Source organism: Micropterus salmoides, unplaced genomic scaffold (genome assembly GCF_014851395.1).
Source record: "Micropterus salmoides isolate LMB-PRFRI ecotype aquatic unplaced genomic scaffold, ASM1485139v1 Ms_hic_scaffold_14, whole genome shotgun sequence".
NCBI lineage: Eukaryota > Metazoa > Chordata > Actinopteri > Centrarchiformes > Centrarchidae > Micropterus > Micropterus salmoides.
Genome location: NW_024040485.1, coordinates 27049544 through 27193722, shown reverse-complemented (window position 1 = coordinate 27193722; position 144179 = coordinate 27049544). Strand labels below are relative to the sequence as shown.

Genomic DNA, 144179 nt, shown 5'->3' with positions numbered 1-144179 from the left:
GGCACGGATGTTCCACTGGATCACAAGTAGTGCATCCCTGTGGACATTGATTTATAAAGATATTGTAATGTAGCAGAGCAACTAATTCTGTACAATGAGTAGATTTTCTGTTTTTAGACTTTTTTAGACTTGTATTGGTGCAGTTGTGCAAATTGATGTATATTCATTATGTGCATGTATGTTTATGAACACAGTTGTGAATGACTTTGAAGCACTCGCTTAATTTAGTTTGTTAAAGAAGATGTCTTTTCCTTGCTTGTCAGAATATATTAATATATCAACTTGTGCCTATGGAATCAACTGAATATTCAGTATATTAATATAGTGCATGTACCTGCGTTCTACTATCTTCTGGAATTCAATTCTTGCGAGAAGGCCACGTGACCTTGCCTGGATCCTAGTGATGATTAGAGCTAAACGGTCATCTCGCATCTCCTCCAGCTGACCAAGCAGCCCAGCTTTGAAGAACACCTGAGTTTTGCAAACAAATTAAATCAGCAGTGTCATGCACAATATGCCCATGGTGAAGATGTTTGCTCATGCACATGCCTTTACAGCAACATTTCAGTTTTGTCACAAAGATTGTAATATTGTGAATGAAAGGAGTACAGTAGCTGAACAAAGTGATATCCAGCATTTGTCTGTAGTTACAGAATTGCTGTAAAATAAAGTGTCACCGTGCAATGTTCCTTATTACGCCATGGCAGAAATGTATATGTTTTATACTATATGTCAGAATGTAATTCACCAATGCTTACCTTGGTGTGCCCCAGTTTGTACTGGTTATGGTCTATATCCAAGGAGCCCAAAAGCTTCTCTGAAGCTTTTTTGTTATCAATGAACTGTCCCTCAGGGATAGCACTTGGGTTCAAAATGCGATATCTTTGTAATGAAGATAAAAGATCATTTCAGTTTTATTTCATGTTGTATAAAATATCACTTCCACAATATGCCCAACGAAATAACTATTACCAAACATATAGTAGAATGAATAACTAAAACAAATTTATGTGCAAAAATGAAAACCGCATCATCAAAACACTAAATGATGGTATATCTCATGGTAGAATGGTGTCCACCCCTCCAACAGGGTGCCTGAAACTTTTCCTTTAATTTGGCACCCATCTGTATATCTGACAGACACCTCTGTTTGAAATCTCCATAGAGGATCCTGTTGGGGAAGCCCTTTCTGCAGATCCTGATTCCTTCCAGCACACCGTTACAGCGCAGCTGGTGCATCACCAGAGGATTCTCCATGGCCCCAGGAGTCTTAGTCTCATTGGGGATGATGCAGCGTACAAAGTGAGGGTGAGTAGACCTCAAGTTGGTCATCAGCTTGTTCAGGTTCTCCTGTGAGTGCACCACAGATGACATACGATTAAGGAGTCTTAGGACTTAAATCTGAGATGAACCTCTCAATTAGCTAATGTATCACAAACTGTAAATTAAATTGATCTTACCCTATGTAAGGCTGATACCGTTTGGAAGGATGAACCTTTCTTCTTGCTGCCACCTTTGCCCTTCCCACCAGACTCTTGAACTAAATGAAATATTCCTCATTAGATTTAAGAAATAATGTACTAGAGATATTTGTAGCTTTTTTAAAACAGTATGGGTGACAGAAGAACAAGTGCATGTATGCACGTTTGCATTTATAATCAAAGTTTCTTCATTCTACCTTTGTACAATTCTTCCACATTAAACATTAAAAATCCTTTTTAAACCGAGATACTACTGAATTTTTAAATACAAACCTGAATCAGCTCCAGCGTAATTTGCAAAGAGGATAGCGAGCAGTTTAAGATTAGATTTCTGATACAGTGCAACAACAGTCTCATTCAGAGGATCTTTGTTCTTCACCAGCCAGTTGTTGATATTATAATCAACAGTTCCAGCATAGTGCATCAGGGCAAAATGGGCCTCTGGTCTCCCTTTGACAATTCTGGGCTTCTGGAAGTTGGCAGATTTCCCCAGATGGTTGTCATAGAGCTTAGCTTTAAAGGTGGTGTCACTGGCTTTGGGGAACATGCACTCCTCTTCAAGGATGGACATGATACCCATGGGCTGACGGGACAAAAATATAAGTTATTTGGAAAAAAATCACAATATTTTTAATCATTCATATGATGTATTATCCTGTATGGCTGAACATGTATTAGTCCAGTCTCTCACCTTTTCAATCAGGTCTATACAGGCCTGCAAGTCCATCCCAAAATCTATGAAAGTCCATTCAATGCCCTCTTTCTTGTACTCTTCCTGCTCCAGCACAAACATGTGGTGGTTGAAAAACTGTTGCAGTTTTTCATTGGTGAAGTTGATGCACAGCTGCTCAAAGGTGTTGAACTGTAATGAAATGGTACATTGTACGATCAGGCGTAATGATTTCTCCTTAAACCAAAGACTGTTTCATATAAATAATATATTCTTTCCAAACTCACATCAAAGATCTCAAATCCAGCGATGTCCAGAACACCAATGAAGTATTGGCGAGGCTGCTTGGTGTCCAGGGATTGGTTGATCCTCACCACCATCCACAGAAACATCCTCTCATACACTGCCTTAGACAGTGCGCCAACAGCATAGTTAACCTAACAAAGAAAATGCATAAAAACACCTTAGCAAAACTTTTCTGACTTTATTTTGGAATTAAACAAAACTAATTCATATTGTCTCACCTGAGCAACATTTTGTCCCTTGGTGACCCACTCATTTCCTACTTTGACTCTTGGGTGACAGAGACCTTTGATGAGGTCAGCAGAGTTCAGGCCCATCAGATAAGCTACTTTGTCAGCATCTGTTGAGAAATTGTTCTTAAATTATCAATTAAGGTCACCATTTTCTTTTATCCCTGATTCCTGTTGGCTTAGCTTATTTCAAAAACCATCTCCTACCTTCAGTGCCATCAGCTTCTGCCTGCTCCTCTCTCTGCTTGGTCTTAAATTTCATGTTACCATGATGCATAATTGCGCCAGTCAGCTTGTAAATGCCGTTCTTCTCTTCTTGAGTGAAGCCCAGGACATCAAATGCTTCCTGAAAAAGATATTATATGACCAAAAAAGCATTTCTGGCATTGTAAAAATTGATATACAAATTCATTTTTGACAGGGATTTAAAGAATCAGCTGACATCAGTGGCCATCAGCTCCTCTGAATCATTGATGGAGGCTACTGTTGTCTCTCCTTGTGAGATGAAGGCGTAGTCATAGGGGTTGTTGGTGATAAGCAACATCTCTGAAAAGATATTCACACAAAAAAATATTTGTTTTATGATACACAGCATGACGCCTACAGTACAGTAATAATTATTAATTATATGTATTTTGTACGCTTACCTAGAAGTTCAGGCTTTGCCTGAGACAAGATCTGGTAGAAAATGTGGTAGTCCCTTTCAGCTTTGAGCTGATAGGTCACACGAGACTTTTCCAATAGGTCTGTTAGAGAAATAATTGTTTTTATTGTAGTACACTGATAAGTTGAGTTCAAATGTGTTAGATAAACCATGTTACTTACAAGTTTCAATATCAGCAGAGGCTAGCTTTCCTCGGTTATCAAAATGAATGCGGATAAATTTACCCTAAGAGGAAGAGAGACACTTATTTCGGTCCAGTTTTTTCACTTAAATTGAGAAATTACCATTTGAAACCACACAGACACTCACAAATCTGGAGGAGTTGTCATTCCTGATGGTCTTGGCATTACCAAAGGCCTCCAGAGCAGGGTTAGCCTGAATGATTTGATCCTCCAGGGTACCCTGAGTTTGTCAAACAAGACACATCTTCAGGTTCAGTGCCAAGTGTGTAACTTTACAAAATGTTTTTCAGCTTTTAGAAATAATATTTTAATTCAAGTGTAATTGTAAAAATTCAGAAATATATTTTGTAATATAAACCTTCTTCTCAGCAGCTTGATCTTTCTTCCCACTCGGGGCAGCAGCGATGCTGGCAAAGTACTGAATGACACGTTTGGTATTGACAGTCTTTCCAGCACCGGATTCTCCTCTGAGCAGAAGAGATATAGAAAGATTTAGGCAAAGATATATAACTCTTAACTACCAAAGAGGTTTCTGTTGGCTGCGTGACTTACGTGATAAGGATTGACTGATTTTCTCGGTCTGTCAGCAAGAGAAATTATCAAATTATCAGTAAAAAAGACAATGATATCAGAGTTTAATATTTTACCAAGATGAAGGCTAAACACATTATGTACCTGACAGCATGTACTGGTAGGCATTGTCAGAGATGGAGAAGATGTGAGGAGGAGCTTCACTCCTCTTCTTTCCTCTATAGGCAACAACCACTTCTTGGTTGTAGACTGGCAGCCACTTGTAGGGGTTGACAGTCACACAGAAGAGCCCGGAGTAGGTCTGTCACAGCATTAGAAGGGTTACAGATGTTAGGAAGATAGCATAATGTGTTATTTAGTCATAAGTACAGTATGTTGCTTATTAACTGATTTGCTTTATCAATGAAGATACGGTTTTATTGTCTTACATAGATCATCCATGCTGCATAACGCTCTTTGAGGTTAAACAACACAGCAGGCTCATGGAGGAAGGTGAACATCGCCATGTCTTCAATTTTATCAAACTTTGGCGGGTTCTGAGGGTGTATATCACACTCCTTCACTGTGACAGTCTGCAGAAAGAAAACATATTTTATGGTCACACTGACCAAAAACACCTCTCAAGAAATATGTACATTAAAACTCTTCTGCAGAACCTAAAATGTATCTACCTTTCCAAATTCAGTTTCAGCGGTGACTTTGTCACCATCACGACTGATGATGGAAGCTTTGACGTACTCAACCTCAGGGTCAGGAACAAAACACTCCTTCTTCATGTCAAATATTCGAGTCTGGGCCTCCAGACGCTCCTTGTCTGACTTCCTCAGAAAAGGAGCAGCAGCCCCAAACTCTTTCATTGCAGCATCACCCATTTTTCAACCTGTTATGGATTTACAAATGCTGAACCATTACTAATGATAGAATTATCATTATTAACAAAAAGCAGCATCGTGCATTCAGAATTATTATAGAATGTGTACAATAGGACTTGTGTCACAAATTGTCATGCATTACATTAGCAATCAGTATACTACATGTGCAGAAATGACAAGGTATATAGTAGTCTACTACTGTACCACAGTACTATCTGTGCAAACTGTCTCTTTAGTATGCAAATTACCATGAACTCTTAATCTTATATCAGTTCAATTTCAACAACTGTAGATAAAAAAGCTAAATAAGTAAGTGCTGACTAAAGTTGAGGGTATTGTAGTCATGATTATAGACTCTTCTGAGAGAATCAAAAGTGATTGTTACCTAGGGTCCAGTGGAGATGAGGGAAAGTGTCTTGCTATTCAAACCAGAAAACAAAGCAAAATATTATTCCATTTCGACTACCACCTGCCAGGAACATGGTACACATGTGAAGTATTTTATAGCTACCGTAGATAAATGTCACATTTCGATTTCCACACCACAGATAGAAATGTTTTGCTTACCTTTGGCTCTCAACCTTTAATCAAGTGATGAGACCCGTAGCTGACAGCAGCCCTCCCTCCATTAATAAAGGCTGTATATCCACCATATATGGAATGCATTTTTAGAGAAAGGTTACACATTAAAAAAGCTCCTTATTGGGGAGGATGTACTCCTGCTATTTGGTGCTTTCACCTTGTGACAAACAAGGCGGGGACAATACATGGTACAAAGAAAGGGGAGGGCAAGAGGTGGGGATCAGGGACAGGCTTGATATCAAGTGGATCTAATTTTATTCGTATGAATCATAACAGATCAGGTTTTGTGTAAATTCTTAAAAGCTACTGACTTGATTTAATTAGATCTATTGAGTGTGATTTCATAGTTTCAACATAGAGTTGTCTGTAGAATTGACTTGACTATTGATTTGTTTATATGTGAAAACAAATGGTTGATTAAAGCAAAGTGGAGTTAGAAACAAAAGGATCCACTTTCTTTTCCGTAATTTTTCCTTACCTCCGAACAACAGCAATTCAGTGTCCCTATTCTATCCCAAACAGAAGGGTAATAGACAAGCAAAGTTAAAGGCTTAATAAGACTAATTTGTTCTCCAAACTTTGTGCTTTGAGAACAGCTCTGGACTTGTCATGTAGAGATTCTTAATCAAAAAGATAAAGTTCAGTGAAGGTCAGTCATCTGGAAGGTGGTGAAATGCATTTCTACAATATCTTCTGTGACAATAAAGTGTTGCAGCTGTTGTCAAGTGAGAGTTAAGGTCAGGGACTTTAAATTATCACTCACCACTGTTCTGCCCAGATAGGTCTACACCCTTTGTCTCATGTCGTCATGGCATTGTTACCTTTCCTTTGGCCTTGAGGACAAAGATAACCCTGTGAAATTCTTCTGGCTGGATTTTTTTTCTCTCTGATTGAGAAGGGCAGCGATATAGCTGAAGTGCATTCTCTGATGTCATGATGGACGGGGGGCAACAGGTGCATGACACTGAAAATATACCTTGAAACCCCCTTTCAAGTATCTTCAACCAAGTCCTGTTGCCCTTGATTTTAACCTTCCTTGGATAAATATGACCTGGATGAGTGAGAATCTTCACAGACATACTTTGAAATCTAACTTTATTTTAGAGCACATGTTTCATAAACGTTTCAAGTTTATTCCTTTGTGGAATGTAATAATTTGATGTTGGTAGTTTGAATCCATGCAGTATATACAAATTTATGTCCTTATTTACTTATTTATTTACTACCATAGCCTATATCAGCCTATTTATATGGAACATCAATTGAAAACACTCAAGGATAGCTAGCTATCCACTGTTATGCCTTAGCTATTGAAGCCATGACTGCGATTTCACAGAGATGTAACCAGACTCCTAAGGCCAATTGTTGGGGGCAAAAATCTTTGATGGAAAGAACAAATGGTGTCACCTTGATACGTTAATTATGGTGGTGTCTGCTAATTAATCCTAAAGTATTTGTAAACATCACAGTGCCGCATGTTGGTTAATGATGTAAAAAGGTTTTTAAGTCTGACAGGGTCAGCAGGATGATGAACAAAGCCATGGCTTACATAGTTTTGTTAGTGTTTGAAAGTGGATGACAAAGAATAACACCATGCAATTATTATTTTATCATCTTTGCAGATATCGAAACCCTTGATGGACGGGGCCATGTGAGACCAAGGTCAGCATGCAAATGTCATTCTGACATTCAAGCTTCCGTTGGCTCCCTGTGACAGTGCAACAACTTGAGCATCAGTCCCTCCTTTGTGCTGCTGTGGAAGAATGAAGTACGGTAAGCCTGTCTGCTAGATTCAGCTAGAAGGTAGAATTACTTTAAACAATACTGATAAAATTCAGTTACTGTAATTAGAAACCACATTTTTAAATTCAGCTTTTATTCGCTTATAGTGTATTTTTTTTATCATTGCATAAATACCTGCATGCTCCTGCTGAACACCCAATGCTGTAATTGTTATTTTGATTGTCATTATGATTACTATTATTATTTTTATTAATATTAATATTATTCCCATAACCATTACTATTATTTTACAATTTTATGTTGAACTTCTGTTGAACTATTTTTTATTTGTTGATATCTGTAGCACTACCTTTGCTGTTGTTTTACTGATTTTTGCTCAAGGTTTCTGCCTGTTCAGTTTTCGCCAATGCTTGCTCATGGTGGGAATTGTTGGGTGTTACAAAGAGTACGGTCTTGACCTGCTCTACATGAAAAGTGCCTTGAGATAACTTCTTTTATGATTTGGCGCTATATAAATAAAATTTAATATAAAACAGTTAAATGATTGCATGTTAACCTAAGCAATAGTCAACACTCTGTGGAGAAGTCGCAGAGAATGGATTGTGGCCGCTGACAGCACCGTGAATTGCACATCAGATATTGAATTACAGTGCAAAGACGCCCATAAAGTAGTGCAGTTTCCCATTGTTTTGCTTCTGTAAAATATTCACCTGCAATTTTCTGTTGTGGTCCCAGTAATACAATATTTAAGAATAAAAGTGTTTTCTCCACACTGCTGTCTGCTGGACTGGTGCAGTGTGTAACCATCATCTCCACTTCTCACAGCAGCAGGTTTTTTGTTGTTTCCCAGTTTCATTCCCCTCATGGTGAATCAGGTATGTCTGTCTATTATGTTCTATAATTCTGCTGGGCAATATGGTGAAATTATTAAAACATAAAAAATATATTTTTACAATATTGATCTATGGAAAATTGAACTGAACTGAACTCATTAAAACTGATCAATGTACTGTGTTCCACTGTTATGCATTACATAAAGACACTCTGCATACTTGTATGTGTGATCCAAAATTTTGTGTAATATCAAAACCTCTCCTCCAATTTATCATTAAGTTATTAAATTCAAAATTTAAAATTTTTCATATATAGCACGTCTAGACCGTACTATATTTACTAATATTATTTACAGTGACCTAGTAATTCACACCAGGAGCAAGCACTTGGCGACATTGGCAAGGGAAAACATTTTAAAAAGGAAAAAACCTTGAGCAGAACCTAAACTCAGGGTGGCCAACTGCCTTGACCGGTTGGGTTGAGAGAGGGGGGGAGAGGGGGAGAGCAGGTAAAAAGAGAGCACACAGTAGCACAATGAAACTTCCATGTAGAGATGTAAAATAACAGTAACGGTAATCATACAAATATCAATAAAAGTATATAGTTATAATAGTAATAATGATGATAATAAAGAACTAGTAATTATTTCAGCAGCGGGTATCAAGCAGGAACATGCGGGCAGCAGGTGGCTTGCAACCACAGACCCAGATGAGAAAGCACAAAACTACGGGAGAGGGAAGAAGTTGAGTTAGTGACACACATTAATGGGATAAGAATACAGATGGAGAGAGAGAGGAGGAGAGAGGAGCTCAGTGCATCATGGGAAGTCCCCCTGCAGTCGAGACCTATAACAGCATAACTAAGGGATGGTTCAGGACTCACCTGAGCCAGCCCTAACTATAAGCTTTATCAAAGACGAAAGTCTTAAGCCTACTCTTAAATGGGAAGATGGTGTCTGCCTCCCGAACCCAAACTGGGACCTGATTCCACAGGAGAGAAGCTTGATAGCTGAACGCTCTGGCTCCCGTTCTACTTTTGGAGACTCCACAAGTAACCCTGCGTTCTGGGAGCGCAGTGCTCTAGCGGCTTAATAAGGTAGCGTGTACTGTACTATGTTACCAAACACACAATTAGAGATATATAATCTGTTAACTGATGTGTGCTTAAACTGACTGTTGGAAGTGACTTTTACTGACCCTTTACATAACCCTAAAGCACACGCTGTATTGTGAAATTCCTAGCGCGCACATTAGATGCCACTACCTAGACACTAGAACTGTCTAGTTTTAAGTAGTTATAAGTTATTGGGGCAGCTCTGGAAAAATACTTTCAAAATACTACAATTTGACTTACAAGTAAAGAAACTATTAGAATTCACGGGTGTCTTGACGCTGAAGGTTGTCAGCACTAAGTGGCAGGACTGACCTACCTAACATTAGTAACCCTGAAGTGAACACATCGGTTTTACGTAAGATATGGCTGCACACACTGTTAATATGGTAAGTTTTTGTCCTAATGTGGGGTGATGATGACGCAATTGATAAGATGCCTGCCTTTGGTATGAGAGACCTGGGTCCAATCCCCCACTGTGACCCATCCACCATTGTGTTCCTGAGCAAGACACTTAACCCCTAGTTGCTCCAGAGGCGTGCGACCTCTGACATATATAGCAATTGTAAGTCGCTTTGGATAAAAGCGTCAGCTAAATGAATAAATGTAAATGTAAATGTAATGCAAATGTTTGTGTCTATGTGTGTAAATATGTGTGTTTTTCAGTTTCTTTTGTGCGTTCTAATGCTAACATTTCTGATGCCTTCATCTACTGAAATTCAATTACCAACTGGGTGATATATTTTATTGTTGATACAGTGAAAGCTGCTGAATTAAACACATTGATGTCTGAATTAAATGACAGGTCTCCCCTCCGCCTCTGCCTCTCCGGGTTAATGTGGAGAATTCTAGCTGATGGAAAAAATGAGGACTCTGCGCGTTAATTTGAATGCAGTTTGCTTTATTCTACAAAGTTACTTTGAAGACAAAGGAGACTGCAGCACAGGAGATCCCAACGGTCTTAGGTAGTCATCTGTGAGTTTCACTCCTCATCTAGCCCTTTCTGCGATGAAGAATCAAAAGAGAGAGAGATGGATTAGCAACAGAGGGCCAACAACACTCAAAACGTGTTACACAAGGTAGTACACCAGAATTAGATTTTGTTTCCGAATTGAGCTGCAGCTTATTCATATTTAACAAATCACTAACTAAATCACTAACACAAGTATTTGTGACAGTAATTTTAAATGAATATGGTTTATTTTACTGTGAGTATTCCTTTACTGTACTGTGTTGGCATGAACACAAATTATTTGAAATGTTTGGAAATTCATGTTGATTTTGTTGGACTGGATGAATCCAAACAATGTAGCACTGAATGTATTTGGCAGAAAGCTAAAGAGCCAAGCTGATCATCAGTTTAGTCTCAAGCCATTTGTTGGTTTTTGTTTAGTTTTATTCTTCGACAGTGAAACTGGAATTCCAAGTGAAATGATTTAGTCTGCTTTTTAAGACACTTAACAGAAGGTTAGTGGTTGACTAAAATGTGGGTAAGTAGTAAGTATACCGACACAGCCACAACTCACTGCATAAGTGCTAATAATACAGTTATATACATAATATACATAATAATACAGGAATTGTCCACAAGCGGAAACATACAGTATATTAAGACAAACTCTAACAAGATCATCTGAGATCAACCAGGCATTGTTTGGCGTCTTTCTTTGGAGGTTTATATCATTTAATTTACATTAATTTGACTGGTTAACAATGTTTATGATGATGCCTCTTTGTTCCCAAAAAATCTTTCTGATGTGGTTATTATTTAAAATATACATATAAATTTAGGGTTGCCTTGGTGACCGAGAGGTTAAGGCGCAAACCATGAGCCATCACTGGTTTGAGTCAGGCTGGGGAGATAATGTCAGTCCCCATTGCTCTCTCCCCTCATTTCATATCTTTATATATATATATAATTTCTACTAACCTATTAATTTACGCTAATACAACTTACCAAATCGATAAAAAGAAAATTGAAATAAAACTGATCTGTACAAAGACTGGTCTGGTTTATTTATTCACATTCAAAATGAGGAACAGTTCTGTGATTGCTGATTTTTCATTACAAATAAAAAACAAGCTTGAAAAGAATTACATTGAAACGGTAATAAGAAGATAATAATTTGCAAATTTAGTAGGACAGTATCTGAAGTGCTGTTTTGAAAACTAGAGAAGCTTACCTTTGAGCCCACATCACGGCTCTTGGCACGAAGCTTGTTGACCTGAGACTCAGCGATGTCAGCCCGCTCTTCAGCCTCATCCAGCTCATGCTGCAGCTTACGGAACTTGCCCAGATGAGTATTGGCCTGTTCTTCCTACAGGATTCATAAAAAAAACACAGGCCACAATATTATATTACTACAAGAGACAACGGGCTTCATTCACTAATATGTGTGTAGAAATATTCTTACTTTATACATAAAATAAGTGTGCATACAAAAAGTACTGGTGGATTCATTACATGTGCACACTGGACAAGGATTTTCTACCACACCGTATATGTTAGTGAAATACAATCATACTAAATTGCAATTGCATACTGCCATGTCCCCATGTCTCTATATAAGGACACTTGTTGCCTAGAGGCGTATAGAGAAAGCGGAAAGAAGCGTAGCCCCTAAAACAAAAAAGCAAAATAATTTCACGACTGGAGAAGCTGAAACAACAGTGTACAAGGTGGAAGCCAGAAAAGGCACATTACATTACACATTATAGGCTAAGTGAATAAAATACAATGAATAACTATTTTACTGTAGATATTCTCCATTGTAAGCTACTACTGGACACTCAGTTTTTACAGTTTAATATTTTAATTATGACAATAATTGATGGGTGGTCGGTTTCATGGTTATTTAATGTCTAATAAAGCCTTCTTGATGTGTTTTTAACATGCTTTGCATTTTAGTTAAAAGGTGTGTACATTTTTGTTTACATTTCATAAGACAGCTGGGCCTTCATCATTTGTGTGTATGAATGGTTTTAGGCAGTTCTAAATTTGTCCAGAAAGTATGCATAAATTCAGGTAAGAAAATATTTATTGATTTGTGAATAAATGATGTTTGTGAGTAAGGCCCAATCAAACTTGGGAGAATTGACTCAAGGCCACATGGTCTTCGATTGAAAGGGTAAACCAAGATATAACCACAGTCTGTGTGTATATCTTGGTATTCGTCTGTAGTTTACAATCTAGGTCTAAAACAAGTCACAGTGGACGCTGAGATCTTTCCTGGCTAAAATTCAAAACAGCTAGTATTTTAGAATCTGCTAAATGTACTAAACTATGAACCATAACTATGAACATGGGACAGCTTAGAAATTACTTTAAAGTTGAAAATTGACATTTTGCAAAGGGACGTTTGAATGAACCCTGAGTACACAACACATATGAGAGATAACTTTTCCAGCCGATACTTACAGCCTCCTCGGCAGCTCTCTTGTAGGCTTTGACTTTCAGTTGCAGCTTGTCAACGAGATCCTGCAGACGCACAGTATTCTTGCGGTCTTCCTCAGTCTGTATTGATCAAGGAAATAAGAAAGAAGAATTTTAAGCAGGAATTTTCTCTCCACTTATACCATTTATAAATATATAAGGAAAATTATGTGTGGGATAGTGGAATATTCAAATTATTTTGTTGAGCCATGCATTACCTGGCATTTTTGAGCAGGGTAAGAAGAGGCCTATGTTGTATGTATAGGTTATGGAAATGAGTAAAAGAAAAAAAGAATCACCTGGTATGTGAGCTCCTTGATGCGTCTCTCATATTTCCGGATTCCCTTCACCGCTTCACTGCTCTTCTTCTGCTCCAACTCGACCTCATTCTCCAGCTCCCTCACCTGAAAACATCGGAAAATCAATTGCTGGAAATTCAGTGGTCCACATGAGAATTTTCTGCCAACTCTGCAGCTCTGCAGAGCTTTTTTTAAAGCCAATTTTAGCTCGCTCTTTTGGTTTTATGGTTTTAAAGCTATGATAAACCCCCTGTAAACTACTTGCTCATAATCAAACAGCAGAAAGACAAAATAAGGGACTACCCGATCAAGAAATTTGATCATCCTGCAAACTAAAGACACATCATTTTTCCAAAGCGTCTGCTGGATGTGCAAGTAGGCTGATGTTACACAAACCAAATGTATAAGGCAGTAATGTATCAGGGCTGCATGCCTTTTTGTTTCAGAATTCAAATGTGATAATGTAACTTCATAAATTCAAAATAATGGTCCGACAGATTAGAGCCCGACCGACAAATCGACGTGCCAACATTACAGAGTTAAATGCAGATAAATCAGTGTCTGTGTTTATAACAGCTGATAAATGCCACTTAAAAAAAGAACAGAGAGATGGCAGATGGATCTTTCAATCATGTTATGAGTGTTGTCATTGCATAGTTTGACCACCAGAGGGAACTTTGCATCTCCCCTGTTGGCAACACAGGAACACCACAAATGCACAACAAACACAGCGATCAGCTGACATAATCAGCTGTCATTTTGTTCAAAAAACTATTTATAAGTTTATTTTGAAACTGCATTATGTTATCTTAACTTCACATTACAAATGATAGAGATAATCTTTGTTTAAGTTATGTGCTTCAGAAAAAAACATATCGAAATATCTTATTTTTAAATCCTCAAATATCAAAATCTGTATCGTTCTTAAAAATCCCATATTGGTTGGGTTCTATCATAGGTACTTGTGGAAATGTGTGATATTTAAATATTTGCAAATTTCTCTTACCCTGGCCTCGAGCTTCTGCACCTGCTTCTTGCCTCCCTTCAAGGCGATCTGTTCAGCTTCATCCAGACGGTGCTGCAGGTCTTTGATAGTTTGCTCCATGTTCTTCTTCATACGCTCCAGGTGAGCGCTGGTGTCCTGCTCTTTCTTCAGCTCCTCTGCCATCATGGCAGCATCAGTAATGGCCTTCTTGGCTTTTTCCTCAGCATTTCTGCACTCCTGCACCGCTTCCTCCACTTCAGTCTGAAGCTGTGAAGCGTCAACCTCCAGTTTCTTCTTCTGGTTTATCAGCCCGGTGTTCTAAGAATGGGAGAAAATGTGTGTTGCTGCACTATGGAAATAGTAATGTCCAAGAAAAACAGTCATCTGTGGTGGTTGCAGTAAATGATAAAGTCTTACCTGTGAGTGCAGTAGCTGCACCCTCTCACTAACATCCAGCAGCTCTTGCTCAGCAAGTTTGCGACCTCTCTCAGTTTGCTCCAGAGCAGACCTGAGCTCCTCAACTTCAGCCTGAAGCAGATTGTTGCGCCTCTCAACGATGGCGATGTTCTCTTTAAGATCATCATTGGCCCGTACAGACTCATCCAGCTGAATTTGGCAATCCTTAATGGGATGACATAAACCACAGCCATGTTTATAATCAGTGTGCTTTTGAAACATCTTAAGAAAGTGAGTCTTTCTTTTCTGGTTTACCTTCAGATGAGCATGAACAGATTTAAGTTGTTTCTGGGCCTCCGCCGCCTGCCTGTTGGCCTGGCTAAGCTGGATCTCCATCTCATTGAGGTCTCCCTCCATCTTCTTCTTCAGACGCAGGGCTTCATTTCTGCTGCGACACTCAGCTTCAAGAGAGCTCTGCAGGGTGTCAATCGTCCTCTGCAGGTTCCTCTTGCACTGCTCCATCTCCTCATCTTTCTCAGCTAGTTTGCGTTCAATTTCAGCTTTAATTTGATTGAACTCTAGCTGGGCTCTTAGAATTTTACCCTCTTCATGCTCCAGGGAGGCCTGGTGGAAAAGAGAGTACAGAGTTATACATAACAGCAGACTGTTTTACTCTAAAATGTTTACTTTAACAAAGACAGTCTGTACCTCAGCTTCCTCAAGAGCAGACTGGATCTCACTCTTCTCCTGCTCCAGTTGTTTCCGTAATTTCTCCAGCTCATGGATGTTCTTTCCACTCTCACCAAGTTGCTCAGTGAGGTCAGAAATCTCCTCTGTGGGATGGCAAACAGTGTGACTGAGATGGCTTTACAATTTCATTAATAGAGTATGTCTGCAGAAACTTGGACACAAAGCCTGACCGTAGATCTTACCCTGTAAATTCTTGTTCTCTCTCTTCATGGTCTCCAGATGATCCAGAGACTCCTCATAGGAGTTCTTCAGTTTGAAGAGCTCAGTACTCAGAGACCTGGCCTCCTTCTGGGAGCTCTCCAGGTCACACTGAGACTCTTCATACTTTTGCTTCCACTCAGACAGGACCTACGGTAGATAGAAAGGCCAGCAGTAAGTGTACCAGATAAATGCGCCAGATAAATGGAGAATGGACTAGAGGCTTGGGGAGTTTGCTTTATGTTAAACAAGTTCTCCCATTATTGAAAACAGCACTCCAAGGTGGAGAACAATTAAAGTTCACACTAACCCTAGAAACATTTTTGTTAAATAGACATTATTGGACTAATGGAAAGCCATTTGCCCCTCTTAAAGCCACTGTGCATGTTTTACAGAATTTGAAATTTTTGAATCTTGGTGACAATTGGTGCAATGCCACAGGGGCTTTTTCTATTACCACTGGTAGGCACCAAAGTTACACTTTTTCAAATTCTACACATAAGCTTTAACAACCCCTGTTAAGGTTCTTTAGTTTTTTTTATAAAGCACTAAATGGTTTCGGGCTAAAATACATTTCTGAACTTCTGCTTCGTTATGAACCATCCAGACCTCTCAGGTTGTCTGCGACAGGTCTGCTTTCTGTCCCCAGAGGCAAAACTAAACATGGAGAAGCAGCATTCAGTTAATATGCTCCATATATCTGGAACAAACAGGTCTACTGAAACTGTCAGTTCTTTTAACTTAAGACTGAAGACTTTTACCACTGCTGCCGTAGATTGGTACCTTTCACTGCACTGTAACCGGTTTTGTTTTCCTTTGTTTTTAGATTTTCAGTGCCCTGATTGTACACTCCACGGTAACTTTTACTGTCCTGTCTATGAAGATTCTCAGTCATCCAGGTTATAGTTATCCAACGAAGGTTAAAATCAAGGGCAACTGGACTTGGTTGAAGATACTGGAAAGATTTTGTAGATATGTGGAAGATACTTTTTCCAGTATCTTCAACCAAGTCCAGTTGCCCTTGATTTTTACTGTCCTGTTTTACCCTGTTTTTTATCCAGTTTTTATAATGTGTTTATAATTTCCCCTGTGTTGCTTTTTATGTCTGATGTATAGCACTTTGAATTGCCTTGTTGCTGAAATGTGCTATACAAATAAACTTGCCTTGCCTTCCTTCGAACAATGAACTTAACCACTAGTTGCTTCTGCCCTATAGTCTCCTGTAGTTGTACTGAGCAGCTCCAAGATGTGAATGTGTGGAAATGTAAAGGTGGGCACTACTGGAGACGGCAGGTTAAAAGGTCAAACAAAAAATGTGTTTCTGATATTTTTGTTGGTCCAAAGATTCAGAGGCTACAATGTCAACTGATGTTTTTGGTGCTCACAGATACTTAATAACAATTCACCTTGTCAAAGTTTCTTTGCTTCTTGTCCAGAGCAGCAGCAGCAGCATTAGACCTCTCCACATCCACCATGAGATCTTCAATCTCATTCTGCAGCCTGTGTTTGGTCTTCTCCAGAGACGAACATTTAGCATTCACTGCTTCAACAGCCTCCTCAGCATCCTGCAGACGCTGAGCCAGCTTTTTCCTATCGAAATCAGTTATTTAAATTATTTAATGTCCCTGCAGTGGCACTTGTTGGATAAATTATAATAAATTCAACTAATATGACAGGCTGCTCAGTCATCTAACAGACAAACTTTTTGTTCGTCTTACATTTTAGTAGGAACATAACACAAACAAAAAGCTGATCTGCTAGATGAAGTAAAATGTTTTAGGAATTACGTGAGATATTATGAATTTTGATCTCAAATTGTCTTACTTTGCCTCCTCCAGTTCCTCAGTCCTCTGGATGGCATCAGTTTCATACTTAGTTCTCCACTGAGCTACCTCAGAGTTGGCCTTGGACATGCCGCGCTGCAGTTCAGCCTTGGCCTCCTGCTCCTCCTCGTACTGCTCCCTGAGCAGGTCACAGTCATGACGAGCAGACTGCACTGCATGGGCTAATGCATTCTTTGCCTGTCAATTCAAAATGATATGAATAAGTAACAAAGTAATATACAGTTAGAAATGACTGTGCAGTGCTGTCACTGTGCACAGAAACTTCATTTTACCTTGCTCTCTTCTTCTAGTTGTCGCTTTAGGTCTTCAATCTGTTGAGTGTAGGACATTTTTCCTCTCGTCAGTTGAGACACTAGAGAATCCTTGTCCTCCAGCTGCCTTGAGAGCTCACCTGGTATTTTGGCAAATGCAGAATTGTATTGTCAGTGTTTCAACATTAAATTTTTAAGTTTTGTCTGATTCATGATTTGAAAGCTTGAAACATTTTTTATACAAATGGTCAATTTCAAATGCTTATGTAGATATCAACAATAAATATACCATTTTCCGTTTGAAGTTTTGCTTTTTGCATATTGAAGTCATTGATGCAGCGTTGAGCCTCTTCAAATTTCGTCTTGTATTCATTCATCTGATCTTCCACAGTCCGGCATGTCTTCTCTAGATTTGTCTAGTTTAAAAATAGAAAAAGACTTTAAAATATACCTATTACACCCAAATACCAACATATCTGTGTAATGTCATCATTGGAAAACAAATTGTTTGTCAGTTTAGCAAACCTTTGTCTTCACAATATGTTCCATATTGGAGACCACATCATCCAGCTCCAGCCTGAGCTCACTCTTCTCCTTCTCCAGTTTCTGCTTGACTCTCTGCAGGTTGTCAATCTGCTCTCCCAGGTCAGCAACACTGTCAGCTTGTTTCTTCCTGAGCGTGGCAGCAGTGGCTTCATGCTGCAGAGTGGCCTCTTCGAGGTCTCTGCGGAGTTTCTGGAACTCAGCCTCCCTCTTCTTGTTCATCTCAATCTGGGCAGATGTTGCTCCACCAGCCTCCTCCAGCCTCTCGCTGATCTCCTCCAGCTCTCTGGCCAAGTCTGCTCTCTGCTTCTCCACCTTGGCTCGGGCAGCTCGCTCTGCCTCAAGCTCTTCCTCCAGCTCCTCAATGCGGGCCTGTAAAGGCAAAATTACTTAGTCGCTGATTACAATTGAGTGTTTTACTAGTTTTGAACCATTACACATTAATCGTCCATTACCTGGAGCTCCTTCAGTTTCTTTTGAAGTTGAATGGTTATGGCCTGCTCATCTTCTATTCTACTGTTGAGCTGACTCAGTTCAAAATCTTTCCTGCGGTGAAATACAGTTGTTGGATTTAAAACAATTGGTCATCTGCTCTGCCTGCATCTGTTCAGCTTTTGTGTACTGTATTAGATAAAGACATACTGTGCAAACTGTAGAATAATGTGTTTACTTTTTCAGATGCTCTTCAAGCTGTTGCTTGTCATTCTCCACGTCCATTAGAGTCTCCTGGTTTAATTTCAAGTCTCCTTCCAGCTTCCTCTTAGCTCTCTCAAGATCCATCCGAACCTTCTTCTCTTGTTCCAGTGAACCTTCAAGCTGGACATTACCATCAAAGAAAGTCAAACCAATTTCCCCAATATTACAAAGAACAAATGGTCTTACTAAATACATTAAACGAAGGTGCAGGCAACACATAGTATAATCCCTACATCATCCACTTGCTGCTCCAGTTTAGCCTTGGCCTTGGTCAGAGAATTGACTTTGTCTTCTTCACTCTGCAGATCATCCAGTGTTTGCTGATGAGCTTCCTGTAAGGCTTTCTTTTCCTTGGTCAACTTTGCGATGATTTCATCAAGAGCAGCCATCTCCTCGACCAGGTTCTTCACCTGTAAAAATTGGTTGAGAAGTATGAAGTAAACAGGTTAGAAACATGCTACTCACTTGCACTTAATGTTGAGAGAAATGGCTGGGTCATTGTCCTACCTTGTTCTCAGTGGCATGCTTCTCTTTCTCCACTTTAGCCAGAGTTAACTCTAAGTCATCGATGTCCTTCTTTAACTCAGAGCACTCATCCTCCAGCTTCCTTTTCTTAGCTGTAAGCTCAGCGTTCATCTCCTCCTCATCCTCCAGTCTCTCAGATAGCTCTTTGGCTTTTGCTTCCATCTGAATTTTGTGTTTGATCAGCCCCTCACATCTTTCCTCAGCATCTGCAAGATTATCTTGTTCCTAAATTGAAATAGCCATTAGTGAACATCATTACATTAAGCTATGTTGCAATACATGCGATTAACATGTACTGCATATTGTTTATTCATATTCATATAGTATACTGTATGTCAGAGGAGGCTGGTCCAAAGAGGCCGAGAAAGTTGCTTCTCTAATTTTGTGAGGTAAGAGGAAGATCAAAATATAAAAAAGGTATTTGGTTGAAATAACCATTAACAAACTTTAGTATCACTTTTTGCTGCATAACATGTGCACTGCATGTGTTTAGTCCACTTGTGGAACTGTAGAAAATTAATTATTTATTGAATACTGACATTGAAATTTTATGCACCCAAGAACTAAGGTTAAAAACAAATGAAGATGTTGTTCAAGTTTCTAGTGTTGTAGTACTCGAGACCGGTCTTGGTCTTACGTTGATTTCAGCTCTTAGTGTTTGTATGTGGGGGTTTTAATGGGAACGTGAACCTTTCAGATCAATTTGAGAAGTACCTATAATCTCGTTCCACATTTTATTCTGTCTCATGTAATGTGGGGAACTGGTCTTGGTCTTGACTCTGTCTCGATAAACTCTGGTCTTGGTCTTGACTTGGTCTCGGTTTGGGTGGTCTTGACTACAACACTACAAGTTTCTGATATGTGGCAAAAACGGCTGCTCTGCCTCAGCTCGGGGTGAGGTTTTTTTTCTCCATAAAATATGATCCAGTTTCACCAGAATTATTGAATGAAGTCGTTTTTGTACAGTAATCAGTGGCTCATAGGGGTATCCTCTACCCGACATTGCTGTTTTCACAGAAGTTGTTGAAGTTGAGTTTTATACTATAAAAACTCAACTTCTCAAAATGCAGTTTTCTCCCTCAAGAACAGCCTGAAGAAGACCAACTTCCACTGCTGGGGTCACGTGATAAAATTATGAACTACTTTTAAACACATTTCCAACAAATTACATTTTATGTATTTTATGATTGAGTCCAAATTTCCTTTTTTCAGATTTCAGAATAAATAAGAGAAATGGTTCTCTTATTTATTTAGCAGTAGCTTGCTACTTATGTGGCCAATGGAACAGTTAGCTTGTTGTAGCAGCCCTAAAGTATTGTTAAGCTAACTGTGAGCATGGATTTGGATTGAAGAGGGCACAGCAGCAGAATGATGCTGCCAGAGAGCAGGATTAAAAAGAATGTTTTGTTTTTAAGAAATCTTGTAAGCCATTGTTTACTCCTTAATATTTTGTTGAACATGATAAAGTAGAGATTCATAGCTAGTGTAACACATTGGGTTTCCTCCTGTCCTCCCCAATTTTCACCAGCCGCCACTGCCATTTTGACATTAAAATATTAAGAAGTCATTAGACTTACAGCCTGGACTTGGAGCTGCAGGTCATTCTTCTCTTGGAGAAGAGAAACCATTTTCTCCTCTAGTTCCTTTCTACGAGCTTCAGATTTTGCATAAGCCTCTTTCAGCTTCAGGAATTCTTCCTTCATGTTTGCCATCTCCTTTTCTGCCTCTGCAGATCTCAACAGAGGTTTGATCTTGAAGAACAGCTTCATCCAGGGCCAGTTCTTGACCCCCATGAAGGCACGGATGTTCCACTGAATCACCAATAGTGCATCTCTGTCAAAGATAAACCAAAGTTATCACTACCACTGAACACAAAACCTCTTTGTGAATAACCATTATCATTCTTGGTTTCAGTTCTATATTTTCAATTTCTGATTCCTCTGACCTCCTTTCAACAATCTTCTGGAATTCCACTCTTGCTAGCAGACCTCTTGATCTAGCCTGGATTCCAGTGATGATGAGTGACAAGCGGTCATCCCTCATCTCTTCCAGCTGTCCAAGAAGACCAGCCTTGAAGAAAACCTTTAGGAGCATGAAACAGCATGTAAATATCCACCAGGTGTTACAAATATCCGCTTTAACGTAAACTTTTCAAATAAGAAATAATAAATAGTTCCTCTTGCTCAACGATATTGCTGCTACAGGTCAATTAAAACATTTAGCTTATGGTAGAAAATATTCCCTAATGTAATGAAGATGAATATCGCTCTATAACTGCCATTATTCAGTTGGTTCACTGACTTAATGACTCTTGTCTACTTGTGCTACTGTTCTACTACATTTTGCATTCACCATCATTCCATAAAGTTAGTTGTCAGTTGTTGTACAATGGCTGCTGTTCAGCTTCTTGCTTTAAGTTTCCACTGTTGATGTTTCCTTGCAATACTGAGCCCATCCTCATCTCAGGGCGTCAAAGACCAATTCTTAAAGCCTGACAAAGTGTTAGTATTTGGTGAAAAGGTACCCTTCAGCATTCATATGACACGGCCTGGTCTTTCACGGAGGAGACCAGCCGCACTTCTAGGACCATAGTGTCAGTCATAGTGTCCAGCCCTCTCCCCTATCCCTAACCTTCATTGTGGTGTGTGCCTAAACTTAAGTCACTGATTGTATGCCCATTGACCGGATAACCCTATAGTTGCGCACATCGGCCTCATACATTACCTTAGTGTGCCCAAACTTGTACTGATTGTGATCAATATCCAGAGACCCAAGAAGTTTCTCAGCTCCCTTCCTGCTGTCAATGAACTGACCATCAGGGATAGCAGCAGGATTCAGGATTCGATATCTGAAGAACAAAAACAAAAGACCTAGAGAATAGTATTCAACTTCTGTTAGGAATTATACAGTTTCTGACTTAAATTAAACAATACCTCTGTTTGAAATCTCCATAGAGGATCCTGTTGGGGAAGCCCTTTCTGCAGATCCTGATTCCTTCCAGCACACCGTTACAGCGCAGCTGGTGCATCACCAGAGGATTCTCCATGGCCCCAGGAGTCTTGGTCTCATTGGGGATGATGCAGCGTACAAAGTGAGGGTGAGTAGACCTCAAGTTGGTCATCAGCTTGTTCAGGTTCTCCTGTGGGGGGAATAAAATTCCGTATTTTACACCCAGTTGATTACTGTGACACGAATCTTTCAGTTATCAATGTAAAATTAAGTCTCAGTCATTGCTTTCCATCTGAAGTAGCCTTTCACCCACATTTGTGTGTTTTACTAACCCTGTGCAAGGCAGACACAGTTTGAAAGGATGAACCCTTCTTCTTGCTTCCTCCTCCTTTGCCGCCTTTTCCACTTTCAGCTAATAATCCAGCATAGAACTCATTAGATTGCATTACCAGACATGGTCATAAATAATTAAATTTTTGCAGTTCTCCCTATACAAATTTTATAAAATATTGATATTGTTAATGCTGTACATTCATTCTACAATTCTATATTCTTACAACTCTTCCACATGATACATTGATAACCTTTGTAAACTAAGATACTAATCCTTTCTTTAAATACAAACCTGAATCAGCTGCAGCATAATTTGCAAAGAGGAAAGACAACAGCTTGAGAGTAGATTTCTGGTAGAGTCCTACAACAGTCTCGTTTAGAGGATCTTTGTTCTTCACCAGCCAGTTGTTGATATTATAATCAACAGTTCCAGCATAGTGCATCAGGGCAAAATGGGCCTCTGGTCTCCCTTTGATAACTCTGGGTTTCTGGAAGTTGGCAGATTTCCCCAGATGGTTGTCATAGAGCTTAGCTTTAAAGGTGGCATCAGAAGCTTTGGGGAACATACACTCCTCTTCAAGGATGGACATGATACCCATGGGCTGATGGGACAAAAATATGAGTTGTTTTGAAAGAAATCACAATCTTTTTTAATCACTCATATGATATATCATCCTGTATGGCTGAACATGTATTAGTCCAGTCTCTCACCTTTTCAATCAGGTCTATACAGGCCTGCAAGTCCATCCCAAAATCTATGAAAGTCCATTCAATGCCCTCTTTTTTGTACTCTTCCTGCTCCAGCACAAACATGTGGTGGTTGAAAAACTGTTGCAGTTTTTCATTGGTGAAGTTGATGCACAGCTGCTCAAAGGTGTTGTACTGCAATGTAAAGTGACAAAAGTGTAGTCATTGTCATACTCAAATCTTGGTTACATGCATTTCATTGAAAAATAGGAAGTAAGGTAAATTTATGTAGAATGTTGATTATATTAACACAAATTGAAGGAGCTCACATCAAAGATCTCAAATCCAGCAATGTCCAGTACACCAATGAAATATTGACGAGGCTGCTTAGTGTCCAGGGATTGGTTGATCCTCACCACCATCCATAGAAACATCTTCTCATACACTGATTTTGACAGTGCACCAACAGCATAGTACACCTAAAAAAATCGTTAAAAGTTACAGTAAATAGCCCTTGGCATGCCCTCAGGGTTGCTTCCTTCATCTATTGTTTAAGAGACACCTTATAATAAATTCAGCTAGTTCTTACCTGCTGGACATTTTGTCCCTTGGTGACCCACTCATTTCCTACTTTCACTCTTGGGTGACAGAGACCCTTGATGAGGTCAGCAGAGTTTAGGCCCATCAGATAAGATACTTTGTCAGCATCTAGAAAAAACAGGTAAATGTCAATTCTCTCAGTTAACTCATTCAATCCTGACATGGGTTGTACATGGATTATCATGTTTCAGGGCTCCAGAGAGCTTCCCTCACCTTCAGTGCCATCAGCCTCTGCCTGCTCCTCTCGCTGCTTGTTCTTGAACTTCATGTTGCCATGATGCATGATGGCACCAGTCAGCTTGTAAATGCCGTTCTTTTCTTCTTGAGTGAAGCCCAGGACATCAAAGGCATCCTGAATAGAAAGAGGGGTATTATATTTGATATGTCTTTGGCTTTTTGCATTGTATAAGGGTTTATAGAGTGTATGTAGAGTGAATGAAGAGATCTGGGGGATAACATAGTATGTGCTCTCTGAGCCACCAGGATTCCACATTAAACCACAGTTTACATCAGACATCTAATCCAGACATTCATCTCACATACTGGGTTAAAAGTGGAAATGACATCAAGTTTCATAACCACATACCAACAGCTTGATACAAAATAACTTGTACAAAGCCAGAGTAATAGCAATAGATTTGCTTTTTCAACAACCCTCATTAATCAACAATTATAAGTAAACCCTACCCATGCTTTTTCACGCGAGTAGCTGTTCCATGAAAAAACATGGCGCATCCCTACTCACATCAGTGGCCATCAGCTCTTCAGCATCATTGATAGAGGCTACAGTTGTCTCTCCTTGGGAGATGAATGCGTAGTCATAGGGATTGTTGGTGATGAGCAACATCTCTGAAAAGCAAAACGGGAATGTTAGATTTTGTATTCTAATTTAGCATCATTACAACTACTAGTTGTTACTGGTCCAAAATGGGTTGTTTTCATTTACCAAGCAGTTCAGGTTTCCTCTGAGACAGAATCTGATAGAAGATGTGGTAGTCTCTTTCTGCCTTAAGCTGAAAGGTAACACGGGACTTTTCCAGCAGATCTGGAAAGACATTTGCATTATGTAGGTGGGACAGTGCATTGTCCTACAAGATGACATATGCACTACAAGATGAAAGTATGAAGAAGACAGTGCTCACATGTCTCAATATCAGCTGAGGCCAGCTTTCCACTGGCTGCAAAGTGAATTCTGATGAATTTGCCCTATATTTTACGACAAAAAAAGTTAAAATAGAATAGGCACAAAAGAGCTTTTCTCACTATAAACAGAAACTTACAAATCTGGAGGAGTTGTCATTCCTGATGGTCTTGGCATTACCAAAGGCCTCTAGAGCTGGGTTAGCCTGGATGATTTGATCCTCCAGAGTACCCTAAAAGAATGCATGTCATACAGTCATTCAAATATCAACACTAAGAAAATTATTCATGTGCTCTTAAAGGTTTTATATTTCTGCAAATTCAGCATTAAAACCTTTTTCTCTGAGCCTGTGTCCTTCTTCACGCCTCCAGCTGCAATGCTGGCAAAGTACTGGATGACTCTCTTGGTGTTGACAGTTTTCCCAGCACCAGATTCTCCACTGAAGACACAAATAGATTTTTTTATGATAAATCGACATACAGTAGACAACATGCAAATGCAGATGGTTACAGCTGAAATCAGTAAATACAAATACACATTTTTATTTCAATGCTTGGAATTTTTCATGTATTTTCAACAGATACCACTCTGACTGTTATTATCCTTAATTAATGTACAACCTATCCTTTTTAACAATGATTCTTTTGTATTAGCCTTTTGCAGCCAATAAAACAGTAGCAAATTATTGCATACTGAGTGTTGTTTAGTTATTTAGTTTCTTGCCCCTTAAAATAATAACATTTTAAGTCGTTTGTTACTGGAATTAGCTGGAGCATATCTGCAACAGCTTATCTCAACAGAAAATATTTCATTAAAAGGATGCTGGACAGCACAGAATTAAATGATTGTGAATATCCAATTTAACAAAGTCATGAAAACATAACTTACGTGATGAGAATGGACTGATTTTCTCTGTCTGGAAAAGAGAAGACAGGATCACTTAAGGATTCTTGGATTTCTACACCTTTCTGTGAACATATGATAACTGAAGGTAAATTACCAGTTAGCATGTACTGGTAGGCATTGTCAGAGATGGAGAAGATGTGAGGAGGAGCTTCACTCCTCTTCTTTCCTCTATAGGCAACAACCACTTCTTGGTTGTAGACTGGCAGCCACTTGTAGGGGTTGACAGTCACACAGAAGAGCCCGGAGTAGGTCTGTGAGAATGAGAAATAGGAAGACAACCGTTTAAGATGAAATTATATTAGCCATTCATATATGAAAGTAGTATATTGTTGTACTGTAGGTGAGAGGTTCAGTCTTTGCCCTGATAATGATTTTTAAAGCTTTCAACTCACATAGATCATCCATGCTGCATAACGCTCTTTGAGGTTAAACAGCACAGCGGGCTCATGGAGGAAGGTGAACATCGCCATGTCTTCAATTTTATCAAACTTTGGCGGGTTCTGAGGGTGTACATCACACTCCTTCACTGTGACAGTCTGAAAATGGAGATGGTGGATGTTAATACACTGTTAATCCTGCAGAATTTCAGCTACTTTCAAAGTGCTTTTTGTGTGAATACACTGTGGGGGGGAGCACAGGATCACCGTGCCTCTGTGCATCAGAGTCTTAGTAAGGAAACCAGCTGCATCCAGGGCAGCTGTGCCTGCCAACTCACTGACCTTCCCTCTCTCAGTCTGTGCAGTGACTTTGTCCCCCTCACGGCTGACAATGGAAGCCTTCACAAACTCCTCGTCATGGTCTGGAACGAAGCACTCCTTCTTCATATCGAAGATACGGGTCTGGGCCTCCAGACGCTCCCTGTCTGACTTCCTCAGGTACGAGGCTGCTAGCCCAAACTCTTTCATGGCAGCGTCACCCATTTTTCACCTTGTCTACAAAAAAAAATTATGGATTTATCTAAAGGCAGCAAGAGTCAACTTTTTATCCGTTAATTTATCATATATTGGTGTTATAATTAATTTATTTCCCCACATTATAAAATTCACTTTTCAAATCAAACACATTTAAATTTCTTGATGGCAGATGCTCTTACCTTACCAGTCCCTACTGAGGAGAATGAGGTGTAATGGTCCTGAGGAAAGAAGTAATGGAAACTGATCAGACTAATCTACCGTCCAGTCCAACACAGGTAATGCTTTACCATCGAAGTGCTGTGGTTGATTTGTAAGCCATTGTTCCCGCACCTTACCTTGAGATAGAATGGTGACCTGTTGGGAGGTTTCACCATGGCTTCTCTTTTTAAACAAAGCCTTTCTGCCAAATATGGAGGAGCGTTTCAGGGTCCAGGAATGTTATTGTGTCTGAGTTGGGTTGGGGGTACATGAAGGGAGGGGGTTAATGAGTGGCAGAGAGCAATATAGAAATCAGCGGGTCAGAGTCTTATCAGTGATGGGGACTCCTGACGAGGCCATATTAGGAGCTCCATGCTGTGTGGTGATTAATCATAGGTATCCTCAAGCAGCCAGGGGACCACGATGCAGTCTTTAAATAGACACAGGGAGGAATTCCTTTCTCATCATCCCTTAAGTGTGCTTGTGTTACAGGAACAAGACATGTTGTTCTGAACAGAAGCATCCTCACTCACAGCATCACTGATGCTGATTAAAACTGTTAAAATGTGTTTGAATGGTTTGTTAGTTAAATTTAATTAATCTGGTGACATGCTCAACTTCAGGGTGTGAAAGCCTTCCCAATATTATTTTAATTTAAGTATTTATTGGCCTGTTTCTCTTTTTTTTTATCAGGCAAGTCAATCAAACATGATTTTACATTGATGTAATAGAAAATAATGATGTGGACAAACAACTGTTAGCTATCACAGGCCAAATGCCAATATTACTAATATTAATAATAAGGAAAACATCTTCAAAATATGTTTATATATAATTCCATACTTTTTCCTTATTGGGCCTATCTGCATGTTACTGTTTACCATGATGGCCGGACATACTCTAAAAAACCGAAGTTAAAAAAATTATGAGAAGTAGAAGCAGAACAGCCAACTCATCATCAACAACTGAAAACATCTGAAAATGCATTTGGCTAAAATCCAGAGTGAAGTAGTGTAATTTATGTATTATAACATTTTTAGTTAATAAATACTTTTGAGATCAAGAACAAAATAAGTACACATTATCAATGCAGCTAAAAAAATAAAATAAATCAACAGGATAATTTACATTCTATGCATGATTTACAATAAGACAAATCATTCCAGAAATGTAAACTACTGGTATTGTTGTCTAAACACAAAGGAAGGGGCAGAAAATATCTGTGGAGATATCTTAGAGAAGAATGTCATGTATGGGTCTCAATAACCCACAGGGCTTAAGTGGAGTCAAAGTGAGGCATTGGTAACATATTGTGTTTAGTTATCATAGAATGATGTCTTTGTGGTAATAAATAGTCATCAGATACTTGGTGGGTCAATCTAAATAAAGAACATTAGTCTGTGAGATTAACCAGGCGACGAGTGCGAAGCAACATGGACAGATGTCTGCCACAGGTGACATGCTTGAGATTCAAAGGCAGTAATGATGACAAACAATAGAGGGCTGTGCCAGCATGACATGCTCCAATGTGATGCCAAGGTCACTGTGCAAGCCTTCTCCCATTATCACACAGCAGCTAGTGAAAGCTGGCCCCTCAGTTATGGTCCTGTTGACATGGCATTGTGTCTTTGTGGACAAAGATAACTGTGTGAAATTCCTGCTGAGGACCCTGCACTGATTAAGGAGTGCAGCCACAGAGGCTTTCAGCATCCTGCCTTTGCCTGCATCGAGGATCAGTTGTAGCAGATGATGGCCTCACACAGGGCTCCGTCTCACATAAATATACTAAGAATGACAGGTATATCCCGCAGCGCATTCAATTTTAATGTTCTGTTTAAAATGCCACTCCTATGTGGAGTCTAAGTTGAGCTGCATCAGTTTTATAGCAGGTTTTACCTCCAGTCATAATTCTGATATCGTTGAAATCTACTTCACCAGTCGACGGCGTGTTTCTCCAAAAGTAAATACCTATCAACTGCTCACCAAGAGCTGTTAAACAAACTGATTTATACTCCCAAACACATTTTGTTTATTTAAATGTTATTGACCTAACTCACTATTTAATAACACTTTAATACTTTCATATTTGAATTTAATCTATAATATTTACTAAAACTTAATAACTTGTACAATGAACATGTAATTTTATGTAGCATCTATAATGTAGAGCCAGTCACTAGAGCCAGTTATCAAAGCCCCTTCAAAGGTTAAGAGATAAAAGGAGGGTCAACAGCTGCTGACAAGTGCTGAGATTATTTCCATTCTGATTATTTCCCCGTCCCGTTTACTGACAGCTGGCGTCAGAGTGCCAAATGGAAGTGAGAGATTCCATGCCCCTGCTAAACACCAAGTGAAGATAACACTGACCTTGCAGGCAAACTTCTTTTCAATTAAGGCAACATGATTTAAAATCCTTAGTTTATGATCAAATATAAACTGGGGAAGCAGTTAGCGACATGTCTCTTTCGCTTTGCATTTCACCTGCATAATAGACACATACTCAGCAAATCAGCAGCTTAGAGGTTAGTCTAGATTTCTTCTAATTTTACCAGTTACTTTATAGCTATTTTATTGTTTGGTTCTATCTTTTGTTTAACTCTGCTTTTTACTGTAAAGCCCTTATAAAAATGCTATATAAAATAAAGTTAATTGTAGTGTCAAGTGATTGAATCACTAAGTTGTTAATACAGTTTGTTCATTTTATATTGTTTACAACAAATGACAACTCAAAGATCCAAGACTTTCTGCACATTGTCAAGTGGCCTTTTATTGTGGCCAGCCTAAGGCACACCTGTGCAATATCATGCTGTCTGATCAGCATCTTGATATGCCACACCTGTGAGGTGGATGGATTATCTCAGCAAAGGAGAAGTGCTCACTAAAACAGATTTTGACAGATTTGAGAACAATGTTTGAGAGAAATAGACCTTTTGTGTACATAGAGAAAGTCTTCGATCATTGAGTTCAGCTCATGATGAATGAGGCCAAAAACAAAAGTGTTGCATTTATCATTTTGTTCAGTGTAAATAGGGATTTTGTTTTATCCCAGTTAAATTGTAAATGGTAAATTGTTCTTCTAATTCACCTTTTCTACACGTGGTGCTAAGTGGTCAGCTTTTACATAAAGTATGACCTTGAGGGGTTACATCATCTGCCCTTGATTTTCTGTTAATGAGGTTTGAGTTTCTGGATGTAGTGCCCTTTTCTTTTTCTGTTTCACCAATGTAATTACTGCTGCTCGTGTACACTTTCTGGGTAGTAAAGGAATTTCCCCTGCAGAGCCCTACATGTCAAAACTGCACGTGTAAAATCTTTCATAAATTGCTTATAAACTATATCACCAATGTTTTAGACGAGCCAGTGATGGTAGCAAACTGTTTTTTTTTAATATAAACTATTTGACAAGGTCAAAGATGATTACTTTTAACTCCCCAAATAAGACCATGCACTTCATGTACTATGATTGTAGTGAATTGTTCCACCTGTGGTCAGTCTTCTTATTCATTCAAGCATGAGCTCGCTCAGATGTACTGTTAATAATGCTGATAATCCTCAACACATGCTGTGCTGTTGGTGGTGCACCTCTTTAAGCAGAGGTGTGAATGTGCTTTCATTAGCTAATAGATACCTGCTTGTCCACTCAGGGGGTAAATGGCATAACATGTAATAAGAGAAGAGACAGGACTCCCTGAATTTTACACAAAGAGAGTCTGGGGTCCCTCTCCTACCTCCCCCTGCCCCAAGTAATTGTTTAGCCTCAAGCAACAATGACTGAGACCTGACACCAGCACCAAGGCAAAGCTCTATACCAGGGGTTTGCAATTTTTTTCAGGTTGAGACCCAAAAGGAGAAACTTTGGAATATTTGGGAACTTACAGAAATAAATAATTGATTGCCATAACACCTACATTTATAAACGACTGATAAAGAACACAACAAATCTTAAATTTTAAAACTATATGAAATTATTCTTATTATTAGTAATATTTATTTCATTATAAAAGTACATCTCAGCAACAATCAAATTTGCTGAGTTTAATGTTAAATTTCTCACCACCTCATAACAAACTTGCAGTCCACTTGAAATGTGGAGCAGATCAAAACAAGGCTTTGCACTAAAATATTGTAGTGATGGCCCACATTTCTCATCATGCAGTGCTGGACTGAGTTGTTCGTTAAGTTAGCTGTTCCAAAATGCAAGTGTAATTATTTGTTCGTATTTGTAAGGTGTCTGATTGGAACATGGTGGTTTATGTTGCTAGCCTAATTGTCATTTTTGTGCTGGTGCTTTAGATAAAATAAAACACTGTTCTAGACAGACAGGAAAGGATAGTCCTCTTAGTTCAGATCATGAAAGAAGAATGATAGATCACCTAATCGTGTCTCTATAGAACTACAAACTACTTTAAGATACTACTCAATACCCCAATTTGAGAAAAAATGCTCTACTTTGATTTGCAATGCTGATAATCCCTCACCAATGTGGTGTGTTGTTTTTATGTTGATTTATTTCAGTATATGAACTAGATATTTGATTATGGAGTATCTGAAATCCTCCTTAGCCCTTTGGTAAAACAGGCAGACTTGAAACAGGGATTTACTGAGCAGCTGCAAGTGATTACGCGTGGTATGATGGTAGGCCTGAGTATGAGCATTTGTTTATTGTTGACCTTGAGGCCGACGCTCTTGGGCTTTTTAAACTCTATTTTAAGAACAAGAGATTTGTTTTATGTCTCTCGATTTTAGCAGTCGCCTCACCCACCTTTACAGTGTTTTTTTTATCATACTTGTTAATACTTGTTCAAATGATAGTAGAATTCTGGTTTGTTTTTTCACAGTGGAATTACTTTCATTTAGCCACGTTACCGCCACGCAGCAACACCTTCCTCCTGTGATTTTATTGTAGATAGTTTTAACAGTAACGCGGCCACACTGTTAACTCCAGAAACCAGCTAGTTGTACTGAATGCTGACCAGAACAAGACATATCCGTACAGAAGTCTGAAGAGAATGAAGAGGAGGAACGAAACGACATGGGAAGGTAGCTGGGTCCAGAAAACACCTGGTCACATTATGATCAAGGAAGCATTTGTTGCCAGGACATTAGGATTTTTTGCCGTGGGAAGTATTATTTGACCAGGGAAATTTCACATGCCATTGTGGTGTCTGTTTGCACCCTACAGCTTGACTCCAGACCAAATGTCAACTTGAAGCAGATGCTAAAGTGCATTAAGCCTGCATTCTTTCTAACACCCAGCAGGGGGCGACTCCACTGTTTGCTACTCTGATTGTATTTGAGTCAATAACAAAATGACTCTACATTTCATTTGATTTATAACCTGAGCAAACACTTTCCAAATAAGTTTATGATCTTAATCGCTAGTTTAGTGTTCTTCAATACAGCATGATGTTGTTTTTGTAAATTATGGCAGTAGAGGAAACCTTACTAACCAAACTAGCTATAGCTCCACCCTCTTGTCTGTATGTTCACTTCTACAATCACCAGGAAAAAAAACTGAAAAAGAAATAATATTTCTCCTGTTTTAGCTTCTCTGCACTGGCTCTCTGTAAAATCCAGAACAGAATTTAAAATTCTTCTTCTCACCTACAAAGCTCTTAATGGTCAGGCACCATCTTATCTTAAAGAGCTCATTGTACCTTACTATCCCACCAGAGCACTGCGCTCCCTGAATGCAGGGTTACTTGTGTTTCCTAGAGTCTCCAAAAGTAGAAAGGGAGCCAGAGCCTTCAACTATCAAGCTCCTCTCCTGTGGAACCAGGTTCCAGTTTGGGTTCAGAAGGCAGACACCATCTCTACATTTAAGAATAGGCTTAAGACTTTCCTCTTTGATAAAGCTTATAGTTAGGAGCCCTGAACCATCCCATAGTTTTGTTGCTATAGGCCTAGACTGCCAGGAGTCTTCACATGATGGACCTAGCTCCTCTATCCTCCTCTTCCTCTCCACCTGTATGCATTCTTATCCCATTAATACATGTTGCAAACTTGACTTCTTCCCTGTCCCATAGTTTTGTGCTTTCTTGTCTCAGCAGGTGTTTCTGCCCCCAGAACTGCAAAGTGTGGATCTATGATGGCTTGACACCTACTGCCGCCTTGCTCCTGCTCGACACCTGCTGCTACAATTATCATTATTGGTCCTATTATTGTTATTATTATCATAGTTACTGCTATTATTATTATAACTTACATTATATACTTTATACTTATATTATTACCACTACCATTACAATTATTTTACATCTCTATGTGGAACTTTCATTGTTCCACTGTGTGTTCTCTTTTCTCCTGCCTCCTTGTATTGTATTGACAGTGAAGAAGAGGGAGGCTAAAGATAAGTGCAGGAGGAAGCTGGAGCGGAAACTCCAGAAGAACAACATGAGAGGGGTCTAGAGTGGCATGAAGAACATCACTGGTTTTGGGCTGACTGGCAGCCCACCGTTCTGCTAAGAGGGTCCTTACCACCCCCTCCTCTGGTTCCCAGGCCAAATGCCCTCTCCAACCTGTCAACTCCACCCCTTCCCCTCCCCTACCTTTAACCTCTACACAGACAACTGTGTTAGAAAACAGCTGATGAAACTCCACTCAAGCAAGGCTGCAGGCCTTGACTGTGTCAGCCACAGCGTAAAGGATGTTTTATGATCAAGATATTCAAGATCGAACTGTGAGGAAATGCTATCTTACTTCTGAAGTGACAACTAATTTTATTAATTTGTTATGTGATATTCCTTCCGATATATTACCTTCCTCCTGTGATTTTTTTGTAGATAGTTTTAACAGTAAACTTAGGTCAACCCTTGACTTAGTGGCACCACTAAAACTTAAAAAGAGAAAGACTACTAAAGGCAACTAAACAATTAAAAAGAAAATGCAGTAGCAGAAAGACAACGAAGAAAGAATTAAATAAAAGTAAATTACCAAATATTTCATATATAAAGCATATAATAAGGCAGTTAGAGACGCAAGACACGCACACTTCTCCAAAGTCATGGCAGACAACCAGAACAAGCCGAAAGTCCTCTTCTCAACAACTGATCGCTTAATTAACCCTGTTTTAACAAAGTCCAGCAGATGTCAACAAACGAACAGTGCACTCCACTAATTAGACACTATTAGATCAAATATATCATGACATCAGCAGGTACATTTTAATAAAGTGGAGCCTATATTTACATCTGGGGAAACACTACATAGTTTTGACCTGGTTCATGCTTTGTAAAATTGTTACTCTACTGAAATGAACAACTTGCTTGTTAAATCCCATTCCCACTTCTCTTTTTAAAACACATTATGGCTTTTTAGTAAATATCTACTGAGCATTGTGAATTATTCTCTTCATATGGGTGTTTTCTCTACTGCCTTTAAAACTGCCGTGGTGAAACCCCTTTTGAAGAAGAGTAATTTAGATGCTACAGTACTCAATAACTACAGACCTGTATCCAATCTGCCATTCAAGTAAAATTTTAGAGAAAGTTGTTTTTAATCAGCTGAACAATTTTATTAACTCCCACATAATAAATACCAGTCTGGCTTTCCAACCAATATCTTACCGATAGAGAATCTTTTGTGAGTATTGATTAATCTCTATCCAGAAGACATAAAATGAATTGTGGTGTTCCACAGGGCTCAGTTTTAGGCCCTAGCCTGTTTAATCTATACATGCTGCCACTTGGAGACGTCATCAGGAGTCACAGTTATGCTGATGACACCCTGCTCTACATTGCTGTGTCCCCTGATGACCCAGCACCAGTAGATGTCCTTTGTAACTGTTTTATAAACATAAAGTCATGGATGGCAGGATATTTTCTGCAGCTTAATCAGGACAAAACAGAAGTATTGGTCATTGGTTCTGAATCTCAGAGTGAGAAACTCTAAACGAAACTGCGAATGCTGGCAACAGACCCCTGTGATAAATTGAAAAACCTGGGAGTCATCTTTGACTCAGACATCAGTTTTGAGTCAAATATTAGAAATATTACTAAGACTGCTTTTCATCATCTCAATCACATTGCTTGAGTACGACCCTTTCTCTCTCAAGCAAATACAGAGACACTTATCCATTGTTTTATTAACTCTAGGATTGATTATTGTAACACTCTGCTTTCTGGTCTTCTGAAAAAAAATTAAAACTCTAAACTGCAGCTGCTTCAAAACGCTGCTGCATGTCTTTTGACTAAGACCAGAAAGAAAACACACATCACACCTATCATAAAGTCTCTCCAGTTAATTGCAGAATTGATTTTAAGGTCCTTTTACTAGCTTATAAGTCACTAAATGGTATTGGTCAAGAATACTTATAGATTTGCTGTTACCTTATGAAAATACTAGAATCCTCTTGTAGTGTACCCTCAACTAAAACTCATGGTGAGGCATCCTTTCAATATTATGGCCTGCGTTTGTGGAACACTCTTCCCGATGAGCTGAGGGCAGCAGGAAATCTGGACATGTTTAAAGGCAAACTAAAGACATATCTATTTAACCAAGCTTTTAACTGAGCTGTATTTATTTGATTTATTTATTCAACTTTTTTTATTTATTATCCTTTTATTATTGGTGGGCTGCTTCTCTAGTGCTTCTTTTTCTGGGGTCCTGGGGTTTTAGTGTTTCGGGGGTTGCAGGGATGTTTGGGATGATCCTCTGTTTTTCCCAGGTGCTTACGTATTTGTGGTTGGAGGGTTGGGCTGATGGGCGTTATATGGGGTGGTACTATTACATTATTGTTGTTTTTAAACTATTGTTTTTATATGGCTCTGTAGTGTGAAGCACTTTGCGTTACATGTATTCGAATGAAAAGTGCTATATACATATTGATTGATTGATGAGTCTGTCAGTTTGCTGTTGTGTGCTGGGGCAGCAGCTTTAGGATAACGGACGCCAACAGACTGAACAAACTGATCAGCAAGGACCAGTGACATTGTTGGGGTGGAGCTAGACTCTCTGGCGGCGTCAGAGAGGAGGATGCCATCCAAGTTACTTGGCATCATTTTGTGCAATACTCTAGTATACTCTGGCATTAATACTGCACCTATACTGCATAATTCAACTAATATTGATTATTTATTCATACTATTCTTGTATTTTAACACCTTTATAGGTATATTTTCTAGTATTATTATTTACACTGTTGTTTTTGTTTCGTTATGTATTTTTTTCTATTTATACTGTTGTTTAGTATATTTGCACATATTTTAACATACTTCCGTTTTTCTGTTTTCTTATAATTTCTAAATGCTTTTATATATTTCTCTTCCAGAATGAAAGCAACTGTAAAGTGACTGGGGATCAATCTGATTTAGGGGATCAATTTGATGCCTACCTATGTTCCTCCTGCTTTTAAACCCCCACACTGATGCCTGTCCTGCATGATAATTGACCTCAAAACATTTTAATCAATCACTCCACTTATGCTAATAGAAAGGAAAGTAAATTACATTGACTGTCCCTATATAATTTATAAAATTTAGATATTGAAAAGATTATATAATATACTAAAGTTAAATAAAATACAAGCTTTCCTGTACAATGTTACATGAACACAAAAGGAAGAGTGCAATGTTGTGAAACAGTTTGATTTGCGATTTTATTAAGCACTACAGGTTAGAATAGTGATAGTTGAGGGGATCTACAGTACACAGCAGGCAAAATGATTTCTGTAGGCTCCAAAGCTTCACTCCTCATCAAAGCCTTTCTGTTGCAGCCGGGGAAGTTGGAAAGAAAGAAGAAGAGAGACAGCTGTTATGTCTTCAGATTAGTAATGCTTTAGTGCCACAGAACAATGTATTCATTAACAGGCTAATATAAACTGAAGCACTGCTATTGACCTATCACATATTTGCACTAAGACTTGAAGAGCAGAGCAGCATATAAGTGAAATGCAGCCGACAGAGGGCAGCATGTGTCAGGGTCAGATGCTGTGCACCTGCTACAGAGTGCATGCTTCAAACCTTGGTGCCCACATCACGGCTCTTGGCGCGCAGCTTGTTGACCTGAGTCTCAGCGATGTCAGCTCTCTCATCAGCCTCATCCAGCTCATGCTGCAGCTTGCGTAACTTGGCAAGATGAACATTAGCCTGTTCCTCCTGTTTAGGTTAAATTAAAAAAGAAATACAGTCACACAGTGACAACGGAAGAGGCCAAATGAAGACCTCACTTCACACAGTTCCACACTCACAGCCTCCTCAGCAGATCTCTTGTAGGCTTTAACTTTCAGTTGCAGCTTATCTACCAGATCTTGGAGTCGGGCAATATTCTTGCGGTCCTCCTCAGTCTGTAGAAACAAGAGAAAACTTACTTTCCTGAAAAAGAACTTTAACCACACACGCAGATGTGAATCTGGTAGTGATGGGAACCACTTTTGCTGGTCACTGCCTGAGTTACATTCTTATTGGTTGCAAAAAATAAAAAGATAGTAAGATCTGTCATCTTCAAAAAATTGAAATATTTTGTCATATTGGTTAAAAAGTGGCATGTCAATAACAAAAATATCACCATACTTATGAAAGTATGTTTGTAACTAAACAGACACATACATTATATTTAAATTATATTAGTATATTTTTGCTATGTTGTGTAAGTGTAATTTGTTCATTATCTTGCATTTCTTTTTACGTGACTGACACGTCACTAGGAACTATTTCTACAAACCTGATAGGTAAGTTCCTTGATACGGCGCTCAAATTTACGGACGCCCTTCACAGCTTCACTGCTTTTCTTTTGCTCCATTTCCACCTCATTTTCCAGCTCCCTCACCTGGGCAAGGAAAATATTTTCATATAACTTTCGTTATAACTCATTTATCCTCACTGCTGACGAAAAATAATACAAATCACAAATGTAAACGAAATACTCACCCTGGCCTCGAGCTTCTGCACCTGCTTCTTGCCTCCCTTCATGGCGATCTGTTCAGCTTCATCCAGACGGTGCTGCAGGTCTTTGATAGTTTGCTCCATGTTCTTCTTCATACGCTCCAGGTGAGCGCTGGTGTCCTGCTCTTTCTTCAGCTCCTCTGCCATCATGGCAGCATCAGTAATGGCCTTCTTGGCTTTTTCCTCAGCATTTCTGCACTCCTGCACCGCTTCCTCCACTTCAGTCTGAAGCTGGGTTGTATCAGCCTCCAGCTTCTTCTTGTGATTTATCAGGCTGGTGTTCTTTCATTATACAATTAAGATAATTACGTTATATAGTGTACTATAGAGCAACATAAAAAAAAAAATTCTAACAGTGGTATCTGTCATACCTGTGAGTGCAGTAGCTGCACCCTCTCAGTAACATCCAGCAGCTCTTGCTCAGCAAGTTTGCGACCTCTCTCAGTTTGTTCCAGAGCAGACCTGAGCTCCTCAACTTCAGCCTGAAGCAGGCTGTTGCGCCTCTCAACGATGGCAATGTTCTCTTTAAGATCATCATTGGTTCGAAGAGAGTCATCAAGCTGGAGTTGAGTATCCTGGAAAATGTTCAACACCTCCAGTTAGAAAGATACCACGTAAATGATGCTAGCAAAAATGAAAGGTACGTCTCCTTTTTTTACCTTCAGATGAGCATGAACAGATTTAAGTTGTTTCTGGGCCTCAGCAGCCTGCCTGTTGGCCTGGCTAAGCTGGATCTCCATCTCATTGAGGTCTCCTTCCATTTTCTTCTTCAAACGGAGCGCCTCATTCCTGCTGCGGATCTCTGCCTCAAGAGAACTCTGTAGGGTGTCAATCGTCCTCTGCAGGTTCCTCTTGCACTGGTCCATCTCCTCATCTTTCTCAGCTATTTTACACTCCATTTCTGCCTTAATCTGGGTGAACTCAAGCTGGGCTCTCAGAATCTTGCCCTCCTCATGCTCGAGAGACCCCTAAGATAGACATCAGAGTTTGTCAAATCATATATATGCTAACTAATTCTCCAAATTACAGCTTTATTTTGAAACGATACATATACATATGTGAGAAACTGAGGATTTGAGGTTTTAGTTTACCTCTGCTTCCTCAAGGGCAGACTGAATCTCACTTTTTTCCTGCTCCAGTTGCTTACGGACCTTTTCCAGCTCATGAATGCTTTTTCCTACCTCACCAAGTTGCTCAGTGAGGTCAGAAATCTCCTCTGTGTATGAAAGGTATTTAATAGGCTTTTTGTGACACATGCAATGTGTTTGTATTGCCTTTTAAGACACATTTACTGATACATTACCCTGAAGATTCTTGTTCTCTCTCTTCATGGTCTCCAGTTGGTCTAGAGATTCTTCGTAGGAGTTTTTCAGTTTGAAGAGCTCAGTGCTCAGAGCCCTGGCCTCCTTCTGAGAGCTCTCCAGCTCACACTGACACTCCTCATATTTCTGTTTCCACTCAGACAGGACCTAAAGATTGAGTTTAAATCACCACATGGAGCTCTGTACAGTTGTGGATGTGCATTATCTGAGGAGACTCTTTTTGCACTGTTACACTTTCAAAACAACAGGTTGTACATAGAAATACAGTTTGAATTTACAGTTTAGTCACGTAATACTAAGTGGGTAGTTATGAATGTCATTGACAGCATTAATGTGTTTAGGGTTTTGATGATCAGAAAAGATAAGATATACTTTGTCAAAGTTTCTTTGCTTCTTGTCCAGAGCAGCAGCAGCAGCATTAGACCTCTCCACATCCACCATGAGATCTTCAATCTCATTCTGCAGCCTGTGTTTGGTCTTCTCCAGAGACGAACATTTAGCATTCACTGCTTCAACAGCCTCCTCAGCATCCTGCAGACGCTGAGCCAGCTTCTTTCTGAAAAATAAAGACAAGTCTTTTCCAGTGGTGCTTGAGTGTTATTTAAATTTTTGTGGCGTATTGGAGTGCAGGGAATTAAGGACATAGAGATGGGGAACAACATGCAACAAAGGTCTCAAGCTAGATTAACAAATGGGGAGAGATTTTAAGGTCCTAGGGCAAGTGAACCAGAGGGGAATGCTGCCGGGCCCTGAAACTCAAACCATTTTCTGATGCCCTAAAATGTATATTTAGATAATCAAATTAACATCATCAGTGTCACCTGGGAAAATCTTTAGTCGGGGTAGCCATAGTTGTTATTTTGCTCAGTCTGTCCTTCTGTCCCTGCTTCCAGAAACTTCCCACTTCCGCCAGACCCATGCATTCCTGAAGAACTTTCCAAACCTGCCATTCTCCACGTTTCCACCAGATGCCCTCAGACATTTCCACCAATCCTGATCAGCTGTTTACATTGCTAAATCACCCCACCTGCTGACACACCTGTCTCTCATTAATCACAACAGTCCTTTGGTGTATATAACAACCTGTAGCTTGTAATTCGTCCAATTGGCAATGTTATGTATTTGCGTTCTGTACCTGTTCTCCCTCCATCCAGATGAATGCCAATAAATATTTGCAAAGACTCAAAAGGGCTCATCCTGTGATTAAATATAATATAATATTTCCAGGCTTCAACCAGTGCTGCTGTGGCAGAGAGGGCCAGGAAGGGATAGCTGTTGCTAATGAAGAGAGAGATGTAGGAGAGGAGGAGGGCAGTAGCCAACATGCTGCGGTGGGAAAGCCAGCGAAGACAGATGCAACAGGTGAGACGGAAGCAGGGCAAGTCAGAAACCCCGCTCTCTCAGGAAAAAGGGTCAGAAACAGGCTTTTTAAGGGGGAAAAAAGATTCATGTTCTTGTATGCACTGGACTCACTTGGCCTCCTCCAGTTCTTCAGTTCTCTGGATGGCATCAGTTTCGTACTTAGTTCTCCACTGAGCTACCTCAGAGTTGGCCTTGGACATGCCGCGCTGCAGTTCAGCCTTGGCCTCCTGCTCCTCCTCATACTGCTCCCTGAGCAGGTCACAGTCATGACGAGCAGACTGCACTGCATGGGCTAATGCATTCTTGGCCTAGATTAATATTGAATATGTGAGTATGTCTTTTGGACGTACAACTTTTTTTGAGATGTAAAGATAAATTAATACATTTAGCTATTTTAATACCTTTATTTCCTCCTCTAGCTGTCTTTTTAGATCTTCAAGTTGTTGATTGTAGGAAGTCTTTCCTCTGGTCAACTGAGAAATAAGTGATTCTTTCTCTTCCATCTGTCTTGAAAATTCATCTAGAGAGGCAAAGCTTATGTTTTAGAATTGTATTGTTACATTAAATAAGTAATTAGTTCAAGTAAAAAGAGTATAACACTGACCGTTCTCAGCTTGAAGCTTGGCTTTCTGGGTGGTGAAGTCATTCAGGGATCTCTGATATTCATCACACTTGTTCCTGTATTCATTCATTTGATCCTCCAAAGTTCTGCAGGTTTTCTCCAAGGTAGTCTTTAAAAGAAATATACCATATTTCACAGGCGTTGTTTACTACAGCCATTTCCTTTGGAACTACATTGTCTCAACTGTAGAACAACATATTCCTAGCATAACCGTAACTTGTTCATGCACTGTAAAATGCCACTGGAGATCAGTTTAAGAAAATGCTGTTGCGAGATCAAACTGAAATCAAGCTTCACTTTCTTAAAGATTTAGAGGTTCTATATTTGCAAAATACACTTGTTCATGTCTTTCCAACATAAATATGTATCCCTGGTGTGTCTAAAGACCCCCAAACTATGAGAAAAAAACACCCTCTCTCTTTTTCTCCTGCTCAGTCTCAGTAATTGTGTGTGTAAAGACGCCATTTAAATTTGACTCCTCCAGCCCTTCACTACAAACCCGCCTAACCTTTACATAAACGTTTTCTAGTAGACGGCCAAAATAAAAGAATGAACCTGAAAATGAGCGTTATATGGGACCTTCAAAAGATGGTGTGCTCTTGTGTTTTCCCAGGCTGTTAAAACAAAGATGTGTCCTGGTCACCATTTATATATAGACGTTCTAAAGTTGGGAACATGTAGTTACAAAGAAAATGGCTGTCTGACTGCAAAGTAAATTGCGGTAAATATTCAAAACATAGTGTACACTTGAACTTATATTGTTTTTCTTTTGGTGGGTCATCTTTAGGTGGAACTTGCCCCCTTACCCCTTTAAATATATTTTGCTGCTGACTCTGTCCACAACAGTACATTACAGTACATTGGATAAGTACCTCATACAGCCCCACTTCAAATATCCCAAACTATCCCTTTAAGTTGGAGGTGTTCATGTTCATAGTTAATGATGTTGCATTTCCTCTAGGTATTAAACTGTCATCTTAATAACTACCAGGTTGTCAGTTCTACCACTGTGGAAGTTTGTCTAGAGGGCCTTGATGCAAACATACCTTAGACTTAACTAACTGTTCCATACTGGAGACCACATCATCCAGCTCCAGCCTGAGCTCACTCTTCTCCTTCTCCAGTTTCTGCTTGACTCTCTGCAGGTTGTCAATCTGCTCTCCCAGGTCAGCAACACTGTCAGCTTGTTTCTTCCTGAGCGTGGCAGCAGTGGCTTCATGCTGCAGAGTGGCCTCTTCGAGGTCTCTGCGGAGTTTCTGGAACTCAGCCTCCCTCTTCTTGTTCATCTCAATCTGGGCAGATGTTGCTCCACCAGCCTCCTCCAGCCTCTCGCTGATCTCCTCCAGCTCTCTGGCCAAGTCTGCTCTCTGCTTCTCCACCTTGGCTCGGGCAGCTCGCTCTGCCTCAAGCTCTTCCTCCAGCTCCTCAATGCGGGCCTTGTGTCAGAACAACATCTTTAGATATAGCAATACTTTGAAGAAATGTTAACATTTAATTAAGACCCACTGGTGCACACTTTTACCTGCAGCTCTTTCAGCTTCTTCTGGAGTTGAATGATTATGGCCTGTTCATCTTCAATTCTGCCGGTCAGCTGGCTGATCTCAAAGTCTTTCCTGCAGCATTTAGTTTAATCAGTGTTAGCTAATTAAACTGTGTACACAGTATTAAATGGCCATACTGAAAGAACAATGTCATGCTTCATTTGTACTTTTTCAAGCGCTCCTCTAGCTGTTGCTTGTCATTTTCCAAATCCATTACAGTCTCCTGAGACAACTTTAAGTCTCCCTCCAGCTTCCTCTTAGCTCTCTCGAGGTCCATTCGAATTTTCTTCTCTTGCTCAAGAGATCCTTCAAGCTTAATGTAAATACACATGATTACTTCATTTGTAATTATTATTACCTACAATACCATCTAAGCAGTACAATTTTGATACGGATTCCTACATCATCCACTTGCTGCTCCAGTTTAGCCTTGGCCTTGGTCAGAGAATTGACTTTGTCTTCTTCACTCTGCAGATCATCCAGTGTTTGCTGATGAGCTTCCTGTAAGGCTTTCTTTTCCTTGGTCAACTTTGCGATGATTTCATCAAGAGCAGCCATCTCCTCGACCAGGTTCTTCACCTGTGAACAATAAAAACATGAATTACTGTGTGCCTCATTAAGTTGATGACCTGTGTTGAAGCCAATTGTTAAGTTAGATGCCATACCTTGTTCTCAGTGGCATGCTTCTCTTTCTCCACTTTAGCCAGAGTTAACTCTAAGTCATCAATGTCTTTCTTCAGCTCCGAGCACTCATCCTCCAGCTTCCTCTTCTTACCGGTCAGTTCAGCATTCATCTCCTCCTCATCCTCCAGCCTTTCCGTCAGCTCTTTGATTTTTGCCTCCAGCTGAATCTTGCTCTTTATCAGCCCCTCACATCTTTCTTCAGCATCACAGAGATTATCTTGCTCCTGACAAACATTTAATCTCATGAGCACATACCTTACTTACATGTTCAAAGGAAAATATAGTATAGTGCCATTCTCACCGCTTGAACTTGGAGCTGCAGGTCATTCTTCTCTTGGAGAAGAGTGACCATTTTCTCCTCTAGTTCTTTCCTTCGTGCTTCAGATTTTGCGTAAGCCTCTTTCAACTTGAGGAATTCTTCCTTCATGTTTGCCATCTCCTTTTCTGCCTCAGCAGATCTCAACAGAGGTTTGATCTTGAAGTACAGCTTCATCCAGGGCCAGTTCTTGACCCCCATGAATGAACGGACATTCCATTGGATCACTAATAATGCATCTCTAAAATAAATTAAAACAAAATGGAAGGCTTTAGTTAAATATACAAATCACAAACCAATAATATTTGAACCTTTAAGGACCAGTGTTAGCTGGACACAAGAGATACCTGCGTTCCACCATCTTCTGATACTCAATACGAGACAAAAGACCACGGGATCTGGCTTGAATAGCAGTGATGATTTTGGAGAGACGCTCATCTCTCATCTCCTCTAGCAGACCCAACAATCCAGCCTTGAAGAACACCTAATAACACCGATGGGTATTTTACTTTCTTGCCATATTTTTCATCTTGTACGGAAATGTTTTACTTTTTTCTATATCTGAACAACTTAAGATGATACCTTGGTGTGTCCAAACTTGTACTGATTATGATCAATATCCAGAGACCCAAGAAGTTTCTCAGCTCCCTTCCTGCTGTCAATGAACTGACCATCAGGGATAGCAGCAGGATTCAGGATGCGATATCTATAAAAACAAAACCAAAAAACATCTTGGAGAATGATATTAAATTTCTGTTTGGATTTATAAAGGATCTGACTTAAATTAAACAACACCTCTGTTTGAAATCTCCATAGAGGATCCTGTTGGGGAAGCCCTTTCTGCAGATCCTGATTCCTTCCAGCACACCGTTACAGCGCAGCTGGTGCATCACCAGAGGATTCTCCATGGCCCCAGGAGTCTTGGTCTCATTGGGGATGATGCAGCGTACAAAGTGAGGGTGAGTAGACCTCAAGTTGGTCATCAGCTTGTTCAGGTTCTCCTTTTAATATAATGAATCATACATTTATAAAAACTCATTCAGCATCATATGAAATATGACATTATAGGATAACTATATACAATAATTTACAATACCCTATGAAGAGCGGACACAGTCTGAAATGATGATCCCTTCTTCTTCTTCTCTTTTTTGCCTTCAGTAGCTTCAGACATAGCTGTTCAGAAAACAGTTGTGTAACCTTAGAGCTAGACAGAAAAAGCAACATTGTAATCTCCAAAAAGGTATTTACACCAGGGTACCTGAATCAGCTCCAGCGTAATTTGCAAAGAGGGTAGCGAGCAGTTTAAGAGTAGATTTCTGATACAGTGCAACAACAGTCTCATTCAGGGGATCTTTGTTCTTCACCAGCCAGTTGTTGATATTATAATCAACAGTTCCAGCATAGTGCATCAGGGCAAAATGGGCCTCTGGTTTCCCTTTGACAATTCTGGGCTTCTGGAAGTTGGCAGATTTCCCCAGATGGTTGTCATAGAGCTTAGCTTTAAAGGTGGTGTCACTGGCTTTGGGGAACATACACTCCTCTTCAAGGATGGACATGATACCCATGGGCTGATGGGACAAAAATATGTGTTTTTTAAATCAATCACAATCTTTTTTAATCACTCATATGATATATCATCCTGTATGGCTGAACATGTATTAGTCCAGTCTCTCACCTTTTCAATCAGGTCTATACAGGCCTGCAAGTCCATCCCAAAATCTATGAAAGTCCATTCAATGCCCTCTTTTTTGTACTCTTCCTGCTCCAGCACAAACATGTGGTGGTTGAAAAACTGCTGCAGTTTTTCATTGGTGAAGTTGATGCACAGCTGCTCAAAGGTGTTGAACTGTAAAGAGAAAAAAAATTGAGATTGTCCACCCATTTTATATTCACAGATAGCTGGTTAATTGTGTGCTAATGAGATCACTTACCTCAAATATCTCAAATCCAGCGATGTCCAGAACACCAATGAAGTACTGGCGAGGCTGTTTGGTCTCCAAGGACTGGTTGATTCTCATTACCATCCACAGGAACATCTTCTCATAAACAGCCTTGGATAGAGCTCCAACAGCATAGTTCACCTGTAGAAAAGGCAATATATTTAATAAGCATACAAATTAATTAAACTGAACTTTTTGTGCAGTGTTTTCATGCAACCTTTCAGCCTCTGCAGAAGTAGTCGTTTAGAAAACATAATGTGTTCCTGTATTGGGAAATGACCCTTAAGTTGACTTGTTTCTTACCTGAGCAACATTTTGTCCCTTGGTGACCCACTCATTTCCTACTTTGACTCTTGGGTGACAGAGACCTTTGATCAGGTCAGCAGAGTTCAGGCCCATCAGGTATGCTACTTTGTCAGCATCTAAAAAAGGAAAGTGAATGCTATAAAACTGCCTATTTAGGCCATTGTATCTCTTTGATGATTCTGAGCCAACCTAACCAACAAACACAACATCTTTAACCTTCGGTGCCATCAGCCTCTGCCTGCTCCTCTCGCTGCTTGGTCTTGAACTTCATGTTGCCATGATGCATGATGGCACCAGTCAGCTTGTATACAGAGTTCTTTTCCTCTTGAGTAAAGCCCAACACATCAAAGGCACTCTGCGGAGAACAACATGATAACTTCATGGACGTTCACACATACAGACTCAAAAGCTGGGACTCAAAAGCGACCTGGCAGTGCACCCAGCTGCACTTCAGGGGCGTGTCTAGATGGCAAAACTAGACTTGCAAAACTCTTACACATGCACATTTAATTCAGCACAGTAGCCCTTTACTTTATGCTAGCAATGGAAGATATACTCACTTACCTTACACACATTTGGGTGAAGGAAATCTAAATTATTTATGTGCTAAAGTAGTATATAATAAAGTAATATAATGTAAAATGTATGGCATGGCATCATTATGTCACTGTATTATCAGTGCCACACTTACATTTACATAGCATAGAGTTTTAAGGTTACCATCTAGACACAACTGCACTACAGGGTATGCAAATGTCCGCTGATGCAATGTGAGTGACAACCAGGTGAGAGCCAATCGCATTTGTTTTAATGAAGCACAGAGTTGCTTACTACTCTGCTCCACTACTGTTGCGCAGTGTTTTGGTGTCTGATAACTCTTTAAACTCATTAATCTGTAACTTCAATTGGACTTCCTGGATCGTTTTTCATTGTCTCACGAGTGAATTAGAAAAAACACGCCCCCACCAACACAGCTCCCCTGCGATGTTTTTACAGAGGTCTGTTTTCATTTTGATGAGGGTTTCATGTAACATTGTAAGAAGTGGAATAAGTAAGAGACTGACATCTGTTGCCATCAGTTCTTCTGCATCATCAATGGAAGCCACTTGGGTTTCCCCCTGAGAGATGAAGGCGTAGTCATAGGGATTATTTGTGATCAGCAGCATCTCTGGAGAACATGGAGACAGGGTGAGACAAGATTAGACAGATGGACACCACTGCAATACAAAGCCAATAGCCATGTTTTGTTTTGTGTTTTTGTTGTTTTTTTTCACTTTTTCTTTCTGTGGTGGCTAACCACCACTGAGACACAAATGACTCACAGCCAAGTACTAACCCAGGATTTCAGGCTTCTTGTTGGACAGAATCTGGTAGAAAATGTGGTAATCTCTCTCAGCTTTGAGCTGGAAGATCACACGAGACTTTTCCAGAAGGTCTGACAAGTGACACGTACAAGAGTGAAAATACTGTCACATGTCAAATCCATTAATTTTGTTATATAACACAAACATAATTGCTGTAAGTAGGATAAAGGGGTTTGATCTTACATGTTTCAATATCAGCAGAAGCTAACTTTCCCCTGACATCAAAATGAATTCGGATGAATTTGCCCTGAAAGGATAAAGTTTGTATTTACACTCAACAAAATTATGTGCATTATGTACACAAAAGGCCTGTTTCTCTGAAATACTGTTCACAAATCTGTCAAAATCTCCTTTGCCAAGATAATCCATCCACCTCACAGGTGTGGCATATCAAAATGCTGATCAGACAACATGGGTATTGCACAGGTGTGCCACAACAAAAGGCCATTCGAAAATGTTCCTTCACACAGCACAATGCCACAGATATCGCAAGTTTTGAGGGAGCGTGCAACTAGCATGCTGACTGCAGGAATGTCCACCAGAGCTGTTGCCCGTGAACTGAATGTTCACTTCTCTACCTTAAGCCGTCTCCAAAGGCGTTTGAGAGAATTTGGCAGTACATCCAACCGGCCTCACGACACCAGCATCTTGATACTGTATGTCACACCTGTGAGGTGGATGGATTATCTCTGCAAAGGAGAAGTACTCACTAACACAGATTTTGACAGATTTGTGAACTTTATTTGAGAGATATAGGCATTTTGTGTACATAGAGAAAGTCTTAGATCTTTGAGTTTAGCTCATGATGAATGGGGGCAAAAACAAAAGTGTAGCGTTTATAATTTTGAGATCTGCTACTGGTTGAGTTTTCATGGGAAATTAATATATAATATTCACAATTCAGTCACACAAAGATTACACACTCACAAATCTGGAGGAGTTGTCATTCCTGATGGTCTTGGCATTACCAAAGGCCTCCAGAGCAGGGTTAGCCTGAATGATTTGATCCTCCAGGGTACCCTGTTAAAGAGGACCGTTACGTATGTTTAATCTGTAGTTAATGTTTAAAGCCATAAAGAGACTTTAGCAGCCTCTGGTGGCATCAAGTGATATGTTTTCAGTTTTTTGAAGTTTGAAAAATCTCAACCTATAATTAAAAGGGGAAAACGTGAAAGGGGTTTAAACAGTTGTTTAATTTGTGATTTTTTTGGTTTGATTTGTCTCTTTATACTCGGAATTTAACTTGGCAAGTAAGGCAAATCTTTTCCATCTCATCTCTTTGTTGTAACTCACACATTTGACAGAGCATACTGTTTACCTTGTCTTTTGCAACGGCGTCTTTCTTTATGCCTCCAGCTGCAATACTTGCAAAATACTGGATGACTCGCTTTGTGTTGACAGTCTTTCCGGCACCAGATTCTCCACTGTAATTGCAAAGTCAATGATCAGTACTTAGAATGGCATAATGCAGAATAAGATTTTATTTCAGAGCAGTGTTATAGATGCTTTTAACTTATAAGATATTACATACGTGATCAGAATTGACTGGTTTTCGCGGTCTAGAAAAACAAGTTTGCAGAGTACAGTTTTGTTAGTTTTAGGATACAGCATTGTTATGTAACAAATGTTACCCAAAACAGTATCTGTCTTATTATTTTTTACCTGCCAGCATGTACTGGTAGGCATTGTCAGAGATGGAGAAGATGTGAGGAGGAGCTTCACTCCTCTTCTTTCCTCTATAGGCAACAACCACTTCTTGGTTGTAGACTGGCAGCCACTTGTAGGGGTTGACAGTCACACAGAAGAGCCCGGAGTAGGTCTATGATTCAAAAATAAACGACTATTAGAGTTCAGGTTTTGGACACTGTATTCTGTCATTCCTGATTGAGATTTGTGTACCTGTGACTTTCAGTACATGTATTTTGTTTTTATCTTAAAGAGAAAATTATTATTACCCACAATATAAAAGTACTGTTTCACCACAAGCCTTGTTCAACATAGTTTGAGTTTGTGGAACCAAACCAAAATGAACTATGCTTTGCGTGGTGCACACTACAGTTTAGTCTTGTTTACTGGATTGGAGGCTACTCACATAGATCATCCATGCTGCATAGCGTTCTTTGAGGTTAAACAGCACAGCAGGTTCATGGAGGAAGGTCAACATGGCCATGTCTTCAATCTTGTCAAACTTCGGAGGATTCTGTTGCAGAATCTGGGATTCTTTGACAGTCACTGTCTAATAAAAACAATGCAGTTTCCTGATTAATATGTAATAGTCACATACAGACAGTTTCTGTGTTTGTTGCCTGCATGTGCTACTCTTTTATCATCAATTGGTTGTGTAACATTAGAAAGCATGCCACGCATTGTTATTGCCTTTCATCACTCAGCTGCTCACTGTAGACTGGAGACACTTTATTTGCAGTTAGTACTCAGGCTCCCATTTGTATTTACACTCACTCAAGGATAGATGCTTGAAATCACACATATATTAACACTCAGATTATCACTTGCTCCTAGACAAGGACTCTCACGTAGACAGTGAAGCTCACATCTAATATGTTTCCTGTGCTGATCTAACTGACTGTGGTGATTGGACTGACTGAGTAAATCAAAATGACTGAATGGATTTTTGTTACTATTCTGAGACAGGTTGGTTTCAAGTGCACTGAAGTGTCTCTGGATTTTAGAGTGCTTATGTTTTGGCATGCTAAGCAGGTAAAGGCAAACCCTTTTCATTAATTCACATAGATTTGTCTGATATAGTCTTTTACCTCTACCAATTTACATTTTCAATATTGTGCTTACACTTATTTTTGTACATGCTGATATGTTAAGCTGAGGCTTTAGATTTATAGTAATTCTATCATTGCAACTATTATAAGAACACTAAAGGTCTGAATGGTAAAATGTAATGACTGACCTTTCCATATTGCGTCTCTACTGTGACCTTGTCTCCATCTCGGCTGGTGATGGTTGCCTTCACAAACTCTTCCACTGGATCTGGGACAAAGCATTCCTTCTTTATGTCGAAAGGACGTGTTGAAGCCTCCATACGCTCCTTGTCCGACTTCCTCAGGTACGGGGCAGCCACCCCAAACACAGCCATCTCTGCATCCCCCATTGCTGCAATAATATACACACAGTTAATAGTGAAGGCTCCACTGTCTATATCTGATACTTTACCTTAACATAGGCATTACCATATCAGTTCAAATGTTGGTTTATCACTCTTTCAGTAGTATTTTGATTTGAAAGATTTACAAATTTACCCTTTACTTCTACAGAAAACACAGTCATATTATTATTTCAAATAGGAAAGAAGAATTTACCGGTGGGTTCAACTCAGATGACAGATAAGCTCAGAGTATAAATCAGTGATCCACCTGAAGTGGGCAGAGCAAACTATAAGTTAAATATTTCAAGGTTATTGTAACATGTTATAGTTCACATCAACATTTGCGGAAACATGAGGTGTCTTGTTTTTTGTAAGCATTTTGGATAATTAGTTAAACCTTAGTTCAATATATCTTATAACAATATTATTTGGTGTGGCATACACATTTACAGTACATTTACTCGTTTGGAAGATGCTTTTATCCAAAGCGACTTATATTTGAGGAAAAATATGCAAGCACCAATAAAGTATAATCTATAAGTGACAATAAATAGTAAGAGCATACACCTAGTTAAACATGTACAGATCATTAAAATTTTTAAAAACTGTACATTCTCATGACCTCTGTAGTTTTGAATTACATCATGTTTAAATCCATTTACATTTAGTTTAGAAAATGTAAAAACACAAAATGAAAACCGGCATGAATACAAAATACAACTCATTGTGCAGACTTACAAAGGCCAGGTGAAGAGGAAGCAGTGGCTAGACCTGCAGGGGAGGCAGGGATCAAATATATAACCCCAAATAACCCTGCCTTACAAGGCCAAGGGCACCACCCTGACCTGCTCTCTCTCTCTCTCACACACACACACACACACACACACACACACACACACACACACACACACACACACACAGACAGACAGACATCAACAGGTACCCCACTCCCACACATACCCCTTTATCCTCACACATTGTGATAATCGCCATCACTTTCATCACTTGACAGGTCTGGCCCCCCTCTCTGCTCACAAGCAAATAATGTGATTTTTCGGGAGCAGCGCCAGGAACTTTCTCTTGCATAACTCATCTATGACTCACCCAAACATAGCTTCTCTATCTCTAGTTCTAACACACTTTTTTTCTGTCATCTCTTCTGCTAAATTCTTTTTCCAAGAGAGGACTGTTTGTAGACAGAAATCAGTTTCTATTTATTACCTGTGGGGACGAGTAAAGCGGGGCAGAGTGCAACAATACATTTAAACTAATTTGACTATGTTAAAAAAACATGTGTATATATCAAAACATATTAATAAATGTAACAATGAAGGGTTTGTGCAGAACCACTGGATATGGAGGATATTTACAGTTTGTTTAAACCGAGGCATTTTCAACTGCAAAAAAATAATTATTATTGGTGAGACTAGGTCCACAAATATTCTGTTTTATCCATATTTTCATCTTCAGTTATTGCCATCAGCATTTTGTCCCCGTCAAGTTATAGCTGAATAAATTTATTAAAAAATCAAGAGTAACATACAGAAGGATTCCAGCACTCCATCATTCATTAAAGAAAATCAAGTCTGGTAAATGCTGAATGAGTGGACTTTACTGAATAAAATGTTATAGTGTTAACTTATTGACTCCTTTCTCCACTACAGTTCAGTCAGTTGTTGGCAGATTGTTTGTTGTTGTTTCAACCTTAAATGGTAGCTATGCCATGATCAAGCATTTCTGAAACTGAAGGGCAGTGGTCGCCAATAGGCGGCCCGTGGGCCAAAGCTGGTCCCCCAGCCGGCCTTTGATAGCGAGAAAAAAACAACAAAACATTATAGCGGCTGGTGCTGAAACTATGATCTCAGTCATAACAGCAAAAAAGTTACTCACATAATCACTTCCTCTTAAGTGATTGTGCGTACAAAATAAACGCGCGAGAATGTCTTTGCAGCAGTACTTTATGTTGCGTTTAATTGAGAGCTTTTGAAAAATGTCTCTGGCTTGCTTGACACACCTCTGAAAAAGCAAAACGTGAGATTGGATTCTCCTGAATGAGAAATGCAGGAATTTTCTCTGCCTGGAGATACTGGGGAAATGAAAATAAGCATCGATAGGATGATGTGGCCCAATCACGGGGGGGAACACACTCCTGCATATGCTTAATGTGACCATGTAAAACGATCTCTTCATAATGAATTTGTTGAAAAGGGAGAAAAAGCAACAAGAAGGGATTCAACTTACAACCCTTTGAACAAAAGTCTTGTGCACTACTGACAAGTACACAGTAAATGGCAGATTATAAATAATAAATTGACTATGTTCTGGCCCACCATCTAATGACTTGAAAACAATTTGGCCCAATGCCAGACTTATTTGCCAACCCCTGCTGTAGGGTCTTCACAAAGTTCTACAAGGTTCTGTGCTTGGACCAATCCTATTCACCTCACATAAGCTTCCTTTAGACAATAATATTAGGTAACACTTCATATACTTTTATTGTAATACAGATGATTCCCAATTATAACTATCGATCAAGCTAGATGAAATGATCAATGAGCTAAACTTCAAGCACGCCCTAAGAATGTTAAAATCTGTTTGACCTGCGATTTTCTGATCATATCCTTCTTCTCACCTACCCTTAATGGTCAGGCATCATCTTATCTTAAAGAGCTCATGGTACCTTATTACACCACTAGAGCACTGAGCTCCCAGAATGCAGGGTTCCTTTTGGTTCCCAGAGTCTCTAAAAGTAGAATAGGAGCAAGAGCCTTCAGCTATCAAGCTCCTCTCCTGTGGAATCAGGTCCCAGTTTGGGTTTGGGAGGCAGACACCATCTCTACATTTAAGAGTAGGCTTAAGACTTTCCTCTTTGATAAAAATGTGCTTCTTAAACTTGTTTTTGGGATGTAAAAATGATGTCAAATAAAAGCATGCAGGTCAGGACTTGTAGTGAGGTGATGTCGCTGTCCCCATCTCTGTCAATATCTAGTATAGAAAAATACTGAAGAACAATAATTTAAACATTTTGTATTTTTGCAACAACTTTTGTATTCAGGGGTCACCAACTGCCATTAAGTCAGATACATACACAACGACAGACCATCATTTCTGCTTAAACACAGATCCACACAATGCTGAACCAGAAACAAAGACACTCTCATAAATTACAGGCTGTAATTAAATCTAGCCTCTATCTTTCAATCTGTGGATGTCTATATCCTGTCATCCTTCTGTCGTGTCTGTTTGTAAGCACCCTGGAGTATATTTATTTCTCAGTTCATTGCTACTGGGGTTATTTGCAATGTCCTTATATTGCTGTGCATTTCATGGTACTATTATGTATTACTTCAGTACAGAGAAGCTCCAGTAGCAAAACAATACCATGTCAAACTTTATTTCTACAGTCGCTTGATCAGAAGTTTTTAAAATTTCTATGAGTGTGGCAAATAGTAGGTAGACCTGTCACCAGGTCCTAATTGTCTTTCAGATCACGCATCCCTTAATGATAGTAGGATAGGATGATAGTAGGAGTAGAAGTGGTTGGGTGATACTTCTAAATTAGCACTTGTCTCTTAAGACATGCTTAGTACAGCCAGGCTTTAGGTGTAATTTAAATAGTGAGGGCGGATCAAGCTACATGTGGTTGGCATCCTGTCAGCAACCACTGCTGACACATCAGTAACAGCTCCGTCATGACCTCCTGTATGTAGCCCTATGGGCCTATGAAATAAAGCTGACACAAATGGACACACTTCAAAGAAATGAAGACTGAGCGATGACAACTTAAAATTGTCTGCAGCCAGATCACTTACACAGCCGCTGTTTCAAACATTAACACTTGAGGACAAGGCCTGGGATCAGGCAGCTACATTTATGTCCAGACATGCCGCTGTACAGTATCTCACAATAGTGAGTACACCCCTCACATTTTTGTAAATATTTGATTATATGTTTTCATGTGACAACACTGAAGAAATGACACTTTAGTACTAAGTAAAGTAGTGAGTGTACAGCTTCTATAACAGTGAACATTTCCTGCCCCCTCAAAATAACACATCACACAGCCACAGAAGTGAGTATACCCTTAACTGAAAATGTCCAAATTGGGACATTTTCAACTGTCACAGTGTCAATATTTTGTGTGGCCACCATTATTTTCCAGCACTGCCTCTTGGACATGGAGTTCACCTCTTCCACTCCTCCAGGACTACATCACAGAGCTGGTGGATGTTAGAGACCTTGCGCTCCTCTCCGTTTAAGGATGCCCCACAGATGCTCAATAGTGTTTAGGTCTGGAGACGTGCTTGGCCAGTCCATCACCTTTAGCTCACTCAGCTTCTTTAGCAAGGCAGTGGTCATCTTGGAGGTGTGTTTGGGGTCATTACCATGTTGGAATACTGCCCTGTGGCCCAGTCTCTGAAGAGAGGGGATCATGCTCTGCTTCAGTATGTCACAGTACATGTTGGCATTCATGGTTCCCTCAATGAACTGTAGCTCCCCAGTGCCGGCAGCACTCATGCAGCCCCAGACCAGGACACTCGCACCACCATGCTTGATTGTAGGCAAGACACACTTGTCTTGGTACTCCTCACCTGGTTTCTGCCACACACACATGACACCATCTGAACCAAATAAGTTTATCTTGGTCTCGTCAGACCACAGCACATGGTTCCAGTGATCCATGTCCTTAGCCTTCTTGTCTTCAGCAAACTGTTTATGGGCTTTCTTGTGCATCATCTTTAGACAGATCATGCAGACCAATTTCATGCAGTGTGCAGCGTATGGTCTGAGCACTGACAGGCTGACCCCCCACCTGCTTAACCTCTGCAGCAAAGCTGGCAGCACTCATACGTCTATTTCACAAAGACAACCTCTGGACATGTTCTGATAACCTCTGTTCTGAGTGGAACCTGTCCTGTTGAACTGCTGTATGGTCTTAGCCACCGTGCTGCAGCTCAGTTTCAGGGTCTTGGCAATCTTCTTATAGCCTAGGCCATCTTTATGTAGAGCAACAAATCGTTTTTTCAGATCCTCAGAGAGAGGTGCCATGTTGAACTTCCAGTGACCAGTATGAGGGAGTGTGAGAGCGATAACACCAAATTTAACACACCTGCTCCCCATTCACACCTGAGACCTTTTAACACTAACGAGTCAGATGACACCGGGGAGGGAAAATGGCTATTTAGGCCCAATTTAGACATTTTCACTTAGGGGTGTACTAGAGATGGGTATCGATACTGGATACCTTTATGGTATCCTGTATCTAGTAGAATCGAAACGTCTCCAGTCAAACCAGTACTTCATTCGGTACTTTTTGTAACCAGATCGCGGCGAAAAATTACTATTTGTATGTTTTGCTTGCAGCTAAACACACAAACAACATACCCAAAGATACCCTGCACGCGCTCACCTTCGGCTGCGGTCTCAGGCATGTTCGTCACTGTTGCAAGTTTATCACCACAAGCTTGGCTTGGCTGGTTGGTTTCATCTTCTGGTATCATTTAACACTTCTCTGTACATTTTTATTTGCTATTCACATCGCTTTTGTGGCGCAGCAGCAATCAGCTGATTTTACTCACTGCTCATGGCTGCGGCTGCAGCTGTGGCTGCTTCAGGTGTAGTTGGTTTGATCAGCTGGACGTGCAGCCTCTCTTTTCCTCTGTTTGTGAGTCTTTAGTGTAGCTAAGTGTAGTTAAGACTTGTTTAAACAGACTTCCTAATCGTTTTATACTTGTGACTGTTGTTTTTGGAGGAGGTTTGCGACTCAGCAATAAAAGAACAGTTATTTAAAATAAATAAAAATAAATAAATAAAAATAACCTTGCTTGTCCATATCAACAATAAAAATAATAATAGGCTCCCAATCAACTACTATGGCTTCAACAAGTGGCATTTTATACCAGGTATCAAATGAAGTACTCATTTTAAGGGTACTGGTTTTGCTACTGGTATCGTAAAATTTTAAACGATACCCAACACTAGGATGTACTCACTATTACCAGCGGCTTAGACATTAATGGCTGAGTAATTTGCTATTTTGAGGGGACAGCAGATTTACACTGTTATACAAGCTGTACACTTACTACTTCACATTGTAGCAAAGTGTCATTTTTTCAGTGTTGTCACATGAAAACACATAATCAAATGTTTACAGAAATGTGAGGAGTGTACTCACTTTTGTGAGAAACTATATATATTAAAGACTTTTTTCAGTTACCGCTATGCTAGGAGTAAAATAAAGGTGAAGTCTCAGTCCACTCCTAGACAGTGAAAATAGAAAGCTGCATTCACCATTGTTCTCTCATCGTTTTGGTATTAAGCATGTGTGCAGTTTATTAATACTATGGGTGTGATAGATATTAATAAACCTTTTGTTTGGTATCATGCCTGACCCCACTGCCTTCCGCTGCATAGACCACACAAACTGTGTTTGTTTACTGGTCACACCATCAGTGGCATTTTCAACCTGATAGTAGCCAGGGAGATAAGGACTCACTTGAATTGAATTGAACCATACACAGAAGACACAGTCATGGGGAAAAAATAACCACCATGGCTAGACGGCTTGAACTGATATAAGTGTTGTTCCTGTTAATTCTCTCAGTCATGTTTTGGCTGGTATATTTCAGACATTGATATTGACTATTTGTAACTATTGCTGCACTAGAAGTGTGACCTCATGAATGACTGATTTTCTGTGCCAATCATCCTAGGAATACATTGCTTTTATACAGTGAGGGGTATAGCTGGGATGTGCTCCATCCTGTTCAGCACTGATTTTGTAAGTGCAGTAAGTAATCAATCACTATATACTATCATTTGAATGGAATCCAGTCAATTTAAACTTTCAGATGTATTTTTTATCTTTTAGTAGGAATGATCACAAGGCCTCCAGCCTGTCCATCCATGTCCTTGCTTTTTGGCTCTCCGCTTTGGAACATTTTCAGCAGCGAGACAGGGTGAAGCAGATCAGGCAGGCAGCTGTTTATGTTTTCAGCCAGTGTTTTATGGAGGATTAGAGGTGAGATCCTACAGCTGACAGTCCCTCTGGCTGCCTGGACGCCAAACAGATACCGAGCCCCTTAAGGGATCTGCACTGGGAGGGGCAGCACAGGGTCGGGTGAGTATGTGGTGCTACATCCTACTTTATTTAACTGAATCACAAACAAAATAAATAGTGCCAATGTAAAATGTTAAACAAAAAGATAATGCATTTAATATTCAGGGTCTACAAGACTTGTTTGCAAGACAGCAGGGAAAGGATAGGGTGAACTAAAGTGACCGTGTCTGTTTAAGGTAAAAAATGCCCAAACAATATCTGTATTTACGAATGTCTTTTAACAAGAAGAACTCCACCATGTACAGGTGTAGCCCTGTCTGATTGCACCATCACTTCATGTTTTTCACATAGCAGTCTGACTGAAATCATGGTGGTGCAGCTGGACCCAGGACTCATCACACCAGACATCCATTTTCCTGTCATCAGTAGCTGCCTTCAAGAGGACCACAGTCCTGGCAAAGCTCAAAGTCATCCTGGTTGGCACAATCAAGACTTTCATCTAACAACATCAGTTAGGTAGGTATGGAAAAAGAGCTACTGTTCCATTAACCTGTGACTTATCATAGCACAGTTGCTTTTGTCAGTCATTAGCAACATTAACAGCATATTACTTTGTTACCTACTTCAGAAGTTATGTAAGTTTGGCAGCTGTGATGTCTTAATGCCTCAGTGTTATAAAAGTAGTTTAGCTCCTTTAAGCAATAGCTTAGTGTGGAAGCCAAAGCATTAATGCTTAAAAAGATGTTTGAAGATAGAGTATGAATATAGGAAGCATCCGTTTTCCGTTTAGCCATGGTGGCCATTCCTGCTCACGCTAACTAACTTGCAGGTTTATATTTAGGGTGGACCTCTGAAATCTGACTGGCCACCTTGGGTGAGTCATGATTGGTTGATGGCTATGTTGGATTATATTGTCATTTAACCAACATAATACGTTGGCATTAGATAGGCTGTGGCTTTACAATAACTGTATCTTTCATCGGAGAGGCTCAGAAATGTCAACATAGCTATTGGATGATAATGAAAATGGTTAGTGAGCTAGACTGAATATTATAAATGAGATTGTTGTAAGTTACATTACTGTACTGAATGGGTCTTCCACTGTGGTGTTAACCTGCACCGCTATGTGGCATTATTGTATATTATGTGGGTCGCATACATTACGGCAACTTAGACTGGCAAAGAAGTTGTGTACCTGAGTATCAGTAAAACAGCAATAAATCTCAATTGAAAATTACTAAGCAAACAACACCAGATCCATCCTAATTTAGCTGTCTGCTCATGACTTGTATCATTATTGCATAGCTGCCAACTCTCATGCATTGAGCATGAGACTCACGTAATTGACACTTTTCACATGCTCTCACGCCACACATCAATTTTCTCATGCAGTGAAAAACAAATGTATAACTAATAGCATTGGCTCAGCGCGAATCAACTTCGCTCAGCTGATGCAACACCAGCGTATGCAGAAATAGTAAGTAACTGGTAGAGTTTTACAATATAAAACTTTAAAAACAAAGGCATAAACTTGCTCTCTTTGGGACTGTGAGCTGCATTTAATATTTGTATGGATTTGTGAAGAGATTTATGCCTGATCAGAAGTGTTTTCACTTCTTTTCAGTTTGTCTCAACAGCGCTGTGTCTTTCAGACGGTCTGAAGGGGTTACTACCACATCAGCAGGGCAATAACGCAGGCTAATGCCCAGCAGAGTATGGGGGAGCTAGACTTAAAAAAATATTGTGAATTCTTATTGATGACATGAGTCTCGGAATATTACAACTTTTTTCTCAACATGCCAGAGAACACAGATCTCTGGGAGAGATTTTGTATACATAAGAAATACAGAATGCCCTATTTTCTATTCTATTTTTATATTTTGACTTGTCACTTTCCGCCTGGCTGTTAATAAATAAAGACATTTCCACCATAAATCGGTGCAAAAAGGCAGAAATTGGTGTAAACATTTCACCAGGATGCAGGAAATTAAGTGTTTAATGCTCTAAATCTTCTTCGGGAGGACCCCATTTGCTATGTGTCCCTTCCAATGTTGGAGCAAAACCCATGCTTTTGGATTTTAACAAAAAATTTTAATAATTATTCCAAAAATTCACTAGATCCCAAGAAAACAGTCCCACATGACACACATTTTCTGGGTGGAACATTCCCATACCTGGTTAGGTTTGGTCTCACGATTTAGGCTATGATGTCTGGAGGTTGGCAATTATGCTTATTCATCACTGACTATGATGTTTTAAAATTTTGAATTTTGCTGCTGAACTTTTTAAACAAAGGACTGTGGAGTGATAAAGGCTAAAATCAACACTTTGACATAATACCGGTACTAGTGTTAGCTGGTAAAATAGTGTGGCAAGCCATAAAACTATAGCATTTTGCAACAGATAAGGTTAGCAACTGGACGATGTTAGCCTGCAAGCTAACGTTATCTAACTAAAACACAACATCACAATATATTTCACATGCTTTGCAGTAATGTTAGCTTACCTGTCCAATAGGATGGAAGATAACTCTGGGTCGGTTATTATGTCCAAAACAAAGCAGCTGTCCGACCATGTTTTTGCCTGACATTGATCAGATTTAAACTTTTCCTTTATGCTGGACTAATTTGCTCTGGGCAATTTCACTATACATGACTGAATAAGCTGCACCTAAAATATACATTGCACAATTTTTGGCATGATGTGAGAGACAGTATGTAGGATATGGGTTGAAAGGTAATTCTATATAACTGACTTTGCTTGTGGATTTAAGGTGATTACGTGGTTTGTTGAAGGAATTGCCTTGTTCAGGGTCAATTCAAAACACTAAATGAAAGAGTGATATCTGAGAGAGAGAAAAGAAAAGGACAGCAAATCTGACAGCAAACCATTCATTGATTGACAGAGACAGACTGCTGCAACAGCTGAGTCTCAGCCCAGATACAGTACAAAGGTTACCGCTATTAATACACATGAACGCAAACAGACATACACACACATAAAGCAACACACTGCATCTAATTTCACATCATTTCTAACACTTAATTCATGACTTTTTTTGTAACACTGGTTCTATTTGGCGCTGCTCCGCTTGCTCTCAGCCTCTAACTGTGCTGGCAAACTAAGACTAAATTAGTCAGAAACCATACATTATCCATGTTAACACCAAGGAAATAATGTCATTGGCTCAACCTTTCTGTACCCTTCAGCCATCTCAGTAGGAGCAATGTGACACCTTCAAGGCCCAGGAGGCATGTGACAAGGCAAGAACATATGTTACTCTGTATTTTTATGTGTGTGTGTGTGTGTTGGAGAAGGTGGGTGTTGGTGACAGAGAAGAGCAGAGAAGCTTCAGCTACCGCAGAGATATTCAGAAGCTACAACTCTTGGACATTTTTCAGGGTAACAAAGTGTTGGCCATCACCAAGAGGAATACAGTGGCGGTCATAGCATTTCTCCAGAAGTGGCCAATGACAGTCACTTTACAACAAGAAGAAAACAGGAAAACAGGAAGGAGACACGTGGGGAAACCTGCTATACAAGGTCAGAGAAGACTGAAGCTCAACTCGGCTTTCTTCAGCTGCACCAAAAACAGCTAAACAACAGTTATGCGGTTGCACTATTGCACTGTTGAAGCCTTCAGTCCCAAGTGTGAGAGCTGCAGATACAACATACTGTACTGAGTCAGGAGAAGTGCTTACTGGACTGAAGAGTGAGACAGTTGGATTACACAGTGTGCACATATTTGCAGTCCGTGGAACGCTGTCACTTCATTCATGGTATAGCGTACACTACGCATGGTGATAACACTAGCAGCAACACCAGTGGACCAGCTATTTTTACTACACAGTCAGAATCTTTAGATTTCTGAATCAGTGGATCAAATCTGAAACTTTTAAAAAATATAGTTTGTAAAGACTGATTACTTCCAACCAGACTTTTGGACTACAGAAGATGCTGAATTGTTCCCATGTGCAACAGAGGTCATTTGCAGGAGTGTGTTAAATGCATTCTATACGGGATTAAAGCACATCAAACAGTGCCTGCTATTTAAACTGAGGTGGAAAATCAAACACACTGCTGTATTCAGAGCTAGCAGCAGTCCGTTTTCATTAGAAAAATTAATTTGACATCCAGTCAGAGGTCTGGTTCTAGGTTCCAGATGTTCCTTAACACAGTGCTGGTGGTCCTGTCGGACCTGGCGGCCAGGTTCCTGGGTAACACTGTGTTCCGGCAGCACTTCCACCTGTGGCTGTCAGCAGTCGTGATGTTCGGCCCTGCACTGAGCCTCTGGGTCTCCCAGCACAGCATCTTTGCCAAGAGAAGCCACTTCCTCTACAGGTGAGGCTGCTTCCTGTTTTCTTCCGGCTCAATTGTCTTCTTGGAACCAGTGGTATTATTGTGCCACTGAGTTGCACACAACAGGCCTATAATGCAGGCCTCCCTGCTATTGTTTAAAGAAAAAAGCTGACGATGATGATCTCCCATTGGATATGCTTAAGAATAGGTTTATTCATGTTTCCTCCTCTGTGTCAAACTGTTACCATAACACCAGAGTCATTTTCTTTGGGTTCATGTATTATTTGCCACAGTCACCACTTGGGGACAGCAGTGCAAGCTGTAAACACAACATTGACGTATCACCTTATAAAGTTGTTGTGGGTGAACTTTATAACAAACATTTGCCTATTAAACATTTACTAGTCACAGAGCAACGTTAATATTCATTTGGATAATGAATGTATAGCCATGACTTCCATCAGCCTCTCCTTATTAGTGCTGAGCAGGTAGTCTACATTGGATTTGTAGAGCTTGAAGAGAGCACTGAGACTGAACCAAAACAGTAAAGTGGCGGCTGTAAAACCAAAACAATGAGCTCAATGATGCTAAAAAGCTCTGCAGAGCTGAGGGAAACTACTGAGACAGGTGATAATTCTCTGTGGGGTGGTCTCTACATTATAGTGATTTGACCCATTATTAATGTAAAACATACTGACTCGTCCAGCTTTAACAAAGAGAAAGAAAAATGATCCAAAGGTTTAACAAATGTTCCTGGAGCTATCTCACCGTTGCCCACAATTATTTAGATATTTTTTTTCACTGTAGGGCATCGTTGTCCATTGATTAAACTAAATTCAGTATGCGCAGGCCTAGAACATTTTTAACTTTCACTTAGTTTACTTTTCCAGTATGAATGCACTAAAAAAATGTATTTCACATATGTATGTAGTAAGAATTAGTACAGCTTAACTCAAAAACATATTGCATCGCACTGTTACTTACTGAAATCTATAGAAAGGTTGTTTATAAAGTCAAAATTTTTGAGCATTCTTGATTTAAGACTGAACACTGGTAGTAAAAGAAGTACAATAGAGGATGTCTGATATGCTCCTCCAAGCTTTCCATTGTCAGACTGCTATGACGAGTATTTTTGCACCTCACTATTTTATTTTATTTTTGTTCAAATTAATAGCACATTGTTAAATTAATGCGACTGTGGCAGAAGACCACATATCACATATAAGTGCTTTTGGGTAGTCTTTACTTAAGAATTTAAACATTTTGGAAATGATTTTTACATCTTTTAGCATCTTCCACTGCCACAAAATGTGACAGTTTCTGTCAAGGTCATTTTATTGATATAGTCCAGTATCACAATTTGGCCTAAAGTGCCTAATCTGTACAGTAATCGAAACCCTCTATCTATCCTTAGACCCTTGATTTGAATAAGAAAAAACTCACCAGAAAACCCTCTTTAACCAGCACCTTTAACAGGATCTTATCAATGGTGGCTTTTTGATTATTGCACTAATGTGTCAGTTAATGTGGCAGCTACAACACTTTTATTTTTTACTTCTAAAATAGTTTACATCTGTCCTCCTGTACTTCTTCCAGGATGTTCTTGCGCTCTGGTTGGGGCTGGACCTGCATCTTTGTCGGCTCCTTTGTCTTCCTCCTCTCCTTCTCCATCCGTCGCTCCCTCTCTCTCTCCATCCGTCACCTCTCCCGGCTCGGGGTGGCTGGTGGATTGTGGCTTGGTTTCTGTAAACTCCTGGACCTTCTGGAGAATACCACAGGAAGCTGCTATGAACCTTTACTCACTGGGCCAGAGATCACCGATGGGCAGCCTCTGTTGGTGTTGCGAGAAGGGGAGAGTAAGTCAGAGTGCCTCAAAGCTGGAATGTTGTGGAGGGGGTATGAAGTTTCAGAAGATGTCTTCCTCCTCTGTCTCTGCTGCCTGCTGTTGGCTGAGGAAACAGCCGTGTTTGGCCCTTATCTGAGCCTGGGTGGGATCTCAGATGCCCCTCTGAGGATCCTCTTCCTGTTCTGTGTTCTCCTGCTCGGGCTCTGGATCTTTCTGCTGCTCTGTCTCTTAGCTTACTTCCCTCAGTTCCCCACTCAGCTGCTAGGAGGCGCTCTGGGGTGTCTGAGCTGGAGGGGACTGTACCAGGGCTGGTACCGCCTGGGGCCCAGCTGGTACTGCCCTGGGAGGCCTGGATTGGGACTGCTCAACATCAAGACCGGCAGTACTGAATAGAGCCCGACCGATATGGGGTTTTTGGGGCCGATGCCGATATTAAAGTGAAAAAGAGCCAATTTATGAGCAATTATTTTGATTTTGAAAATTATTTAGATTGCAGAGCCCTGTCTAAACTACATTTAGAACAGGCCAATATTGAAAACTGTTCTGCAGGTATGCAGGTATTATAGCCATGTTGGCTATAATACCTTTTCCTGAATGTATTAATATTAATAAAATATTAATGATATTAATAAAATAAATTACAGTCTCAACAACTTAACATGTAAACAATTACACATTATTAAATATTTGCTGCAGGAAGGTTCAACTGTAAACAGACGGCTTAAAGACAATAAGCGTAGTACCTGCACTCTTACAGCAGGTCTTACAGTGACCTGCTGGTGAATGCATCTCATACTACATGACTGTCTACAATGAGGACTTGCAACTTTGAGATTTCATTTAACTAACAATACTATAACTGTAACCAGAGTCGTTACGGCTCTGACTGCAACGTTTCACATCTACAACGTCACACGAAGAGGAGCTACAGGAAACCGTGTTTCTTGTTCAGCTCACGTTTATTTACATGTCTGCTCTGGTTTAATCATTTCAGACATACCGACTAGAACTGCAGACAGGCGGCTCGCAGATTTAAGTTATTTAGAATACATCAGAAACTAATGTTAGCGCTCCTCCACTGATAAACACGGTATTAGCTTTGTGGCTAATTTAGTAACGGGTAGAGTGAGCTGCTGAAACATTATGTGATTTTAGAGAATATTTAGAAGTGATGAACTATTACTGCCATACTTTCAGAAATGTTTCAGAAATAAATCTACAATCACGTTTGTCAGCAGCAGAGCTTCCAACACCCAGCTACCGTAAGTTAAAACACACTGGATGGGGCAATGAAAAACAGGAGGGTTAACAAGTCATGAATGATTTCAGGAGAGGAGAAGTGATTGGGTCTGTTTTTATTATAATTATTAAAGTTATGTAATCAACACAAAGGACCAACTTACCGCTTACACAGCCCTGTCCGTGTTTCTACATGCTCCAGCAGACTCTGGTTAGCTGAATGTTTTCTTTTCTGTTTTTCTGGTGCAGCAGTGTTTGTTTGTTGTTATAAACGCCGATGCAGATTAAATGCAATTAGCTCATATCGGCCGATAATATCGGCCGGTCGACATATCAGCCGGGCTCTAGTACTGAAGCAGAGGATGCAGAACTGAGTCATCATCATTGCAAAAATGCAAAGATGAATTAAATCATTAGCTCTAGGTGGTTGTTTGGAAATGACTGAAGATTCTGTATGAAACACCAAACCTGTCCATTTGTGTTGTGTGCTGTCCTCTTCTAAAAGTAAGAAAAGAAATCCTGTTGAAACTCTGAACTAAAAATGGACAAAGTGGGTTTTGAAAACGTATGTGCATCCAACCAATAGCTTTTTTCTAATGTATGCAGCAAATACATGCTGTAGTTATCAAAAGACTTGTTTCTGTGACATAACAGGGAGTCACAGTCGATGACAGAGTCTCCACAAGACAGGAACAAAGAGACAGCCGTTGCCAAATAGACAGAGGCTTGAAATGTTTGAGAAACCCAGACTTAACTGAATCCACAACTCAGACTTTGCTTGCAATGCAGAAAAAAAGTAGCAACTGTAATGATTTGATGGATATGTGAAGTGCTGCAAACGCAGTGATTAAAACTTAAAATACAATAACTTAACCTGAACTACTGAATCCTGGTTCTCTAAACATAACTCTTTAATAACACTTTTCACCCAACTATGGCATTAAAAAAATAACACAAGGTCAGTCACTGATTTTGGAGTCTTCTGCTTACAATATTTTCAATCTGTCTCTGTTGTGTGCATTCATTCACTGTGTAATACAAAGGTAAACAAGACTCTACAGCCAGGTGGCAAGCTAACACAGAGCTGCCAACTCTCACGCATTGAGCGTGAGACTCACACAATTGACACTTTTCACATGCCCTCACGCCATACATCTTACGCATTGGAAAAACTATTTCCTATAATTGATAGTGTCGACTCAGCGTGATTATACTCTACCCAGCTGATGCGACACCGGTGGGCGCTGTGACTTATTAACTAACCTAGTATACTTTTTTCTAGTAAAATGTAAGGAGCACAAAGCAGCCTTTAAACTTAAAAGAAATAGTGATTTATCGTGATAACATCTTTGGCCATATCTCATCCCATTCTCTAATAAAACTAGCCTAATCAATCTGGGCACTAGGGGGGCCTGAAAGTCTCTCTCAACAGCACCTGCAAGACTTCTCCTGTAATTCTGTCAATAGCACAGTTAATCACCATGGCCCAGTGCTGTCGTTGATAACTGTCCCTTATATTAAGGGACAGGTGGCTCAAGCCTAATTGGTTTGTTTGTGTCTAGGTGGACTCTCCAGGGTGTGGGACCTCTCAGCAGCCGCATGCAGTTCAGACCATCTTCATGCCAACTGTGGCCGCATCATATAGAGTTTAGTTATCAAATAGATCCAGCACTATTTATTAAAACTGCCCATCCTTCCTTCCATCCACTAGGCCATTTCCTCTTTTGCATATGGCTTTCCCAATATCTGCCCTTTATTTATTTATTTTTGGGTTTAACTGTAATAGGCACATTCAATTTAGAGTTTAAATGTAATGACCATCTTGGGTAACAAGAAGAATTTGTCAATTTATGTCAAATCCGTGTCTGAGGTTGGATCCAAATGATTCAGAATTTTGGCATCAAAGTGATCCAGATCTCAGACTTAAATGTTAAATTACCAAATGCACAATTTTGTCCGGATTAAAACGTAGGATTAGATTACCAAATCTGAATCCTAATCTTCAGGATCAGAAATCTTTTGGATCTGCTTTGATATACCGGACTTTGAATATGACTTTGTTGATTGAAAATCAATAGGAACCTGCAAATCGTGCAACACTGACACAGTCTACACTATCTTACAAGAGAAACAATTAGAATTTCTTGAAAGAAGAAGAAGAAGACCCCATTCCTTCTACATTTGTTTTATTGATAAAACATCTCCAGAATATATACAAAACATCAGCCATCAAACAGCAGAAAATAAATGCCTTGACATCTGATACAGAAAATCAGCTGTCAAGCTCAAAATCACTGCATGCAGTTTCACAGCGCTCAAAACTATTTGTCTATTATATAGAAAGACACTGAGCTTCTTGTCTGGAAAACAGTGAAAATTACATTTTGTAGTCGATTACTGTTGGCTAAACTCAATATTATCCATACTTTAACTACTACCCAGATCATTTTCATTAAATCTATCAGAAAGTTTTTTTAAAAAATGGAGGGAAATTCCTTCATTTAAAAAAATGAATAAGACAAGAAAGACTGATATCCTGTATATACATAATAACTCTAGTGACCCTCCTAGAGAGGAAAGTACATGGCCAATGACAATTAAGGCATAGCTTTTACTTGCTTCTCTTCTTCAAAAGTCGGGGTCGTATTCAGTGAGTAAAGTTAGCTTTTGCTGGTGTCACAATTCTAACAGATGAACAAAAGTAAATGACAGTGGGCTTTGTTCCTCAGTGACATCATAAAATATTGCAGCTACTGTATGCCAGTCACCAGCAGAGAAGGCAACTTCAGCACTTCATCCCCAAGTGTGTAGCTCTGGTTTATAGGGCGGTTCATACAAAGACAGTATGCACTACACAGAAACTTCATTGATTGTTGAACATTTTGAATATTACCAACATGGTAAACATTAAATCAAGTGAATATTTGTGTGCTTTGAGTGAAGAAGAACAAATACATCTGCACTCGGAGCCTTCAGATAGGCTTAGACAAGTACTGAGAGAATGTGTCAATGTGGTGTTGGCAGATTATGGGGAGTACAAAATTATACAAAATTAAATAATTATGGTTCAGGAAGGGGCAGAAGAATTATCAAGAGAGGGAGGGGATTGGGGAGTTAACCGAGTCCAGGGGTTCCCAGTGACAGTTCATCATGGCGTCATAGAGTTCCTCGCTGCGCTGCATAAAATCTTTGTTCCACTGCTCCACGTCACAATCAGGGATGGGCTCTGTAAGATACCACATGTATGTGTATGTGTGTGTGCATGCAAACAAAGCACATGGGCTAAAGTCCAAGCAAAAAGTCTTTCCTTGGTATGCTTCCCTCTTTGTACCCTATCTTTGTACTTTTGTGTCACCACCAGTTCCTTTAATTGGGCTCTGGTGCATTTTATTTGTTATCTATCACTGCTTTTAGAGTAACAAATTCTTTTAAACCTGAGTAGTTTTGGAGTTATGATGTTTTTATTTGTGTATCTTCAGTCGTTGACGAATGTTGCGGTTGTGTCTGGTGTTGTATTTGTTACTCTGCTTTGTCTATTTCAGGGTATATACACAGGAATCTTGAAGTAAAATTCAATACCTGTTAAGACCTTTTCAACATATTTTAAGCATAGCCTATAATGTTTATGTGCGCAACATTACTGCAAAAAATGTGAAACAGTGTGATTTTGTATTTTTGTTGGTTCAAACTAGATAACATTAGCTTGCCTGCAAACGCCGACCAGTTGTTAACTACCTGACATAGCTGTAACTTATTTTCAGTCATAAATATCTGAAACCTTTCTGCTAGAAGCCACTAAAAACTACACAAAGCACCTTTAACTTACATTTACTATAAATAGATTCTGAGACTATAAAACTCAACACTTTTTTTGTGATAACTTTCATCGACCATTGTCTCAATACAACATAAGTCAAATAGGCCTAAATGGAACAAAGCTGAAGAGAATAAATTGAGTGATGGATAACGTTAGTAGTGTAGGCAGTGTTGCAGACATTTGCGATCAACAGCTAATGTCTGTACCGTAAAGCTGATTTGTGTAAACTTTAGTAAAACAGATGTAAAATAGAAAAAGGGGAACATGTTGCTCTCAGGAAGAGAAGGAGGTTAGAAGCAGCACATATTGGTATCCTGGCTCTGGCAACATCTTTCACTACAGGGGCTCGATCCACAACCTGGAGGAGGAGCTAGTATAAATGAGTATATTAGTATAATATTATAACATTATATTAAAAGTATATTGTTAATATAATAGTAAACTGTTAGTTTGATATTAATGTGTTAATTATATGTGTTACTATATTCATTATAATTTCATATAATAGTATAGTATATAGCTTACCACTATTATAATATTAATTACAGTTACAGCGGTTTCATTTTGGGGTTGTTTTTTATTCATTAACTTTGTGCAAGAAAAATGTTCTACATGGTAGCTAGTCTCTAACTTTAATTTTAAGTAGGCTACTAACTCATCAATAATCATAACTATTAATGCATAAAAATTAGTTGGAAGGTTTGCTGTAGCACATCAAACCTTTGCTGTGATTGGTCTGTTCACAAAAAGTGCCATTGACGAGCTAATCGGCTTTATGAAAGGTTGAACGTGTTTCAATAAAAAGGCACAGATGTAGCTACATAGCCAGCTAATGTTAGCCAAACCCAAACGCTTTATATCTTCCCTGTTCTCTTGTGTCTCACCGCTTCACCTGCTGACAGTGCATCTTGCTCTAATTTTTTAGTAACGGGGCTGTTCAAGCAGCCACAGAGCTCAATCTGACCATGTTTTTAACAATTAGCATTGGGGATCCAGCGTGGTGGAAAGTTACAGTCGGTTGTGCTCGTAAATCAGTTATCTGGTTCGCAGGGATCTATTTTTAGGAGCCTATGAGTGAAAGGCTTGCACGGTAGATCCCTGCACCTAACGTTACACAGAATAACAACTCGCTACATCTTGCCCGTCTGGTAATTTTGACTATTCAATATAAATAAATACATTCACCCACAGTTCTACCATGCAAACTCTTTGGACAAAAAGGATATTTACATTGACAAAAATATCTACAAAATTTAATACCTTGTTAAATGGTGATTAAGACTTTTTAATGGCCTTAATTTTGGCAAAATTGATTTGTTACCTTTTAAGACTTTTTAAGACCCCGCAGACTCGAAAAGAGGTTTTAAATCTCAAAAGAGATAATCTGGTTAAATAAATTAAATAAAAACAAACACTGTAAACACTGGAGACCTTATTATCTAACCAGAAAGTACAGGACCTCTTTGTGGCACCAGACAACCCTGAAGTTGTGGATTTAAGTCATATCTGAGGTCCAAGGTATACAAAGTTGTCTAAAACAAGTCAGACCCTGCTGTATTAAGTTAAGTAGGCAACAGTAGAATGTGTCAACTAACGGATTGGCAGCATGTCCTGTATGCATTTTCATGTTGAAAAAGGGTCTTACCTTCTGCATTATCCTCCTCTATACCCTCAGTCTCCACGTGGCTCTGCTGGGGAAACACATTAAACATTGGGAATTATTTCTGAAACACTGAAAACGAATGCATCATGTGAATAAAAAACCCTGCAGGAACCCCTGTATTAATGCTACAAGATCAAAAAGGTATAAATCCACGTAATAAACTGTGTTAAATAATGATTTCATTTCCATATATTAAAACATGGACAGATGTTCTTCTAGTTTCCAAGGACAATGAATGGAGAAATGGCACTGCTCTGTCATACTCTAGTGTGGAACCATTTCATTTCTGCCTTTCCATAACAATTTAATCTCTGTGTTTTCAATACGGAGGTAGCTCCACCACATATTTCACTTAGCTTAGCACTCTGAATATTATAGATGTGATCCATGAAAGGTGCCTTTCAGCAGCCCTAAAGCTGTCTTACTTACGTGTGTGTATTTAAAGGATTCGGTCAGTATGTTGGGCAATACGCTTGTTTGTTTGTAGTTTGTAGTTAAATGAGAAGAACGATACCACTCGTGCAATACATATGAGGTACAGCCAGTAACCAGTTAGCTTAGGCTAAAGACTAGAAATGGTGAAAAAGCTCCAAAGGCAACAAAATCAGCCCTCCGTCTCTCATTTGTTGGTACAAAAATCTAAGTGTAAAATTGAAAATTTGTGGTTTTACCAGGGATATGTGCTGGACAACTCCTTGACTCTAGGACGTCACTGAGCCCAGGCGAGAAATAATGCAGCACACAATCTCCCATAAAACCACTAATTGTCATTGCTGTTGGGTAGATTATTATGTCTAGACAGACAGAGCAAAGTTAGAAAGTGAATAAGTGTATTTCCTAAACTAATCCATTACACATTAAAAATAAAAAATGAGGGTTAATTGCTCTGTGCTTTGTGTAAAACCTCTCTGGGTGTCAAAGTATTTCCCTCACCTCTACGGCTCCCGTCATGTCAGTGGACATGGGTGGTATCCCCATGGGAGGTGGTGGCATCATGTGGCCCGGTGGGGGGTAACCGTAGGGCCCGTAGTTGTAGTTGTAGCCACTGTTGTAGCCACTGCTGTAACCACTGCTGTTGTAGCCGCTGTACTGGTCATAGCCACCCCATTGAGGGTAGTAACCCCCCTGACCCCCGCCACTATTGTTGCCATAGTAACTGGACTGGTTGTAGTTGCTTTGGTAGTTCTGGCCCTGGCCGCCATGGTAGTTACTCATCTTCTGGCTGCAACACAAGAAATAAAACAAAGTTTCATTAACATTTTGAAGGCGATTTGAATTCAGCTTTATTATTTGGTTCAAGCTCTATCAAATACATCCCAGTGTTTCCCATATATTGATTTATTTGTCTGCCATAATATCAAATTTTGATTCGTTCAGCCCCTTGCTCTCTCTCACTAAGTTGTGGAGGCTACATGTAGTTGCTATTTCAGTACTGCAGTGGTCTTGTCTGTTCATCAGCTCCAGCTAAAACTGGCTGCGATGGAAACATGACACCTGGGTGGAAACACTAATCTCCATCGGCTGTGACTTTATATCCAAGCTATGACGTCTTTCAGAGCACAAAAACACTGTAAACACACCTGTCACCTGCCCAGCACGGTGCTGATAAACCAGAAAGACAGAGGAAGACTGAGAGTAAGCTGTGTAAGCTTGGGGCTGCACGAGTGAGCGCAGCCTCAAAATAAGTGTGACGGAGGCTCCAACACTGACAGGAACTCCAACCACCAGATACAAAGAGACTCGACGGATCCACCGCAAAACAACATACACAACCGGGTTTGTAGCTTTTTGGTAAAGGACGCTGGTGACTGAAAAGGTGGTTTTAGACCAAAAGCAAAGTGAGCATTGGAGGCGGTGCGTTGACATCCAAAGTCAATGCAAAAACGCGTGGAGCCGCAATTTTCTGTCGGGCGGTGCAATGCAAAGGCCTTCGCGTGAGTTGAATATTTATATATATATTGAATATTTCTGAATATGATAATATGAACAGCGAGAAAGTCGCATGACGCTGAGTCACAATAGCCTATCAGATTGTCCGTACATCACAGACGGCTTCAGAGCGTTGTGGAGAGAGGGCCAGGCAGAGCACTGCAGCTATAGCTTTTATTAAATTAGCTTTTTACTTTAGTTTTTGGGACTACAACAGCTCAGCAAATAGCTTCCGTGCACATCCACACATTAAATTCGTGTTTGGTCTGAATGCCGGATAAGAGAATTTTCATTAGGGCAAATGTGGGCAAAAGGTGAGGTATAGGTCATCTTTATGTCACCTTGTATGGGACACTTGGTAGATTCCCATAGAGACAGTAAAAGGATAAATACTGTGGATCAAGAAGTAAACTTCAGATTTAGTTTGGCTTTATGCTGTGTTCTCACTCTGTGCTGCTTCTGCCTATCTCCTCAGCCGAGTTTCAATAAATGTTGCTTTTTAAGGCATCCCGAGTTTCCTGAAACCTTCTTCATCAATAAGAGTTGACTAGCTCATAAGAATTTCCATCACAGAGACAATAAACCACATAATACAAACACTCAAGCATCTCAGAAGCGTTTCAGCAGTGGAGCGTGCAGCCAGCCCCACTTGTTATTAATTTGTCCTTTTTGTGCTTCTACTACCTTCTTCACAGCTCTCTGTGACCCCGTTTCGTTCCATTCCGTCAACTTCAGGCTGCATTTCCCACGAGGAGCATTTCAGAATCAGAGCATTTTGCCTGCCTGATTTTTCTGTCCGTATACATAACACAGAAGTTAAAGCACGGCATGTATGCACACCACTGATAATTAAAGGACTAATTATAAATAATATTAAGGTAGCTTCAGTGATGATACTTCAGTTGTATCTGCTGAAGTATACAGTGTTTTTGCATTTCTCCCCCAAATATAGGCCCAACTACCTAGAAATCTTCTGTGATGATGAGTTTCTAACTTTAGGAAACTTATCAGCCTTTTCCTGCTCTGAACTAACGTTATTACATTGGCCTTTAAAAGTCCACTATTGGTCGACCTCTACTGGAGACACGCCTAAGTAGTTCGATTAACGTCACACTAGGGCAAGTCTCGATGAAATTAACATGAACCAAAAACCTTTTCAGCATCTTGCTGAATCCACAACTTGAAATAATTCAGCGTGTCCTTGAAAAAGATGACTGCCATAAAATCATATTCCAAATCAGGGTGCGTATTTTAAAGATGTTCTATGAAAGGATTTTCCTACCAATGAGTCAATCATATCTTTTAAATCAGTTTACATTGAAAGGTTGTGACACATGGCAAGTGCTCAACATACCACGCTATAACTCGCAGGGGAAGTAATAACACTAAGACAACAAATGGTCACAGACCCATAGAACTGCAACAGTTACTAATCATGATAATCTCTGCATGCCACCGTTTTCTTTATCTTTTTATGCAGAGGTTCATCAATTGTGGCACATTTTTTGCCATGTTCCATGTTTCCTTCTTAATAACTTACCTCTTTGCCACAGCAATACTGAGTCTGAGTGGCTTTCCCCCCAGCATCGTCCCCTGGCACTCCTCGATCGCCTTCTTCTGCTCGCTCTCCTCCCCAAACTTGACGAAGCCATAACCTCTGCAGGTCAAACAACAGTTACACCTCCTCTCCACACCACCACACACTCCATACTTGGCATTTAATAGCCACTTATAATGAGAAACAGAATATAATGGGTATTATTATGGTAGAACTGAAACTTGTTGTTTTACTTTTAACATGAGGTAGCATCACTTGAATTGTGAGTTGCTCTTGCTTAGCCTATATGGGGAAAACAATAGTTTTAGCATAAGATGGTAAGAAAACATTTCTTCAGCCTTTTCTCGAAAATAGATGAAGACGTACTGGTGGTCAACGTCCTTAGCACAGCTATCTAAATAATCATTAAACCAGGAAACATATTTATGTTATTGCGCATTTCATACAATAATATTCAAACCAGATAGTATAGTATACAGCACACCAAAGAAATAAATAAACAAATAATATGTAGTTCAAGAAATCATCTTAAGTCAAACTGAATACTTTTAACTTTTCTAAAGCCACTTCGCTGTCCGGTCCTTCTCTATGAACTGAGATACCTGGAGTATCCATACTGGTCAGTGACCACTTTGGCTCCCTTGCAGGAAAGGTACTTCTTGAAAACTTGGTGCAGTTGGAAGTCGTCTACCTCAGAGGCCAAGTCGCCCACAAACACTGAGAACTCCGGCCTGAGAGAAGATAAAACTTTGATCACTGATTTATGTTTGTTTGTGAGTGAGTGAGTGCAGTTGTGCTGAACGAATCTATGCGCTGCGGGCAGCTCTGCAATTGATTATGATTTTGCTCCTATTTAATAGTATGTGTGGCGGTCAGCATTGATATTGAGGTGTGTCATGTTGCCTCAAATAAATCAGTGAATGGGAAACACAGCAGTGGGGTGCCGATTCTACCGATTTTTTCTGTCATCTTAGTTCTGATGTTGAGTTAGTTAGTCGACATCGATGTATGACAAACCAATCGCTGATCATCCCTTTAATCGTTGATAGCCGATCTAATCGCCAGTCGGAACAAGCCTAAACAGTTGTACTGTTTTCAGCTGTTTACTGACACTACAGCGTGGACGTGATGTAGAACACAATACATAAGGAAAAAATTGAGAAGGTAAACTCGTCTACTGGCAGTGTGAAAAGGATTATTTTTGAAGTTTAAAAACACCTGCATATTAGGGTTGGGCGATATGGCCGAAAGAGTTATGATGATAAAAATATATCATTTGAGATTGATAATTATCACGATTAATGTAATTTATTTCAGATTTAACAGCTGATTTATGCTCCTGAGTGAAACTAGATGGTTCATTCTGGTTTTAAGCTTTTCTTTATGGTCAGAACAAACATTTGATGCCATAAAGTGGATCGCTTAACAAAGGTAGAACATTCTAAAGAATTATGAATTATTTTTCTACAAATATGCAAGTAAGAGTAAAACTAAGTAAAATCTTTTTTCAGACCCTTGAACTCAACAAAATAAATATCTTAATCAAAAAAAGAAATGCTTATTTGTTTATGATTCAAATTTATAAAATCAAAAATTTATTGAACATTTGAAATATTGATATTAAAGTAACTTATTAATGCGTAATGCCCAGCCCTACCGCACATACTTAATAATTTTGGTGTAAACAGGGTTTTAGGCAAAATAGTGTGTAGCATATCTTAACTTAAATTTAGACTCAAACAGTAACATGCAAAAGCTGAAAGTGAATCATATCTTACCCTGCCTCTGGCCGCTTGCCGTAGGTGGCATAGTTTAGCTTAAACTTCCGGGGCTGGACGGGGGGAGAGAAAACACAAACAATAAGCCATCCTCAAACACCAAAGACGTGTAGTATAGCACTGATATTGCTGAAAATGAAGAGTAGAGTTAAGTTTGTTGTTATTTGGGTTTACATACCTCCACCACCCAGACCAGCCCATTCCTCAGTTAGTTCCTACCAGAGACTCTATTCACCAGCTTCAAACAAAGTACATTTCATGTACAAGCAGCCTCCTTCAGCAGCAGGTACAGGCCGACGGACAGGGAGCCCAGTAGCTTGGCCAGCTCACTGGGCCAGCAGCATTTCAAATTCAGGTAAAGCTCACAAGTTTACACACTTTGAGACTTTCAAGCCGGCATGATTTTTGTTTTACATCACCACTAGGGCTGTCGCGATAACCGCAAAATTTAAATAGTGCGCTATTGGTCAAGCCTACCGCGGAGGATGGCAAGTACCGCAACAACCGCAATGTTGATACTGTACACTTCAGGCGTGTTAAATTAATTAATAAATAAGTGCTTCAAAAGTTCCACAACCGTAACAAGTTCTGTAACGGTTCAAGGATGGATCACCATGGGCTGTACGTGACCCAACTTCAAACTCTGAAGCTGTAAGTGTTGCCGTGTTTTATGTTGTTTTACAGTTTATTTTAGAGGTTAGCTAACTTGGCGTTAGCATATTGCGCGGCTAATGTGGCTAGCACGCTCGGCGATGTTGGACTAACGTTGTGATCCTGAGGGACATTCCAGAGAAATTGTGGACAGTAAGCCTCATTTGAATCGGACTAACTAAGGAGCGTAGTGCGTTGGAAGTCTGCAGCTGGTTAGTTGTGGACAGCCATTCTGCTCTGTGTATGTTGCTGCGATATGTAAACTGACTTGATAGACATGCCCTGAAGGGAATTATATAGCTACGTCTGAAAAAGACACGGTCAAACTACAAAAAGGAGTTTGCTTGACAATGTTGTTGCCGAGCACGCAGCAGCTAGCTTGCTCAGACCATAAAGCTGCTGTTAGCGGCTTGTTGTGCAGTGAGGTGACAGATACAGACACTCTTACTCTGCCACTTGGCACCAAATTACTTCATTGATGAAAAATGCGATAATACCGCATACCGCGCCGTTGAGCCCCAACATATTGCCACGGTGGAAATTACTTCACCGCGACAGCCCTAATCACCACACCTTTAAATAGACTTGCTGTCACTGCAGCCAATATAGAATTTATTAATATGTTGCTTTTAGTGTTGCTTCTTTATAAATATGTTTATAAAATTTACTGGGAAAGCACACACAGCAAACCAAAACAAACGTGGCACTTTCAACCAATAGATTAACAAGAATCTGGTTTGTTTACAGTAGAGATGCACCGATTGCATTTTCCTTCAAAAACTTAACTGAGATAACTGAGATCATACACAAACATTTTTGTAACTGTTGTTGAGTGTGCCACAGCATGCATTTAAATCTGACCAGCACAGGATTTGATATGTCACACTGATTGGCCCTAGTCACCGGTCATGGCTGATCAAGCTGAAAACCGGTCAGTCCAGTCACTGAATGATCGATCGGTGCATCTCTAGTTTACAGGGCAGAAGGACAACCTCATAGTTCACTGACTTATTTTAAAACATTTAGATATTAAGTTTCTGTCATAACAGAGAAGACTAGTTGAGATCCATTTTCCACAGTCAAATCATATAGAGCTGCAACCATTTGCTAATCCGTTAATTTGTTTGAGTAATTAAAAAAAGAAAAAAAAAAAGGAAAAAAATTCACACAATTCTCTGATTCCAGCCACTTAAATACAAATATTTCTGGTTTCTTTACTCCTCTTTGACAGTAAACTGAATATCTTTGGGTTATGGACAAAACAAGACATTGGAAGACGTCATCTTAGGCTTTGGGAAACACTTATCAAAATTTTGACATTTTTTATACCAAACAAAAAATCCATTAATTGACACATTAAATCGACAGTGAAGTTAAGTTTATATAAATATTTATTTGTGGATAAACAATAATTATGTATATTATTGCAGTAAAGATTGCATCAAACATATATGAGTAAGTATTTTGCAATTACACCATAGAACTGACCGGATTTGATCCAGGAACCAGTTTTCCGTTGAGTCTCTGGACACAGCGGTCGACACTTGCTTCATCTGCCAGCTCCACAAAGCAATATCCTGCTGACCCACTGCACAGGAGGAAAGATATGTTATCTGTGGGCAAACCTATCAGCACATCTATATGTAGCAGTTGCCCTCAGGCTTTAACACAAAGGCTGGTGTATGGCACGAGGTGCTCTGTATATCCTACCCCGTTATCCTGTGAGTGATGATCTTGACTCCAAACGGCGATTCTCCCATAGCGCTAAAGGCCTGCTTGATGAAGTTCTCATCCATGTATGGGTCCAACTAAACATACACGAAGAGAAATTGTAAATGCATCATGTTCAATTCCAACCACAGACAAATGTAAAAGATTTGTATAAGATTACAAATTGCAGCTCATAGACAGCACAAAGACATTTTAAGTTGGGTGTATCATCCACTCAAACGTGTCACTCCCACTTCTCAAAATCCTGTTTTTTGTCTATTGTGCTAAACTTTTTTAAATCCAGCTAAGCCGTGGTAGCTATGTAGTGTCCCATATTCTGACATTGGGTACACTTGATTGGTCGGCTACAGCCACTAACTTTTATCGCATTTTATAGCTATAGATGATGCAACACCAACGTATGCCAGGATAGCGATCAAGAGGACCCGCTCTCGCAACGTGAGTCTCAGAAAGTATGTGACTACAATGGTATTATATAAAAAATAAAGCATCATCACCAACAACAACATGTTTGTAATTTATTCATGAACCATGCAAAGGAAGGCTTAGAATATCTCCTCTTACTTCAGTGGATGTTGGTTATATTAACGCATGAGTACAATCATATTAATTCTACAGTATCCACATTACTCTTAACTCTTTCCCCAGGTATTTACCACATTGATGCTGTATACGCTAAATAGCTCTTATTAGGCTTCATTGCTGTTCTTACTAGTATCTATTGTCACTCCTAGATCTCTTACTTTTTTGATGCTTTTATGTGGTGCCACAAATGTAAGTTGCTTGGATAAAAGCGTCTGCCAAATTGGTAAATGTGATGTTCATATAAAATAAGTCCTCTCCTCTCTTGTGTCTCTGAAATACGGATCTTTCCCTCCTTCTGATATAAAACAAACCAAAAAATACATGCTATTTCAGTTACAAGGACCCAAATGGACTACCTTGGTAACTTACATTGGGTAGATTATCTTTTGCTTTATGTACCGTAACTCTAATGTTACCGGTCCTGTTCTTCAAAGTATAATTTAGTTATATCCCCAATTAAATAACATTATAATGTTACAGCATGGTTATGAGTTAAAAAATGGAAAGAGTTAAGATGGATGTGTCGGATGTATATTTACCACTCTTTCGACATGATTATTAAACTAAACACGGTAACTATCTTAATCATAATGTGGTTTAAATAGCTTTTAGTGCGTATGTAACGTTAACGTTAGTCGATGCTTAACGTTACTGTAACGGCAGCTCGCAGTCACTCCATTAGCTAACGGTTGCTACAAGGCGAAGAGCGTCGGGAACAATACATGGAAGAAAAGGCAGTTTGGTGAATCGTTTGCACACCAATGTTTGCTAATATTGTTGTTCTACCAACGAAGTAACGTTATCGTGGCACAGAGGTTAGAGATTTCTTCAGTTAACGTATTTTCAGAGCTAGGAACCAGCACGCGTTGCTAAGCTAACGTAACTTAAGAAACGTTGAGACTTCAGACATACATCACCCATCCACAGGCTCGTCTGTCTGTTAAACATCTTGGATTTTTGTGGAAGTGAGATGAAACCGTAGAGGATTCCGTGGGTGTTTGATTTGGGGTGCAAAAAAATTTGTTTTTCAACGTTAAAAGTTCTCCAAACGTTCACGCAGACGACGTGAATTCGTTGTTCCTCTTCCGTCTCAAGTTACTTCCGGTGTTCTGCCGAGTTTTTTCCCCCACAACTTTATTAATAGAATAGAATCTGAACAGGTATTTATTATTCCTTAAAACTAACTAGTCGCTATTTAAAAGCTACTAGTACTTTATTTATTAGTAGTTAGTAATAACTATCTTTAGTTACTAATAACTAATTGCACATTCTAGTAACTATTCCAAAAGATACTCTTACTAGTACATTATTTTAGGTCATTAATGACTAGTAAAATGGCTTGTTGAGTAACATTTCCATTCTTCCTAGTAAGAAAGTAATAGTTACTAGTGACTAATGGAATAGTTATGTGTAACTAAAAAATAAGCACTAGTAGATAAACAATAGCGACTAGTAAAATGGAAATGGTGACAAGTAACTATTCAATTGGTTACTAGTAGCTAATGAATAGATGATATCTGAACTGCAGAGCCCCATAGATTTCAAAGGCAAAAGTTTGCCAGCTACTAGTAACTAATGGAATAGTTACTAGTGACTAATAAATAAGTAAATAAGTACTAGTAGCTTTTAAATATATATAAATGGGTGATGATGGTGCAATGGTTAAGACACATGTGACCCGGGTTTGATTCCCACTGTGACCCATCCACCAATGTGTGCCTGAGCAAGACACTTAACCCACTGTTGCTCCAGATGCGTGCGACCTCTGACATGTATAGCTCGCTTTGGATAAAAGCATCTGCTAAATGAATTAATGTAATGACTTTTTAAGGTACAAATGTTAAAACAACTTGGTATAAACAATACAGGGAGTACAGGTTATATGTAAAGAACCAAAAGTCACATTAAAAAGTACAACCATAAAATAGACAATCTTAGATTTACAAAAAAAATTATAGGCCGTAGGTGAAAACCCCCCAAATATAATTGTTTGGTGAACCTTTGAGTATATTAACCTCAGTAGAAGTACCATCCATCCATCCATCGTCAACCGCTTATCCTGTGTACAGGGTCGTGGGGTCAGTAGAAGTACTGACATATTTATTTTCTTGAATTTGTGAAGTTAATCACTAATCCTAAAATAAATATTATATAAACATTAAAAAAGTTCTCAATTAAAGTTCTATATGAATGAAGTCTATTATCATTACAATTAAAGCTGGGGTAGGCAACCTTGGAGAAGTAGCAAGAGACAGCTAAATTTTGAAAGTATCCAACCGAAACAAATTCCACCTTCCTTCCTTCATGCCTCCCTCTAAAGCCACTACCTCAAAACACATGTTCATGCACAGTGAGTGTATGAGTGAAATGAATTAATTGATTGGCTGTGCTTATTATAGTCCTGCTACAACCACAGGATTTCTTTTGTTATTTCTATGTCAGAGCTTTTGATTTATTCAACGCTGTCAGGATGTAAAGAAAATTTCAGCTACTTTTACAAAAATAAACTGAAATATATGGCATATCCTAGGTTTAACCAGTTAAAAAGTATATTATTACTTCAGCGGCACTCTCCTGATCATGACCATGAAAAGCCTGTTTCACGATATCCTAATGTTCTCCTGTCAGTTTGCCCCCCCTGATAGATTTGCTAAGCTAATAAATATCTCTGCATGGTGAAACAAAAAGAGGCTGGAGAGTTTACTGAATAGGTGAAGGAGATATGACATGGAAGAAGTGTGCAGATATAATCCAGAAAATGTCATCTATACTGAGTATTACAACAGCCAGCTGACGCCGTCATTGTCTGACTGGACTTTGGCTCCATCTGGTGTTCTTATGACACACCGGTATTCAGCCCTGCAGGAGGCCTCAGTGCTGCTGGCTTCAAACTCCAAATGAGCTGATGGTGCACACACTTGTCAAATCAGCAGCTACTTAATCTCAGGTGTGGCTGCTGCTCACATTTAATGGTATTTTGTGTCACACTGTGTGGTTAATTTCCAAGTTTTCAAGGTAAAATTATTCTACTTTGTTTTTATCACAACAGACAACATGTCAAGTGTATGTGAAAAATTTGGAAGCCTCATTTTTGGGTGATGGCAGTAGCTTAATGAGTTTTTTAAATAGAATTTTAAAACAATTTAATGATTCAGTTAAATCTTGACTCAGGTGATTTACTCTTTTTCATCATCATATCACTTCAAGTATAGAAAGCACACTGCAACTTTAAAAACTTTTGATTTATTTACTTATGATCTCCCTGAAAAGGACATCGCAACGTCAGACAGTTGCATACTTGAAATGGTGATCAATACAAGTGAAAACTGTTGAAATATTACTTGCCATGAAATGTAGACCTAAGAAAATCCTATCCATGCATGGACACACAAATGTTTATGGGTTTGGGTGCCACAGATAAGAGGGAGAGATGGAGGTTTTTTATTTTTTAAAAGTGTTTTGGTTGTGGGCAAGTCAGACATGTCTGTGGTTGATTGGGTATTTTGACTGACCAGTATTTCTAAAATTGTGAAAATCTTCGTGGCACTGACTTCTTTCTTGGATGTTTGTGCTATATCAGCTAAAGAGCTGTTGGGCAAAATTCACAAGCCAACCAATCAAAAATATATATATTTTAAAAAATACATTATTACATTTGCAGCATGTTGGGTGCAGTTAATATTTATAGTGAACAGCTTGCATTCTGCGTAATGTGTTGAATATGGAGTACTGATCTCAATTTGCAGTATGTTTCTTTTTTTTTTAGACAGTGACCCACTTTTTAATAACAAAACATTCACAGAACTTTCACCACACTAAAGATCTTAAGATTTAACTTGCTCCCATTACTGTAATGTGGATGCTCACTAACAGTCCTCCACCTGCATGTAGGTTGAATATGGCAGCTGTTAACAGACCATCACCAGCTCAGTCAGGACCAAACGGAGGGAACATACACACTCGCCCGAGCAGCGGTATAACAAACTCTGGACAACAGGACCCAGGACCTCCGTTCCATCCCCAACACCACATGTCTGCCCGGCCTGTCTTCTACATCCCTGCCCCGGCTCCACCCCCACCCCCTTTCCTCCACTACCAATGGCCCATGCCCTTCTCTTATAACCCCTTTGCTGGCTTCCCAGGCATGGGTGAGTCTTGTGTGCTTTTACTTTTCCAGTTAGTTTGTTTTTGGACTATGATACAAGGAGTGGCCACAATAATATTACAAGCCTGCTGGTGTCAAATGCAAATGTCCTGAAATATGTAATGCGATGTAAAGTACAATTGGATTTAATTACACTGCAACTATTTTTAAACTTGAACAATCATCTCAGTTGGTTGAGTTAACCATATTTTCCCTTACACCTCAGGCTATGGTATGGTCATGCCCCCATTCCCTCCTCCCCCCTACATGGAGTCTCCAGCCTACATTATGCCCAACCCTCAAATCCAGCCAGTTGACTACAGGCGCTTCCTCCACCCCCATTTCCATGCTCCCAGTGCACCCTATCAGAACCCAAACCAGACCCGCAGGGGTCACCTGCCTCATGCTGTCCCTCCTAGAGAAACCGTAAACTCCGAGGTCCAAACAGAACCCACACAAAGAGGCCTAGATGCTTTTGATGAGGGAAGCCCGCATATCAGCTCAGATTGTGGGCTAGGAACTGCCTCAATCTCTCCCTCCTCTTCAAGCTCCAGCTCCCCAAAACAAGGCCCTACCAAGGCTGAGGACTATACCAAACCCAGCAGTAATTCAAATGACTTGCATGTTAACGGGACCTGCACAAGCAGTACAGTCAAAGTCAAGTTTAACATCCCACGTCCTACTGCAACGAAGACCGTTGAGTCGTGTATCAGAGCAACTCTAGAAACACTAAAGAACAGTAAAGACATAGTTGGTCAGGATAATGTTCCCCCTTGCAACATGTGGTCAGTGAGTTCTCCAGATAATTTGGTTCCTGCATGTAGTTCTTTTCACCAAGAGGGTGAGGTTGAGGTTGTCAAAGAGAGACATGCCTCTGTCCCTGACATTCTGATGAGTTGGGGAGCTGAAGTAGAGCATGAAAAGTCAATTTACCAGAGTCCAGTTGAGACAAAGAGTGGTCCAGTGGTGGCTGACTGTGCTGATACTAATGAGGGTGGTCTTAAGGACCATGAAACCCCTTCCAAGATTCTGAAACTGCCTTTTGGTCTTCATGAGATTTTCTCAGAATCCAGAAGAGAAAATGAGCTTGTGGGATTGGTTAGCTCTGTGAGCCAGTGCCTACCGGACAGAGATGAACCGCAGGATTCCTTAAATGAGTCCCATAAGCTCCCTGACAATGAGCAAGGAAATGGCAATGAGACGAATCCACATGAAGACACTACAGAGATCATTCCCTATAAAATGTCTTTAAATAGCTCTCAGAGAAAGAGAAAAATGAATGAGTCTGTATGGTCTGTGGAGTCTCTTGCCCCCTTCATCCCCACTAAGGAGTGGCTGTTGCAGAACAGCATGTTTGAGCCTGAAGTAATCATTGAGACAACAGAGGAAGCTGAAAATGTAAATCCTGAACTGTCAACCCAAAATGACAGCCTATTTGTTGAATCTATTAAAGAAAGGAGGCGGACGCTCAGGTTTTCTTCTTCTGACTCTGTTCCGATGTCAGACAGTTGGCTCATTTTCAGTACTCCGGCTGGGAAGCGAAGTCCAGCAAAGAAACCAGAAACGGAGAGTGAAAATTATGCCTCTGAAATGAGAGGACCAAATCAAGGCCCGAGCATGGCTCCTTCAGAAAAGGATCCCGTAGCTTCCCCGATTCAACTGCAAAGAGAAATTATTTCGTCTAACCCCACAGAAGAGGATGTAGATAAAAATAGGTCTTCTGAACCAGAGGCTATTCAATGCCCAAACCAGGAATCTCTGATTGTAAATGAGCAGGAGGAGAAAAGTCCCCGCTCTCCTGAGCAACAAAAAACTCTCTCTTTGAACTCTGCAGCAGGGGAAACATTCTCTTCTTCAGTCCAGCTGATTCTCCAAAACAGAGTGGACATGGAGGACAGAGGAAGTGAAAACAAAGGTGAAAGTGAACTGAGAAATGAGCAACTGTGTGTCCCAATGGCTGAACAGGAGATGGCAGAAGTGTCTCCATCAAAGGGACATATAGTGGACATTGGCGTCCAGTGTACCAATTTGCTGGATTGTGTATGTGGGAGTCTGAAGAGCAGCATGCAACCAAACAGAAAACAGCCTTTTAAATATTCAGGTGATCTGCTTATTACTTAACAACAAATACCATATTTGTGCCGTGCCCTTCTGCCTCTTGAGATAAAATGGGTGTTTGAACTGTTGTCTCATAGATATGAAGAAAGCAAACCATGACAAGGCTGAAGGATGCGGCATGAATGGACACGTGCAGAAAAACCAGAAGAGGCATGGTCCATGGAGGAACAGAGGTCAAGGTAGTGCATGTAATCTAGAAGCGATTTCAGCAAAACAGCACATCATCTACAGTCAATTTCTCTGATTGGTTGATGATCAAATGCTTGCCAAATCAGATTTCTGTCTATGCTAGTTACATAATCATGAATATAAAATGTATACATTTTCTCTTAAATCCTTGAATATGGTGTAAATAAAAATGCATAAAATTAGAAATGAGGATAAAATATTAAATGCACGTTTTAATAAGCCATCCCAACAAAAGCCTTAAATGGTAATGCATTCTTAAAACATGTCTTTGCCACATTGAACATCTTTTCAGTCCCACATGTGAAAATGCAGAAGCCAGAAAATCTGTCAACTGAATCTGCATTTTCAAATTGTATTGTCATCTTCAGGCCTGTGCAGCGTTAGATAGAAATGTTGCAAAATTGACAAGTACACCTTTTTAATCCAACTGAACATTGCCCACATCAAACCAGTAAGAAGAGCCCCCCCAAAAACCACACAAATCTCTGTGAAACAACTGTTCCGACCTCATCACTCATAGTAAGAAGCTGATTGAGAGAATACATTAACAGGGGAATTTTAACCGCGTCATACATGTCAACAGATAAGCAGAACAGCCAGCAGGAAGCCTACAACGGACATGGTGGCAAACCTGGGAAATCAAAAGGTGAGAATGGCAGCTTCATCTTGAATTGTGTCAGGATGGGTGATGGTGATCATGCAATGAAGAATGCTTTTGAAATTGAGGCATTCGTTCCTACCAACTAGTGTGAAACCTTAGTTTGGTTTGTGTAGGTTAATGGAAACAAAGACTTTTGCTGCAGACCAAACATCTACACTAAACTCTAAACTGATAATAGATATGAAATATTAATGCATTTTCTGCCAATAAAGGCAACATTTGTTTTAATGCTATAAGTTAACCATTTGAATCACAATAAGCCTTTGAGCAGTCAAATGTAACTTGACCCTGTCAGTCACCTGATTTGTGTTGTGGTTTTGTTTTAATCTGGTATTACCAGATGGTGTCATACAATCAGATCTTATAAGAGTTTAAAGAAACTCCTCCCAGATTTCATTACATTGTACAAAGGTTTTAACTGTTTTCATTCACTAACCTGCCTAACTGATGAAAGCAGGCTCTTTGGCTTAATACAGTTTGTTGCTTCTTCCAGGTGGAAATGGAAGAAGTCCACGGTACTGAGCACTGACTACGTTCTACAAGACGACGCTCGTTTTTAAAGAATCAATTTAATTATACATTTTTTTGTATTTCAATAAATGTTTTGTCAATATTAAATTTTTTTTTTTTTTTTTTGGAAGATGGGTTAAAGATACCTCTATTGCAAATGCGGGTTCAGTTTTTAATCTTATCACTTAATGTGCAAAATATAAAATGTTCTTTTGGTTCCTTCTCATTTTTCCAGAGCTTGTAATTTCTATCTGCAACTTGTTAAATAATTGACAGACTAGCTGGCAAGACAACACCTTAGGGCTCAAAAAATTAAATGTACGACTTTGAATAGTCCTCTGATCCAAGTTTTGGAATGTTTTTGTTGCGACAGGAACTTGCATGTCACTGGCTGGGAATGCTTCAGAAGTCACCATTCAATTGGATGAAGTCATGGAGTTCAGCAATGTCTCTGAAATATGTTAGTGTGAACATTAAAAGCACTGTTGGATTGCATGTGTTTAGGAAGTATGATTACCTGTATAAATGTGTAAAATTCATGTTGGATACATAGGAATATATTCTTGTGCAATGGTAAATGGCTGCCTTTACATAGCGCTTTGAAAGCAGTTTTTGCCTCCTTCACCCATTGTTGCACAGTGATGGCAGCGAGCTACCATGCAAGGTATTCGCCTGACCAGGAAGCAATTTGATATTCAGTGTCTTGCCCAAAGACTCTTTGACATGTGGACAGGAGGCGCTGGGGATCAAATTTCCAACCTTTTGCTCAATAGACAAGCACACATGAGCCACAGCTACCCAATATGTAATGTATTCTGTTGCAAAGTTTATTGTCCCATTTTTGCACAGCTTGCTGTACAGTACATGCATATACTTTGATAATGAGACATGACGATCCACAAGATTTTGAAGAAATGCGGAAATGAGCAGGAGGCATTGGAGCATTAAACACTATTTCCTGCATTCTGGAGAGATTTTCTGCTCCAATTTATGGTGTAAATGTCTTTATGTAAAGGAAACAAATTCAGCTGGGAGGTGACAATTCATCAATATAAAAATGAGACTAATGCAGTAATGAGCAGCTTGTTTTACCTAGTTTTTTTATTTTTATTTTTTTTGGATAATGCACATTTGTTTGTTCTATATATAAATTGAATTGCATGTTTTCTTGTTAATAAACCTTTCTAAAAGCATTTTAATTAACATTTCTTGGTGCAAGCTATTTTTCAGGACATTTTTAACATTCTTAAAAAGTGATAAAATCAGCTATTTCAAAATGTGTTGTCCCCAGTGTAAATGATCCCAATATGCACCCTAAACCAGAGAGATCACTTGGCAGCCATTGTGTTTGTACAATTTCTGAAATGTGCTTACGAAGGCGTGAATTAAAACATAAGGTGTAAACGTGTGTAAATGAAGCCTTATAAAATGACAGCTAGGTGATCAATCAATAAAGAATCTCTTTCCAAGGTGATCTAATAAAATGGTCCACATGGTCTGGATAGACACTAACGCATACATTTAGACCTATTTTGGGGTTATATTAACATGATTAAGATTACCCTAAAACCTTAAAATCAGTTTACACATCAGATAGGCCCGTGGATTGGAGAGAAAGCACCAATTGAATTTCCCTCGGGATAAATAAAATATCTATCTGTCTATCTGTCTATCTAATTGTAAGAGTGTAAATGATAGTCCACATTGCCTTTAAAAAACCTGTTTAATGTTGGGAAAGGAATCCTTTAACTCCTTTATTGACTAACCCCTACATTGAGAAATTGCTTACTATTCTGCATGAAATAATAATAATGAAAGACAACTGAAAAAGACTTCACTTGTCACTGGAGTCATATTTCTGTAGCCTACGTTTAATCTAACTTTGTGCCCAAGCCCCCAGTGTAATCCAAAGGCATGTAGGCCTAAAAGCAAAATAATTAAAAGTTTAATTTATGACACCGCTAATTTTTGTTCTAGCCTACTTTGCAAATATGCGTCAAGCTCGATTCTTCACTGACTGTCTTTAATCTAAACTGCTGATATTAGCTTAAACTTAAACCATTCTGTAACTGTAATAGTTGGGATTGTGCTCACCTTTCTTTTGAGGAAATTATTTAGCTGCTGTTTTCCTTCACTTTGCTTTATTTCTTTTCTTTCTTGGTACCTTGATTTCCCTTTCCTGCGGACAGACATGAATGTTACAAAGCACATTGATGCTTCAGCGTCAGCTGTCACTTTTCTTGATTAGCCCTGATTAGAGGGGGTTAATCAAAGTTCTTTCTCTTAACTGATGTATTCTGCCTATTTTAATGTAGTTATAAAACTACTTGCTTAGATATAAAAAAAAAAAATCACTCCGTCTAACTTTACACCCCACTGTGATTCCCTTGGCTGTAGAGTATAGCTGGAGGTAATTGTACAAAACCTGTGCACTAATGCTAGATGACACAGTACAAAAACAGTCTCATAGGCAGATGCACTCCTTTCCTTCGAAATGACATGAACTAGGATGAGACGAGATCACACACTATCCGAGGTCATAGGTCATGGCCTAGCCGGGAAATCTCGTCCAGCAGAAAGTCAACGTCTTCTTGCTCTGTGGCAGGATTGGAGAACACACACCTGAAGAAATTCACTTTGTCTCCCAAAGGCTGATAGCCAATCAGTACAGAGCCCTTCTCCATCATCCTGCCTTTGATCCAAGGAGCCACCTACAGAGACATAAAGAGTCAAGATCACCATCAACAGTGCGAACCGCTTTTCTTTATTTGAAGTGGCGCCTGACCATCACTGAACCTGTCCAGAGGAACCACTGTCAAGTTCTGTACTGACCTGATGGAGTCTGGTGTCTCTGTCAGGTCCAGGTGGAAGGCCTCTCAGACTGGGAGGGATGTACCAGAAACATACGTTGCTGTGCTCTGGCTGTGTGAGAGGGAGAGGCCGAAAATGCACAGTAAGATTTGATTGGTGATTTAGGGAACACAAAGAAGTAAATAAGAAAATAGAATAATAACAATTAAATGAAAACTGAACTAAAACCAACCAAAAATATACAATGATGATGCCTGGGGTAATATTCAGTACATTGTAAACAAGGCTAATTGGGCTGAAATTAGCAAACTACCTACCAATGTAGCCTATCTTTATTCACCAATTTACTCAAGTCTTTATCTTAGTTGCCCCACCAAATTACCATGCACACTGGCAATCCCTTCTTAAAAATAAAACGCTTACTTTGTTTTTGAACACCAGTTCGAAGTCTTTCCTCCTCTGCAGTTGATCATACAGATACTCAGCATTCTCTAAGCATTTGTTGACCTGATTTCCAAAGCCCTCTGAGCCCTGAGAGAGACAGGCAGTTAAACAGGCATACAGATATCTTATCACCTAGCCTTTTAGGGGCTAGATGGACATGACCAGAACTTTTACAAGTACAGTGTCACCCAGTAAGAGTATAAAGCATGTTTGTCTGACATTAAATTCTTATCTGATGGCTCAAATTCAACATGCGAACATGGTCTGGTAGATTACTTAAAATTGATAAGTAGAATATTATGGTGGCATTATTATAACAATCAGTTGAAGATCTTTATAGGTTAATATTTTGGACATTTATGGAATGATCTTTGGAGCTTTTTGCAAACATGGCAAGGCAGCTTTTATTATATAGCACATTTCAAACATACGCCATTCAAAATGCTTTTCAAAGGCAAAGGAATGACATAAAAAACAATAAGCAATAAAAACTAGAACAAAAGCAATTTAAAATTTCATCAAAAAAATCTATTTACATCCTTTAAGCAGCGATATGGTGAGTCTTAGGGAACACAGTCACTTGGTAAAACAGTAAAAAGTAGATCTGTGTGTCGTCTGCATAGCTGTGGTCAGCAACGTTATTGTCATGAATGATTTGACCTACAGGGAGCATGTATAGGTTGAATAATGGCAGGGGCTCCACATGTCATGGTGATCTGCTCAGATTTATGATCATATTAACAGAGCCTCTGCCTGCAAGAGATGACCTGAACCAGATGATCCCACACACTTTCCCCATCTCTCCCTGCCGTTCTGTAGTAGGCGCCTGTTGATTTAGAGTGAGCCAAAAATTTTTCAGCACACCCATTTCCAAGCAACTGAAAGCTGTTGGGGTAGTGATGGCACAATGGATAAGACTATGCCTTTGGTGTGAGAGACCCGGATTCAATCCCCCACTGTGTCCCTGAGCAAGACACTTAACTCCAGAGGCGTGCAACCTCTGACATGTGTAGCAATTGTAAGTCACTTTGGATAAAAGTGTCAGATAAATGTAGATGATGCTTCAGAAAGCTGGTTGGCAAGGTGTTAAAAGAGCAGGTGCTATTCAAGGAGCTGAGCTTCTTAAGTAGATCAGTAAAGTCTTGTTTCATTCACCCTCTCTTGTGACTGTATATGAGAAAGCAGTCGGCCTATGTTGTGGTAATTTTAATGCTCATGCCTTTTACATCTTCAACATCTTTAATACCCACATTTGAATCCCAGTTGTTAGCATTAGCTGTAGCCTTTTACCCAGCTGTGAGAGATGAGAGATCGAGTGGCGTAAATCTATTCTCAAGTTCTCCACTTGCTTGTTTTGGAGGTTTGTTTCAAACTTTTTCCTTTTGCAGCTGTTCACAGCTGCAAAACGCACAGGGATTGATTAAGCTCTCTGCCTGGATGGTAGTGTAGAAACCAATAGCATTGCAAGTCTCAGGGTGCTGGAATCTGGCTAAACTAAAAGCACACACACAATAAAAGTGGCGTATTCTGGGTATTTTGCAAGCAGATGGCACACATTTTAAAGAAAATAAGAAACGCAGAAACTAGGATGGGGATTATGAAAATAGTCGTCAAAATCCAAAATAAGTGGGTTACATCCCAATGAGCTTGTTCACCAATATGTTTTCTTTCTTTCTTACATTAGTGCACAGAGCCTAATCCACCTACTCAGTCGGGACATGAGTTGGACTGAAGGTATATAAAAGAAAGAAAATAGATTTATTTTAGTGAAGAAGCTTGGGAAGATAGTCACCAGCATTAACAGCAAGGTCTCTCCCTCAAAGATGAGATTCAGTCTCATTTAAAGCACATCAGCTGCTGTGTCAGAATGAGTGGGAAGAATGAAAAGAACATTTTTATCACACTGGGGTTACACTAGAATTGTACATGAATACCTTTGCCTTCCACATGAGCCAAAGTTTAAAGGCATCGACATGTCGGCCACACTGGATGCTCTTATCCCCAGTATCATAGCTCACATCGTAGGTTTTGTCTGTCTGGAAAAGGTAATCAGCCCCCAATTCATTACACTCCTGTAGGAGACCCTGCAGAAGAAACACGGAACATTTATACTAGATACAGCTTGAGTTTATACATGGACCTTGGAAGATATATGGAGTGACGAATAAAAGAACAATAAGAAAACTGCATGCAACAATGAGCGGGACCTTTCACCTCATCCTGCACGTTGGAGCGCACTGCACCCGTGGCTCTGTTTCAGTCAGTCAGTTAGCATGACTGTGAATTTTCATCAATATCTGTGTGTGCCCATAGTAGGTGACACATGAGACACTTAAGCTTAATAGCCTCATGAGGACTGTTTATACCTATTGATTTTGAAAGAGCAACGGTGTAATTTCATCGCTCAGTCAGGAACAGACTTGTGCACAGACTGACGTTGCCATCCCTGAAGCTAGCTGACATGCTAGCATACCTGAACACATTCAGTGAATAGCCTCTATAGGTTATAAGGTTAAGATTATATTGAAGCGTAGAGTATAATTTCTTACTCTCTTCTTGATCAGTATGACAGAGCACTGCAGAGGGACGCCCATCATCTTGTGAGGATTCCACGTTACAGAGCAGGCTCTGAAAAACAATCATTTCAAATGTATAAATGTATAAATTCCTTAGACCTTGCTGCTAACCATGCAAAGACAGCTTCCGGCCAGGGCCTTAAACAAAGTTTGTTCAAAGTAAATCAGGTCATGTTGGTCATGCATTATTGTTTCCAAGAGGAATTTCCCTTCAGTTCTACCAACCGATTCAGCGTTTGCTACATGTTTTGCTTTATTACTCAAGCTGAATTTATAGTGAGTTGCTAACGGAGTCTTTGGATTGGTGTCCCACAGAAATTCACAGAGAAAACAAAGGCATGCTGTGTGAAGTGGTTGGGTTGTGTGTTGATGCTGCTACCGTTCAATGCCCTGTAGTTTCATCCTGTGTCTGTCTGACATCAGCAGGCCTCCACCCCACGCTGCCTGGAGGAACAGAATCAAAGTCCCCACAAAACATACAGATTAATTTAAGCCCTACACATTCTGGCTTTATCAGCTCATGCACGTATCTGTGTGTGTGTGTGTGTGTGTGTGTGTGTGTTACTAGTAACATGAATCTGATGTTTGTGTATATAAATAGTGCATAATGTCTGCTACACATATTAATTGTGATGTAATATTTGTGTGCATTTGTGTGACTGTACAATCTAATTGTTGCTGACAAATGTTTTGTTTCAAACAGTAGTCCAATTAGTGGACGTTAAGGCAAAGGATAATTTATTTGCTTGAATTACTGAGAATGCTTTAGAGGCAATCCGTTTTTCATGTTTGCAACCCAAAACAGAAGTCAGATTTGCATTTGCTCCTCAGTCCCTCTCTTCAGCCACACTGTTTTAACGCTGCGTGAAACCAATAGCCAATGTTGACTTCTTTTTAACTTAAGTGAAGCTACATAATGTCTGTAAGCTACATTATTTCAGTAAATAACAACCCAAACTGTGATCCTAACCTAAACCTAGCCAAACTGCGAGCATTTAACAATGTGAACAATGTGTTTGATTTTGAAATTTTAACTGTTGCATATTGATTGTTGCTAACTTGACTGTGGAGCCCTGCACACCCAGAAATGATGGTACCTAGTGCATTTGAAAGCACCAAACATCCTTATGTGACGACTTAGTAAGAAGTGTTGGCATGTAGTTGCCATGTACTTTGTTCTTTGGTAAACTTAACCTGACTCTGCTCCTTTACAAGGACCTTGAATCTGCCTGCCTGTCACCTTGTCACTAGTACCAGGAACCTGTCTGTCTGCCTATCTGTAGCTGCCTGCCTACCAACACCTGCCTGTCAGCTCATGTATCTAAAGTAAATCATTGAACTGCCTGTTTTGTCTGCGTTTTGGTCCTTCCCCTGCTGCCTGTACTCCCAACCGTGACATTAAAGGGGTACTTTGCTATTCTTATCCAATACAGTTTTTCGCGGTTTTCCTACGCAGCCCTGGGTCTGTAAATTGAGCACAAACAAAGCTGCTCGGAGCGAGCAGCAGTGGGAGAGAGAATTAATTCTTTAAAAATATATATTTTTTTTGTCTATTAATATATACACACACGTTACTGTTTCATTTATTTATTTTATTTTATTTTTTTATATATATTTTATTTTTTGACACACACACTTACCGTTTAATTTATTTATTTTAATTTTTAAGATATATATATTTTTAACACACACACACACACAAACACACGCTTACTGTTTTGTTTATTTATTTTATTTTTAATATATTTTTATTTTTTAACACACACACACACACACATAAACACACGCTTACTGTTTTGTTTATTTTTTTATTTTTAATATATTTTTATTTTTTAACAAACACACACACATGCTTACTGTTTTGTTTATTTATTTTATTTTTATATATTTTTATTTTTTAACAAACACACACACACAAACACACACACATGCTTACTGTTTTATTTATTTATTTTAATTTTTAATATTTCTTTTTCTTTTCTTTTTTTTAAACACAAACACACATACGCTTTGATTACTTTACGCTATAATTACTTGTTTAATGAAATGTATGGGGCTGATTGTTCTTATGTTGTATATATGATGCTTTGGTAATGTTGTTATTACATGCATGCCAATAAAGCTAATTTGAATTGAATTGAGAATGTAAACAAACAGTGTACGTTCAAACATGCTGAACTCAATACGGGACTTTAGCTGTGAAGATGACTGAGAAACAGCGAGAGAGGGAAAGGTCTGAGGAATTGTGAGATAAGTTATATGACCAGGCGAGGGGAAGACACGTGTTAACATCTGTGAGGGGTTTCAGTGCTGGATAAATCTATGAGATTTTAAAGGAATGAAAGCCAAGGCTGAGGTTGCTCTGTTTCTGCTGGACAGGTGAGTAAAGTTAGCTCTTCTGTTCCACATAAACGACAGCTTCAGTATTACAGTCTTGTCTGTCTGTTGTCATGTTTGTGATGATCCCAGCTGGCAGCGGTCAGTACCGCATTGAAGTTAGTTTTAAGTTGGATATTTGACAGACATTCACCCAGGATCCGGTGAGGGCTTCTTACTCAGTTCACCCTGTGTGTGCACGCATGTGTGCGGTAGAGGAGAAATAGACGGAGCGCGTGTGTGAACCGGTGTGAACAGAGCCCCGGTGAATAGAGAGAAAGGCATGGGGTCACCTTACATCAACATGCATCCACAGTCTGTGTCTATGGCAGATGTCTGCGATGGCACTGAAAGGATCAAAGGCTCCATACACTGTGGTGCCTGCTGTGGCATTCACATAGAAGGGAACCAAACCCTGCAGGGAGAGAGAGATGAGGTTCTCATATGTATGTGTGGTGCTGTCTATTCCAGCTGTCTGCGTTCCTTTAACTGTGAATGTTGCTCACATAGAAACAACAAATTTCAATGAAATTTAGCCATAATATTTTGGTGATGAACCAGAAGTGTGTGACTACCCGATACTGCAAGACATTTTGAACACATTTAATATTTTCTCAAAAGAAATGTACACACTGGAATAATAAAACATTAAATTTCTTTCATACCTTTTCTTCAATTGTAACAATGGAAGATTCGAGTTCAGCAGGAATCATTTTCCCTCTTTTAGGACCAAAAATAGACAAAGGTATAGTAAATGGTAACTGATGTATGTAAGGCATATCGCCAACAGCAAAATAGTGCAGTGTATTTTAAAAACATAAATTAATTGTTATTTTTATACCACATTTCATACAAAAGCCACGTAACACATAGTGCTTTACACTATAAAAATGAAAGACAATGACAATAATGCCACACACACACACACACGCAAGTAAAAGACAATAAGAACATGTGTTGAGGAAACTCTATCATTAATGGCCCAATTAGGAAACGGTAGAGTCAGAGTATTAAGGTATTAAAAGAAAAGTAAAATACAGATAAAGATAAATAATAACGATAAAATGGTAAAAATAAAATAATTTAAAAAATAGAATAAAACAATGTATCAGTAAAACAGACTATACAGATAAATAAATAAATGAATTAACAGATAAATAAAATAAATACAATTGAACTAAAAGCCTGGTTGAAACGTTAGGTCTTTATTTCGCTTTTAAAAAGATCAACGTTCTCTTCTAACCCCCTGGTCCTCAGGAACGTTGTCCCACATATGCGGGCCATAGTAATAAAAGCACGCCTCACTGTGAGTTTTTGTCCGGATTTTGGGGTAATTAAAAGGCCACTACCAGAGGACCTGAGGGTTCTGGATGGTTCTGATAAATATTCAGGACCAAGACAATTAGGAGTCTTATAAACTAAGAAAAGGATCTTAAAACCAATTCTGAAGCAGGCAGGTAGCCAATGCAGAGACTTAAAAAGTGACATAACGTCTGCTCTCTTTCTGTCTGTGGTCAGAACACGTGCAGCTGCGTTTTGAAGCAGCTGCAGTTGAAATGTCTTTTTTGGGAGACCAGAAAGCAGAACATTGCAGTAATCAATCCTGTAGGTAATAAAACCATGCGTAAGTGTCTCTCCCAATGGCTTAAGAGAGAATTGGTCACACTCTGGCAATGTTCTTAAGATGAGAAAAGCTCTCTTAGTAACATTTTAAAAATAGAAGAATTTAGTTTCAACCAAGCATTTAATATAGAATGTTTAAAGCCAATGAAAGCATGCAAGGAAAAATTTCCCCACAACAAACACACACACACACACACACACACACACACACACACACACACACACACACACATAATGCTGCAACAGGTGAGCAAACATGTCTATTGTTATGCCTCACATTGACCATTAACCAACACATGTTTTCTTAGTGACCTTCTAACTTACCCACCTTTCATCACATTTCACCATGACCACATTCTCACTGCCCATCCCCAGCACAGCTGCAGATTTCTTTACTGAATAGTGACTCTGAATGGGTGAAAAGACAGCTATTCATCACTTCAATGACAACAGAAACAGGTATACTCTTCATTCAGCTGAAAGAAGTGTCTCCATTGTTTGGTTCTTAGAAGAAGAAGAAGCAGAAGCACATGTCAAGTGAAACTGAATAACTATTACCTATTATTTCCGAACTCAATAGTTAACTTTTATGCATGATTTATAAGCCACAAGTCTAAAATATTATTTAATCCACAGCTGAGCCCTTCCTCAGCGTGCTAACAGACATTAGACCAAACACAGGTGGTGGTTTTACAGGCATTAGAGTCAAGTTACATCTGCTATAACAACCAATGGGACCTGGAAAATCCCTTCAAAATTCACAATGCCAGCATGAAGAAAAATCATTGTAAAGTTTCTTGGTGAATCTTTTCAAAAACATATAAAAAAAATCATTTAAACCATTAGATACAAATAGATTTACATAATTGCGGGTAAAAGGACTGCCCATGGCAATCACAAAATGTTTGTAATGGTTTGCTTTCAAACTTAAAGCAATGGTGATGGTTAATACTTCATTGCTCAAACTCAACAGTGTTGAGGCCATCCACACGAGGAATAGTCGACTATATAATCTGCACACCCCTTTAGTCCCACAGAGTGTAATGCAGCAGTTAGTGTGTGAGGTGTGATTACATGTTCTGAAGTAAAGAGGACCAGCTGAGGCAGGGCTCCCATCCCTCTGGTCTTCACCTCTGGGTAGAAGTGATATCTGGCCACCAGGATGCTGTACAGGTTGGATATTGTGCCTCCTTCAGAAAACAGAGTGCACAGTTTATGGATGAGTGGCAGCCACACTCTACATATGTTGCCATGCCCTTAGGTGTCATTCACACTGAGGACAATGTGGGCCTTCCCCCCCCCCCCCCCCACACACTTTTTGAAATGGCTGATTTTGTCCCCACCACTTTTTTAAAGCATAATTTATTTAAAAAAAAAACATTCTGTAATATAGCTCGCAGTAAAATAACAATTGAAAATGCTTTTAGAAAGGTTTATTTGCACATTAAGGAAACATGCAATGCAATTAAAATATAGGAAATATATAATAATAATATATAAGAAACAAATGTGCATTCTCCAAAAAAAGTAACTTAAGCTAAAAAAAAACCCCAACAAGCTACTGATAATAAAATGACCCAAAAATGTGCTTGCACCAGTCAGTAACTTTAACAACTTCTTAACACAGTTTCTTTTCGGCCAAGTTTTCTGTTAACACTCTGTAAACATGACAAAAGAGGAGAACAGACTAAATCACGCCTGCATATGTGTTGCCTCAGCAGGGATGATATTCCATGTGAAAAGTTGATCTACAGAAGAAACAGATCTGAAAGCAACACAGAATGACTGAGAGCTGCACTGACTTATATTCTATTATATTTATATATTTTAAAATGTCAAGTGCTACCTGAATTTTGTGTTTCCTTTTACATGAATAAAAACATTTCCACCATAAATTGATGCAGAAACTTTCACCAGAATGCAAGAAATGAAGTGTTTAATGATGAAAATTTCCTGGGGGAGGTCACCCCTAACTCATATTTCTCGGCATTGAGGATATCTTTAAAACACTGTTTAAGGATCTTTTCGTCTCGTTCTCGTGAACCTAATATCGCGTATCGTGATGTTGTATCGTGTCTACTCCATTTTAGTTTAGGCAATAAAACAATAATGATAATTATCGCAATATAATTTTCCTCAATATCAATATAATAAATGTTCAATATATCGTCAATAAATTTGATTTCATTTGAATCACAAACAAATTAGCACCTAATTCTATTAAAATATTTATTTTGTTGAAAAAAGAGGCCAGAAAAAAGATTAAAAAAAGATAATAGTTTTGAATGTTCTGACTCAGATTTGTGAAGTGATCCACAGTTTGGCATCAAGTGTTTGTCACATTCTGACCATAAAGAAAAGTTTAACCACATAATTAACCATCTGGTTTCTTCAGTTTTCACTCAAGAGTACATATCTTGAAGGAAATAATGATTTGACATTTATCGTGATAATTATCGATATCGAATGATATGAAATGGTTTTATCGTGATAACATTTTTGGCCTTATCGCCCAGCCCTAGTACAAGTGTAGGCAGATAAGTGTTATTTGCACGGTACAAAATATTTTAATAAAAATACCATGTCCAAAACTCTGTCAGTAGCATCGTGTGTCTGCTTTGCATGACTTTTGAGACCCAATCAGATCCATTTTAATCTGGATGGGAGGTGCAAACACTGTAGTGTGGATGTTGCCAAAGTGATTCCCTTGTCTGTGCCTCATTTCATTTGTTTGTTGTTCTGTCTCAGCTTCACACTAAATCGCGATACAATAAACTAGGGTGGCGTGAGTAGAGAAAACCCTTTGTTCCCTGGTTGTCAAAGCAGATAAGTTCAGTTCAGTTTCAACAACACTGTCCTACCACTGAACTTTGATAACAGATTAGATTTTCAAAGTCAATATTTTTTGGTAACAAGGCAGTCAATGTAGTTTCAAAACAATGCATTTTAATGAAATACCTCTACAGTACTAATTAACTTTGGTTATCTCAGTTTACACACTGAGAAAAAAAGATCGTATTATAGTTGTAGAGACCTCCCTGGATGTTTGAGGTGTGTTCAGTGTTACTTTCAACCGCTTTTATCAAAATAAGATTTCATCCATCCAAACATTTCTGCAGTTACCTTCTGCGCATATATTACCTGGACAGAAGATCCCGTCTCCCTCATCATCAGACCATCCCACAATGCTTTGCATCTTCCTCAGCAGAACGTTCTCCATGAGGATGAAAACAGGAGACACTTCATATGTAAACCTGGTGAATAAATATATTGTATTGTGTTATTATTATTTAGCTAATACAAATACATCTGCAAACATCTCATAATTATCTTTTGAACTGCAGAGAGGAAGTTAAATTAATTAATTTGTATTGGAAAAAGCACTTCTTAAAACGTTCAACAGTCGTGGGAAACAATGTATAAAGTCAGCATGGGACTATTGCAAATTTGTTTTAAGAGAATTCCTAAGTGGCAATGTAAAAAGTGCACCACCGCTGAGGTGCATATAATGGCAGGTTTAAACCTGCCTTTCAAGGAGCTGCATGTAGTAAGAACTTCAGGTACAGAGCATAAACAGCATGTGCAACAACAACAGGAAGAACTTTTCCCTTTCCTGTGGAAGGTAAAGTGTGGGTAGAAGAGGGGACTAAATCATGGAAAGTCAGTCAAAGTCATGTATCAAACAGAATGCACTGCACACAAAGCATTACTGAGGAGGACACAATCAGTAGTAACCATGATGGAAGAATGATCTCAAGTTTGGCCCCCTTTTTCTTTGCTATCAACTTTGCCATAGTCAAATATTCTGTGTTCCTAACAGAACTGGTGTGTTAAAACTGCTCCCTCAGCACAAAGAACTGGTAAAAAAGAGTGTCTCCCTCTTTGCTAACCTGCAGTTGCATTATAGAAGGTCAAGCAAAATGTTTTGAGGTGGCATGAATAGGCCTACATGAAATGGAAAGATGGTAACAGATGAAGGCCCACCTTAGGCAGCATGAATTAAGGTAAAGACGTATCTGCTTGAATATTTTAGTTTGGTAAGCTCAACTTGAAAGACTCCACTTCATTACGGCACAGAGACAGAGGTACAAATCAGAAGTCAAATAAAACAACTGAACTTGTAATTTCTCTGTGTATGGTCACCAGTGTTGGGCAGTAACAGGTTACTAGTAATAATATTACTTTTTCAAACTACTGAATACTGTTCTTATAAACAGGCTACATGTGCAGTTAAACCGCTGTTTATTTATTTTGATTTACTTGCTTTATTTTTTTTATTTCAGCCGGTGGCGTTAAGAAACGTTAGGCCTAGGCTCTGTAAATACCACACTCCTGCTGCTGTAATGAATATGATGTTAGTTAAAAAGTCGGGGGAGACTGCTTTGTTTGGGGGTTAAGGGGGGTGGCAGTGTATCCCATAATTAGCCAATAATTTGGATAATTATCAACGTGGACCACCACATATAGATTTCCCAAATTTTTACTAGGCGTATTTAAAATCACCTTTGAGCTGTATTGAGGAGCATATATTCGTGCAGCACCTCCTGGCTCGGCTCGCTCCCTATTTCTCTCCCTCTCTCGTGAACACTGCTGCTGTTATTTAACTGTTATTTAAATGAAACCATCTGAGAGGTTTCAAGGAGAAAGCTGTCTAATGGAGCCCCAACTGACACTTGAATATTTTGTACGGGCATGTATTATAAAGTAACTTATAATGGAAATACTCAAATAAAGAACAATTACCTCAAAACTATGACTGAAGTCCAGTACTTCTGTAAACATACTTAGTTTTTTTCTACCACTGGTGATGAGATCTTACATGTTAGTGTTGGCTGTAGAGGTCAACCACTCGCCAGCAATGCCAATCACATCCAGACCTGAAGACAGCTGGTTGAAGAAACGGGGATGGCCTGGAAAAATAAAGGGCAGAGGTCATAGGTCAAGATCAAACAGAGAAATAGCCATCGCAATGGTGTGTGGTGCGGCTGCACAGGGCCACGTGCCTTTTAAGGGCCTTGCATTGCCTGCAAGCCTATATAACACTATTTTAACTTAATAGCTGATCAGGCTCTCACTGCTCTCCACACCCATTTTATATACAAAGACAGAAGTTTGACAACATGTTTGATTTTACTTTTAATCTGACTAAACTGTAAGAAATAGAAGCTATCATCTGCAAAGGCGATGCACTGAGCACGTATGAATCAACATACAATAAATGCACAGGACCTGTTAAACGAGCTGAGTGCATGTGAATTCTTCTGACTGTGGCATCGGGAGAATGCTGCTTTTCAAAATTGAAACAAATTAAGAACCATTCGCGAGCATCAGTGTCTCAGGACCGACTTCAGTATGTGTGTTGTGTTTCGTGCTCATGCATGTCAGCAACCAGGGCCTCCTGTTCCGAGTTTGCACCGGGCCTCACACCTGTCACCTTATGACTCGGTTATTTGGCAGATTTAGGTGCAGTGGGTAAGTAGATCATTTTTAAATTCAATATTTCTTTAATAAGTTATATAGTTATAAATTGAACTGTATTAATTTCACTTATAGAACCAACTGGTCGGACCTCCTGGGTTAGAACTGAGGCTCTGATTCTCTGTGTTGATGGCTGCAGCTGCAAAGTGTTGCCCAGACAAAACATAAATGTTTGTTTCTTTTGTACAGAATTCATGTGTATTATATAAGCATCATTTTTATCTCTCTGTATAACTATTCTTACAAATCAAAGTGATTCTTACACACATACACACACACACACACACACCTGTACTGACACCATACTTGAGTGTGTCTCTACAGTCCACTAATATCTGCTCCAGAGTCTCTGGTTGTTCCGGCAGATCCAGACTGAAGCCCTCAAGTCCCTCCTTCAGCTGATGAGGATGGTGGAAGTCCAGGACCTAAAGCACAGAGAGCAGTGTCTTATATTTTGCCATTATCTGTGTCTAATGTTTAACTATGTACATTTGCATAAACATTCAATAAACATTTTTAACACAACTAACAGACTCAACAAACTGATCTGAAAAGCCAGTGGCGTTGTGGTGGTGGATCTGGACTCTCTGTCGGTGGTGTCAGAGAGGAAGATGCTGTCTGACACAGGCCTTATAACCTGTTTTTTGTGCAATATTACCTTTTTAATAATTAATGTACAATATTCTCTGGTGCTATTTATTCACTAGTGCTTTTTGGTTCACCATAACAATTCTTTAATAATGTAAATATAGTATATATCCACACTCCTTTATATTTTTTATATTTTCTTATATTTATATATTTCTTTATCTACCTACTTTATTATTATTTCTATTCCTTATGATGATAAGTTTGCAGCTGTGACAAAAGAATTTCCCCTCAGGGATCCATAAAGTATGTCTGATTGTGTCACGATTAGTGGTGTGGAGGCAGGTTGGAGGACCCAAACGCAGGACACAGAGCGAAGCAGGTATAGTTCAACGGGGGTTTATTGATGGAAAACAAACTAAAGGCGAGCACACTTACTGACAGAGTGGCTGGTTACAGGGAGACAAGACAAGCAAGGCTGGTTACAGGCAGGCAGAGAGTACACACACAACAGACTGGGAGGTAACATGAACAATGACCAGACCAAGACAAGACAGAAACACCAGGTATATATACACACACACAGGGACTAACGAGCAGGGCGGGAGCAACACAGGTGACAGACATGAGACTAACGAGGCAGAGAGAGAGAGCAGAAAACAGAGAGACTTGACATGACAAGCAGACCTGGGGCAGAGTGAATAAGCGAGAACACAGAACTAGAACACAGTACAGAGCTTAACAGAGAACACAAGACCCGGAGTAAACACTAAAGACATGAACTAACGTACAAGACCAAGAACATGACATGGAATCAAAGACCAACTAAATAACAGATAATGAAGTGACCACACAATAACAGAGGAACTCAAAACACAACAGACTACATAGCAGATACTGGACACCAGACAGGACAGAACCCAAAACTCAACATACTAAGGCAGATACCAAACCCAAAAGTGCAACACAAAGGATGGCCAAGCGGCAGAGCGTGACAGATTCTGGAAGTCAACTCATACTGAAAAGTTATTTTATTTGTACTGTATGCTTTATTGTCAATTTGCTAACCACTTCATGTCCAACAGATAGACTGGAAATGTTTGAATGTTGAATGAAGAATGTTGAGATACTGCAGACACAGCAGTCCTACATTATTTTGTTTATATTGTTGACAGAAAGAGTTGAGTACCTTAGAGCTCCTCTGATTTGACTTGCTGATGTAACTCAACAAGATGTTGACCAGCTCTTGCAGAAACCTTCTGGTCATCTCCTCGCCACGTGAAGCTGGGAGCAGGTCTGTGTACACACACACACACACACACACACACACACACACATTTAAACATTAGTTGCCTCACCTGTAAGAAATGGCACCTCTTTGTACAAACTTATTAAGCCGCACAAAGCTATCAGGGAAAGGCTTACTAACACACACTGCTAACAAAACAAAACAAAAGTCTCATTTTACTATTTGGTTTTCAGTAAATTCACTGTAGTGTTGCTGCCCGATCTCCTTGAAATAACGTTCATATAATACAGATTTTCTACAGCAAATATGTGTAGTCAGCAATGCCAACCAGATTACTATTTCTATCAACATAATAAGGTAACATTGTTGGTGTATGTATCTGGCAAATCTATCAAATGTTGATACTGACTGTAAATATTAAAGTAACAATATATTTAATTATTTTTCCTATTAAACGGTTGGGTTAAGGCAGTTGAGCGCCCACGAGGAAAGACAACACACAGTGTCACAATGCAAGTTCCACATAGATATTATAAAATAATAGTAGCCTAATGGTAGTGTTAATAATACAAATGTCAAGGGGCAGTAGGTGGCTTGCTGTCACAGATCCAGACTCTCCAACCTGCCCTTAAATGAGATGGTGTCTGCCTCCTGAACCCAAACTGGAACCTGATTCCACAGGAGAGGAGCTTGATAGCTGAACGCTCCGGCTCCCATTCTACTTTTGGAGGCTCTAGGAACCACAAGTAACCCTGCATTCTGGGAGTGCAGTGCTCTGGTGGGGTAGTAAGTTACTATGAGCTCATAGTATTCTGGGTTTTACAGGGAGCCAGTGCAGAGAAGCTAAAACGGGAGAAATATGATGTCTTTAACTGGTTCATTGGTGCTGTATATTCCTGGATCACCTGGAGGGATTTATTTGGGCAGCCTGATAAATAATTGCAATAATCCGTACGTAACAAATGCATTTTCTGCATAATTGTGAGACTGTCATGATTGGCTGTGCAACTCTCTCAGATCTCCACCAGCTCACACTGCCTGCCTGCCTGCCTGCTCACACACATTACAAATTTTACAATCACAAAACTAGCATTTTAAAACTCACTAAAGGTGCATCTAGTTTGGTTTCCAACCATTTTCTGTTTTTTGCCTACAGGCTGTAGGCTGTAGGCTCTTTTTTGCTTAGGAAGGTTCCTAACTGAGTGAAGTGAACCGGAAGTATTTCAGTGTCAGCCACAATGAGAGCTGTTCGAATTCTCAAAAAGCTAAGGAAAGGTGCCTCAATGCTTCCTTTCATATCTCCTTTAGATATGAAGGAAAGGAGAGAATGCATCACACAATGCGGCAACATTTAAAGCGACTCAAACGATAAAATCCATCAACCACATTTAGCAAGATCCTTGCAATACAGAAGCACCTTATGATACTTTAATAAAACTCACAATTACCTTCTTTCTTTTGGTTTGTTCTCTTTTGGCTTTTTTGTAATCTAACACCGTTTCTGGTTGTTAAAATAAGCCATTAAGTGTTTTCTACAATAAAATTAATAAATAAATCACCAACGGATAAAGGAGGTTGATCACCATGTAGGTTACCATTGGCTATTAAGCCTTTTCTCTCTTATGCCATAACTTGCTAATACACATATATCTTAAACTGTCAACAATAACTGAGACCCATGGAGCTGTTATTGGTCTTGTAACGTAATCAAAGTGAGGATAATGTTGCAGCGTGTAGCCTCAAGTTATGTAGCCTACTGCAGCCTTCAGCAAATTAATACTATAGTCACAGATGCTGATACCCTCGCCTTAATAAAGGCAAAGATCCAGCTGGATAACCTCTACAGCAGGCGTTTCCCACACACTGATTTATTTGTGTTGGCCTGCCACATTATCAACGCTGATTTTCGACATCATGAGGTGGTTAGGAGATTTTTTTTTACTTTTCGGATGCAGCGAAAAACTAAAACGCTGCCTATCAGTGACAGACGCCCCCAGTCCTGACAACTACTCAGACTGTCAGGATGACCTCGCCTGGCATGACCCGGGACAACCTATGCTCTCACCTTTGCTGTAGATACTGCTGAAGTCAGGAGGTGTCTGTCCTCTGACTGCTGCTGAATCCTCCTGCTCTTTGTCCTTCACAGATGGTGTGTCAATAATTCTATCTGCAAGTACAACAAATACATGTTTTTCTTAGCTGTGTTCCAGTCATAACCAGTCCTGCAAGATTTGGTTCTGTCACACAGGAACATTAACATGAACTTTTGATGTCCCAAGATTACATTACATTACATTTATTCATTTGGAAGATGCATTTTTTCCAAAGCGACTTACATTTGAGCAACAAAATACAAGCATAAACAAAGCATCAATACAGCAAGAGATCTACAAGTGACCATAGATACTAAATGATTCAATGAACTCCTCCCACACCACGCAATCCACACAGCCTTGCAGCATCAATGTTGCCTCCTCTGAAAAGAATTTCACCTTTCTGGTGAGCACTTCCCCCTAGTATGTACGATATGCTGGAAAAAGTTGCACTTTTGATTGAGCCATAACCCTGGTCCAGTATTTTGCCATTCTGGTGGGGCAAGACTCATATTTGTGAAAGCTCCTGAGAATTTTTTTACTCAGCTAATCAGAAGAAGAGTAGGGCGGTCAGAAGCCGGTAACACGACTTCCCTTCAGCTGTACATGTTCCCCTTACCAGCTTAGCAACGTGGACTGGAGCAAGAGTTTCAGAGTGGTGAGTTATTAATCTGTAACAAAAGTATTATTCATCCATAAAGTTTTACCTGAGCTCTGTCTCTACATCACAGTAACAACTTTATGTCCATTGACTGCCTGGAGGGTAGCTAGTGTTTGGAAGGGAGAGGAGAGGTGTGTGCTGCAGCTCAGTGTTTTTCCACTGGTGTTTTTGAGGGTGTGTCGGACTAGTCGCTAGGCGAACATTATGACGCGCGTTTTGCAGTGACGTCACAGAGAACAAAAGGAAAAGGTTGGACTACAAACTAACTGTTTTCAGGCAGCTCAGAGCAGAGTTTTCTGTGTAAGATGGGAACTCCCTCTGGGCTGGACTTCTGGGCTTTTTCACTTTGCAAAACTATTACATGCACAAAAAAATATATGTATAGCTCAATAAAGGAGAGGGGAAAAGCCAAAAACCATAATATGACTTCTTTAAGGAGGGACAGACTATAGAGGGCAGGAGAATGAGAGACCTTGGTTGCCATCTCCCTTGTTCCCATATTCACCCTCTCCTAACCTGCTGCCTTTTTCCTGGTGAAGGTGTTGGTGAAACTAACTTTTAATTTGGTCGCAGGCAAATTCATCAAGTTTGGGGAAAGTTTTGTTTGGTGGTAGTTTTGTGCTCGTAGCGTTGTTAAATTTAAGCAGAAAGTCTCAGGTGTACTGAATCTTGGAAGATTGAAAGGCCAACCTTCTGCCAGGTGAGACATGGACCACAGCACCACCAGTGTAGGAGCCAAATTGTGGTAGCACTTTACATTACAGCTCGGTACTAACATGGTAATAGTGGGGTAATAGTTTGATAATAAACAGGTAATAATTAGGTCATAGCATTTATTACCAAAGTAATAACCAGTTAATAGCTTGGTATTATTAATCATAGGTATATCTGGGTAATGTTAGACTGAGATTTATGTAACAGAGTAATGCAGAGCCAAAACTAAAGGGTTACAATAGGGAAAGATTGCAACGGATCAAAACTTTTTAGTAATATTATAGTTATATTTTGGTAACAATATGGTAACCTGCTAACAACAAAATGTGTATATCAGTGCAATATTGGATAGATTAGATGAATTAAAAACATGTAATGTGGTGGCGTTAATGGGGCAATAACCTGATAATAATATACCATAATAATAACCATATTAGAATGTTGAAATTCACCATCGTTTACATTTCAAACATTCCCTTTTGTTTCAGGAGTGTTATAGTAGATAATAGTACAAATGATTAATGCTATGTTGTTACTTGTTAGTTATTTATTGTGACTCACTCACAGTTATTTTGTCATGCCATATTGGGAAATTATGAGTTGACTTGTCAGTTGACGCCTACAACGACAGGCGTCAACTGACAACCCCTCCATAGAAAAGAGTTTCATGTACCTCACACGGATTTTCACTCCTCTTTTAGTTCAGTTTACTTCATGGTGCATCTCCAGCTATTTCTGATGCTAACACGTCAGATATTGTTCCTTTATGTATTCATCTTGTCTGCATTTAAATTAAGAAATGCAAACAATGCCAAATCACACAGTTTATCGCAAGCAGCTTCTGGACTGTCCTCCCTCTGTCTCATTTCAAATCAGTCTAATTTGATACAAACTGGTTGACACCTTCATGACACCAAGAATTTATGGGTTAGATTATAGATACTGCAGACTTTTTTAGCGACAGGGACAATGCTGGCTGTCTTGACACAGGTGGGATCACTCTGCTATGACAGTGAGTGGGTGAAAGTAGGCAGGAGAAGCAATGAAATTTGGTCTGACAGACCAGTATGCGGGCGTGGGAGGGATTTGTAACTGCCTGGAAAGGTTGTGAAAACAGGAGGTAGTTATCCACAACATAACCGTCTCAGTTATTGTGTTTTACCACTGTAATTAGGATTTGTGTATTTTTACAGTATGTTACTGTGTTAGTTCCTGCCACAGCTTGCATATTACTAAATATCTTTGACATTTGCTAATAACCAAACCTGCTGGATGTGGAAATGGTGGTGGAATTTAGGTTATAACAGATCTCAGGTCTGTTTGATTAAAATAACCAGCTACAATAAAAATACCATTTGGTTGTTTTGTCATGTTTGAAGGAAGTACCACATCTGCATGTGAAGGTCTGGGAAAAACACTTAAATCACAAATTTCCTAGAAGACATTGGTCAGAGTTCTGTTCTGGCTCTCCTATAAAAGTGTCTTTTAAGAAGGGACTTAAAAGAGTTCACTGACTCAGCCGACCTGATTTACTCGGGCAGGCTGTTCCAGAGCCTCGGGGCCCTGACAGCAAACGCTCTGTCCACTTTAGTTTTCAGTCGAGACTCTGGAACAGACAACAGACCTCTGCCCGAGGATCTCAAGGTACGTGCTGGTGTGTATGGGACTAAAAGGTCAGAAATATAACAAGGCGAGAGGCCATGAAGAGCTTTAAAAGTGATCAATAGAATTTTAAAGTCAATTCTAAAACATACTGGGAGCCAGTGTAATAAAGCTAAAATAGGAGTAATGTGGTCATATTTCTTTGTTCTGGTTAAAAGCCTGGCAGCTGAGTTCTGGACAGTCTGGAGTCGATCAGTAGATTTTTGGGTTAAACAGGTGAAAAGGCTGTTGCAATAATCCAGGCAGTATCCATGGCAGTATTTGTTTTGCCATCTGCTGAGACCCGATGACCAGGATTTTTGTTTTGTCTGAGTTCAGCTGGAAGAAATTATTTGACATCCATTTTTTAACTTCACAAAGGCAGTTGTTAAGTGAACTCAGTATTCCAGGTTCTGTGGATCTGACGGGCAAGTATATTTGTGTGTCATCAGCATAAATATGAAAAGAAATGCCATGTACATGGATAATATGTCCAAGGAGAAGCAGATACAAGGAAAACAAAATGGGTGCTCAGACCGACCCCTGAGGCACACCATATTTAACTGGACAGAACGAAGAGACACAGTTGTTTACAGACACGCAAAACTTCCTATTTGACAGGTAGGATGAAAACCATTCTAGGGCCGTACCAGAGATCCCCACCCAGTGCCTCAGTATGTCTGTATATCAATCTATCAGTTTTTCTATCTATCCTCTTTTTACTTTCCACTACCATCTCTATCAAGGGTACATCAAAGGCGGAATTAAGGGTCAGGAAACTGAGCACTTTACATTTATTTATTTAGCCGACTCTTTTAGCCAAAGCGACTTACAATTGCTAATTATGTCAGAGGTGACACGCCTCTAGAGCAACTATGGGTTAAGTGTCTTGCTCAGGGACACAATGGGGGATGTCTCACAGTGATCGAACCCAGGTCTCCCACACCAAAGGCAAGCATCTTATCTATGCGCCATCACCACCCCTCCGATTGTCTTATCTACTTCTCCATCACCACCATCGCCATCATTTTGCATATTATTCAAATGAGTGGAAGGATAATGTTATACTGAACAGCCACTAATGCTGCTTACTGTAATATGGACTGAAATTGGTTTTTAAATTAATTCATATATTGAAGCAGGTCACTTAATAAAATATGAATGCAAGAACTGACGTTTCAACTGTAAAATTTAAATTCATTTCATCTTTATAATTATTATAGATTTCTCTATAGATTGTATGGGGGGTATTGTTATAACAAACACAATATCTCTGGCTCTCGCTCTGATGTTTTACAATTAGCATCTTAGAACGTTTAAAGTCACTGTTGAAATGCTGGGCAATGAGGGTTATCTATAATCTAACCCAAGTCTGCAATGATTTTATGTCATGTACTTTCATTACATTACAAATCTGTCATCAGACACTGCTTTAAATGCTTAAATCTCTGCACTATACTGTTAGATACACATAATTCACTTTACTAATGTATTGTATAGAGAGAGTGTCATTAAATAACTCTTACCTGGCAGCTGTAAGAAATCCATGACAATTCAAATCGATGACAGTTCTTCAGAGAGGTTTCAGAGCAATTTAGCTCAGTCCCACAGGAACTATTCTTTTATAACAGGTGAGGTGGGAGGTCAGATGAGATAACCCCAAAAGCATATTTCACTGAATCTTCTTTTGCTACGCTGTGTTGATAGTTCCTTGGAGGTCTGTGAAAGTAGTGCGACCTGAGACACATGAATGTGTTTGGCTGCTGCATTTAAAGCAACACAGATAAAGGGAGGCGGGGTTTGCTGCCAGCTGCTGTTTGGCTGTCACGGAATAGCAGAAAACAAGGATACCTGCACGATGCTTTAGTTATGTAACATGATGCCAGAGCCGATCCTGAACTCCCTGGGGCCCTAAGCAAAATTCTGCTATGGTGCACCTCCTACTTGACTCATGAGCCATGTACACAATTTGCTATTGCTGCTCAGTCACACCTTACATCGCTGTGCTCTCACTACAGTCCTCCCTCCTTTAACAAACAGTCTGTCTCTGTTATATAAGCCAGAATGGAAATCTCTTCTAGACTTGTCTTTAGGGTAAGAAAAATCATAAAGTCTGCCAATCTGCTGGGCCATGTGGTGGAGCAGCAAGTATTGCATTCGGGTCTGAGCGGCTTACATCTTATGCTGGCTGTACATCTCTGGCTGTGCTTGTACTGGCTGAGGCTGGATGTGGATCAACTGTGCTTGTACTGGCTGAAATTATAGATAACAATACTTGCTAGATATTAATGTTATCAGCTCCACCAGGCCCATTCAAACGGACTCCCCCAGGTTTCCTTTAATACATTTTCAAATGTATAATACTATTTATTCAATGACTTAAACTATTTACTGAGATACGTGCACATTGTGCAGTCTACCCCGCTAATCAACATTTGCGTTGGTCCAGATTTGTAACTAAATCTTGATTTTAAAATGAGGAGTGCCATCAGGCTCATGCTGCACTAGTCCACACAGAGGTTGCTTCTGGAATGGAATTATATTTTGTGCATGCGCACAACTGGGTACACCCCCCACATTGTTGTGAATATTTGATATCTTTTGTGACAACACTGAAGAAATGACACTTTGCTACATTGTAAAGTAGGGAGTGTACAGCTTGTTTAACAGTGTAAATTTCTTGTCCCCTCAAAATAACACATCACACAGGAATTAATGTCTAAACCGCTGGCAACAAAAGTGAGTACACCACGTAGTGAAAATGTCCAAATAGGGCCCAATTAGCCGTTTTCCCTCCCCGGTGTCATGTGACTTGTTAGTGTTACAAGGTGTCAGGTGTGAATTGGGAGCAGGTCTGTTAAATTCTGTGTTATCGCTCTCACACTCCCTCATACTGGTCACTGTAAGTGAAGAGAACTCTCTGAGGATCTGACAAAAAGAATGGTTGCTCTATATAAAGATGGCCTAGGCTATAAGAAGATTGCCAAGACCCTGAAACTGAGCTGCAGCACGGTGGCTCAGACCATACAGCAGTTCAACAGGACAGGTTCCACTCAGAACAGGCCTCACCATGGTCGACCAAAGAAGTTGAGTGCACGTGCTCAGCGTCATTACCAGAGGTTGTCTTTGTGAAATAGACCTATGAGTGCTTGTAGCATTGCTGCAGAGGTTGAAGGGGTGGTGGGGTCAGCCTGTCAGTGCTCAGACCATATGTTGCTCACTGTGTCAAATTGGTCTGCATGGCTGTCGTCCCAGAAGGAAGCCTCTTCTAAAGATGATGCACAAGAAAGCCTGCAAACAGTTTGCTGAAGATAAGAAGACTAAGGACATGGATCACTGGAACCATGTGCTGTGGTCTGACGAGACCAAGATAAACTTATTTGGTTCAGATGGTGTCAAGTGTGTGGCGGCAACCAGGTGAGGAGTACAAAGACAAGTGTGTCTTGCCTACAATCAAGCATGGTGGTGCGAGTGTCCTGGTCTGGGGCTGCATGAGTGCTGCCGGCACTGGGGAGCTACAGTTCATTGAGGGAACCATGAATGCCAACATGTACTGTACCACTGCCTTGCTAAAGAAGCTGAGTGAGCTAAAGGTGATGGACTGGCCAAGCATGTCTCCAGACCTAAACCCTTTTGAGTATCTGTGGTGCATCCTTAAATGGAGGGTGGAGAAGTGCAAAGTCTCTAACATCCACCAGCTCCGTGATGAAGTCATGGAGGAGTGGAAGAGGACTCCAGTGGCAACTTGTGAAGCTCTGGTAACCTCCATGCCCAAGAGGGTTAAGGCAGTGCTGGAAAATAATGGTGGCCAAACAAAATATTGACACTTTGGGCCCAATTCGGACATTTTCACTTATGGGTGTATTCACTTTTGTTGCCAGCGGTTTAAACATTAATGTCTGTGTGATGTATTATTTTGAGGGGACAGCAAATTTACACTGTGACACAAGCTGTACACTCACTACTTTACATTGTAGCGAAGTGTCATTTCTTCAGTGTTGTCACATGAAGAGATAAAATCAAATATTTACACAATGAGTGAACATGTTTAGCTCAGCATTGGCCATCTAACGTTAGATTGCTTCTTGCTTCAGCTACGAGCTACGGGAGGTTTACTCTGACTGTCGTTCGTTATGAAAATATGAATGAGCGTTTGTTTACTTGCCAAACTTGTGGTGGTCGATTAACGTAATCATGGCTGCCATCACGTTAATTATTGCCTTTGGCTGGAAAGAGTTTACAGGTTTATTGTTGATCATGTAGCCTAACCATACAGTTTTATGTAGTTATAGACTAACATTACACTGGTTTGAGAGTCTGGGGGATGTGTTGACTTACAGTAGTTTATAAGCTGTCATTAACTGCATTGCACATTACATGTTTGTGCACTGTAAGTTAAAAACATGTTATAGCTTTATTGTTGACCATGTAACTTTACAGTATTATTTAGTTAACTTTACACTGGGTTTGAAACTCAAACGGGTTTGTTGACTTACAGTAGTTTATAAGCTGTCATTAATTGTAGATGCATTGTACATTAGGCTGCATGGTTGTGCTCTGTAAGTTAAAAACAGATAGATTTATTGTTGATTATGCAACGTCACAGTTTTATTGACTTACAGTATTTAATAAGCTGTCATTAATTGCATTGCACATTACATGGTTGTGCTCTGTAAATGACAGGTTAACAGTATTCCTTATAGCTATGAAGTTTTATTGGCAACCTGGATTGAACGCAGCAGGTGATACAACATTCGTAATAACCACGAGAGGCTTGAGACTTGACTTGGACTCTAGCTCAAAGACTTTTGAGCATCTCTGCCGTTAGGCATTGCCAGTCCAGTCCGCGAGAGAGATGCAGACACAGAGAGAGGAGACGAAAGAGAAAAAAGACTTCACAGGGCTTTTAACCAAGAATGAACAGATTCTAACATGTACATTCTGCCAACGGCAGTTCAAACCAGAATATCTCGTATATCTCCATTCCTAGCTGGCAGGACAAGCTAGAGCTCAAGTTTCTCACTAAACGAGAGAGTAGGGAAGTGATAAGAGGGAATGAAAGCGAAGAGGAGATACATCTTACACCCCCAGTAGTTGTTCATTTGTTAAGATGTGTTGAGTGTTTATTAGAAAATTGGTTGAGATCACTTGAAGCTACATTTTTTTCCTGAAATTAAGCACTTTATTTTAAGATGCACATTTAAATAAAAATTATTTAAAAAAAAAAGAAATTAAATACAACCTTTAGTTTACTTAAATTTAGAATTTATTATTAGAGTAGTTTGATGTGAAAATTGACAGTAACTGTTGTTGAAACATTATTTGATTTGACAGTCAGTTGTTGACTAAAAACATATGTTGATGCAACTATAATATAATGCAAGTTAGTCGTTATGATGTTCCAGACCTTTGGTTCAGGAATTATTTTCTAACTGGACCTCTTTGAAGTTTAATTGAATACCCCTGATGTAGAGATATGAGAGATATTGCTCCAATTTGATCAGTGTTAAAGAGTAGGTTTCTAGCAATACTTGAGGTGTTTGTTTTACTTGACTGGGATTCCCTCCCTTAGGTTTCTGCCTCCACACCACTACAATGGGAGAGAAAGGTATTTTGTTGGTGGTGTTTACAGCTTTGAGAATTTTCCACTTTTAAACATTTGCATTTTTAATAAGTCAGTGGATATGTGTTTCCAAAACAATGTCCCTGTTAAACTCATTCACTGCTACAACTGGCCTACTTCTATACAGTGGTAACCTTATTTAAAGCCATAGAGTATTTACACACTCACAAGTAAGGAGAAGAGTTGTCCACCAGGCTCCACCTTTAACCTATTAAAGGCTCCACCTTTAACCTATTAAACAAAACACACTGTCGTCTGTTGGATAAATAACTGTTCAGCTAATTGATAGGTGTTAAGTTTGAAGGATTTCAAACAGAAAATGCAGCATTGGTCTATAAGATCAAAAGCTGTGCTGAAGTCCAGCACTCACCATTACCTTTTTCTGGATTTGTTTTAACTATAATTTGTATAGCACCTTTCTAGTCTTTTCAACAACTCAAAGTGCTTTTACACTGCATCTGCACCATTCACCCACAGTCATACACTGAACCAAAGAGCCTAAGTTCAACAGCCACCAGGGGCAATTCGGGGTTCAGTATCTTGGCCAAGGATACTTCGACATGCAGCCTGGAAAAGCTGGGGATTGAACCACCAACCTTCCAATTAATGGGCAGCCCGCTCTTCCTCCTGAGCCACATTCGCCCCACTCATTTGTTAGTTACATTTGCACATATTAAGTAACCCTCCTTTTATGGATGCTGGAATTCGGAGCTGATGCTATTTTCGGAGAATGATGTTGAATGATGAACACACAAGGCCTGCAATTTGGATTCGAATGAATCACGGATGGATCTTATTATTAGATTAAGGAGGAGACGAAGACATGACATACAGATAATGATTAATTCCAGATAATCTGTGGAGTATCTGCTAAGGGTCACACGTAGTTCATAAAAAGTATTTGGGATTAGCTATCTGTACATTTACTATATAACTTTCTTTACTTTAAAGTGCGTGGTCAGTGATTCTTTGACCTCATGGTGTGGCCTACAGTTTAAAGGTTAACTTGAGGGCAGACTCTCTTTTGTTGATCTTCTCTCTGGGAAAAAATGCCAAATGTCTATGTCTATGATATATCTTAGGGTTTGGCAACTCATGTCAACCTCCATATCTCAAGATAACATCACGGCAACTCAGCAGAAGAAGCTCAACATCTCTCTACGATTCCCACTACAACACATCTACCACTGTGTCCCTGAGGAAGACGCTTAACCCCTAGTTGCTCCACAGTCATGTGACCTCTGACATATATAGCAACTGTAAGTCACTAGCGTCAGCTAAATGAGTAAAAAGAGGATGGACAGTGAATTGATGGTGCTGCGGTGTACTTATGCACGCAGTCTCTGGATGAAATAAACACCCATTACTAATGTCATTGTGGTCTTCCATGGCATTATGGGTTAGCTAGTGAATTGTATTTCACCATAGCCTTCCCAAAGCATCTATAGTATAGGAAAGTAGGCTTGTCGGTTGAAAACAAAATTGCTTCGGGGTTTCTTGAAATTATACTCAGAGAGGGACATGAGCTGCCTGGGCTTGTTTCTGCCTTTTTAAACAGGCTGCCTTTTTAGCCTTGCCAAAGAATTTGAATTCTACCATTGATACGACATTCTTCTGTAGATGTTTTCCTGCAGTGAGCGCATGCCTTCAGACAAAACTGCCTGCATTCTTCAAACTCACACTTAACCTTATGCACATGACCCCAGGTCTTTGTGTGGACATGTATGGGCACAGAAAATGAGCAAGTAAGGCCCCATCCACACAACTCCGTTTTAGTTTACAAACGGAGTGTTAAAACGATCTCCGTCCACACCAGCGTTGTAGCTGCGTTTTGGAGTTGATCGTCTACATTAAAACGACTGAAAGCACACATCTATTGGCCGTTCAGGTGCACTGGGCATGCGTGTGCCAGTGTAAACATGAAGCAGATGGTCTATTCCGTAGTTACAGAAGATTTGGCGAAAGAATAAATAAATATAGACGAAGACAGGTTTTTTTGCATGCACCAATAGGGAGCTGGTGCTATGTGTATCGGCTAAGGAGTGGATGGCAGATGCAGTTGCCTCTTGTCGGGGAGGAGGAGCAGTGATTTCCAAAGACAGGGAGGCAGTGGTTGGTGGAAGCAGGGGAGAGGGCATAGCAGTCGGTGGCAGTGAGGAAGAGGAGATGGAAAAGGACAAATCCAATGCAACTGGAGTAGATGCTGATAGACAATGGGCATTCGTTGAATTCATGAAAAAATATATAGTTGGATAATGTGGTTAAATTAACTAATATTGGTGCAATATTGGTACAACTGCTTTTATCTACTTGTTGCTCCTTTCTGAAAACCAACTGTCAGAACTAACTGTCAGACAACTGTCAGAAGAACAAACTCTCACCTTTGTAATATTGCAAAAATCAGGAACATCCTGTCTAAAAAAGATGCAGAAAAACTAGTCCATGCATTTGTTACTTCTTGGCTGAATTACTGCAATTCCTTATTATCAGGCTGCTCGAACTGATCCAGAATGCTGCAGCACGTGTTCTGACAGGAACCAGGAATGCAGGGTTACTTGTGGTTCCTAGAGTTTCCAAAAGTAAAATGGGAGCCAGAGCGTTCAGCTATCGAGCTCCTCTCCTGTGGAACCAGGTTCCAGTTTGGGTTCAGGAGGCAGACACCATCTCCACATTTAAGAGTAGGCTTAAAACTTTCCTCTCTGATAAAGCTTATAGTTAGTTATACTTAGTTATGCTGCTATAGGCCTAGACTGCCAGACTTCCCATGATGCACTGAGCTCCTCTCTCCTCCTCTTTCCCTCCCTCTCTATGCAACCTCATCGCAATATTTCATGTTACTAACTGAACTTCCCTTTCCGGTAGTCTTGTGCTTTCTCGTCCCTCTCCTCTCTCCTATCACTTCCTGCAGGTTTTCTGGCTCTGGAGCTGTGGAGTCTGGATCTGTGGTTGCGAGTCACCTGCTGCCCCCATATCCCTGCTCAACACCCTCTGCTACAATTATTATTACTAGTCCTAATGTTATTATTGTTATTATTGTCATTAACAATACAATTATTATTATTAACATCTCAAAGTCTGTACCAACATTACCTTTACTGTCTGTACTTCTGTGTTTTTTATTGTGTAGGCTGCCCCCCATCCCTCCATCCCTCCATCTCTCTCTTTTGCCCTCTCTCTCTCTCTCTCTCTCGCTCTCTCTCTCTTTTCCTCATCAACCCACCTTTCTGCCTCCAGGTAAGGAAAGTTTTTCCTTACCTGGGCTTGCTCTTGGTGGGTATTGTTGCCTTTCTGTAAATAATATAGATCTAGATATCTACCTGCTCTTTTATGAAAAGCACTTTGGGTAATCTGTTGTTGTGATTTGGCGCTATATAAATAAAATTTAATTAAACTGAACAGAACCACTAAACACCCTTGGTTTGATTGGAAGCTGAGAAGCTGTGTGACAGAGAGGGACCAACTGAAAAAAGCTGCTGTCACATCTGGTAGCTCAGGAACCCACGCAGACACTGCTGACTTCAGCTCAAAGAAGAAACTTTTTCAAACTCTGCATTGCACACCCTGTAAAAAATAAACAAAAGTAGAGACGCCGGACGGTGTATGTGGAAAGATTCAAAATAAATAAAGTGTGTGTGTTTAAGGAAATTAAGTGCAACAGTTTGGCTCACTGATGTGTTTTTAATAGTTTTTTGACAACAATGGAGCTCTATGGCACACACAAATATTCGCTCCATATCCACTACAGCTACAAATATAAAAATTTTTCTTCTTAACATTATTTACAATAACAAATAATAAAGTCAGTTTTCTCTGTAGAACCACTTTTCACCGCTTGTACACAAAATGCATTCAATGAACACATCTTTCAAATGTCATGAACTGTTCTCTCACTCATACTTAACCCCAACCAAACCTCTGTGTATTTTCACTCCATTTTGCGCACATTGACATACTATTGTCAAAACTGTTGAATTCATGTTTAAAACAAACTAAAAAGAAAAATGTTCTGACACATTTCGTTGCTTGAGGACTTTTATGAAAGAGCAGGTGAGGAGAGCGGGCAAGTGAGGCAGAACCCAGAAGGCTTTGTAAGTGGGATGATGAGGTATTTCAACATCTCTTCCAATCAGAGTTTTAATGTCACTTTTCCTTACACGTTATCTCCATTCCTTAACCCCACAGAGGAAATCTTGTCCTCATGTAAGTGGAAAGTTTATGACAAAATGCAGAAGAAGCACTGCTGTATTTTATATCTGTAGCTCTCCTGTACATGTGCTATCTAAATTAGGGTTGTATTACTGGAAGATATACGCAGATGGCTTCCCTTGAGAAGCTGAGAAAAAAAAGCTCAACAGTTCCTGGGAAAAGAGACACGCTGACTGCCTTCACGGGTAGATGTGAAGTGTTTTCATCTAGGGAGTGTGTCTGTGCTTTTCTTGATCACTATTTGTTCTGTTTGTTGATATACTGTGTAAGCTACTTTGTGTTGATTTGTAACTATGGGATGGCTAAAGCTATTTCGGTTGTTTGATAGTGCGAGACAGCAGGCTGTGGTGATTTGAGTCCAGGTCAGGCTGTTCGATTTGCATTGATAGATTTGGCACTTTGGCTGCTGTCCATGGTGCTGATCAAAGCAATTTTTTATTTTTTTTTATTTTTGTACACTCTTTAGAGGTTAAAGTGGGAAAAACTTTTTCAGCAAGCTATTTGGTGGATAATGGAATGCCACAAGGAAGTGCAATATGCCCTTTGTTGTTTTTAGTAATGATAGAGGAAGCTTAATGTTGGGCAAGGTACAGGGAGATCTTTGTTTGGACACGATGGGGTGTTGTGAAAATGAGGTGGGAATGTATAGTTAGACAATGAGGAAACAAGCACATGGTGCCCTCCCCCACCCTGCCTGATCAATCGTCTATTCTTCTCCTTCCATCACTCAGACAACATTTAAAACAGGATAAACTGGTTGTTCGGGCTGTTGAGCCACAGTTGTCCATCACCGCTCTGCAGGACTGCACGTAAATACTGTCTGATCTCGTGTCGGGCACAGTCCTGGTACATCGCACATATTTGTTGTTGATCTTTGTTGTATTATATTTTTATGTTATCAGTTTATATATTTATATGTACACAATATTCTCTTCCGTTGCGTTACTTCTGCACGGTACAGATGCAGAATAATGCACATGTATATATCTGTAAAGTTGTTCTTCCATTCCATATTTATATATTTCTACATTTAATTATGTTGACTGTATGTTTGTCTATGTGTAGCACCTTATCACCACAGCAAATTCCTCGTATGTGTAAAACACTACTTGGCAATAAAGCTCCTTCTGATTCTGAAACAACAAACTGGCAGATGCTCTGTGCTGCAGCTAATGGAGACATCAATGAATAGACAGACTCTTTCTCAGCAGATATCTTGAAGTGTACTGATGATGTTGTTCCAAGAGTAAATGTGAAGTCTTTCCCTAAGCAAAAGCACTAAATAAATTATATGTCTATGCCAAAATCAGAACACAGTCCTACCTGTAGCTCTGGGGACCTGAAGGCTCTGAGGTAGTCCAAGTGGTTTTATTTTTGTTGTAATGGAATCAGCAACCTCACATCCTCTGCATTGACTCTGAGCACCGGAGCCTCTCAGGGCTGTAGACTCATGCCCCCTCCTGTACTCCCTGTTCACATATGACCTATATCTGTTTTGGCATGTGAGATGATGGCCCTGGTGATTGCCTTGCAATGGGTAGAGGAGTTCAGGCCAGAGAGAGTGGCCATGCTGATCTAAACAGTTCTCTCCACGTGTTTGGAAAGCATAATAATGGAAAGAGAGAATATTGTGGAGAGGCAGAAACAGTGGATCATATTTGGTTGATTGGCAGTGTTGCCAGATGCATGATTCAAAGAGTAAAGTTTAAAAAGATTGCACTTAAAGAGATAGGAGAGAAAAATATTAGTAATATGCTAAGACAAAGCTCAAGGGTTTGAAACTCCTTTAAAGTATTATTGGATCTTAGTGCTGCATTCGACACGGTCGACCACAACACATTACTAGACAGACTTGAAAACTGGGTTGGACTTTCTGGCACAGTACTAAAATGGTTTGAATCCTACTTAAATTACAGGGACTAATTTGTGTCTATAGGTAATTACAAATCTGAGCTGACAAAAATGACATGTGGAGTTCCCCAAGGCTCCATTCTGGGACCTCTTTTGTTTAACATTTACATGCTTCCACTGGCTCAGATTATGAAAAACAACAAAATATGTTACCATAATTATGCAGATGACACACAGATTTACATAACCATTTCACCAGGGGACTATGATCCCATACAGGCGCTGAGTAACTGTATTGACCAGGTCAACGATTGAATGTGCCAGAATTTTCTTCAATTAAACAAGGATAACACTAAAGTTATTGTTTTTGGAGCCAGGGAAGAACGATTGAAAGTCAGTGATTGACTTCAATCTGTAATGTTAAGAACCACAAAACAAACCAGAAATCTTGGTGTGGTCATGGACTCAGACCTGAATTTGAGGAGCCATATTAAGACAATTACAAAGTCAGCCCACCATCACCTGAAGAATATATCAAGGATTAAAGGACTTAGGTCTCAGCAGGACCTGGAAAAGCTTATCCATGCATTTATCTTCAGTCCATTTGACTACTGTAACAGCGTCCTTACAGGGCTCCCAAAGAAATCCATCAGACAGCTGCAGCTGATTCAGAACACTGCTGCTCGAGTCCTTACTAAGACCAAAAAGGTGGATCACATCACTCCAGTTCTGAGGTCTTTACTTTGGCTTCCTGTATGTCAAAGAATTTATTTAAAAATCCTGCTGTTAGTTTATAAAGCACTAAATGGTTTAGGGCCAAAATACATTTCCGATCTTCTGCTTCGTTACGAACCATCCAGACCTCTCAGGTCGTCTGGGGCAGGTCTGCTTTCTGTCCCCAGAGTCAAAACTAAACAAGGAGAAGCAGCGTTCAGTTATAATGCTCCGTATATTTGGAACAAACTCCCAGATAACTGCAGGTCTGCTGAAACAGTCAGTTCTTTTAAATAAAGACTGAAGACATTTCTTTTTACCATTGCTTTTAATTAAATATTTACACAGTGAGAAATGAGTAGGTAATTGAGTTGGGGGATTAAGGGAGTGAGATTGAACAGAGTGAAGGAAGTGGTCTTAAATCTCGCGCCCGAGTGATTTGCAGGAACGCGCAGGTGGGTCCAGAGTATAACTGGATCAAAGTGGCCTGCTGACAGACATGTCCTGGTTTCTCTGTAGTGTCCGAGGGTTTTTGAAATTTCAGTGGACCCAAAGATTGCTGTGGAGCTAAATACAGACTAGCTAGAGAGAGTGGATTAAGTGTACTTCTCTGTTTACTCTTTTTTCAGAATAATTGTAACTCAGTTATTTGCTCAACCCCTCAGCCTGTTTTTATTTTCCATTTAAATCTTTTAACCCTGATTGTAACACTGTATCTTTTATTATATTTTATGTTGATTTTAAACTTTTTTATAATTCCCTGTTGCTTTTATGTTTTATGTAAAGCACTTTGAATTACCTTGTTGTTAAAATGTGCTATACAAATAAACTTGCCTTGCCTTACTAGGCTCCTTGTTCCTGCTGCATTTATATATTTATTTATATCTATTTTAATGTTCCATATGTATTGCTTTTACGTAAAGTGTCTTTGAGTGTCCTGAAAAGTGAAATAAAATATATTATCATTTTTATTATAACTATTATTAGTTTTTGTTTGTTTGTTTCCTTTTTTTTATTGAAGCATTTCCATTTTGTTTGTTTTTTTGTATTTCGTTAGGGTTTTTTTTTAAAGATCACTGGGTGGCGGTAAATATCCCGAAAGCTGTTTTCCAACCACCAAGACAATCAAACAAAGAAGAAAGGCTGCGGAAAGTGCGGAAGCGAAGACGAAAAAGAAGAAGAAGAAGAAGAAGAAGAGGAAGCGGCGAGCTCGAAGGAGGAAGTAGAACCACAACAACATAACTTAACCTCATTAATAGAAATAATAGTGTAATATTTGTAAAAATGTTTTTAATCGTCCCCACGTTTATTTCCTGAAGTGCATGAGGTAAGAGCGTTTCATGGATTCTGCAGTGAGCTGGTTTCACAGCCGTGTTAGCCTTTCCGTTGTTTTAGCTCATATGCTAAACATCAAGGTGTGTGTGAGCTGCAAGATATAAGTGTTAAGTGCATTTGTAGGATTGGCTGTAACGTTACTGATGTTTCATTTGACACCTTAGTTGTCACAGTGAATAGTTTGTCTGCTGTTTACCAGCTGTCAAAATCAAAACAACGCTATTATAATGTTAGCTAACAGCTAGCTCGCTGTCACCCTGAAATTACTAACGTTCCTTGATGCTACATTTATACTGATATTATACTACTGCTGTCCTTTTTATACTTTATTATTAACTGGAACAAATAAATAAACATCATGTGAATCTGTTGCGAAAGGAAGAAATAGATACTGAAGTTGATATTTATATGGCTAGATTTATCATTTATACTGTAAGTGTGATCCTGAGAAATCTTGCTGTTTTATTTATTTTTTGCCCTGATGCTCATCAGTGAAACTGCTGGCGCCTGTGTATTTTTATTTATTTGTGGTTCACTCCCTGTTGTTTGGCTCGCAACACTGTTAAAATGAATCTCATAATTAACTATTGATGTAAATGTACCCTTTATTTCTTTATCAAATGGCCCTTTTAGCAGCCACATGACATGGCTTGCGAAAGTTTCTCTGTATGTATCATCCAGGGCGTCATGTTTTTGACATTGTAGATTATGTATTTAGTGATACCACGTAAAAGAAAGCAACAATCAGTCAACAATGGTCTCAGGTACTTCATGACATAAACTCACTTATAATTTAGTAGTAATAAGGAAAGAAATCATAGTATTTACTTCTGCTAAATGTTTTTCTTATAGATTTTTACTCATGTCTTTATATTTTTGAGGAAATATTGTAATTATTACTGAATATAGGTATTTTTTGTTTGTTTTAATAAATACAGTTGTGTGTGTTTATCTATTGGTGTGACAGTCACAATTCAAGAAACTTCCAAGAAATCTCTTTTTGTCTTCATTGGTCAAATTATAATCAAATCTGCCGATCTGTCACCGTGTAAAAGTGTATAATTTTAAACAAAAACATAAAAATCTCTTTCTGATGAGTATTTTCACTAGCCCATTTCAGTATGTGATTGTGCAGGAGGTTGATGAAACATTCTGCTCAAAGCAAGACATTTGACAGTCTAACTTTTTCTGTTGTAGCTCAAGAGTGTTTGCATAAAGCCTTTGGATACGGCTAGTGTTTTATACGACAGAGCAACACTATGGAGGAGACCAGTCGGGAGGCAGTTGCCACGGCAGTGCAGCGTGTGGCAGGGATGCTGCAGCGATCGGACCAGCTGGACAAAGTGGAGCAGTACAGAAGACGAGAGGCCCGCAAAAAGGCCTCTGTGGAAGCCAGGCTGAAGGTGATGTGTTAACAGACAGCTGAGTATAGTTCAGTATATGCTTTTTTTACACATCTATTCACTCACTGCTCTGTTCAGCAACAAATGATGAGAAATCAAAAGTTCTCTTCATATGTCAACAATCCCTGAGATAATGAGTTTAAAATGATAAATGGAGAAAAACATTGTGGTTAATGGCTGATCTTAAAGCAGAGAAAAGTCACGTATTATTACATTATTTCATGCGGAGTACAATCTAATCTGCATGTTATCTCCGCCAGTGACGCGTTGTTTTATCTGGAGTTTTTAATAATGAATGAAACAAAAACACATTGGGTTATGCTGGAAATTTCTGGACGTGACTGGTGTTTAAGGGAGAGTGTGGTACAGTTTGTCAGAAGTGACGTCATTCAGCTGCATTATTCTCTACGGTACAACAATAAACGCTAGCCAGTAATGGTGTTCGGTTAGATTTGCTGTCATTTAGGAGAAACGTGTTAACATTTAGAAAAGACGATGGTGACTGAGGACATTTAGGGCTTGAAACTAGCTTTTTTTTTTTTTTCACCTCCTTCCCAAAACTCATGAGGGGGAGCGCTGACATCTTACGACAGCAGCTCACTAACAAAGCTGCCTTCAGATGTGACCGGTTTTGTATATCAGCCTGGTGAGTGCATTGGCTGAGGCCCGATTATCTCAAAATGCCAGACATTGGCCACTAATCTCCAGTATGATCCCCCCAATTTCACTTCTGTTACCTTTTCAGTCTTTAGTAAATGTTATGGTTCTCTGCTAACGTCTGGGGAATATTGACCTCTAATGAGCAACACATTTGAATTTTAAATTAATATTTTATGTTGGGGCTTCTGGATTGGTCCTTCCTAACCTGTAGGCTCCAATCTATAGCAACAGGCAAATGTTTAACAATGTGACATTAAGATCAGGATAGGATTAAAACAATGTAATCGTCATCCCACTAGATTCCAAATAGCATGTCAGCCTCTGGTGAATACTTTTTTTCTATTAGAGTTTAGGTAGAGATCCCTATTATGTGTACTTTAGTACAGCTACTTAGTAAGTTATATGTCTTTGTTGTATTTTACAAGGTACAAGGGTGTTTATTCGGCATTATACAGCACAAGGCTGCGTAACGAAACGAAATTTGTAGTTCCTTTGTGCTACACAAAATATTTTAACATATAAAAAAAATAAAACGGTATACAGTTATTTATATCCATATATACATACACGTATACACCTCGAACATCGCGCAGTGCACTTTTTGAATTTGCATCAGGGGTGAATGTAAACAGCAGTGACCAGATGAAAGTTTCATCTTCACAATAAACAGTCTGACATCTGGGAAACAGAGTCCATCTTGTCTGCATCTGTGCACCAAGCATGATCGATGTAAAACACACTTCCTCTCATCTTGCCGGAGTCTTGCACTGACAGCTCAGAACATGGACCACCTGCTAAGCGCTTGATCCGTCAACATGAGTCCCATTTTGTCCAGACAGGCTCTTTAGGAGCAGAATTAAGTCCAAGCTGGGCCAGCATAGCTCCTCTCCTGGCTCTCTTTCCTCTCCTGGCGCCTGGTCCATTTTTTTGGGCCGGGTGGATCGTGGTCTGCTGCTCTTTAATCCAAAAACCCCATCTTCATCTTCCAATGACTGTATTTATGTCAGAGGTAACGCATGTTTTGGCAATAAACTGGAAAAAACATCTAAGACAACTAAAGTGTAGCAAATTAAAAATATTTTACAGTCACCAAGCATACTGTATGCTATTCATCATATACAATTCATCACATACCACATCATTTTTCTGACTGACACCAAAAAAGTCCATTAATAAAATACTACCTTCAGTAATTAACAAGAATATCTGTCTCTTGTCCTTCAGGCAGCCATCCAGTCCCAGCTGGATGGCGTTCGCACTGGATTGACCCAGCTGCACAGTGCCCTGCTGGACGTCAAAGACATCCAGAGTTCACTGGCAGATGTGAGCAAAGACTGGAGGCAGAGCATCAACACCATAGAGAACCTGAAAGACGTCAAGGATGCTGTAGTTCAACACAGTCAGCTGGCCTCCGCTGTGGAAAACCTCAAAAACATCTTCTCTGGTAAGCTTAGTTCAACTCTATCGAAAAGATGTCAACAATTTTGTGTCCAATCACCAAAAGTATAATGTCACTATAGAAAACCCCACAGCCTTTAGACAGGTGTAAGACAACAAGTTATCCATGAAATTTGACTCTTACTCATCTTCTGAGAAGGAAAAGTTCTGATCTTGACCATATCGTAGGCAAACCTCTCTCCTGCTTTCTCACGCTCTTAGTAATCTGTGTGTCTTTGTCACTTTGCTGTGTGTACAGTACCAGAGATTGTTGCAGAGACGCGGCAGCTGGTAGAGCAGGCAGATCTGTTGCAAGCCCACAGAAAGCTGATGGAGCTGGAGTGTTCACGGGACGACCTCATGTATGAGCAGTACCGTATGGACAGCAAGAACACAAGTGACATGAACCTCATCTCCATCTACTTTGAAGATGTAAGTAGCTGTAAAAGATCTAGGCTCCACACATGTCATCAGCGTGCTCACAGATACACCAAACTGACCTTTTTCTCTCACCAAATACCAATTCAAATAAAAATACCTGAACTATGGGTATTATACAAGAGAGAAAACTGATCTGATATCAGCGCTGTTAATTTCTTTGTGATTTAAAATATCTGTTTGGCTTGTGAACATTTTAATTACCAAACAGCTGTACCTCCATGCTTTTACCTTAACTGTAGAGTGAACCAAACCTTTATTTGGAACAAGATTATATGTTAAAATAATAATAATTCAACACTTCCACCATGTTTGCCTGATGTGTTGCGTGTGTGTTGTTAATCAGTATAACGTGAGTTTCAACAGCCCTAATTCCCTCAGTACAACAACAGAATCAATCTCCCTCTGCTGCTCTTCTTTTCTATTAAACAAATACTGTTTTCATTCACTAATTAAATCGAATTAATTCAATTTATTGCACATTTTGGATAATTTCTAAGCTACCATCAGTTATAACATTTGCACCTGCACACGTTTTATGTTGCTGAGCTGGCTCCATGGGAATAATCCCTGGTAGACTTCTAATGTGAAAAATTTGCAGGAAGTGTTGACTTTCATTGATGGTAATTTAACAACAATCTAAAAAGAGCGCGTGTTCAGCAGAGTGGTACATGTATGACATGACAGTTGGAATTAGTGCTGACAGGTAATTTCACTGTTTTCTATATCAGCAGTTTGTGCCTGACACTTGCTGGAAGTAACCACTTTTATTTAAAAATACACGCTCTGGGAGGTTTATGAAATTGCTTAGTTGCAATGCATCTACCTTAGATACATTTTTACCTGTATCCTGACCTGAATGCAGACACACCATCACACTCAACTTGTTTTCTACAAAGCTTTAGGTTTACTAGTAATGTGTGTAGATACAGAACTCACAAACATTATTAGCAACTCCTCTTTACTTATTACTGTAAAGTTACTGAATAGTAGGGCTGAAAAATTAATCACATTTGCGATATTATTGCAGTGTGATAAAACAAGATTTTCTAATCGCCAAGGCTGCAATTACACTCTGGTCACATGACACTAGAGAGTAAAGCAGTCTGCAGACGAAGCATCAACTTCGCACATTACGCTGTGCTTTGACTTGTTGTTGTACAATGGCCTTATGCTTGACAGAAGCATACAGTCACACAGGGAATGAAAATAGCCCCCGCCTCCCACGGGTAATTTGGGGGTGGTGGGTGAAATCGTCAGACCATCCGCAGCTTTGACAGACAGGAAAAATGCAAAACAGAAAGACAGGTGTGGTAAGGTAAGCGTATTGTGGCGATCGGCGCCTGCGTTACACACACAGCCACCAGTCAGCTCAGAAAATATCTTTTCAGTTTAAAACTAAACTCACAAGTCCAGTCTGTCCCAAGTTACAGCCAGTGCTCTGCTCACCAGCGTCGGAGGCTGCGGCGGAACTACTAAGCTTGTCTATTAAACCTGAGAGGCTTCACTTGGTTTTATTTTTGTTGGCCAACTTTTGAATTGAACCTCAAACTGAGTATTTTTTGTTTGCTTACTTAGATTTAGAAAGATGGGAAAGATGAGTTTTTGTATTGAGCGCTTACTGTATAACACACTGTGGTACACTTAGTTTTTCTTGTGGTCTGTAGGCCGACATGGTGATATTACATGATATTATTTAATGCTATGACTTGACTCAAATGATCTTTCTCATTAAAATTTGTAATTGCTGATCAGCTCATGCTCTGCTGCATTACAGTCTCTCCTGTCTGCTGTTAGTGTCCCTGTCTGCGTCTCCTCCTGTCTTTTTTTTGTATATTTTTGTGTCTATGTTGCGAGTATATCTTTATGCGTCTGTGTTTTACTATCTATAAATCAGATTTAATCAGCAAACATCAAACTTCTCATTTGATAACGTCAATGTATTTGCAAAAAAATTTGTTTTGTTTATGGATTATTACTGGTTGATAATTAACAATTGTATTCTGTCCAAAACGTTATTATTATTAAACATAGTTATTTAGTTAACCACATAAGTCAAAGCTTTAAAGCAGTCGGTTTTCAATCCCTTTCTGTTCTCTTCCAGGTTCAGGGGTTGTCGGATGAGCTGGCCAAACAGTTGTGGATGGTACTGCAGCGGTCCATGGTAACGGTGCGTCGTGACCCAACCATGCTGGTGTCAGTGGTTCGTATCATTGAGCGGGAGGAGAAGATTGATCGGCGTATGGTCGACCGTAAGAAGCAGAGTGGGTTCATCCCACCTGGGCGACCCAAACAGTGGAAGGAGAAGATGTTCAAGGTAAGCGGACTGATGAAGGAGCTGAAAATACTCTTTCAAATGCTTGGTTATGAAGAATATTTCTTGAACAATTAGGACAAAGTTGATTATCTCTTTAAAGGGGTTCTCACAAGGTTGTCAACAATCTAGCCCTTAGTTTGAGGATCCTTGATCTTCATGATCCAACTTGATTCTAATTCTTCCTACTCTTCTTCCTTATCTTGATCTGACGCATCATCTTCATCTGATTGTACTTCCTTATCCAACCCTTCTTATTTTTTTTTTTTATAAACTTTTGTCTTATTCAACAATTCTTGAATCTGCTCGTCAGCACAGCAGAGCAGGGATTTGCATCTCAATTACAGCAGCCTGCAACGCCGCCCTTCACACAGGAGGATGTCCAGCAGCTGCTGGGCATGTGCAAGCCTGGCAAGGCACTAGGGCCAGATGGCATCCCAACTAAGATGCTCAAGCTCAGTGTCATGGAGCTCCTATCCCCCACTCTGTATTTTGAGCATCCTACAGGACAGCGTCAATACCCACCAAAAAACATCCAACGTCATACCAGTATGCAAGAAACCTGTCCATTCAGAACCCAGCCACTACCGACCTGACGCACTCACTTCAACAATCATGAAATCACTGGAAAAACTGACCCCTCTTCCAGGCTGTCCGAACTGTAGAGGTGTGAATCTCACTATTGGTTTCTGAATGATTTCCTATTCGATTCTCGGTAGAGAAAGGGGCTAATTTCTGTGTGCTAAGACAGGTGGTGTGACAAATTATGACATTAAAGCAGCTCTGGGTGATGGCGTGTGACGTGAGCGGGCTTTTGAAGTGTTCCCAAGTCAAGTACTTTATTTTCATATTGCTAACTTGCTTGGTTGTGGTTGCTATATTTCTGCACTGAGTACTTTTACTTTTAACACTTTCAGTAAATTTTCCTGATTATACTTACAAAGTTGTACTTTTACAATTCACAATGCAGGACTTTTACTTGTAAAAGAGTATTTTTACAGTGTGGTATAAGTACTTTCACTGAAGTAAAGGATCTTCAGGAGTACTTCCTCCACCAATGACTGACCTTTCTGTCTATGAAGGTAAACAGTAGATTAGATTCAACTATATTGTCATTATGCAGAGTACGGGTACAGAGCTAATGAAATACAGTTAGCATCTAACCAGAAATGCAGATATATATAGTATTTTATACAGATAAGTGCAGGAAGTAAATACTACAGTGTAAGATATGTTATATGTTACAATAGTTAGAGAGTTAGAGTTAAAATATAAAAATATTATACAGTCTATGTGAATGTATTAAACACATTTAGAGGAGAGTTAATGGAGAGTGCAAATGTAAGGTCAGTGTTTCCCACATATAGACTTTACTTGGGCGGGCCGCCCAGGTATAGTAACGAGTACCATATTAGATTTGGCTACCCGTTTTAGCATTTAGCAGAGCTCGCCGTTACCTGGAACTACATTACAAGATGCTGACACGCTGGATATTTTGCAAGCACGGGTAAAGCAACAGTGAACACACCAGTGCAGACGTTATTCATTAGCTACCACTTTGGTTTCGATAGGCTACGTCATTAACAAGCCTGCTCCATGGCTCGCACCTGCTGCTTACAATGGACTCGTGGGTAGAAAAATCCAAAAGATGAACTTAAAATTACCTTAAAATGGAGAATACTTCAGCAAGAATTTTGTCCCCTCAGACATTACAGCACTGGACAAACTATGTTGTGTGCTGGGATGCATGAATGTTTATGTATTTATCTGTAGGTTGCAGTCTTTGTATCTGTGTGTTCCTGTGTTGAACTGGCTGTGAAAACAAATCTCCCTCTGAGACTCTAAAGTCTAACCAATGACCTGTTCCTGTCTTTGATCTGTTTCTGTTGCAGGTGCTGGAGGGTACAGTTAGTACCCGCATTGAGGGCACCCAGTCAGTGACGAGAGAGGCAGATAAAATGTGGCTGGTTCGTCTTCTAGAAATAACTAGGAAATATGTTTTGGACGACCTCATTGTTGTCAAGAACCTCATGGTGCAGTGCTTCCCGCCACACTACAACACTTTCAACAGGTATATAAAATGCATAAGTCTCAATCAAGTATTCAGTTCTACCTAAACACGATCATTTAACTCACTCAGGTACTTGTTTGCTTACATGTATGTATGCGTGTTTCAGGTTTTTCGGTCTCTACCACAATGCTGTGTCCTCTCGTGTAAAAGAACTGGCAGCTGAGGACTTGGAGGCTAATGAGATTGTGTCCCTGCTGACTTGGGTCCTTAACACGTATAAAAGGTACAAACATACACCTGCAAGATTTGTCTGTGTACATGGTGTTTATTGTGGGACATTCATCAGTTCAAAGACTGAACTGTTTTAGCACGCTGGCAAGCTCCTTCAATGTATTTTACGTGTTACCTCTTCCTCGATAATTTGTGATAATGATGATGTCCACGGTCAGGTAATAGATCAGAAGTAGGACAGCACTCTACCTAAACTGTTTATTCATGCATTGCACTGATGTTTGAGGCAGACGCCCTTCCTCGGTGTACAAATATTTATGAGGTTTCACTATGAGGCTCATGCCAGTCACGTCAAGCTTGAGCTTGTTTCTCAGACATAATACAGCCATTTGACAAAACATCCTCAGTGGCTGAATCTGATAGGAGACTGATTCCTGTTCTAAAATATCTTCACAGAAAACACCTGGATTAGAAAAAAGGCGCCTTTCTGAACACTCAAGGTCACCTTACAAAACATAATAAGACAGTACAGTAATAATCGATAAAATTAACAACAATATTGACCTGAAGGGAGGGGGAAACTGTGCAGTTGTCAATGGTAAGAGAAAAACTGTCAGATTTAGTCAAAGTGGATTTGATGCCAATGAGAAGAACCTCGGTTTTGTCACTGTTAAGTTTGAGGAAGGATTTGATTTCCGTTAGGCAATCAGCGAGGGAGGTGGGTGGGAGAGATGTGGTAGGTTTGGTGGACCGGTAGAGCTAGGTGTCATCCGTATAGCATTGGAAATGGATGTTAAATTTACGAAAGATATGGCCAAGAGGAAGCAAATAAATGATGAACAGAAGAGGCCCCAAGACAGAGCCCTGGGGAACACCGGTAGTGACGGGACAGCTCTGATTAAAAATGTTTGAGTTGGATGGACTGAGTGCAGCCAGAGAGATATGATTTAAATCAGTCCAAGGGTGTGTCAGTGAAACTAATAGAGACTAATTTGTCAAGAAAGATGTTATGAGAGATTGTGTCAAAGGCTGCACTCAAATCAAGGAGGATGAGAATAGTTAGTAGAATCAGCTGCCATTAGAAGATCATTGGTGATTTTTACCAGCGCTGTTTCTGTGCTGTAGCAAGGACGGAAACCAGATTGGAATTGTTCATACAAGTTATTGTCAGACATGTGTGCATGGACCTGATATGCAACTGTTTTCAAGAATTTTAGAAAGAAAAGGTAGGTTAGAAATAGGACGGAAGTTGTTGAAATTGTTGGGGTCTGCACCAGGTTTCTTAAGTATAGGAGTTATTGCAGCTGATTTTAGAGACGGGGGAACAGTACCAGAGGTAAGAGAGGGTAGTTATTTGGGAAGAGAGAGAGGGTAAGCTTCCGTTAGGCAATCAGAGAGGGAGTAAGTGTGTTTCAAAAAATGGCGAACTATTATGTTACCACGGGCTCACAGAATTCAGGAGGGACCTGCAGATAAACTGGATTTCTAGTTATAGAATCTGTATTTGTGTATGTTTCAGTGTGGAGATGATGGGCCATCCAGATCTCCGTTCAGAGTGTGACATCAATCAGCTGGAGGCTCTGCTGCCTCAGGATGTGGTGGATGACCTGCTTAGCAAATATGTCAAGACCTTTACAGTAAGCACCGTGTCCCAATCAAGTTAGTAAGCCTGTAGCCTTCTGCCTGCCTGCTGGTGGAATCCCCACTTAATCAAGTTGTGAGCACTGCACTCAAAATAGACCTGCTCCATCCAGTCACTGTAACTCAATTTTAAAAAATGACCAACAGCTTGCCTTATGCTACCTCCCTGTGTCACCCCTCCTCTCCCAGGATTGCACAGGGCTATTAAGTGTCAAATAAAGATTCACATTAGGAAAATGCCATGGTGTCATAATGAATAAAAATTAGCCAGTGGCACAGGAACAATGTTAGAAGCCATATTTTTCTTTGTGTGGACCCAGACTCCCTGTTTGACTCTCCATGTCTTCAGTCTAATATAACAGGCTGGCTGCGGAAAGCTCTGGAAACAGACAAAAAGGACTGGCAGAAAGAAACAGAGCCTGAGGCTGACCAAGACGGATACTACCAAACCACACTGCCCGCCATCGTCTTTCAGGTAACACACATGGATGAAGTACTTCTGACCCTGAATAGGAATGAGCAGATGTACATGTATGTGCAGTTTTCAGATGCAGGTTCAGGAGGGACACTCAACAGCATTCAGAGTCTTTGCTTAAAGAGGTGGTGTTATGCTCATTTTCAGGTTCAAAATCCTATTTAGGGGTTGTACCAGAACTGGTTTACATGGTTTAATTTTCAAAAAACACCATATTTTTTTTGTCATACTGTACATTGCTGCAGCTCCTCTTTTCACCCTGTGTTGAAGGCTTCGTTTTAGCTATGGAGTGATACATCTTGTCTCTAAATGATCTTTGTTGGGAGTTGCACATACGCAGTTCCTAGTTGAGGACTACTAGCCAATCAGAAGCAGAGAAGGGCAGGTCAGCAAAAAGCCGGTTAACAGCTTCGATTCAGCTGTAGGCTACATGTTGCCGACCAGTTAGGCAATTTGGACTGGAGCAAGAGTTTTAGAGTGGTGAGTTATTAATCTGTAACAAAAGTATCTTTCATCCATAAAGTTTTAACTGAGCTCAGCGAGCATTATGGCGCGTATTTTCATTGTGACGTCACAAGAAAGGGAAGTAAAGACTAGACTACAAACGAGCTGTTTTCAGGCAGTTCAGAGCAGAGTTTTCTGTAGGAGATGGGAAGTCCCTTTGGGGTAGACTTTGGGCTTCACTTTGCAATCCTGTTACATGCACAAAAAAGATAATAACTCAATAAAGGAGAGGGGGAAAGCCAAAAACCTTAATACCACTTTAAATGTTTTCCAGATTTAAGGGACTGTGAAGTTTGTTGCCTGTGACCATCCATCCTGCAACATCAGCAGATTTGTCTCAGCAGACCAGACAATGTTTGGCCAACTATTCTAATGTATGTTAGGTGGCCCCCACTTAAAAAAAGCACCTGATGCAGGTTTAAGTTTAAAAGACAATAACTCCGGTCAGGTTTTAGTTTGAATCTCACAGCATATGGTCTGAACTCATGTAAATGACGTACCGAATTTGTGTATTTCAATTTGAATTATTTGGCAAACAGTATAAATGGGGTCAAGAAAAGTGCTGAATAAATAATCTATATTATTATTTAGCCGCTGTGACTGAGTACTTCCTGAAGCCACCATATGTTTTCCTCTTGATCCTTGTAATGAAGATATTTTCTTGGAGTTCACAGTACTCAACTCACTCATTCTCTCTTGTCCTGATCTTAATGTATCTTCACTTCACTCTTCAACAGATGTTTGAGCAGAACCTGCAAGTTGCTGCGCAGATTGATGGGGATTTCAAAGAGAAAGTTCTGAAGCTCTGCTTGAAACAGATGAACACTTTCCTAATCAGGTAATACTTAATCATACTTTTTTACTTTCTTTCTGATGTGATAAATGTCTAAACCTATCCTTTAGATTCATGGGATTCATTTCACCACATACACCACGTGCTCAATGAAGAAAGATGTCAGAATATTTTTGAATTTAAGGTCAAATGAAAATGATCTTAAACAACATAGCATAGTAACCTGGATAATTTCCCAGGCAGTCCATGTTTGTGTGCTCTCTACATCCACACAATGAGTTCATGTGTCATATGTCCAAAATTGGAAGAGTTTTTTTAAATGTCGGTTCTAAGTAAACAGCGATCAGGAGAACAAACTGTTGTGTAAACCTAACTGATGTGTGTGTGTTGTTGTGTGCAGGTACAGAGAGGAGGTGGTGACCTACAAAGAGGAGCACATGAGAGACAGACAGCTGCCTCAGTGTTATGTGCAGTACATGATAGCCATCATTAACAACTGCCAGACATTCAAGTAAGATTTACTTTCAGTAAATGATAACTTTGGTCATAAGTTCCGGTTGGTTGGGAAATGCACTTTCCGTCTTCCTACAGGTCAGAAGGAAACTGCATTTGTTTCTGAACTAAACGGCAAGCTTCTGTTGAAGTTTATTAACAAGGATTTATATGTGACATTTAAATGTTTCATCAAGCCAGATCTTTGTCTTCTGTGACCCCCTCAATATTAAAACGAGGCAGGGTGGAGGTACGGAAATTAATTTTATGGATTTTTTTGTATCTTTAGTGCCAAAAATTCAAAACTTTTTGTCATGGTAGCATGCAGTATCATGACTGCGAAGCGTGATTTTACACCCCTGCCACTTCTGTATGTTCGATACATATTAAATCCCTCAATGGAGTCATCAATTCTTAAAACATATTTCAGATAACACAATGATATCAGGATCTGTCTGGGATTCCAATATATTAGACACATAGACAGTAGAGCTTATATAACCTACATAGCCTGCACACCCTAAAGCAAACAAACAAGCAAACCGCACAAAACAATAATAATAGTTTAGTACAATTCTCATGATCATTTGGGTGTGGTGAGGTTTAGCAGTCGAAGGGTGCGGCAGTTGTTGCTGGCGCCTGTTCCAGACATACCACATATTACAGTAAAACAAGAGTGGAAAACCACTGAAATGCTGGTGGGCAATCATATCTGCCAGTGAAATTTGACTAAAAACACAGCAGTGGCATGTTAATCAGTATATGCTGATGAGAAGTGAAATAAAAACTGGAAAAAGCCAATAATAATGCTACACTTATACTTTTTTTTTAAATGAAGCGTCTACAGTAAAATGAAAATAAAATCCATAATATCCACTTAAATTATTAAAATGAATGACTGAATAAGATTTCATAATAATTTGTTCAGATTATTTATTTGAGTTTTAACCCTCGGGAACAATATTCTAATGCGTGACTGTCATCCCATGTGTTCCTCAGAGAGTCCATCAACAGTCTGAAGAGGAAGTACTCTCAGTCCTCAGAGCCCACTGACAGTGACGCCGCCATAGAGAGGACACTCAGTGAGGTGGCCAAGGAGGGATGTCAGTTCCTGTTGGACGAAGTCTTCCTCGACCTTGAAGTGAGAATGGCTCTAGTTGGACTGATCTGTCTTTACTGTATACTGTATGTTTAAAGGGTATTTGTTGTGTTTGTAGCAAAGTCTGTATTCTTTCAAACAAATTTTCTTAGCGCTACAAAAACATCTCAGTGCTCTCACGCATGGTATTAATGTCGCTCATTTGTTTTTCAAAGAGAGTAAGTCAGCTGCAAATAGAGTTAAGACAGATTAATTACCTTTTTACTTATATTATTATTTACAGTAAAAAAGACAAAAACAATTTGACACATAAGAAATTTGGAGTGAATTTAATAGCTTTGATTTTGACGTTGCATTGACCAGCATCACCTGAATGAGCTGCTGACCAGGAAGTGGCTGACAGGCTCTCACGCTGTGGACACCATCTGTGTGACCGTGGAAGATTATTTCAATGACTTCAACAAGATCAAGAAACCCTTCAACCAGGTAGGATGGGAGCAGAGCACAGTGCTGTTAACCGAGTATGTCCACAAATGTTTTACTGTCACTTGAAACTCAATGGAAATGTTTGTGATGGGGGTAAAGTGAAACCACCTGACTTTGGATGAATCCAGACACATGTCGTATTCTCACCTGTGGGAGCCATCTTGTCTTTATAATTCAGAAACGATCGATATGATCTTTATGAAATGTTGGCTGTGGTGTGTGCAGGAGATGACTAGCAAGGCCCTGCGCAGGGTGGTGGTGGAGTACATTAAAGCAGTGATGCAGAAGAGGATCACCTTTAAAAACGCTGATGAGAGGAGGGAGGGAGCTGAGAGGATGATCAAAGAGGCTGATCAGTTCAAGTTCCTCTTCGGCAAACTGGCTGCTGTGAGTTTACGTATAATGACTTTCTGTACTGCAGTATTTTTCACTTTCAGCACCAGCATCTAACTCCTGTGTTGAGTTTAACACGTCTGTCAACAAATGGCAAAGCTACCAAAATACTTTGTAGTGCAGAGCAGCATCGTGGCTGAACAGATCCACACACTGTGACATGGTGTAACAGTTGGCGTAACGACCTAACTTTGGTTCCTTGTGACACGTAGGGTGAAGACACAGACCGGCTTTGTGGTGCCATCGCTGCCATCGCTGAAGTGTTCAAGCTCACTGACCCCACACTGCTGTTCCTGGAGGTCACCACTCTGGTGTCCAAATACCCTGACATCAGGTACACACACAAACACACACACACTTTTTTACACCTTGCTTCAGCATGAGCCATGTATCTTAACTAATAACCTGCATACTAATCACTAGCATATTTCCATTAAAATCAATAAAAATAAATCATATTGTATCATGCGTTACATCACAGCAGTGTTTTCAGCTCACAGTGAAATGCACCTGCAATATATACCCTGAAATACAGTTTATCTTCCTCTCTGCAAACTATATTTGGATTTGGCAGGAAGCACATTTTCTGGCTTTAGGCATGCTCCCGCACACTATTAATCAGTCCCTTCAGATTTCGCATCGCAACTATAAACACAAATGCAACAAATCCCTGTGAATTCAGCACGACTTGCAATTTTGACCAGCACTTTTCCACAAACTTGACCTATCATTGCCGTTTCCCGCAAAACGCTGTCGTATGTCAGCGTGTCACTTCTTTTTTTTTTTTCAAGACGCAGCAGACTCACTGTGACAGGCTGTTGTATCCCGGTCAGTTGCAAAAGCTGACAGAATCAAGCTAAGCTGGTTTAAATATGCAGGGTTAGGGCTATTCCCGCGAGATCCTGGAGGGACTGTTTAATGATTCAACTCAACACATGCACACATTTCTTTTATATTTAACGTCATGTTATAATAAGACTTTCTTTGACACTGATCATCAGAAACAAACACACATACTACTGCTGTATTGGGATTGAAGTCTGGACTTGGCCACTCTGAGACATTAACATTGTTCCTTTGAAGCCATTCCTTTATCCCAGTAAGCCACGACAGTAGTCCAGCATGCACAGCAGCACTAAGCTACCAAATTACATTAGTAGCCTCCTCAGCTTTGCGGTCAGTAGTCATCATACCCGGTCCAGTAGGCTACTGCTTTTAAAAGTTCCCAGGGTGATTTCACTGTTGGGAAAGACTGCCTTCTCATACTATGCCTCATCTACGTGGAACTATATGCAAAGGACCCTACAGTTGGAGGTGCTGGTGCCTTTTCAAATCCTTGAATACAGAGGTTTTTAAAGATAAATGTAAGTGGTTTAAATGAGCGGGGATAGCATTAGTGTATTTTATCTGCATGATTTTTATGTACTGTTTTTTATAGTGTGCTGTTGCATATGTGTATAGAATAAATGGTAGATGTTTTTAATGTATTGTTGTTATTTTATGTTTGAACTGTCAGACTTGCTGTCCTGCTGCCTTTCTTGGCCAGGGCTCCCTTGAAAAAGACATCTTCCTTTCTGCTCTCCCTAGGGAGGAGCACATCCAGGCGTTGCTGGCAGTGCGTGGTGATGCCAGCAGGGAAATGCGCCAGATGATCATCGGGACTCTGAGCGAGAACAAAGTGTCCTACTCTGGTGTGACACAGCCCATCTTTAAAGACATCACTGTCCCCACTATCACAATGACGACCATGACTACCATGACCTCGATGGCAACTGCAAAGCTGCTGAAATAAAGTCTCTCACCCTGACACTACATTCGCCTTCAGACACGATAACATAAGCAAGCTTCTTTTTCCAGACACTGTTATTTTGAATCTTTTAAGGGAGCTTGCTGTGTTTTACTGTCCCCACCTTTATTTGCTGTTTTTATTGTCATCCTGATCATATGTCTGCTTCAACAAAATAATAAAATTGTAGTTGTAAAAATGGACTGTCTGATATGATAATGACTTCTTCTCCTCCTTTTCTCTTGTGCACAGGTGTCACAGTGTAACTTCCAAAAAATGCCTCTTTATTTTTCAACGCTCAGAATTAGACGCAGAGTTAGTGAGAAAAAATAGAATAAAATCCAGGAGGATACATTACAAAATAACTAACACTGTCCCTACTATAGGGTCTTGATTTCATAAGAGCAAATACATGAATAGATAAATAAATGCATAAGTTATGTTGCTATGTTGGATTGAAGGTTTGTGGTTAATTAATGAAATTGTGACTTTAATGAGCTAAAATAACTGTGTAGCTGAGATGAAGCTTATAATAATTAATTTACAGTATTTTATGTTTGTCTCTATCAGAGCAGGATACACTCATCAACTTTATCAGAGCAACACAACATTGTACATCATATAAAACCTAAATTTTAATCATTGTTGGGGTTTTAAATTTTTTTTTCAAGATTATAGTGAAGTTTTCTGTCATCCTTTCAGTGTTAATCAGTGCTTCCTTAAGTTAAAAGTGTGTGTGTGTGAGATATTTATTAGGGCAGGGCACTTTAACTTATTAATGCCAATAATTACTTTATCGCACGTTAACGCAAGTTTTTGTATTAAATTATTTTGGAAGTCCGTTGCTCACTGGCTCCAAATACACATACAGTCTATACACAGGTGCTGCTCATATAATTAGAATATCATCAAAAAGTTGATTTATTTCAGTAATTCCATTCAAAAAGTGAAACTTGGATATTCTATTCATTCATTACACATATGATATATTTCAAATGTATATTTCATTTAATTGTGATGATTAAAACTGACAATAAAAATCCCAAATTCATTCTGAAAATTAGAATATTACGACCAATACAAAAAAAGGATTTTTAGAAATGTTGGCCAACTGAAAAGTATGAATATGAAAAGTATGAGCATGTACAGACCTCAATACTTAGTTGGGGCTCCTTTTGCCTGAATTACTGCAGCAATGCGGCGTCGCATGGAGTCGATCAGTCTGTGGCACTGCTCAGGTGTTATGAGAGCCCAGGTTGCTCTGATAGTGGCCTTCAGCTCTTCTGCATTGTTGGGTCTGGTATCGCATCTTCCTCTTCACAATACCCCATAGATTTTCTATAGGGTGAAGGTCAGGCCAGTTTGCTGGCCAATTAAGAACAGGGATACCATGGTCCTTAAACCAGGTACTGGTAGCTTTGGCACTGTGTGCAGGTGCCAAGTCCTGTTGGAAAATTAAATCTGCATCTCCATAAAGTTGATCAGCAGCAGGAAGCATGAAGTGCTCTAAAACTTCCTGGTAGACGGCTGCGTTGACCTTGGACCTCAGAAACAGTGGACCAACACCAGCAGATGACATGGCACCCAAACCATCACTGACTGTGGAAACTTTACACTGGACTTCAAGCAACCTGGATTCTGTGCCTCTCCTCTCTTCCTCCAGACTCTGGAACCTTGATTTCCAAAGGAAATGTAAAATTTACTTTCATCAGAGAACATAACTTTGGACCACTCAGCAGCAGTCCAGTCCTTTTTGTCTTTAGCCCAGGCGAGACGCTTCTGACACTGTGTCTTGTTCAAGAGTGGCTTGACACAAGGAATGCGACAGCTGAAACCCATGTCTTGCATACGTCTGTGCGTGGTGGTTCTTGAAGCACTGACTCCAGCTGCAGTCCAGTCTTTGTGAATCTCCCCCACATTTTTGAATGGGTTTTGTTTCACAATCCTCTCCAGGGTGCGGTTATCCCTATTGCTTGTACACTTTTTTCTACCACATCTTTTCCTTCCCTTCGCCTCTCTATTAATGTGCTTGGACACAGAGCTCTGTGAACAGCCAGCCTCTTTAGCAATGACCTTTTGTGTCTTGCCCTCCTTGTGCAAGGTGTCAATGGTCGTCTTTTGGACAGCTGTCAAGTCTTCCCCATGATTGTGTAGCCTACAGAACTAGACTGAGAGACCATTTAAAGGCCTTTGCAGGTGTTTTGAGTTAATTAGCTGATTAGAGTGTGGCACCAGCTGTCTTCAATATTGAACCTTTTCACAATATTCTAATTTACTGAGATACAGATTTGGGGATTTTCTTTAGTTGTCAGTTATAATCATCAAAATTAAAAGGAATGAACACTTGAAATATATCAGTCTGTGTGGAATGAATGTATATATTATACAAGTTTCACTTTTTGAATGGAATTACTGAACTAAATCAACTTTTTGATGATATTCTAATTATATGACCAGCACCTTATGTGTATGTGGGTCTGGCGTATCACATCTTCCTCTTCACAATACCCCATAGATTTTCTACACGGTTAAGGTCATATATATAAGGTCATATATATATATAAATTACCGGTAATTTATGTTTTTTAGGAGAGAGAGCATTAGACTGGGGCTGATGATGACAGCTGCAGTGTTACTGGTAGGGAACCATGTGTTGATCCTTTTCCTTCACCACTGTGTCCAGTAGGTGGCGGTAACGCGCCCTGAAGCGGTAAAAACAGCCAAGAAACAAGAAAAGGGGCGATGAAGAAGTCAGAAACAGGACGTTGCGGCTAATCTGAGAACCTGCAGGCTGCTGAATATGATAAAACCTGTTTAGCTCTTTTCCACAACCTACCAAAAAAAACACACAGACCCTCTGTCTGTCCTACATATCTGCTGGGATCACGGACAGCTGCACGTGAATTGGGTAAGCGTGTTTTGACAGAACGGCTAATGTGGCTAACTTAATGATGTTTACTGCTAAGCTAACGCTGTCTAACCCACCGTACGTTAGGTTCGCTAACGTCAGCAGCTAACCGCCACAAACAAAACGACCTCGGCGGGATTATATTTTTTCACTGGGAATTAATGGACACAGTGTACCTTTAAAGCTGTGCTGTGTTTAGTTCCCGTTAACTTTCCCTTTAGTGTCTCTTTCTCGGGGGTATTGATGTTGCACAGGCAGCAGCCTTTCGTGGTCGCACAGAGATAAACAAGCTAGCGTCGCTCGTAAAGATGGAGCAGGGTGTTAGTAAGGAGGTCAGGATTAGATGGTTGGCGTTTAAGTCATTTACTTGTCACACAGTTTAATTGTTAACGTCTTCAAGCTATGTTTGGCCTTTTAAAACTATACGGCGGTGTTGTAGCTAACGTTATTGAGGCCCCATGCCCAGCAGCAGCGGCAGCCCTACTGATAACTTGGTTGTCATCGGTTATTGGTAAGTAACATAAATATGGATTATCAGTACAACAGAGAGTTTAACTGTTTGACTCAGAAAGAGACAAGACCTAAGACTATTAAGAGAACAGGGTGCTTTCTGTGAGCACTGATGGATGATTGTGCCGCCTGTTTTGAAAGACATTCACATTGTCTTCATTCCAGATCATGTAAAACCATTTTTTTTTTTTGTAGTTTTGGCTCTAAAATACTTTATTGCATTAAACTTCGCATGCGTCATTCATCCCTTCACATTACATTAATTTAGCTGATGCTTTTATTCAAAACTACTTACTGTTGAGGAATTATTTTGTGTCAGATTCAGGTGTGCTGAAGACATTTTGGAGACTGATGAAGATTTAACATATTGTGGTTTATTGAGCCCGGCCCGAGGAGATATAGTTCCAGCATAGAACATGTGAACACATCGAATGCCAACACCAAATCTGAAGGAAAACATCTTTTGGGTCCCTTTTCATGTTTCTGTCCCCCCCCCCCCCCCAGTTCCTGTAAGTTTCCTCCTAGGTCATCTTTAAATGGCCTTAACCTAGAGCTACAAATCTGTCTGATGTTTAGACTCCACTGCTACATCATATTGGACTCTATTACTATCCATGAGTTGAACTCTAATCTGTGGAGCAAGTACGTTCTGTAAACATTCTCGTGAGACTCAACCATTAAAGATACCAAGAGAACACGGATATCTATTAGCCTGAAGCCTGAGCTACTGTCTCTACCTTGTCAGTCTAACTGTCGTCTCCCTGACAAGGACAGTTACATGAGGGAAATGACTACAGCTGGAAGGTCAGTGAACGCTTGTGGGGTCATCTAATAACTCCAAGCTAACACTTACAATAAGTGCATTCATCCTAGGGCAGGACAATAAAACAATACTTATCATGATATAATTTTTATCATATATATATATAGTAAATGTTCAATAAATATTCAATTAATGTTTGATTTTATTCACTTGAATGATACACAACTAAGGACTTAATTTTTTTTTATAAAGATGTGAGTTCTGGACAGTCTGGAGTCAATCAGTAGATTTTTGGGTTAAACAGGTGAAAAGGCTGTTGCAATAATCCAGGCGTGATGAGATGAAGGCGTGTAAAATGGTCTCGGTGTCCTTAAAAGTTAACATAGATCAAACGTTTGCTATATTTCAAAGGTGATAAACATGATTGAACATGCTTTGTGGTGTGCTGCTCAAAATTTAAATTACTATCAAACCAAACACCAAGGTTCTTTGCCACAGGCTTAATGTGATTTACTAGGGAACCAGCAGATGGCAGTATTTGATTTGCCATCTGCTGAGACCCGATGACCAGGATTTCTGTTTTGTCTGAGTTCAGCTGGATGAAAATTATTTGACATCCATTTTTTTACTTCACAAAGGCAGTTGTTAAGTGAACTCAGTATTCCAGGGTCTGTGGATCTGACGGGCAAGTATATTTGTGTGTCATAAATATGAAAAGAAATGCCAAAATAAATATGAAAAGAAATGCCATGTACATGGATAATATGTCCAAGGGGAAGCAGATACAAGGAAAACAAAATGGGTCCTAAGACGTCCTAAGATCATTTTTGCTGCTGCTTCTGTCTTTGTCCAAATGACGAAAATTCAGGCGCTTAAAAAGATTAGTTCTGTTGAAATTCACAAACGGTTTCCCTCCTCATGGAACCCTTGCAGAACATGAATTGCATATTGTAATAGAACTGTCTTCCTCTGAAACTGCAGAAAACATCCAAACCATCGACGTCATGCTTGCTTGGCTCTCGCTTTCTGTGTGGCTCTATCCAGGTGCAGCAATATGATGTCATGAGTGCGACAACAGCAGCTATGCAGGTTCAAGCATTGTTAGATTTTTCGTTATAATTCGGATAAATAAAATATGTATGAATATCGGATTTATCGGCTTGAGCATTATTGTGCTATTATTGTCCTTAACTTATCCCCTCTGTCTTTCTCACGAAGGACTTGTGGAAGAGACTCCTTTGTCTTTGTATGATGGGTCTTCAAACAAGTGATGACTTTTTGAACACAGTTTGTACTATATACAATCACACAGATATGTCATGTGTATGTCTGTGGGATTGTTTTTATAAAATCATAACTCCAAAAGTTACGAACAAGTCATCCCATCTAAAAAGAATTCTGCAGGATTGTGGACATCTGCTAAGTCATTAAATGGCTAATTTGCTTCTTGAATGTCCTCATTGTCTACTTTAGACAGAGGTCTGCTGCTTTAGACCAGTTCAGACTGACTCGGTGTACCAGAGGCTCTGTTCTGTACCAGCAGTTACAAATGACCCATTGTGATGATCTGTCTGTGCACAGTCGAATGGGACAATCAGTCTTTGGTTAAACTGCTCACAGCTCATGGACACACGCAGCCTGTGATAAGGGGCCACAAGTAGACGTTGCTTAGCTGTGAAAAGTCACAAGCTTTAAATGTTGTTCTGTACAACCAGGACACTAACCAGAGTGGCTCTTAGTGCTGACAGTCACATCAGTGACAAGCT

At 39.7% G+C, this 144179-nt stretch overlaps 8 protein-coding genes and 1 pseudogene across 11 annotated transcripts in view; 4 read left to right on the top strand and 5 right to left on the bottom strand.

Moving 5' to 3' along the window:
* Positions 1-4933, bottom strand: part of LOC119902559 — a 10305-nt pseudogene extending 5372 nt beyond the window's left edge.
* Positions 4934-10082: 5149 nt separating this feature from the next.
* LOC119902560 (myosin-7) lies at positions 10083-27104 on the bottom strand. Its single transcript, XM_038718834.1, has 39 exons — positions 26988-27104; positions 26832-26870; positions 26458-26670; positions 26131-26274; positions 25833-25989; positions 25721-25748; positions 25166-25271; positions 24972-25064; positions 24834-24897; positions 24638-24736; positions 24437-24540; positions 23905-24043; positions 23681-23799; positions 23421-23570; positions 23116-23286; positions 22697-23006; positions 22404-22483; positions 22056-22261; positions 21847-21970; positions 21068-21204; positions 20700-20955; positions 19105-19347; positions 18831-19007; positions 18572-18717; positions 18357-18447; positions 17884-18273; positions 17648-17774; positions 17380-17498; positions 17088-17284; positions 16670-16853; positions 15248-15413; positions 15024-15148; positions 14631-14939; positions 14337-14540; positions 13941-14237; positions 12935-13039; positions 12621-12716; positions 11386-11520; positions 10083-10205 (listed from the first exon to the last, which is right to left on the bottom strand). The coding sequence occupies exons 3-39, from the start codon at positions 26656-26658 to the stop codon at positions 10185-10187; spliced, it is 5820 nt and encodes a 1939-aa protein (XP_038574762.1). The 5' UTR covers positions 26659-26670; positions 26832-26870; positions 26988-27104; the 3' UTR covers positions 10083-10184.
* Positions 27105-36422: 9318 nt separating this feature from the next.
* Positions 36423-51084, bottom strand: LOC119902561 (myosin-7-like). Its single transcript, XM_038718835.1, has 39 exons — positions 51047-51084; positions 50523-50576; positions 50114-50316; positions 49283-49426; positions 48853-49009; positions 48722-48749; positions 48509-48614; positions 48118-48210; positions 47374-47437; positions 47163-47261; positions 46891-46994; positions 46043-46181; positions 45824-45942; positions 45512-45661; positions 45256-45426; positions 44839-45148; positions 44674-44753; positions 44373-44578; positions 44160-44283; positions 43925-44061; positions 43563-43818; positions 43243-43485; positions 42980-43156; positions 42745-42890; positions 42559-42649; positions 42083-42472; positions 41019-41145; positions 40816-40934; positions 40526-40722; positions 39425-39608; positions 39034-39199; positions 38822-38946; positions 38390-38698; positions 38102-38305; positions 37716-38012; positions 37510-37614; positions 37037-37132; positions 36810-36944; positions 36423-36553 (listed from the first exon to the last, which is right to left on the bottom strand). Exons 3-39 carry the CDS (start codon positions 50312-50314, stop codon positions 36533-36535), a joined length of 5820 nt encoding a protein of 1939 aa, XP_038574763.1. The 5' UTR covers positions 50315-50316; positions 50523-50576; positions 51047-51084; the 3' UTR covers positions 36423-36532.
* Positions 51085-60344: 9260 nt separating this feature from the next.
* LOC119902557 (fat storage-inducing transmembrane protein 1-like) lies at positions 60345-63969 on the top strand. The gene is made up of 2 exons (XM_038718831.1): positions 60345-61709; positions 63264-63969. The coding sequence occupies exons 1-2, from the start codon at positions 61531-61533 to the stop codon at positions 63904-63906; spliced, it is 822 nt and encodes a 273-aa protein (XP_038574759.1). The 5' UTR covers positions 60345-61530; the 3' UTR covers positions 63907-63969.
* Positions 63970-67259: 3290 nt separating this feature from the next.
* LOC119902556 (tRNA selenocysteine 1-associated protein 1-like) lies at positions 67260-79568 on the bottom strand. 2 transcript variants are annotated; one of them, XM_038718829.1, is made up of 9 exons: positions 79377-79568; positions 77859-77956; positions 77637-77736; positions 75498-75550; positions 74322-74450; positions 73702-73818; positions 71166-71454; positions 70215-70260; positions 67260-67978 (listed from the first exon to the last, which is right to left on the bottom strand). In XM_038718829.1, exons 1-9 carry the CDS (start codon positions 79410-79412, stop codon positions 67842-67844), a joined length of 1005 nt encoding a protein of 334 aa, XP_038574757.1. In that variant the 5' UTR covers positions 79413-79568; the 3' UTR covers positions 67260-67841. The 2 variants fall into 2 exon arrangements, with proteins under 2 accessions (XP_038574757.1, XP_038574758.1); XM_038718830.1 differs by having other exon boundaries at positions 70215-70257.
* A 1892-nt stretch (positions 79569-81460) lies between these two features.
* Positions 81461-84515, top strand: buc (bucky ball). The gene is made up of 4 exons (XM_038719395.1): positions 81461-81479; positions 82356-82612; positions 82835-84372; positions 84489-84515. Exons 2-4 carry the CDS (start codon positions 82363-82365, stop codon positions 84513-84515), a joined length of 1815 nt encoding a protein of 604 aa, XP_038575323.1. The 5' UTR covers positions 81461-81479; positions 82356-82362.
* Positions 84516-87751: 3236 nt separating this feature from the next.
* Positions 87752-110104, bottom strand: gad3 (glutamate decarboxylase 3). The gene is made up of 16 exons (XM_038718828.1): positions 109867-110104; positions 105297-105398; positions 103172-103278; positions 101684-101819; positions 100736-100826; positions 99058-99170; positions 96991-97106; positions 96245-96324; positions 94959-95013; positions 94592-94708; positions 92297-92361; positions 91891-91969; positions 91276-91425; positions 89321-89428; positions 88919-89008; positions 87752-88797 (listed from the first exon to the last, which is right to left on the bottom strand). The coding sequence occupies exons 1-16, from the start codon at positions 109886-109888 to the stop codon at positions 88624-88626; spliced, it is 1605 nt and encodes a 534-aa protein (XP_038574756.1). The 5' UTR covers positions 109889-110104; the 3' UTR covers positions 87752-88623.
* Positions 110105-121906: 11802 nt separating this feature from the next.
* Positions 121907-138435, top strand: LOC119902554 (exocyst complex component 3-like). Of its 2 annotated transcripts, XM_038718826.1 has the most exons (16): positions 121907-122061; positions 123267-123472; positions 125357-125576; positions 125829-126001; positions 128112-128324; positions 130214-130392; positions 130499-130615; positions 132083-132200; positions 132554-132679; positions 133921-134021; positions 134377-134487; positions 135468-135609; positions 135931-136053; positions 136279-136440; positions 136659-136780; positions 138034-138238. In XM_038718826.1, the coding sequence occupies exons 2-16, from the start codon at positions 123329-123331 to the stop codon at positions 138236-138238; spliced, it is 2256 nt and encodes a 751-aa protein (XP_038574754.1). In that variant the 5' UTR covers positions 121907-122061; positions 123267-123328. The 2 variants fall into 2 exon arrangements, with proteins under 2 accessions (XP_038574754.1, XP_038574755.1); XM_038718827.1 differs by lacking the exon at positions 121907-122061 and having other exon boundaries at positions 123329-123472; positions 138034-138435.
* A 2532-nt stretch (positions 138436-140967) lies between these two features.
* The window catches only part of LOC119902553 (dnaJ homolog subfamily B member 6-like), a 10255-nt gene continuing 7043 nt past the window's right edge, over positions 140968-144179 (top strand). Inside the window, exons 1-2 of one of the 2 annotated variants that reach the window (XM_038718824.1) lie at positions 140968-141140; positions 143395-143502. The gene's annotated coding sequence lies outside the window, so the exon portion shown is untranslated. The remainder of the gene's footprint in view (positions 141141-143394; positions 143503-144179) is intronic. The other variant, XM_038718823.1, reaches the window with a different exon arrangement.

Bases quoted from the DNA above. Each gene is read 5' to 3' on its own strand.
- buc (XM_038719395.1), top strand. From the start codon at position 82,363: ATGGCAGCTGTTAACAGACCATCACCAGCTCAGTCAGGACCAAACGGA. The intron at 82,613-82,834 runs GTGAGTCTTGTG...CTTACACCTCAG, and splicing joins TGCTGGCTTCCCAGGCATGG to GCTATGGTATGGTCATGCCC. The intron at 84,373-84,488 runs GTAAATGAGCAG...TCTCCAAAACAG, and splicing joins CAAACCAGGAATCTCTGATT to AGTGGACATGGAGGACAGAG.
- LOC119902554 (XM_038718827.1), top strand. From the start codon at position 123,329: ATGGAGGAGACCAGTCGGGAGGCAGTTGCCACGGCAGTGCAGCGTGTG. The intron at 130,616-132,082 runs GTACAAACATAC...TGTATGTTTCAG, and splicing joins GTCCTTAACACGTATAAAAG to TGTGGAGATGATGGGCCATC. The intron at 135,610-135,930 runs GTGAGAATGGCT...TGCATTGACCAG, and splicing joins AAGTCTTCCTCGACCTTGAA to CATCACCTGAATGAGCTGCT.
- gad3 (XM_038718828.1), bottom strand. From the start codon at position 109,888: ATGGATTTCTTACAGCTGCCAG. The intron at 103,279-105,296 runs GTGAGAGCATAG...GTGTGTACACAG, and splicing joins CAGCAGTATCTACAGCAAAG to ACCTGCTCCCAGCTTCACGT. The intron at 99,171-100,735 runs GTAAGATCTCAT...TTTATTCACCAG, and splicing joins TCTACAGCCAACACTAACAT to GTTTACATATGAAGTGTCTC.
- LOC119902557 (XM_038718831.1), top strand. From the start codon at position 61,531: ATGTTCCTTAACACAGTGCTGGTGGTCCTGTCGGACCTGGCGGCCAGG. The intron at 61,710-63,263 runs GTGAGGCTGCTT...TACTTCTTCCAG, and splicing joins AGAAGCCACTTCCTCTACAG to GATGTTCTTGCGCTCTGGTT.
- LOC119902560 (XM_038718834.1), bottom strand. From the start codon at position 26,658: ATGGGTGACGCTGCCATGAAAGAGTTTGGGCTAGCAGCCTCGTACCTG. The intron at 22,262-22,403 runs GTTAGTAAAACA...TTCCCCCCACAG, and splicing joins CTGTGTCTGCCTTGCACAGG to GAGAACCTGAACAAGCTGAT. The intron at 15,414-16,669 runs GTGAATTGTTAT...TATCTACCGTAG, and splicing joins AGCAAAGAAACTTTGACAAG to GTCCTGTCTGAGTGGAAGCA.
- LOC119902556 (XM_038718829.1), bottom strand. From the start codon at position 79,412: ATGTTTAACAGACAGACGAGCCTGTGGATGGGTGAT. The intron at 71,455-73,701 runs GTAAGTTATTAA...CTTGTGTTGCAG, and splicing joins AGTATTGCTGTGGCAAAGAG to CCAGAAGATGAGTAACTACC. The intron at 67,979-70,214 runs GTAAGACCCTTT...GGTATCTTACAG, and splicing joins AGAGGAGGATAATGCAGAAG to AGCCCATCCCTGATTGTGAC.
- LOC119902561 (XM_038718835.1), bottom strand. From the start codon at position 50,314: ATGGGGGATGCAGAGATGGCTGTGTTTGGGGTGGCTGCCCCGTACCTG. The intron at 45,149-45,255 runs GTGAGAGACTGG...TTGTCCCATCAG, and splicing joins GTATAGACCTGATTGAAAAG to CCCATGGGTATCATGTCCAT. The intron at 44,579-44,673 runs GTATTGTAAATT...TTATATTAAAAG, and splicing joins CTGTGTCCGCTCTTCATAGG to GAGAACCTGAACAAGCTGAT.